The following is a 144,179-nucleotide window of genomic DNA, read 5'->3' on the forward strand; positions in this document are numbered from 1 at the left end:
TATCAATTAACCGATTAAGAAAACTTATTATTTAACAGTAAAATTACTGTATATTTTATACAAAATTCAAATTTTTATAATAAATTTTCTTCCTTTATTAATTCCTTAATTATTTTCTATAATGAAGAAAATTTATTTGATGATTTCGATAACAATACTACAGAAACATTTTAAGAATTTGTTCTGATTTGCCTACTTCTAGAATGTGTTCATAAAGAAACACTTTAGATTCTTGAAAAGCAATCTTGGAAATCGCCTTTACTTCTACAACCAGTTTTGAGGAACGTTGTTCTGTTTTTTAAGAATGTGTAATAAGCTCTTCAGCAATAGGTTTACACTTATTCAATGGAACGTATGAATTGTGGAACTCGTTGAAAAATTTAAAAAACATAAAATTAACTTAATTTCTTTATATACATAGAAAAGGATTTCACATGAAAAGAAATAGTTTCGAATATTTCAGAAAGAACTAATTAAAAACAAGTAAAAATTTATAGTCGGGCATGGCCGACCATATGATACCCTACACCAATGATTATGTTTAAAATGTTGATCGTTTTATTTATTTTATTACCATAACCTAGCCTTTATAAGGACATAAACGGTTACAAATTTCTACTATAAAATAAAATACAATATAAAAAATCTTAAAAATTTAACAATATTAATTTAATATCTTTGTTTGCTAAGAAAGGGTAAATATATGTAAGTAATTATAGTTTTCCCTAAAACAAATTAATAAATTAAATTATTTAAAAATGCAATTATTCAAGTAAATTGGCACATAATTTTAAAATATTATAAGCCAATTTTTTTTAATAATATAAACTCTTCAAAGTATTGAAGAAAGATAAAAAGTGAATTGCGGTTGTAGAGAAACATCCACAAGCAAAATTTGGTCCACAAAAAAATCACAAAATAACAGCAAATTATAAAAAAACTAGTTATTTTAATAATAAAGTATTTAATTTCATTTTTACCTTAATTCAGAAATATTTTACCAATTTGTTAACAAAAAAGGGATTTATGAGGGGTTACATTGGGGCAGGGGATTACTATTATATAACACCGTACGACAAAAAGAGAAAAATCTCGTTAGACACGAACCGGATGATATGCGTCTGAAACTATAAATTTAATGGAGAAAAACCGCGTTTTCAGCTTTTTATTTCGTGATCCTGTGTCCTTTTTAAAGGACTTCAAAATTTTAAAAAGTACATTTTTCAAAAAATATTTTAAAATACTTCTACTGATCAAAGAGAACAAGAAGAGTTCGGAAATATTTTGCATAATATTTATTTTTTACTGACAGGATAAAAAGATGTCAAAAATGTCTTTTAAAATTTGTATCCTTTAATATTTATTTAGATTTTCAATATAATTTTTTCAAAAAAATTTTGAAAGACATTTTTTACATCTTTAGATCCTAACAGAATAAAATAAAAATAACACGAAATATTTCCCAACTCTTCTTGCTCGCTTGACACTAAATAAAGCATTGTTTGATCAGTAGAAGTATTTTAAAATATTTTTTTAAAAATGTACTTTTTAAAACTTTAAGTCCTTTAAAAAGGACACAGGATCACTAAATGAAAAACTAAAAACGCAGTTTTTATCCATTAAATTTATAGTTTCAGACGTATATCATCCGGTTCGTGTCTAATTTTGAGTGTTGGACGGTGTAATAGAGGGATTTACGTAACCTTAGCTATTTATGTAGAATATCATCATGATATTAGTCTTTATAAGTGAATTTTGACCATCAAGTCATTTTCTGAAGGGGACTTTGTATGGGGGATAGGGTCAAATGAAGCGTGATCATTACGAAAATCAGCAGTATCATTTATACCTTTATAAAACTAAGTTTTGCCGATTTTTGAACTGATACATGAACATTTTACATATTTATGGCTCAAAAGGCCTATTCGGGGGGTACGGTTGTATGGGGCTATACGAAAATTCACCAAAAATATTCGTTGTAGTCCTAAGCAACTTGGTATTGAAAATCAGCAAAATCGGTTCGCAACGTTAAAGGTTATTTCTTAATTCGTTTTCTCAGATACTACAAAAGATAATTCGATGAATTTTGTCACATGTTGAAAATCAAAACAATCGGTCAAAAATTCCCATAACAATAAGATTCGGCATAGCCGAATATAGCACTCTAACTTGTTTTTTATGAACGTGAGTGATAAGTGAATGAATATTAGGTACCCTGCCAATTATGCTAAGGAAAAGCTATGTGCCAATTTTCATTTAGCTATCTAAAATTTCCCAGATTGCTAATTTTTTACCTAATTTTTCGAAGTATTAAATATATTTCGTGATAAACATCCATTTACTTTAAATTCGCTTTTACAGAACAAGTTTTGGAAATTAAGTTATAATGAAGCGATCATGAACCAATAGTTTTAAAATTTCAAAAACTTGTAATATACTGTGAGCGTCAAAAGAAAGTGTACACCAATTTCAGTTCTACAAATTTCTTTGTAACAGTATAGTTGTCGATAAATATTAAAATGTTATATTGCAGTTTAGAAGGCTTATATAATATGAATTTAACTGTGAACAAACAGATACTTAAAGTGAAACACAGTCTTAGAATTTAAATGTTTTCTACAAGTAATGCTAACTTTACGCGTCATAAAAAAGTCTTCAATAGTAGCATAGCTCCTTCGTTCTTTGAATGTGTCGGGAAAATGCTTAAATTTCTTCGAAAGACAGTACTTATGCAAGCAATCGAATTTATTAATTATGTTTTTTGCAGATTTATACGAATTTTGCTAAAAATAAGTTCAAATATAAACAAATTTAAATAAAAAATCAATATTTACGCGAAATGTGACGAATTATCAGAAATAGTCACCGAACAATTAAAAAATATTGTATGTGTATGACATTATACGGTTGGGAATTTTCGTTAACCAGGACGACTAAAATGGCTTAATAACGCTGAAGAACGGCAAAAATCACGGCAGATCTATAATTTATAATAGGAGTATTAACGGTATCATCGGACCTTATACAAAGACATTTTTCAGCAAAATTCTTAAAAATACATAACGCACGTGTAAACACGAGTATTGTCTTTTAAGTTTAACATAAACAATATAGTTTAATATAAACTATATAAACAATTTTGTGGGGATTCGCCCATATTTAACCCAAGTTCCCATATAACACCACTTTTTTATTTTAATCAATAAATTGCATAAGAATGTTTAGTCGCTCCAAGCCAAACCTGGACACTTAAATAAAATAAATTTTATGAAAATTTTTTTATTTCTATTAGAAAGAGAAAGCTAAATTAATTTTCACTGTTTGTATGTATCTCCAAATAAACTCGGAAAACTTCAACTGCTTAAGAAAAAAAGTACAAGGCAAACTTGAACAGCTTCAAAGATTTACCGATTATTGTTCTTATTAAAAAATAAATATTTTATTTTATTTGGGTATAAGTGGTGCCATGGGTACTACGTCAACCAAGGTTCTGCAAACCCAACCCACCCATTGAAACATTCATACATATATAAGCTATGAGGAGGCACTTACAGCCGAACGGTTCATAACTTTAGGCGAACTGGCCAAAAGCGGATATAGGACACGTCATCAATGTATACCGGACACATTGGAAGTCTACACAATCATCGGACGCGTCCGATCGTATACCAGACACAGAATATATCGGAAACTTTGAAACACTAATCCCAGATAGAATATCTTGATTAAGCGGAACATTAGAGCAAATACTCGTAGGAATCCATTGCTACACGGATGGCTCTAAATTGGGTGGCAAAGTGGGCATGGGGTTATATATTGAAGACACAGAAATAAACCGCCGTTTACCTAATCGCCTAAGTGTATTTCTTCTTCGCATAATTTAGCTAAAAAATATGTTTGTGAAACCTTTTTTAAGAGAATCCTATAATTTTTTCATATGAATTACTGTGATGTTCCTAGGAAATGAAAAACGTTTCTCAGCAGACAGGACCGCAATTTATTAATGATATCCGAATTTATCTCCTATTTGGTTCTTTTAAATACATACCATAGTTTCCAATCCAATTATATAACAAAATGCCTTAACCGGTGAACTTTTTGTAAAAGAAATGTCTATTGTTTCTTTGCTAATTTATCAATATATTTATAAGAAAATGTGATTTCAATAATGTGGAACAGGCAGTTAATTTGAAATTGCATTCGATTTTTTTACAAACTTATACAGTACTGTTTTTTAGTAATATAATAAATTTAAAACAATTCACTTATTAGGTTAAATTTTATTATAATTAAACTTTAAAATAATATGTAAAATATTTATGGTAATAAATTGTCCCAAAATTTACAAATATATTTTTCCCAAAATTTGCGAATAATTCGAAAATATAAACTGTTCGAAACCGGTCGGTTTTCAGACAAGAAAAAACCCGGTTAACCGGTTTTTGAATACTCTATTCAGAGTAGTAATTTTCGGCACTTTTGGGCTTTAAAATATCAGAAACTTTTCTTTCATAGAATATTTTTGAAACATTTTACTGCATATTTAATGTGAATAAAACATTTTTAGAGCATTTTCTTGACATTTCAATGTGTGACTTTTTTTTCAAATTGTTACATGGTGATATAATATGACTTACCTCTTCTTGAGTTAATGGCTTAAAATCAGCAGGATTTTCGGGATATTCTTTTCGACATGCTGGGCATAACTCGTTTTCGTCCGTTCGAATTCTGTGCCAGCAGAATCTACAAATCTGAAAAAAGTTTAAAATAAGATTAGAAAATTGATTTTTCAAAAAACGGGTTTCGGGATTTTTCGAAAATAGCATTTTCAAAAAACCGATTTTCAGTTTATCATTTTTCTTAAAACCGGTTCGATTCCAAAGAAATAAAACAAATAATAAATGCGTTTTTTATATAGAATTAATTCAAGGAAGATCACAAAAAACTGAAAATTGTTTAGCTCATGTTTCTCAATTTCCTTTATATGAAAATTCCTCCTGCTTAAAATATTTTAAAAGTGGACAAGTCGATTGATTAAACATTTAAACATTTAAATATAAAAATATTTTTTTGTCAAGGGCAGTGTTCGATTTATAAATTTAGCTGGCCAAGACCTAAAAAATTAACTCAAAAAAGGGGAAAAAATACATTCGGGTTGTAAAAAAACTGTCCAGTAAAGACAGATTGAATGTAAGTAAAATTAATTCATTCAGAAGGAAATATAACATTCCATAGAAATTCATTTATTAAAGAAATAATTCACCTTCATCGAAAGCTTTAAGAATTAATTTTGAGAATTAATTATTTAAAATATATGTAATTCAATTTCAAAAAAAGAATTAGGGAATGAATTCTTTTAGAGCTTTGATTCCAACTAATGGTTGCATTGTCTGGTGGGAGGCTTTGAGTAAGGACAATTATTGCAAGATGCTTAATAAGGCTGAAAGAAAATCTTGATTAAAGTGTTGTGAGGAAGACTTATAAATTTATTTATACACAAAATAACTAAAACTCTAACAGTCTTATGCAAAAAAAAACCTTATTATGACCTTAAAGTGTACATTAGTTAACAACGACTTTTAGCTTAATAATCCATTATTAAAAAAGTATATGCAAAAACAGTATTTTAACTAAAATACATTTTAATGTTTTTTTAGATTTGATGCTGGCAATACCATTATTTTATTCTGTCAATATTTTCATAATGTTGTATATGAACGATTATTAGTTCATTTGGTATTCGTGTCTAATATTATTTTTTTATGCTTTTATATAACGTTTTTAATAACATAAAAATGGGGTTGTATTTGTTTATTTAATAAAAACAACGTATAAATCAAATAAAACAACTAATGTAATTGCAATATTATATTTTGATTAAAGAAAGTAATCGAGTAGCGTTTTCTTTAAATTTGCATTGATATTTTACACATCACTAAACTATTTTATAAACAAAATTTATATTTTTGGCAAAAAGAAAAGAAAAAATATGGAGACAAAGCCTGAAAATAAAAGGAAAAGTGTATCCATATTGTTTTTTATTTATTTATTTTTTTATAATTTATTTAAAAAATTAACACAACAATATTTTTCACAAAACGTCATCAGTTATAAATTGTAATGAAATAATGACATTTGACTTTAATATAGGTTTAAAGTACGATTGAACCATTATTAACTTTCGTATATTTAACAATGGTTTACTACAGGTATTTTAAGCTAATTATTGTTTTTGGATATACATACTTTTATCGAATTTAGCTTAACAACGGTTAGTAAGCATGTTGTAAGTTTTTTTTTGCATAAGACTGTTAGATTTTAAATGTTTTCTAAAAATATTGCTGATTTTACGCATCATAAAAAAGTGTACAATGGAAGCATAGCTCTTTCGTTCGTTGAATGTATCGGGGAAATACTTAATTTTCGAAAGACATTACTTAGGCAATCAATCGAATGGATTATGTTTTTTGTGCAGCTTTATACGGATTTTGCTAAAATTAAGTTCAAATATAAAAAATGTAAAAAAAATTTTACCAATAGTACTCGAAAGAATTATAAAGTACAAACTTTTTGTTAAAATGACATAAAATATTTTGATCTAAAATTTATATATAAAGTGGTAACACTCACTATAAAGTGGTAATACTCAGACAGCTTTAACAAAACAAAAAAAAAAACTAAGATTTTATTAAAAACAGTTTATTTATTAGTGTAAAATGTGGAAAAAAAAAGAATTTTAAATTCAAGAAAATCTTGTTTAAATAATTTAATATAATTTGATTTTTTTTTATCTTTTGAAATTGTTGTGTTGTTTGTTTTTTTTTTTTTTTCATTGAGAACATAAACTTACGACTTGCTGCAAAGATCTCTTCACAATCACTGTTACTTCACCTTAGTACACAGAAAAAAATATCGTAAGTAATATTACCGAAAAATTTTAGTAAACCCTTAACGAAAAAAATAGTTAAATCTACAGGTTTTTTTATTCAAATCTACAGAAATTTTATTCATATAAACGAATTTTCTTCATATTTAGTACTTTATTTTTGTTAAAAAATTTAGTCAATTTAATCTGTTAATATGAATAAATTTCTTTATATTTACATCCAAAATTTTGTTAAATCAACAGAAATTTAGTTAAAACAGTGGTAAAATAGTAAAATCGCAATTATTCAAATCTACACCTAAAATAGTTAATTTTACACCCTTGAAGGTAGTTAAATTGAAGAATATATCGTTAATTAAAAAAAATGTTCGAAGAAATTTCTTTATTTCTCACAACAAAACATAAAAAACAAAATAAAATACAAAGAAGAGGAAATAATGAAATAGGGTTGTGGCTTTAAAGAAATTTCGTTAAATTTAACTATTTTATTTTATTCAAATTGAATAAAGACATGTAGAACTGAAGAAATTTCATAGTTTTTTTTTCGCAATATAAAAGAATAATTTAAAAATAATTAAAAATCTATCTATCTATCTATCTATCTATCTATCTATCTATATATATATATATATATATATATATATATATATATATATAATTTCTTTATAACGGGCGGACTTTCAATGGGGAACTTGGCACCTCCCATATGAATTAAATATAAAATTTCGTTTATCTGGAAAACTAATAGAACTTGATTTATAAAATTTTGCTCAAATTAGTTTAATATTCCTCTGAACATTTTGGACTTTCATGCGGGGGCTTCAAGCTCAAATAGAAAAATTCGTATATCTGAGAAACTATTAGAGCTAGAATCTTCAAATTTTACACGAAGAACTTTGAAATTCATGTGAACATTTAGAGCATAACGGGCGGACTTTCAATGGGTGGCTTGGCACAACATGTATGAATTAAATACAAAATTTCGTGCATCTTGGAAGCTCTTATATTATTCAAATTTTTTATAGATAGATATAAATTGACGATAGATAAAAACTGGCGAACTTGCAATAATTTGCTTGACATCTCTTATATGTAACATATTATAAATCTGGAAAACTATTGTAGTTAGAATCTTCAAAATCGTTAAGTGGGATTTTTATTTATACATATTCCTTTTAGGGTAGCAAAACACACTGGGTATAGCTAGTTGAATATAAATACAAATTTTAAATGTTTTTTAATATGAAGTGTTTTATACTTATGTCAAAACATATTCTGTCAATTTATCTATAAAAATAGCTGAAAGTATTGTGAATCTCTGGTAAGACCTCGTTGTATTTTTATATGAATATACATACATATAGCACTGATATTTGTTTTATTATTTAGGAATATTACTATATAAAGCAATCTGGAAGGAAACCCCAAGATTAATTATACAACAAATATTTTAATATAATGCATAAGCTGAAATAATATGGCGTTGTCCAAGAGAGGCCTTATTTCAATAAAACACTGGATACATACAAACAAATTTAAATTCTATTTAGGTGCAACAAAAAATTACCGACTCCACGTTGTGTCTCATGCGAAATGTGACATATTAAACAAATGGTCACAGGTAAGTTATTATTTAAAACTCAACAACATATTTATACATTTAATGTCATGTTTGTTTATTTCTTGTAGGTAGATAAGGAATTCAATTATATCCAAACACAGTATGTGAAAATTTCTCCTTAAAACTTGACTCCGTGTTTGCAGATAGCATAAAGGAACAATTTTGTAAACATTTATCCCAAAATATGAACTAAATGGATAACATAAGTGAAAGTAGTTAGTTTGAAAGGAGAATGTATATACTATATCAAATCTGAAGAAATACACCTAGGCCACTATCGGGCCTGTTGTACGCTCATTAACCAGTGCCTCAGGTAGGAATCGAACCCACCACCTCCGGTCTAACAGACTAGAACACTAACAACTAACCTACCGGAGGCCACTGTGTGAGTGAAAGGAAGTGTTCAAATATTTTATCCATATAACTTTTAAAAAAATATAATTTTATTTGTTTTCCAGATGGTCATTGTATTGGTATTTTTTTACCATATTTTACCTTTTACAACTTTTTTATACCGCCAACAAAAATGTGTACAAGATTTACCATACGTTTAAAACATATTTAGTTCACACCTATCAAAACATTTGATATAAAACTTTAAAAAACGTAAATTGTTTTACAATATTTTTTTAAATGTTAATTTACTTATTTATATTAATTCTTATAATAAATTTGTACTTTTAATTTAATTATATAATTTAGCTTTTTATAATTTTATTTTGTCAAAAACATTTTCTTTTACTATCAATGACAATATTATATAACTTATAAACAGTAAAAAAATTACAAGAATTAAAAAAAAATACAAGTTAAAAAATACTTTACTGTTTATAATTTATATAAACATTTTCTCAGATAATGAAAGAAAATGTTTACTGGGATTTAGAAATTAACTAAAATATGGTAGTTAAAATTAAGAAAAATTCTTCATTATGAATAAAAATATTATTAATGAGAACTAAATTCATTAGTTAAATTGAAGAAATTTCTTCAAAAACAACTAAAAAATATATCGAGGGATTATATTCAATAGTCTCTATCTGTCATTTTCACGAAAATAAGATTTTGATGGCAAAATATGACATAAATTTAAAAAGAAAGAAATATTTTTTGACAATTTTATAGCAATTTTTAAATTTCTCTATCTTAAAAAAGAAAAAATCTGAATGCAAAACTCTCTATCTTATCCAAAAATTGCTTCAAACTCTATTATTTTGGATAATTTTCAAAAACAAGTGTTTTTACTAATATGGACATGCTGAACACAAATCCGCAAAAATATTTGAAAACGGTATAATAGTTTTCGAGATATTACTCATTATTATACTAATTTGATTAATTTTATTACCGTGTTTAACCATATAACATTGATTTTGGACCAAAACCTTATAATCTGTTGCTTTTTCAACAATTTAGTTTATATTACTTCATTAAATTGCATAAAATATAATATTTATTGATATTAAATCAAATAAAAAATTTATATTTCTATGAAAAACTCTCTATCTGATTTAGAATATAGTCGTAAAAATATATTGTAGAAGAAAAAGCTCAAAAATCTTCACGAACTAGCGAAATAAACAGTTTTTTTGCTCTCTTGAAAACTTGTGTTATTTTAGATAGAGACTACTGAATATAGTGCCTCGACATTCAAATTAACTACCTCAATTAGTTATATTGAATAAAAAATATTAGTTAATTTGACTAAAATTTCTTCATATTTACCACCCCTAGTCTTGGTTTGACCGTGATCGCAAACTGACGTATAGTGTGACAATATTTCTTATAAACAATTGTTCAATTCACAATCGATGTTGTAGCGTTGTATGTCAGCAGCTGCTACAATAGTCATAACAATGTTGTTGGTATTTTCTATGCAAAAGCCATATACAACTCCTACGACAATTTTTCATATGTTTTTCGAATGTCGTAAGAAAGTTTAGTGTTGCCAATTGTTTATTTAAACATATAAACAAAAAATTCAAACGATTTTAGCATAAAAAACGAGAAAGTGGTAACACTGAAATCAAAAACAAACAGCTGTTTACCAAAACAAAAAAACTAAAATTTTATTAAAAACAGTTTATTTATTAGTTTAAAATGTGGAATAAAGAAAATAAAAGAATTGAAAATTCAAAGAAATTAATTTGGTATATTTCGCATGTTTAATTAATTTAATATTTTTTGATTTTTTTATTTTTTGACATTGTTATGTTTATTTGTTTTGATTGTTTTTTTTTTTTTTTTCATTGAGAACATAAACTTATGACTTGCTGCAAAGATCTGTTCACAATCACTGTTACTACACTTTAGTAGGTACAATATACAACTTGATTGTAAACTGAACAAATTTATTACCAATAACAAACATTGATTTCAAAACAAAAATTTTTAATTTCCAAAAACAATTATAGTACAAGAGTGCACATTAAAAATATTGCATTCTTTAGTATAAAAACAACATTGCTATATCGCGATGGTAAACTTGAGTGAAGACAGTAGTGATGATGCTGCTGAAACAGCAAACACAAGTGAAAATAATAACAATAATAACAATAACGCTGAACCAAGAATTTGGCAAAGTGTAACAACAAAAAGAAAACGAGTAGAATCTCCTCAACATAAAAATAATAAAAGAATAAGCCTACATGATGTGCCAACTACATCATCCAACAACAACAGATACTCAGCCCTTGATACTGAAGACGAAGAAGAAGATGAAAATCATAAAACAACACCAAAACCTCCAGCTATTTACATTCCAAATGTAGATAACATAATTCTTATGATAAAGAAATTAAGTGAAGTTATTCCGACTACTGATTTTAATTATAAGTCATTGAGGGAAAGTCAGGTTCGATTAAAATAAAATCTATCGATTCAATAAAATCTATTGATTCTTATAGGAAAGTCATCAAATATTTATATAGTTCTAACATTAGTTTCCACACATACCAAATAAATCAAGAAAGATCTTATAGAGTTATTGTAAAAGGACTCCACCCAACTACACCTACGGAGGATATTAAAGCCGAACTTTTAGCTCTGGGCCATTCAGTTAAATCTATAACAAATGTAAGGAGTCGTGTTACAAAAGAACCGCTTTCAATGTTTTTTGTGGACTTAGATCCATACCCCAATAACAAATCTATTTATGAAACAAAATTTAATAATCAGGCAGTCGTTAAAATTGAACCACCTAGAAGAACTAATGATTTAGTGCAGTGTCATCGATGTCAACAATTTGGACATACAAAAGCATATTGCAAAAAACCGTTTAAATGTGTTAAGTGCGGTATGGACCATGCTACCGTTGAATGTAGAAAGCCTATTGACACTCCTCCCCGTTGCGTCCACTGCATGTTAAATCACACTGCCAATTACAAAGGATGTAAAGTCTACCAACATCTTGTTTCAAATAGGAGTACTAGAAATTATTCAAACAAAGAAATGCTAATGTTAACATAAATTTAACAGAGTTTCTTCAATTAAATAAAACCTCGTTTGATCAGCCAAATCAAAATAGTTTCAATGTATCATACTCAGAAGCAGTCAAATCTCCCAACACAAGTGAAAACATTCGTATGGATCGACTTGAAAAAATGATGGAAAATCTAATGAATATGATGTCAATGTTATTGGCAAAATTATGCAAATAAATTTAAGGATAGCAATATGGAATGCGAACGGTCTATCCAATCATGCAAATGAAATTGAAATTTTCGTTAAAAACAACTATATTGATATATTTTTAGTCTTTGAAACTCATTTCACAAGTAGATCCTTTTTTAGGATTAAAGATTATGATATTGTTTTTGCTTATCATCCCGACGAAAGAGCTCATGGAGGAGCAGCTATTTTAATAAGGAATAATATCAAATATGAAATTTTAAATCCAACTGAGGAAAACTTTCTTCAAGCAGCAGGAGTAAAACTAACATGTGACAATAACAGTATAAATATATTTTCCATATACTTTCCGCCAAGACATAGTGTTAAATGTGACCAATATGAAAACATTTAAAGAACTCGGTCCTAAGTTTATCGCCTTGCACCCTTGGTGGGGTTCCCGATTGGCAAACCCTAAGGGAAGAGAGTTATATAAATTTATCTCGAAAAACATACTGGCCTAGTGACCATAATAAAATCCCTGATCTTCTAGATTTCTATGTTTTTAAAGGAATACCAAGATCTTTTCTGGATATTTCTGATAGTGGCGACTTAAGCTCTGATCACAGCCCCGTAATCTTGGCTTTTAGTACAGTAATACGAACTACAGCCAAGAAAGTAAAAACAATTACATCTAAGACAAACATGCAACAATTTGAAAACTGGATAGACCAAAATTTAAACTTGAATGCATTAATTAACAATGGTTATGATCTAGATGATGCCGTTGAATCTTTTACCAACTTAATTCATGAAGCTGCATTTGTATCAACTCCTCAACAATCTTATCAACCTCGTGGTAATATTGTTCGATTATCGGCTGAAATTAGAGGACTCATTGGTAATAAAAGAAGATTAAGAAGAGTGTATCAAAATACCAGAAGCCCATTGGACAAAACAAATTTAAATAGAGCATCACAACTTTGAAAGAAACGTTTAAATGATTATAAAAACGATTCTTTAAAAAATTATTTAATTAATCTAAATGTGTCTAATGATAGTGAACAAAATCTATGGAAAGCGACCAAATATCTAAAACGGCCAGCAAAAAGAAATATTCCTATTAAAACTAGTAATGACGAATGGTGTAGATCGGACAGTAGTAAAGCAAATACATTTAAAGAACATTTAAAATCAACATTTAACCCGTTTACTCTAAACAGTCAATCAGTTAGAGATGATATTAAAGATTTTTTAGATGTACCATGTCAAATGGATCGTCCGATAAAACATATAACTCCAACAGAAGTCAAAAATGCTATTGATAAACTAAACAACACAAAATCCCCCGGTTACGATAATATTGACTCAAAAGTGCTCAAATCTCTGCCTAGAAAAGGCATACTTTTTCTTACAACTATTTTCAATTCCATTTTAAGATTAAATCATTTTCCTTCTCAATGGAAATTTGCAAAAATAGTAATGATATTGAAACCTAACAAACCTGAAAATGCAGTTTCGTCTTACAGACCAATTAGCCTATTAAGCTTTTTTTCTAAGATTTTTGAACGACTCCTTCTCCAAAGATTATTGCCAATATTAGAAAAACTAAATATAATTTCTGATTATCAGTTCGGTTTCAGACACAAATATGGGACACCTGAACAATGTCATCGCATTGTAAATAATATTTCTAATACTCTAGAGAAGAAAATGTACTGTTCTGCTGTATTTTTAGATGTTGAACAAGCCTTCGATAGAGTTTGGCACATTGGACTCTTATATAAACTTAAAAAGCTTGTTCGAGCTCCATTCTATCTGTTGCTCAAACCATATCTGCATGAAAGACAATTCTTTGAAGGTGTTAATGAAAAATATTCAAATTTTGGTCTAATCAACTCGGGAATACCTCAAGGAAGTGTCTTACTATATACTTTGTTTACGTCTGATATGCCTACAATGGATAATCTAACTATTGTAACTTATGCCGATGGCACTGCTATATTATCTTCGCATCATTCCCCAATTATGGCCTCTGAATTGCTACAAAATCAGCTAAATCTTATCCAAGATTGGTTACAGAAATGGAACATAAAAGTAAACACACAAAATCTGTTCACGTAACATTTACCTTAAGAAAAGGTGATTGCTCTTCAGCATATTTAAATGGATCTATTTTACCAAAAAGTAATACAGTCAAATACTTAGGCCTTCATCTTGATCGAAGACTAACATGGAAAGAACATATAAAAAATAAACGCGAACATTTAAATATAAAAACAAGGAAAATGCACTGCCTATTAAACCCAAGATCTGAACTAAATTTAGAAAATAAAGTTTTACTATATAAAGCTATTCTTGAACCGATATGGACATATGGTATTCAGCTTTGGGGGACTACTGGTAACTCAAACATTGAAATATTACAGAGATACCAGTCTAAAACTTTAAGACTAATCACTAATGCGCCCTGGTTTGTAAATAACAATAATATACACAAAGGTCTGAAAATTGGAAAAGTAAAAGATGAAATTAAATATTACAGAAAGATACCTAAATAACCACACGAATGTGTTAGCAATTAATCTATTAAATGACAGTGAAGAAATACAAAGATTAAAGAGGTTTCATGTACTTGACCTATCATTTAGAAAATAGAAAAAAAAAAAAATGAAAATAAAAATGTATATATTTACTTTAATAATACAATTTTGTATTTTGTATAAGTATTAAGTTCATGGAACTTAATACTAAGTTACTTTTAATATTGTAAAATAGATTGCAAATAAAGATGAATTGAGAAAAAAGTATTTAGCACCCCTAAACAACGAAACGATATTAGTAACTATGAAGAAATTTCTTTCTATTTACTAAAATACAAAAAATTAACGGACAAATCTGTAATGTGGAATAAAATTTTCGTTGGCTGTATAATAACAAAATTTCTTCATATTTACACCCCATTTTGCAGTATTTAGGTAAATTTCTGGTTCTGTGTAGGTACAATATACAACTTGATTCTGAATGGAACAAGAGAAACAAAGTCACACGTATACTGAACTAAAAAACAAACAAATATATATATATATATATATATATATATATATATATATAGATATGGATATAGATATATAGAGAATATATATATATAGAGATTAAGAGATATATATATAATATATCATATAATAGATATATATCTATTATATATATATATATATTATATATAATATCGATATATGTATATATCTAGATTTTATGTCTATATATATATATATCTATATATATATAATCTCTATCTATCTATATATTATATATATCTTATATATATATATATTCTCATCTATTAATATATAATATATATATATATAGATATATTTATTATATATATGTCTTGATGGACAGGTAAAATAGTAAATATATATACAGTGGTGGAAAAAATAATAGAAACCTGCCTGATTGGGTGGTGGAAACTAAAATTTTCTCAAAACTACCCGTATCTTAAATAAAACGTATTTAAGTGTACTTTGCTATGATATATGGAGTTCTTAAGTTTTTTTGCTCCGTCGCATTTTATTGGTATTTACAAAATTTGGCATTGGCAAAAATAATAGAAACGATACACAGTATTACACTGGGGACACAAGCATTGATTTCTCAAACTGCGTTTTGTATTTATTTTTCAAAATTTTAATTATAAATTAAATTCTTAATATAAAAGTATACTTTTTCTTTAATTTGTATGTAAACATTTGTTTTTTCGTAGATTTATTGATGATTGATTGATTGAGGCCCGACTTTCAAGTTTTCTTAATAAAAAGTTCAGATAGTGAATGGTTAAATTATCTAAAAAATTAGTTTTTGAGAAGATTTCGAGAAGAAAAAGTTTTGAATTCACTTATATATAACGACAATCCACCGATTTTTGGGCCAAATTCCGACCAATATTTCGCTATTTTGCAATTCGACCCTTTCTTGGTGGTTAAAAAGGGGCTTAAATATCAAAGTATATTGATGGACTTGTGAAATAATGCTAAAATAAGTTCAATTTACCACAAAAAGTTCACAAAATCTAAAATCTCTTTTAAAATCATTCTGTTTTATTTTTTGCAATAGATCGTATTGGGTCTATATACTAGTATTAATTCCCAAACAGTGCTATACCTAAATTTAAAATTAATTTTCGAAATTTTTACATTTCTTGATATTTTAGTTTTAAATTCAACTTATTTTACCTGTCCATCAAGATACTTTGATAGTTAAGCCCATTATTAACCACCAAGAACGGGTTGAGTTGCCAAAGTGTGAAATATTTCTCAAAATCTGGGACAAAAATCGGTGGATTATCGTTATCTGTAAGCGGATTCAAAACTTCTTCGGCTCGAAATCTTTTCAAGAACTAATTTTTTAAGTAATTTAACAATGTTAAGCAATTTCTTTCACTGTTTTAACTTTTTATTTAAGAAAATTTGAAAGTCGTGGCTCCAATTCAGCCGTCATAGCTCATATGGTCAACCAGGCTTTGAAAAAAAACACACGTTAAAATAATGAACCGAGGAAACAGTATATTTTGATATTGAGAATATCATTTATTTAAATAAGTACAAACACTCCGTTTAAGAAATCTTAGCTTATGTCTCCAGTGTGAATCGTTTCTATTATTTTTTCCAATGCAAAATATTTCAAACACTAATAAAATACGATGGTTTAAAAAACACTTGTAAATTACTATGTAACAGTAAAATTGCTGTATATTTTATACGAAATTTGATATTTATAACCTACTCCACTATATTGGGGAGGGTATTATACGTACGTCATATATACTACTATCTCTCCAAAAATTGGTACAACTAAGTTTTATATAGGCATAAATGACCATGCCCATTATTATAATGATCGGCAGTCGTTTGACCCTAGCTCCCATGCAAACCCCCCTCTAAAAAAAACTTAAACGTCCAAAAATTGACTATAACCATTAGCGATGAAATTCAGCATAACTAACCTTTATATATTTGACCCTAACTCCCATATAAAGTCTCTTTTAGAAATTTAGTTTTTCATCAATAAATTGCTTAAATACATCGGAATAAAAGTTGCTTTATGAAAAATAAATAACTTTTAAAATAGTGTAGGGTACCTAGACGGCGATGCCCGACTCTACTTTCCTACTTGTTTTATAATAAACTAGCTATACCCAGTGTGCTTTGCTACCCTAAAAGCAATATGTATAAATAAAAAACCCATTTAACGATTTTGTAGATTCTAACTCCAATAGTTTTCCAGATTTATAATATGTTACATATGAGAGATGTCAAGCAAATTATTGCAAGTTCGCCAGTTTCTATCTATCACCAATTTCTATCTATCTATGAAAAATTTTAATAATATAAGAGTTTCCAAGATAAACGAAATTTTGTATTTAATTCATATATGTTGTGCCAAGCCACCCATTGAAAGTCCGCCCGTTATGCTCTAAATGTTCACATGCATGTCAAAGTTCTTCATGTAAAATTTGAAGATATACGATATAAGAATTTTTCTATTTGATTCATGTGGGGGCTTCACGCTCCCCAGATGAAAGTCCGCACTTTTTCCTCCAGAATGTTCAGATGAATATTAAAGTAATTTGTGCAAAATTTTAAGAATCAAGTTCTATTAGTTTCCCAGATAAACGAAATTTTATATTTAATTCATATGGGAGGTGCCAAGTTCCCCATTGAAAGTCCGCCCGTTATACTCTAAATGTTCAGATGAATGTCAAGATTCTTCAAGTAAAATTTGAAGATTCTAGTTCTAATAATTTCTCAGATATACGAATTTTTCTATTTAATTCATATGGGGGCTTTAAGCCCCCCCCAGATGAAAGTCCGCTTTTTTCCTTCAAAATGTTCAGATGAATATTAAATTCTTCGTGCAAAATTTGAAGAATTTAGTTTCATTAGTTTCCCAGATAAACGAATTTTTGTATTTAATTAATATGGGAGGTGCAGCTCCCTTCATGGGTAGTCCGCCAATCTATTACCCAAAATGTTTAAATGGATGTTAAAGTTATTCCTTCAAAATTTGAAGATTCTAACTGTAATAGTTTCCAATATAAACGTATTTTTGTATTTAATTTATATGGGAGGTGCCACGCCCCCTAATGCTTGTCCGCCTACTTTTTGTCCTAAATAATTATATTGGCACTAAAGTTTCTCTGACAAAATTTGAGGACTCTAACTGTTATATTATCTAAAATATACGGATTTAATATTTTCTTAATATGGGCATGGCTCCTCGCCCTCTTGGAATTTCAAAATAAAAAGTAGCCTTTTACCTATTCCAGACATACAGGAATATGTTTTTTCAAAATATTTTCTTCGAAATCCCGCTTAAAAACCATCTGGTCACGTTAATTACATATTTGATGGTGTTTTGGTTCTGTATTTTACAGTTATAGTTTTTGTTTTTACATACTATTTTTATAATCTGAATTTTTAATTTAATTTCGATTAGGGCGGCGAAGCTCTCTTTATTCACGCTAGTATAGATAAATGAAGAATTTTTAGAACTTTTGTCAATTATATACAATGGTGGCCAAAACTAAAGCAACTAATATTATATTTATGTGAAATGGTGAATAAAATTTAGTTTAGTTTCTCTATCTCCTTTAGTAAACTGATCTACAATGATCCAATGGTTCTCAAATGTTGTTTAGGTCAGGAGATTTTGCTATTTTTGTCAGTTACCAAGGGGGTAATTCTCGCAGTAGTGATCGAAATAAAATTCGAATCGAAATTAATTTCGATAGTGCGATATTTTCTCATGATGTTACTCGATACGAAACGGATCGAGTTGTTGCTTCAGTGTTGTAAAAAACTTTCATAATATGTTTAACAATTCTGAACGAAATGTTAACAAAACTCATATCGTCCCTGTTTTGAATATTAGTACTATGTAGGTTTTAACAAAGTTTGCAGAAAAGCAAAAAAAACAGGTTAAATTAGCAGTATTTTTGTTGTATCGCGTTGCTTTAGAAAAATAAGTATCTTTTCGGATTCGTTAACTAATATAATTAATATGTATTTTGAAAAATAACCGTATTTTTAACGCGTTTTAGCGCAATTCAAAAAAACTCCACAAAAAAACTCCACTTTTTCGAAAACAATTTTTATATTCATCCCATTTTATGTAGAGATTTTAAGATTTCGTTCGAAATTTGGGTTTAGAGACTTTAAGGGGTATATTTGACCAATTATAATACTATGAAATGGATGTTAACATTACATCCATAACATCAGCAATATTTACCTTTGCAAACGTATTCTATCTAAATTAGCGGACAAATTGACCAAAATTGAGAATTTAAGACAGTAATATAAAAACAGGTATACAGCATCATCTAAATAATCTAAATAAAGACCTAAAAGTCTCAGTACTAATGAGATAGTGGAAGTCAAATGTCATAAGTATCAAATCTTTGCATAAATCTCTATGATTGTTCGTCGTTCAACTTTTGATGTTATTACAACTTTTGTAAAGAAAACTATTTTAATTTTTATTAAATTTATTTAATAATTTATGATTTAAATCAATGCAATTTGAAACACATACGACTTTTTTTGCTAAATCCTAAACCAATTAAGATATCGATAAATGCTTTTGTACACATAAGTATAACCAGTAGAGCTACAAATTGCAACAATAAAAAAATTTCGAAAAAAATGTACATAGTACTAAATTTCAAAATAGGGACGATATGTTTCATTAAAAATCAAAAATTTAAAGCAAAATTAAAAAAAAATAACTTAAATTAATATATAAATATTGAGTTTAATTGCAGAGAGGAGTATTTTATGCAAAATATAATATTCCAAGTGATATGTAAATAGAACATGGATGTTTGTTTAGTTATTAACTTTTATTTATTTGGCAGATATTGACTATATTGATTGGACTCATTTTGGATTATAGGCATCTTTTATTGGTGGGTCACATACATTTAATTTAGCAGCGATTTGTTCCCATCATTGCACTGTAGTTCCAAATCAAAATCTATATGGACAAAATTAAAAATCTGTATTTGGATAAATAAAGGGTTTTTCAAATGGACGTTTCATGAGAATTGCGAGAAATTCAAATATTAGATCATATACCCTACATTACTATAGTGGGCAGGGTAATATGCGTTTGTGCTGATATTTGTAATACCCTACACCTTCCTTAAAGTATACCAATCGGCTCTAGTCGATTTAGCTATGTCCGTCCATCCGTCTCTGTGTCCATGCAAATCTTGTGCGCACGCTACAGGTCGCAATTTTCAAGATAATTTGATGAAATTTGGTACATACTCTTTTTTTGTATGGACAAAGCTTATTGAAAAGTGTTAAAATTGGTCCATTATTTCGCCTAGCCTCATACAATCGTACCCCCCGAATACGGCTTTAGAGCTCACAATTACGTTAAATGTTATTGCATCTCTACAAAAATCGGCAATACTTAGTTTTATACAAGTCTAAATGATACTGCAGATGTTCGTAATAATCACGAATCATTTGACCCTAGTCCCCATACTTTCACGATGAAATTCTGCATAAATAACGTTAATGTGGACCTAAATCCCTCTATCAAAATTTGTAAGGATAGGCCCATATTTAACCCCTTATTAACTCTCTTTTATAAAATTCCTATTTTAAAACCAATAAACAAAATGGTTTATTATTTAAAATAATTAACATGCCCCAATATACTGTCTTACTTGTTTTGTTTAAAAATATTTTTAGTGCTTAAATAAATAACAATTATTTTACCACATAGAAATCCATATTTCAAAACTTAAACATTGGAATAAGTTTTATTAAATGGAAATTCTATATTCATGAAACTCTTTGTCCTGTTTTAGTCCTTTAAACTTGGATCTCAAATATATAATGAATATATTTATCTCTTAAAGAAACTTCCAAGGAATGTCTGCAATAAAATTATAACCGCCAACACCCGCCGAAATGGTGTTATTTCCCTTTAGAAGTATTTGGCATTAACCTCTTGTGATTTGCCATTAAATTGCCAAGGATTTATTTTGTCATAATTCATTTTTGACCTAAAAGTATTCCATTTATTATTTTTTCCCAGAGTTAATAAAATTCATATTCTTTCTCTTATTTTTTTCACAAATAGGTTCAATACCAGAGTAGGAAAAGTCACCTCCTACCACAAATGAGGCTCCTCCATCCCACACAGCAGCTCTGCAATGGTAAGGATTATGACAGGTAACAATTGGTCTTTTTACCGACAAGTTTTTCTTTGATATTAGGTTCGGACTCAACGGTGAACATAATATTATGCAATTTGGTTCCTATTTCGATGAGTGTGAACATATTATTGAAGAATTCGACATTAAAACCTCTACTGTGAGAAGACTAATGAATACCCGTCACAATCCTTTGTACTGCAGAGCTATTGTACGGCATGGAGGAGCCTCATTCATGTTAGGGAACAACTTTTCCTGTTCTGGTATTGAATCTATTTACTAAATACTAGAGAAAATTTACCGATAGGTACTTCTATAAAGGTCTGATTAATAACTTTATTTCGATGAGAATATGCTGATTATTTAGGTACTTCAACAGGAAAACGGCCAAAAACTAGGGTTTCTAAGCGGGAAAAATTTTCCGGGAATATTTTTTGCGTAAATCTCGCAACATTTTGCTGGGAAATTTCGGGAATTCCATTATAGGTAATGTTTTGCTTAAACTACAAATTTTGGTTCTAAAAAATTCGGTTTCAATAGTAAATATTAAAATTTAATTTAAAAAGCTTTCAAGAAATACTCAATTTATTTCCATAGGATAGGAAATGTTATTTAAACAGTTTCCAACCATAAATGTGGGAAATATCTTCTCGAGAACAAATTTGTAATTCGAAAAGTGCTGTTAGACATTCCGACCGTCGCACTATATTTCAAACTACCAGTTTTCCATAATTAATTTTTTGATATCATCCTTTTACTAATACCAATATATTCAAATTCGCAATTGATTGTTGCGAAATGCTAAACACTGTTCTACTGCACGCAGTCAAAGTCATCGTTTCAAAACATTTAAATTTTTTTGTAGAGTCTATATTTTATCGTTATTTTAAAATGTTAATACTAGAAAGTGTGTAAATAATATTTAATAACTTTTAAATGGAAAACTCTTAGAGGTGACAGTAGTTTATATATATTCTAGTAAATTATTGAAAATAATATCCCTTTACTTCAAAAAATGTGCAAAGGGTTTGGCAGTTGTTATCAAAGGTCTGTACCAACTGATGACATTAAAAAGGCGCTAGAGACTGAAGGTTATATAGTGAAGAGCATTCACAATATATTTAACAAGGACAAAATTCCTCAATCAATGTTTAAAGTTGAAATAACTTTTAACTCTTGAAGAAAAAGGATGATACTCATCCCATATATAGTTTAAGATATCTTCTTAATCGCAAAATAACTGAAGAGGGACCCATTAAGCGCAGAGGTCTTCCTCAATGCCTAAATTGCCAAGAGTTCGGTCACCACCAGAACTTTCTGCAAATTACCATTTGTTTGTGTGAGATGCGGAGACATCCAAAAAAGCCAAGATTGTCCTCACCCAAAAACAGATAACAATAAAAGAACATGCAGTAACTGTGGTCAAAATCACACTGCTAACTATCGCGGATGTCCAGTATATATACACAAGCAACAATCAAATAAGGCCAGAAGACCTTTATATGCTCAATATAAAGCTTCTAACTTCCCAAGCCTTCCTAATACTTCTAGTGCTCAATATAGAAGTATCACAAATAAAAGCAATCAGAATAAATCGTATGCCCATATGACTAAAGAGAGTTCCGTTACCCAAATGAACGCAAAACAAACTTCTAGTGCCCAATATAGAAGTCTTACAAATAATGAAAATAATACATTATTTTCATATCCACATGCTTTAAAAGAGGGTGTACCCGCACCCGAAACAAATTCTCAAAGCTCTATTGAGAATCTAATCCAAACCATGAACAGTTTCATGGCAAATATGCAAAATATGTTTCAACAATTAATGCAAAATCAAAGCATGCTCATGCAGATCCTGCTAAATAAAAAATGAATTCTCTAAGAATTTGTTTTTGGAATGCTAACGACCTTAGCTAACACAAGAATGAAGTAGAACAATTCCTGCTAATTGACGTACTACTCGTCACTGAAACAAAAGAATTGTTTCAGAATTAGCGAATACTACACTTACATCCAAGTGGCAGAGCCTGTGGTGGAACAGCCATTTTAGTGAGAAAAAATATTAGACATTTCCCAATGCCAGAATATAAAAAGGACCATATCCAGGCCACCTCTATAAATATACCTGATAGCAGAGTTACAATATCTTCAATATATTGTCCTCCTAGGTCAGGGTTCGGCAAACTTTTGAGTCGGAAGAGCCAAAATTTACAGTTTACAAAACATAGGTTATAAAAGAACCACAAAGTTATTTTATTAAAACTGCCGACGCGTCAAAAGTTGAAAGTTGCTGAACTTTTCGCGGCAGACTTTTTCAATTCTTTTTGACAGAAGCCTATAACGCGCTGCCGCGTACAACGCGTGTTGTGTACTTTCACCTTTAGAGTAGGGCGACGTGATATAATTTAAAATGCATTTGGAAATGAGGCATTCCATTTTAAATTTAAAAGATTTCCTATCACGAAAATTTATGACGCAGCTGCCATAATACAGTACAAAGTTTCTTAGTTATATTAATTAGGCAGCAATCGAGATAAAATTTTGCACAATTTTTTATGCAAATAGAAATTATACTGTGTGCATTGCCAATATAAGGTTCCTTTTAGAAAATGACTAAATGACTTAACAGTAGGAGTATAGCGACGAAAAAAAACTAGTTTTGTAAGAACAAAAATCTATCTTCGAAATTTAATTTTAGCGCTCATAACTTGCTGAATAATATGACGTAATTCAACGCAAACAAGAACAAAAACAAAAAAAATTTAAAAATTAGTCAGAACTGATCAGAAGTGGGGCTCATAAACGACTCGTTTAAAACAGTAGAAGCTAGGGTGCCATTTTCTCCCGACGAATGTATCATTTATGATCAGAAAATGAACGCAAATATGATCATTTTAATCGTGCAGAAGAGTCATAAATGACTCGAATATGATCAAAAATTTCAAAAAATGCAAAAAAAAACGAAATTTAACACAAAGAAGTCGGAAAATTACACTAACGCTCATAACTGTTTTAATAAAACATATGCATTGATATAGCTACGCAATTCGTATTATATAGAACAAAAATTATATTTATAATTATAGGAACAAAAATCTCTATCCAAACTTTCATATGATCAGTTCATTGTTGACCACACCCCCATATAAATTCCTTTTCAGGAAACGACTTTAAAGGTCATAACAGGCTTAACTTCGTGACACTTCGTATGACGCTCATTTGATACTCCATTCGTTTATAGCAGTGGTGCTCAAACACATACTACCATAGACTACCATAGTAAAAGTATACTAATAAAATGACTACAAACTATAAAGTATATGCTAACTGTCAAATATTTATTATGGATATATCAAAGTCTATATATAAAAAACTATCAACTGTTATCTCATGTTCTCCTATATTAATTCGGCTTTCTCAAAATTTTGTTGTTGTATTTCTGTGTATTTTAAAAACGTCGCGAACAGACCTTACTTCGACAAGTGCTTCTGTGTTTCTGGTTTATAGGGAACTTTCAATTAAAAATTTAAAGAATTAAACATTTTCTTACTTGTACATGGAACAGATTCAATGGGAGAGAAAGGTTTTTATGGCTTTAGAAAGTTTGAATCATAGCTTGTTTAAAGTTTCAAAAACGAATCTAAACTTTCATTTGTTAGTTGGCTTTTTACCTAACTCTTCCAATTTGCTTTTAAATTTTGACAAATTTCCACAACACAAATATTTATTTTTCAAATTGATCAACTGCATTTCTAGAGATCCAGTACCAGTTCCAAATGGTACAATGAGAACATATAAACAAAAGCAAGGAAATGAGCGAAAAGCTAATTGGTTTGTTTTCGTTCGTTTTCATTAAAAATAATTTGTTTTTGATTTGGTCATGAACAATTAAACAAAGTTCAAAAGTTGTGTATATTGTAGAAACGTTATGCTAGTTTTAACAAAGACTGCTCGTTATTCGATTCAGATATTTTAAAATATATAAATATTTTTTTATAAAATAAAAGTGTGTATGAAACTAAAGAGCCACAGCTCCACATCCAAAGAGCCGCATTTGGCTCGCGAGCCGTAGTTTGCCGACCCCTGTCCTAGGTATAATGTCAATTGAGAGCAGTTTCTCGATTACTTTAAAACCCTTGGCCCAAGATTCATAGCAGCTGGTGATTATAATGCAAAACATAAATTTTGGGGCTCTCGCCTCATTACTCCCAAAGGCGAAGAAGACGAACTGGTTAAAGTATAAAATGTATGTTAGCTCACACTTGCCACAAAACATTTCATTGAAAAATGACCATGAAATACAATCCGCTATCGATATATTTACGGATATCTTACAAGATGCTGTCAAAGTGTCTACACCCCAAGTCACCTTGGGATACTACAAAAATTCGAATTGTCCTAGGAACATTGAGTCTCTAATTAAAGAAAAGAGAACAGTCAGACGTCAATGGCAACAATCGCGATCTCCAAACATAAAGGTTAAACTTAATCAGTGCCAAAATTTAAAAGATTTCCTATCACGAAAATTTATGACGCAGCTGCCATAATACAGTACAAAGTTTCTTAGTTATATTAATTAGGCAGCAATCGAGATAAAATTTTGCACAATTTTTTATGCAAATAGAAATTATACTGTGTGCATTGCCAATATAAGGTTCCTTTTAGAAAATGACTAAATGACTTAACAGTAGGAGTATAGCGACGAAAAAAAACTAGTTTTGTAAGAACAAAAATCTATCTTCGAAATTTAATTTTAGCGCTCATAACTTGCTGAATAATATGACGTAATTCAACGCAAACAAGAACAAAAACAAAAAAAATTTAAAAATTAGTCAGAACTGATCAGAAGTGGGGCTCATAAACGACTCGTTTAAAACAGTAGAAGCTAGGGTGCCATTTTCTCCCGACGAATGTATCATTTATGATCAGAAAATGAACGCAAATATGATCATTTTAATCGTGCAGAAGAGTCATAAATGACTCGAATGTGATCAAAAATTTCAAAAAATGCAAAAAAAAAACGAAATTTAACACAAAGAAGTCGGAAAATTACACTAACGCTCATAACTGTTTTAATAAAACATATGCATTGATATAGCTACGCAATTCGTATTATATAGAACAAAAATTATATTTATAATTATAGGAACAAAAATCTCTATCCAAACTTTCATATGATCAGTTCATTGTTGACCACACCCCCATATAAATTCCTTTTCAGGAAACGACTTTAAAGGTCATAACAGGCTTAACTTCGTGACACTTCGTATGACGCTCATTTGATACTCCATTCGTTTATAGCAGTGGTGCTCAAACACATACTACCATAGACTACCATAGTAAAAGTATACTAATAAAATGACTACAAACTATAAAGTATATGCTAACTGTCAAATATTTATTATGGATATATCAAAGTCTATATATAAAAAACTATCAACTGTTATCTCATGTTCTCCTATATTAATTCGGCTTTCTCAAAATTTTGTTGTTGTATTTCTGTGTATTTTAAAAACGTCGCGAACAGACCTTACTTCGACAAGTGCTTCTGTGTTTCTGGTTTATAGGGAACTTTCAATTAAAAATTTAAAGAATTAAACATTTTCTTACTTGTACATGGAACAGATTCAATGGGAGAGAAAGGTTTTTATGGCTTTAGAAAGTTTGAATCATAGCTTGTTTAAAGTTTCAAAAACGAATCTAAACTTTCATTTGTTAGTTGGCTTTTTACCTAACTCTTCCAATTTGCTTTTAAATTTTGACAAATTTCCACAACACAAATATTTATTTTTCAAATTGATCAACTGCATTTCTAGAGATCCAGTACCAGTTCCAAATGGTACAATGAGAACATATAAACAAAAGCAAGGAAATGAGCGAAAAGCTAATTGGTTTGTTTTCGTTCGTTTTCATTAAAAATAATTTGTTTTTGATTTGGTCATGAACAATTAAACAAAGTTCAAAAGTTGTGTATATTGTAGAAACGTTATGCTAGTTTTAACAAAGACTGCTCGTTATTCGATTCAGATATTTTAAAATATATAAATATTTTTTTATAAAATAAAAGTGTGTATGAAACTAAAGAGCCACAGCTCCACATCCAAAGAGCCGCATTTGGCTCGCGAGCCGTAGTTTGCCGACCCCTGTCCTAGGTATAATGTCAATTGAGAGCAGTTTCTCGATTACTTTAAAACCCTTGGCCCAAGATTCATAGCAGCTGGTGATTATAATGCAAAACATAAATTTTGGGGCTCTCGCCTCATTACTCCCAAAGGCGAAGAAGACGAACTGGTTAAAGTATAAAATGTATGTTAGCTCACGCCACAAAACATTTCATTGAAAAATGACCATGAAATACAATCCGCTATCGATATATTTACGGATATCTTACAAGATGCTGTCAAAGTGTCTACACCCCAAGTCACCTTGGGATACTACAAAAATTCGAATTGTCCTAGGAACATTGAGTCTCTAATTAAAGAAAAGAGAACAGTCAGACGTCAATGGCAACAATCGCGATCTCCAAACATAAAGGTTAAACTTAATCAGTGCCAAAGGTCAAAAGGCAGGAAAATCACCTGGTATAGATAAAATTACTACCACGATTTCCCAACCTCATGGAAAGTATCCCAAATTGTTATGATACCAAAACCGGGAAAAGATGTCACTCAAGTGATATCATACCGTCTCATAGCCTGTTGTCTATATTCTCAAAACTTTTTGAAAAGTTATTGCTTGAAAGCCTTATAGTTCACCTTAACGATAATTGCATTATTCCTGACCATCAGTTTGGTTTCAGAAGAAAACACAGCACTATCGAACAGGTACATCGAATAACTACTCTTATTCGGAAGGCCTTTGAGAGCAAGCAATATTGCTCAGCATTATTAATAGATATATCTCAAGCTTTCGATAAAGTCTGGCACGATGGACTAATACACAAAATTATCACATTACTACCTGCGAATGTTCACAAACTACTTTAAAATTACATATATGAAAGATCTTTTCAAATCAGATCTAAAGATGTGATCTCTTCACGTCGAAAAATATCTGCTGGAGTACCCCAGGGAAAAATTATAGGTCCGTTTCTATATATTTTATATACTGCAGATATGCCAACGAGCGCACTGGCTCACACATCTACATTTGCGGATGATACCGCTTTTGTAAGCATACATGATAACCCTTCAATAGCTTCTGCACAACTCCAGTCTCACATCGGCGAATTGGAAAATTGGCTGGACAAATGGAAAATAAAGGTCAATGCAACAAAATGTACTCACGTTACATTTACTTTAAGACGAGAAAATGGTCCTCCCGTACAGATAAACAATATAAAAATTCCTGAACAAAGCCATGTGAGATATCTTGGTATCCACCTTGATCGCCGCTTAACATGGCTCACCACATTGAAGCCAAGGTTAAACAAATAAAATTAAATTCAGCTCAAATGTACTGGCTTATTGGACCACGGTCAGCACTAGACTTGGAGTACAAAGTGCTTTTGTACAAAACAGTTATAAAACCGATAAGCCTATACGGCATTCAACTGTGGGGAACAGCCTCCTCATCTAATGTTGAAAAATTACAAAGAAAGCAGTCAGCACTGTTAAGGTCAATAACAGGTGCCCCGTGGTACATTCGCAATAGTAATATTCATAGGAATCTCAATGTCCCCATAATACTACTTACCCCGAATTGCGCATTTTTGCACGTTTTGAGTAATTTAATATTTTCCAGGGTGCTACCTAATTAGCATTTTGAAATTTTATTAAAGGAGCACCTAAAGAATGATGTCCTTATCAGATATGTGTTTATGTCATCCTGATATCTATGATGTTTGCAAGGAATTATTGAATTTAAAGGTCCGCATTTACGTAATTTCTTAGCAACAAAATGGAAAGTTGCAGAAGGAAGGAAGAAAAAATGTTTAATAAAACTGAATTATTAATTTGGGCAGTAGCAACCGCAGCTCGGAAGCAAAGAACCTCACGCTGGAAATTAGTTATAAAGAACTTTCGCGAGTCCGACAAGTCCTTCCAAATGAAAAAAGTTGTGTTATATAAGTGCTCTTAATTGTAGTCAATGGGTTAATGCCACCAAAGGGTTAATTTTCTCTTAAATTTGTTCTAATATACCTATTTTTGTCTTTTCTCCAGAGCCAGTAACTGCTATAAGATTTATTATAAAACTTAATTTTTTTTCCTCAAAAATAAAACTTTTGAACAAAAAAATAAAACTTATTTCTTGATTTTTATTTTTTGTTCAAGAAATAATTACTATTTTTGAGTTTTATTTTTTCATTGAAAAATAAAACTTAATATGAAAATATATTCTTACAAATAAATGAAATTTTCATTAAAATGTTATTATAACATTAGAAAGAAGTAGTTGTGTTATGTTCAGGTAAACCGAATGTATTGTCACCATCTAAACGTATCTAATGAACTTAATGTGAGTTTGGAAGGAGGTCTTAAGAAGATGGTTGTGTATCGATCTATTCGGAATTCTTTATTACTATTAACTCACTTATTGGATTAACACAGTAACTACTACTATATTATGATATATCGAACAAACATGTGATTTCGGAATACTTACTCTTAGGTATTATTTGATGACAATTGCTATATAATACACATATTTAAAACTTTATTCTGGAAGGACTTTTCAGAATATATTTCAGCATCCTTGCTTTTCCCGTTTGCACTATACAGTGCATCCAACAGACAGACGTTCGTATTTGATTACATCGTTTTAGAATATTATAAGGACCCAGAATATATGTATGTATGAACTTATGTGAATCTACGACTACGATGACTTACAAACGAAATGACAAAATCAGATTACCCCAATATTGGTGGGTATAAAAAGAGATAATGTATCCATATATGAGTGTGTATGCAATCCGAAAAAACCTTGACATAGACATTGGTGGATATAAAAATAAATAAATAAATGAGTGTGTATGCAATCCGAAAAAACTTTGACATAGACATAAAAATCTGAATTTTCAAACTAAACCTTATATTGGATGCACATTAGAGTGGGTCGGTCTCTATGGACAAAAAAAATGTTGTGTCAGTCACCCCCTAGGATTAAAGATATGTTAATAACATTTCCAAAAATATACAAAATATTTTTTTGCCACGCCTAGAAATACTGCCCTTTTTTTATATATTACGCCGCCATTTTAAGTCCGATCGTAACATGTCATATATCAATATTTATGGCTTGACTGTAGCTATATTTCACTCTTAGAAAATTTTTTAATTCGACGTCATATTCTATGCGCGACTTCTGATATCTCGGATCCTTCCCCAAAATCTAAAATTGTGGCTATACTGGAATAAAGTACATTGAATTACATGAACTACTAGCTTTTAAAATGCTCACTTTTATGCATAAACACCTATTTTATATATATTTAAAAATGTTCAAGTATTTATCAACCGTTCTCACAACAAACAATTAATTTGCCAGGAAAAACAGTCGAAATTTTTCTTAAATGAAACAGAAATCCTTTTTATTTTTTCAGTTACAAACCATTTCAGATCCTACTTCCTTTCAAAATAGCAGAAAGTTAACTATGTATGTATATCCTACAGCAATATAGTTGTTTAGCTATGTCCGTCCGACATGTAAACCTTGTAATCAAACTACAAGTCGCAATTTTCCAGATAATTTGATGAAAATAGGCTTCAAATATTTAATTTTACCAAAGGACGAAGTTGTTTGAAAATGGACTAAATCGGAGCTCTTAATTAACACTACCATTATAATGAAATTCTGCATATCTAACTCCTATATAAACATAAATCCACCCACCAAATTTTGATAGGATGGGTCTATAATTGATCCTACCCAGCAAAATCTTTGCATACAATGATTACCATTAAGTACTTTATTAATGACTTACTTTGTATGTAAAGTCTAAAAAAAATCATAATAGAGAAACAAACAAACATAAAACAGTTACTTTTTCTTTTTTTTTCCTTTTTTTGTGCACACGATATCAAATATCTATTTTTAGACAAACAGAAAATAAAATAAAATAAACAATAAAACAGCTAAGCAGTGGTGTAGTGAGTGGAGCATCCAACTGGCAGACGGAAGGTATTGAGTTCAACCCCAGTCTGTGTCGACTTTTTATTTTTATTTTTTCATAAATATTCTATAAATAACTCTACTAAAAAAAACAACTTATTTCCAACCAAATAATGTTAACTTACTTTTGGAACATCTCAAACAAAAATAAGTACTTTTTCTAGTAGAATTGTAAGTACTTTACTCGATCAATTCTGGTGATTTTTCTAGTGAATTTGTAAGCAAATATTTTGCTGGGTATAGGCTCTTTCAGAAAATCAGTTTTTCGTCAATAAATTGCTTAAAAAGTAATGGACAAATTTCAATATAAATGCTTTATTAAAAAAGAAATCACATTTTAGATATACTCATAACTGGTATCATATGGTCGGCCATTCCCGACTAATATTTTTTTATTAGTTTTTATTTAAAGAACTTCTTTAAAAATATATAACTATTTAAGAAAAGTTAATCTGTCATTAAATAAATTTATTATATTTTATAAAAATTAGTATAAACATTTTTGAAAATTGTTAAAAAAAAAACAAGAAACATGCAAGTAATTGTATGGTAAAAACATGAAACTCTTTAATTTTTCATAGATTTTTATAAAATAAAATGTTTAGTTTTTATGTACCTACGTGATTTTGTTATTAATTAATAAAATTAAATGCTGAATAAAATTATCTTTCTTGTGTTAAGATAGGGCGCAGAATAAAAATTTTGTATTGTAAATTAATTTGAAAAAATAGTTTTCGACCATATCCCTAGCAAATTAATTTTTTGTAGTTAGAACTATACAGGTATTTTTAAATACCTGTAAATAAAATTATATTTCTTGTGTTAAGATAGGGCGCAGAATAAAAATTTTGTATTGTAAATTAATTTGAAAAAATAGTTTTCGACCATATCCCTAGCAAATTAATTTTTTGTAGTTAGAACTATACAGGTATTTTTAAATACCTGTAAAATAGCTGGTTATGCATAAAAGTGAGCATTTTAGAAGCTAATAGTTCATGTAATTCAATGTACTTTATTCCAGTATAGCCACAATTTTAGATTTTGGGGAAGGATCCGAGATATTAAAAGTCGCGCATAGAATATGACGTTGAATTAAAAAATTCTCTAAGAAAGAAATATAGCTACAGTCAAGCCATAAATATTGATATATTATATGTTACGATCGGACTTAAAATGGCGACGTTATATATAAAAAACAAAAAGGGCGGTATTTCTAGGCGTGGCAAAAAAATATTTTTATATTTTTGGAAATGTTATTAACATATCTTTAATCGTAGGGGGTGACTGACTCAACTTTTTTTTCGACCCACCCTAATGCACATATTCCATATTGAAAATTTTATATATATCAATATTATCATAGCTATGCGTTTTAGATAGTGAAGAGTTAAAATGCATACTTTCCCTTTCCTAAAAATTACATATAATATTATAAAAAGTCATTTCTCTAAACATTTTGTAAAAGAAAATGTTTTCATATTGAGTTTTATTTTTGAAAAAAAAAAAAATAAAATAAAATAAAACTCAAGAATAATTTTTTATTTTTTAAGTAAAAAAAATAGAACTTAAAATTAATTTTTATTTTTCAATGAAAAATATAAAAATCAAAAATAATCGTTGTGATTTATTATTATATATTATAAAGAGTTCATAATACATATATTATTTGTCAAATAAATTATAATTTATTTTTTTTTTTTTGTAATTCAAATTTTCAAATATACTATGTATTGGAGTTTTCCCGTTTTTCCTACCGAGCGGGTCCCCGGGTGGCGGATGGGGGTAGTAATGGACCATCTGTCCTCCCCCAGTTTTAGTACCACTCAAGCTGAGGGAGAGAAGATTGTCCACCACCTGGGAATATTATATTCCCCGCGGATCAAAAAACTGGAAAAAACAACATGGAAAATAAAAATAAAAAGATAAAAGTTACGGTGCAGGGCCTAAATAATCCAGTACAGGCGGCAAGTGTTGATCCACTCGCGAGTCACGTGTCGTCGTCATCCTGCAATCATGAGCACAATACTACTACGGAGGTGGGTACCTTGGCCTCCATTGCGGAAATGCGTCAAGTGTACAGCACGCCATTGGCAAAAATATTGGGGTGAAAGGAAGGATGTACTCGAAGAGAGCTCTAAGCTACCTCAGCCTTTAAATATAGGTGAGGGTTCCGACTCTGAATCCTCAGATGATAATAACAACATCATTATAGCAAATTCCAAGAAGGATGAAGTAGAAAGTAAAGTGAATGAGATAAGTGATAGCATAGCTAAACTACCTATTACTAAGAAAAGACTATCAGGAGCACAGAGGGGGAAATTGAAAAAGATGCTTCAGGATATCATAGTTAATCAATCCCTCGACACTCCAAAGAAAAATCGGACTTTCTCACAAGATCTGAGGCAAAGAGGATCAGGTCTCCCGAAGAGTTGTCAACTGAGAATAAACCTAAGAAGAAAAAGAGCTTCCCGTCTTCTAATAAGCAGTATAAGCCAAGGCACACTTCACTCAAAGGAACCTCAAGTCAGAATCTTTCGAGTAAGGTTGACAACGCCAAGAAAGATATTACGAAGACGAACACGAAGTCGAAACCAACATCGAAGGTACGGGTATCTCAAAAGAAGCCCCAAAAAGGAACGAGAAGCTAGATGGTGGAAAAGGAAAAGTTGCCAGAAGAAGACAGCGGGACGATCTCTTGTATGCAGTTTACGATGCCAATAATCCGACATGCTAAATTTCAATGGACCAGCAGAGTAAGGTAGAATATCTGGTGAACAATAAGATAGTGGAACACGCAATCGCTTCAAAGGGCAAACAACCAATAGAGAGCGTGAGCTGTGAGTTCAGCATGGGCGCGATATTGATGAGGTTGGCATCTCACCAATATTTTAGCACCCTAAAGAACTTGGTGGAAAGTATCCCTCCTCCCTGGGACGGCGCTAAGCTGGGACTGGTAAAGAAGAGTGAACTTCCGGTGCTCTTAAAGACCACTGTCTACATAAAAGGATGGGACAGTTAACTGGCTAATGAACGCATAATGGAAATTCTTGGAGGTCACAATGCTGAGATGGCTGTGGAAAAATGGGATCTCTTTTACAGGAAAGAAGAACCTGAGGGAACTCTATTTGTAATAGGTATCGACAAGAATTCCATGACTTCGCCTCTAAACCTGTCATATTCAAAATTGGGAAGGTGTCGATTGGAAGGGCTATTACAACAAGCCCCGAAAAGGATACTAAAAAACCAAGAACACACCATAACTAGCCACTACTGATAAGGTTGAGGAGTCAAATCCTAAAATCAAGGAAGTTACCATTAACTCGCCAGAAGAAAGTGCGGCTGCCCTTTCCAAAATTGTGAAGGGGCCGATTGAAAGGGCTATCAAAACCGGCCCCTACAAGAACTCTAAAAAACTTACGACGGTACCCAAAGCATCATTAGCAAGTACTGGTAATGTTGAGGAGCCAAATCCAAAAATCGAGGAAATTGAATAGGTGTCTATTAAACAGTCTCATATTCCAATGCCAGATAAGGACACCGCAGTGCCATCAATAGTACCCACTGCATAAATATCCACTTCTGTCTACCCGGAGGAGTCAAGTCCAAAGAGCGAGGAGATGAAAACCAACTCGCTGGAAGACAGTTTAATGGATGACCATGATTGAGGTTATCTAAATAAACCTCCATCGGAGCGAGACAGCTACCAACGCTCTGATGGCTAAAATCAACACAGGTAAAATACATATAGCTTTAATCCAGGAACCTTGGACGATTCGCAACAAGGTTTCTGATGCCAACTCGCATCATGTAGCTTGGGGTAGTACAAACACCAATCGCAGGGGACAAGCCCTCATGGATTTCTTTAATACTAAAGACTTGATAACATTGAACTTAGGTAATAAAGCTACCTTCGTCAATAGAATCAGAGAAGAAGTATTAGATATAACTATATGTTCAGAAGAGCTTATAAACGAAATTCAGGATTGGAGAGTTTCGGACGAGCACTCCTTTTCTGACCATCGGTACATAAGATTCAAAATACTAAGACCACCACCAAAGCCGATAAAGTTTTGGAATAAGTCTAAAACTAATTGGACAATGTTCGGATCTTACTAAAAAACCGTTTAGTTCAGGACAATTTTCAATGTCGAAATAAGGAGGATATAGACGCCAAAGTAGAAACGTTCACCGTATTGGAGTGTAAGAAAGCTTTTACTGAATACCCTCCCGAGGTAAGGTTTACATATGGGTACCAGGCCACTCGGGAGTAGTCGGTAACGAAAGGGCGAATGTAATGACTTTAAAGGGAAGGGAGATCGAGGCAGTTAATCTGACAAACGCAAAACCATTCGACGCAACAAAAGCTGAACTTAAAATATGGGTGAGAGAATCCCATAAGGCCTATTGGAATAATGAAACAGTGGGTAGAACAACGAAGATCCTATGGGGTGACCCTGATGAGAGCAAGACGAAAAATCTCCTCAAAATGAGCAAGTCTGAAGTTAGTATGATGGTACGTATTCTGAGTGGACACACAGGATTACGAGCACACCTATGCAAAATAAGACGTGCGGATTCTGACGAATGTAGAGCATGTGGAGAGGACAATGAAACTCTGGAGCACTTTCTTTGCCACTGCTAGGCATTCGTCGAAGATAGATCCAAGTATCTTGGAAGTGATGTTATTCCGGAAATAACATACCTGACTATCACTGATTGGAAGATTCTTAGGAATTACTTTCAGGAAAAACTAAGTTTCTGAACACTGAAAAATAATTCATACAGTGATTTTTTTTCATGATAACTAATATGAATCGGATATTTCTTTATAGGAAATTTTCATTACTACCCAACAAAAAAAGTTTGGAAAAGATGTAGTATTTTCATCACAACTTGTAACCCGAAGTGCTTCAAATTCAGGTGAGAAACCTATGAATTTCACATTAGAGTGTCATTGAAGAGACATCTGATCTTATTTTTAGAAGCAGTAAAAATCCGATATTTGGATGTCAAAAATAAACTACAATATTTCAATGACACGCTTTTGTAAATTTCATTGATTTTTCACCAAAACTTTACGTACTTCGAATATGTTATTGGTTGTGACTTTGCTACATCTCTATTCTCACTTTTAACTGGGTTTTCATTTGGAAGGAAATATGTATTTGGTTTATAAATACGAAAAATATGTAATGGCATTTTTAGATGTGATTAAGATGTAGTTTGTAAAGTATGACAAGAATTATAATAATATAATAAAATTTTATTTCATAAAAACTAAATATAATTTTTAACACTTTCTAATGATACAGAAATGTCGAAAACTTAAGAAAAAATACAACATTTCTTAAACATGTTGCAGGTTAATATGTATTGAAAAAATTTATGAATTCCCGGGAATAAAATTTTTTTAAATCAATTCCCGGGAATGAAAAAAGTCCGGGAAATTAGAAACTCTAACATAAACTTACCCCAACTGTTAGCTTAAATGCTTGTATTTTTCAATTGGCAGCAAAATCTCCTGACCTAAACGCTGTATGAGTACCATTGGATCATTGTAGATCAGTTTACTGAGGGATACAGAGAAACCAATAGGAACAATATCCTTGACAGCATAAAGGACGCAAGAAACAGCATCTCAAATTATCAAATAAAGCGTATAATGTCTGTAATGACTGCTAAATGTGTGTGTCTTACAAAAAATTAAGGATATGCTATGAATTTCTTTATTAAAAATTAATTTTAAAAATATGTACATATTAAAAAGTTGATTTAGTTTTGACCAATTCATATTGAGTATGAATTCCTTTTTGTGTCCTTAAATCATATGTATGCATTAAATCTAGGATTTTTATGTCCTTTTTTTATAGTTAACAAATTATATTACTTAAAACAAAAAACAGTTTCTACAGAGTGGAAAATTTTATGCACCATTTCACATAAATATAATATCAGCTGCTTTAGTTTTGGCCACCAGTGTACATCTGTATATTTATTATGCATATAGAAACATCAGAACTTTCATAAATGTGTCGATTCGTACTTCCAAGAAGTTCAATAAAAATTTTTAGAACGAAAATATTTGGTGACTTATACAAAGACCTAAGAATTTTAGAAAGAAATAGCTTCTTTTTAGCAATTTAAGGAGGTTTATGTCGTTATTTGCTCCCAAAACAGTATTTTTATACCCTTCACCTTCGTGATAAGGGTATATATAAGAATGTCATTTCGTTTGTAATTTCCAGAATAAAGTTTTCCGACCCTATAAAGTATATATATAATCCTTATAACATAATCCTTATAGATAGCGGAGTATATTAAGCCATGTCCGACTGTCTGTTGAAATCAGTTTTCTGAAGACCCCAGATATCTTTGGGATAAAAATCTTCAATAATTCTAACTAATTTTTATTCACAGGACTGTCCTAAGTTCGTTGTTAATTTTTGTAGCTGATAGATGAAGGTTCCTTCGGTATTTCCTCAGTACTTCTATGTCGTCCTGTATTGACAGCAGTTTTGGACGACTTGATAATGGTAAATACTCGATGGAATTCTTTGTTCCATGCGTGTAATGACAAAATATATTGCCGATGGGAATCTATCAAACATTTCCTATATGTATTTAATTGATCGGCCTTGATTATACAGATATAAATTAATTTTTTAATTTGAATTGATCAACTCTTTTTCTTTGAACATTTTAAGCGCTTACACAGGAAGGATTTACAACATAATTATGCAGTTTTACAAAAAAATAATGTTAAATATTCCATATAACCACTACCTGCATAATGGGTTAATTAATGGGCAATAAAACACGTGTTCAAGAAAAAATTCGAATATTTTTGCGAAGTACCTGAAATTACCCTTTTTGGTTTTTTTCCATTTTCTTGGAAACCATTAATGAGTTTTTATTACTTTTTTCTTGTATTTCGTAAAAATAATAAAAATTGATAAAATTTCATTAAAAAATTTAAATATTATTATTTTTAATGTAGCATCATAACATAACACAGTAATTCATAAAAATAATAAATTCGAATATATATGAGACATTGCATGTTTGTTTCATTGTGTTGTGTATTTTATTTTTGTTTTTGTATATTTTGTTTGGTATGTTTGGATGTATGTTGGTTTCATTGCGTTGTAATGATAGAGTCAGGAAAATGAAATAAATTGAAATTTTATAAAATTAATATTTTTTAAATTTGGTGAAGGGTATATAAGATTAGGCAAAGGCGAATATAGACTTCTTACTTGTTTAACGTAAAATTGTTTACATTAGGATTTAATTAACTTATTATGATCAAAGAAGTTGTTTTTTATAAAATAAATGAATCTCATCATTTAGTTATTAGTCTAAAATACGCGCAAGTTACGCAGATGCAATTTTTGTAATTCCACAAAATTTTAAGTTATGTTATTTTTCCCACTTTAAGTTTTGATATTTTTATCTACTAAATGGCCTTGAAAACTACATTATTTACTAATAGGTCATGAAAATAAGGGTTTTACTGCGGAATTTTAGATTTTAGCATAATTAGTAAGGGATTAAGTCACCGAAAATATCGTGTACGTTAAGTCAGATATTGGATGTCAAAGGTAAAAAATCTGTTTTTTGCTAATATCTCGCTTATTATGTGTCGTACGAGTTTCGATGTTAGAAAATTGAATTTGCTACATTTTGGTTGAGGAATATTTTCGCATATCATTAGTTGTTTTCGAGCTATAGTGGTTTATTTTTCATTGCAATGACATTTTCATATCTCTATATTTTTAACACCAATACAGATAATATCGCATTTTTCTTTCTAATATTAGCTAAAAGTACATCATTAATTTCTGTTACATCCCTTATCTCAGCACCACTCTGGTCCGTAGTGCAATGTCCGTCTATCCGCAATTTCCGATGGGGTCACAATTATGTATATAACGTGAAAAAATAGTCGACATAATCTACAAAATCAGGAAAATATTTCCACTAAATTTCAACCAGCTCTAATATTTGTTTTGTTTTAAAATAAAAATGTTTGTGAAATAAATTATTTCGATATTACGTAGAATGCAAATGCTTTTAACTATTTTGGAAGCTTTAATTCTCGTTAAAAACCAAAATTTGTAAAAATATCGATGGTTTAAAAATTACACTTTTGTTTTCTTGAAAGCTTTTACTAGTAAAGCGATCATTTACTTTTTACTTATTTTGAGAGTAATTTAGTGATTTTACTCTCTCGTTGCAAGTATTTACTGGGATAAAAGATAAAGTTTGATTGGGTGGGAATATTACTCTAAATGTGTGGATCGTAACCACCAATTTTTTAATTCTGATCATAAATATGACCTGTGTTACTATCTGAAATCATGAATAGACAGTAGGGTGATCGATTATTCGACATTTTCCAAAAACCGGTTTTCGAAAAGTTTGAATAGTTGACATTTGAAAAAAACCGGTTGATATTTTTCAAATTCATAAGAACCGGTTTTTTATTACAAATAAAACATCTATTTTAATTTGAAAAAATTAATGTTTATGTTTAAATTTGATTAATAAAACTTGGCCCGAACTGATTTTTAACAGTTTAAAATATTATAACTTTAGATCAAGTCGTCTGATTTACATTATTTCTTTAATTTAAAAAAAATAGGAAAAAGTGGGACACTTCTGTTAAACATAAGGTACTATATAATCCTAGCTTATTCTAAAGTCCCTGTTTAGGCAATTTTCATTATTCCAATCAACTTTACAAATAAAATTTTTTAATTAATTGGGAAAATCAAAAATGTTTAACCAAGGGTGCTTTAGAGAAATATACTATAATTCCTCGACTCGAATATTTTTTAAATTTAGACGGGCTGTATTATTATTTACTTTAAAATTTAATTTAAGTAAATTTTGAACACCTACAAAGCAAATAAAAGTATTCGAAACCGGTTTTTAAAAAGTGAAAAAACCGGGTTTTTCGATATTCGAATAATCAACATTTAGAAAAAACCGATAGTAAGCAGAAAAACCCGGTTTTAATACCGGTTGAAAAACCGAGTCGTTCGCCCTAATAGACAGACATGCACTATGGGTCATAGAGTGCATTTTGGATAAAACGTGAAACAATGTAGAAGCATGTATTAACTGCTTATGACGAATTTGTTATTAGTACAATCTATATTAAGATTTTAAAATATAAGTGCAATAGAAAAACAATACACTATAGTTCGGAAACAACTAATGATACGCAAAAATATTCTTCAACCAAACTGTGTTCAATTCTCTATAGAAATTATAATTACATTAAAATGCGTACGACACATATTAAGTAAGATATTAGACAAAAACTAAATTTTGTAACCTTTGAAAATATCTTATCTCGCATAGAAGATATTTTCGGTGACTTTTAATTCCTAACTTATTATGCTAAGAGCAAACTATGTGCAATTTTTTTAAGCTATCTGAAATTCCCCAGATTGGTAATTTTTTTTTTGCCTAATTTTCCAGAGGTATAAATTTCAATGTTTTATGATTGTTTAGTATAAAATATTTCAGATTTTTTCCGCTAGGCCATGGTTTTAGCGAAAGCGTTTTTAAATAATTATTTCATTTATAGTGCTGGCACAAAAATAGAAACAAGAATTTTTGCAGTGGAAAATCTATTTTCTACCAAACTATATGATAGAATTTGATGACCTTCTGTTATTCAGGTATTATAGTTTTTCGGTCTCGGGAAATTTTTATTAGAATTTGACTGAGATAGTCATTGGAAAAAATAATAGAAACAAGTTATTATAACGCCTTGGGGACATAAAGTAACATTTCAAAAATATATTTTGTTCATTTATTTTGGGAAGTTTCAATAAGAAATGTATTTAAAAAAAAAAAAATAGGTTTTATGCTTCGATCTTTCATGTTTAAGTTGGGTTTATAAGCAATTTATTGGGTGTATGCAACCTGACAGCTGAATCGAGGGTCTTCATTTCAATATTTCTTAAATAACATGAACAATTAATAAAATATATTGGTAAAAGTATTAGGGCACTGGCACACGTTCAATATATATTGATCAATATGGATCAAGACCCATTTTAATATATTGATGAATAACTCGGGTATGCTACACGTTCAATATTTTTTTCTTCAGTATTTGCTATATTTTATGGTATACGAGTCGGCGGATGATTAAACGAATACCGCGAAAATACCGAAATAACAAAAATTTTGAAAAAAGTAATTTTCTTTTATATTTTTTTAACAATTTTTAAAACAATATTTCAATTTTATTTGCTTTATTTTATTTTTTTCCAAATTGATTGATATCACAAAACATGCTACACATTCAATATTTATCACGTGATTCATTATAAATATTGATACGAATTTTGGATTTCAGAAAATTGGGGTTTTCTGTGATATGGAACACGATCCATCAATATTACATGCTACACGTTCAATACATATCACAATACAGCAAATATCACGATATATATTGAACGTGTGACACTGCCCTTAAAATTACCTATAAAACTATTTTTTTTAAACGATTTAGAGTCGAAAAGGTTTTGGACCCATTGAAAACTTACCGATTTTCAGAGTAAATTTTGACCAATTTTGCAACACTTAACATTTCAAACACTTTAAAACGAATAAAAATGGACTTAATTACAAAGGTATTTTGATTGAAAGTTTAGAATATGCTAAAATAAATTAAATTTAATGCAAACAGGTCAAATAAGTATCGAAAGTTCTTAAAAAATCAAAATATCGTACCGGACTTGACATTAGGAATTATTAACAATATAGAAACCATTTTTTATATGGTATAAAATCTTGCAAACATATTTTTTCATTACTTTTTTATTAAATAGGCTTATTAGACTTCTAAAAAATATAATCAAACGAAAACTATAAAAAATATTTAGTTTTTTATATTTATTTTTAATCCTATATATATACAAAACAGACTGTTTGTGTGTTTGTTTGTTACGTTAATTAATTTGGACCGCTAATACGTCTAACTCCAAAAGGAACAATAGGCTATGTAAGATCTTGATCGGATACCACGCCCCTTTTTACGCCCATTTTTTGTAAAACTATTATTACACCAATTTTGCAATCACAATATGCAAAAACTACTATACGGATTTACCTGAAATTTTGCATACCGATAGGTATAAGCTAGGAAAGAACTATGGGCTGTATATAAGATATTGATCCGATGCCACGCCCCCTTTACGAGAACATTTTGTAAAACAATTATTATACCAAATTTTCTTTCAGGCATACAAAAAACAACTGATCCGATTTTCATGAAATCTATTATAATGAATGTTGTGGAACAGTACGAAACATTACATCTTCAAAACGTATAATATATAATCAAGGCAAGGATTTTCATGCGCTAAGAAATTGAAAATATAAGCTTATAATATGCACTATAAAGGGAGAAAATATGCAATAACAACAAGCTTTTTTATTTGAAATACATTTATTAATAAAAAACAAGTTAGAGTGCTAAATTCCGTTATGCCGAATCTTTAATACCCTCCACCTGTAAGCTTTTGAAACCCATCTAAATAGTTTCAGAGTTTTAATAAATTTTATTAGTAGTTGCTTTATACACCTATGGAGCTAACTTTGATGAAGTCTATAACTAGTTTATGGACCTATTATGGAACATATTGCCAATCCGAACAAAATTTCGCAGAATGATTTATGGTAGCTATGACCAATTAATGACTGATCCGGAAAAAATTTTGTAGAGTCATATACATATGTATATATACACAAAACATATTTATGTCGAATATTATTCCAATATCTTTATGTCTTAATTAGTTAGTGCTTTTAAGTGGTTTTCGGAAGTGGACCTTATATGGGAGCTGTGACCAAATATGGACCGACCGGAAAAAATTTCGCAGGGTCTTTTATATGTACTTTAAACACATTCATGATGAATTTTATACCGATATCTTCATTCAGTAATGAAATTTGTGCGTTTACGTGGTTATCTGCAATAGGCCTTATATAGGAGCTAAGCCCAATTATGGACCGATCCGAAAAATATTTTTCAGAGTGATATACATATGTATACATAAAACATATTTATGTCGAGTATTATTTCAATGTCTTTATTTCTTTATTAGTAATGAACATTTAAGTGATTTTCGGAAGTGGACCTTATATGGGAGCTGTGTTCTATTATAGACCAATCCGAAAAATATTTTGCAGAGAGATATATGTATACACGAAACATATTTATGTCGAATAGTATTCCAATATCTTCATGTCTTAATTAGTTACGTGCTTTTAAGTGGTTTTCGGAAGTGGACCTTATATGGGAGCTATGACCATTTATGGACCGATGCAGATTTACGATTGTAATATGATTTCTGTTTATATTATATACATATGTATACACAAAACATATTTATGTCGAATATTATTCCAATATCTTCATGTCTTAATTAGTTACGTGCTTTTAAGTGGTTTTCGGAAGTGGACCTTATATGGGAGCTATGACCATTTATGGACCGATGCAGATTTACGTTGGTAATATGATTTCTGTTTATATTATATACATATGTATATGCCGATATTTTTGACGAAGTTATTAATGATAAGCCCATTTTCGAGAATATGGACCTTTGTATGAAGGCTATGGGAAAATTTTGACCGATTGTTTTGAGTTTAAACATAATTCATCCCTGGGCAAAATTAATAACGTGTGATGAATTCATTGAATAATCTTCGGTAGTTTCTGAGAAAACTACTCTAGAATTAGGAAAAAGTCATTTTTTCGAGGTAGTCTGAAATTTTTACTCATAAATTTTTATGTTGTGAACCGATTTCACTGATTATATACCAAACTGCTCAGTCCATTATGAATATTTTCGAAGAACTTGGTTGATTGCCTTTGCTTAGTTTTAACGTGAGCGTGTTTTATACAGACGGACATAGCTAAATCGACCCGGAATATATATATTTTGTTGGGGCGCAGATGAATATTTCTTGGAATATTTCATGGAATGACAAACTTATATATACCCTCTATCACCACTGATGGTGGTGGAGGGTATAAAAAGAGTTGCCAAATATATGTATGTTTATAATTATTTGAACTAGTTGTATTGATCTATTGTATTATATAAAAATATATAAAGAAAATTAAATATGCAATTAAAATGGAAAAATATGCTAAATATATGCACTTAAAAGAAAAATATGCATTTATAACAAAATATGCAACATCAAATCAATGCCATTTTGTTGCAAATTCTTCGATTCGCAAAGATAAATTACACTATGCAACAAATTTTGGGTCTTCGTATCTTTCCCGAACAAGACCAACGGAAAATGAAAGTAGAAAATTTCCCCGAAGGGTTTTAAAAAGTTAGCTTGTATTGTTAATATATAGGCCTTTTAAACATAACTTTTTTTCAGTAAAATTTTCTCATATGTAATATCAAAAAATTTTGAACATGATCATCTCTTTGAGCATGATCATCTCTCTCATTCTTACATACAAAAATGTTATGTTCTCCAAAATTTCCAAATTCGTTACGATTATGATTTTATCGAGGTTCAAAGTTCATATTTCTAACAGTTTTTCTAAAAAGGATTAAATTTGATATTGTATATATTCTAACATATTTATCCTATTTTAATCATTTTCGACTCTAATTAATGCCTATATGTTGTAGTTTGACAATACTTTATTTAATAATTTTATGGTTTTAAAATAAAGATAATTATATCAAAAAATGTCCTGGAGTCAAGGATATCATAAAAACGGTATCTCTCATTTACATTATTCCTTTACTAAAATTTGTTTATAATATAAACAACAACATATAAAAAAATCAGAGTTGGACCATGAAGGGATCCATACAAAATCTAATTTTAGTAAACTAATCCATTTTACTTCCGTACAAATTTTAAAATTTTAAATTTTATTTTTTGATAAATCAACTAACAACTATTAAAATAGAAAGGAAACTAAAGCCCACAAAATATAATTTTAAATATCTGAGACCTTAAGTAATTGAGTAATTTATATATTGACTTATTTCATTGGATTACATACATATAAAACGCATATATGGGAAAATTTTTCACAAAATTGCAAAACTTTAAATGCCTATAAATTAAAAACTCGAGCTAACTTTTTAAAATTTCTTTGGGGATTTTAGTCTACTGATGGTCTACTTTCATTTCCCGTTGGTCTCATTCGGGAAAGATTTTCTTGTTGCACAGTGTTATAAAAAGTGATTTTGAGTTACTGACTACAAACATGCATTTGCACAGATATCCTTGCTCTGATAATAATTATTTTATCGGTATAAGCTACATTTTGACATATATTTAAGTATAGTCATTACAGATAGAAAAATATTATCTTTAATTTTCGAAGAAACCCGGGCAACGCCGGGTACACGCAGCTAGTAAATAATAAATCTAAAGATGCGGACCTGAAACGCCGCTCTCGTGATCGAATGACTTTAGTCGAGATTCTATTACTTGAGACAGCCGCATTCGATAACGAGAATCTATCGAATGTCTTCTGCGAGATGTCATTCGATAGTTTAATAGCCACTGAACACTAAGAAGTGAAACGCTGTAATTTTTTTTACAACAATAACGTTACGCTCTTCTCACAGACGAGTTCTGTGTAACTCCAACACATATGTAAGAATCTTACTCTCTCTCCAAACTTAAAAACTTTGTCGCAAAAATTCGTGGATTATAGCACTTGAATATATTTTTCATCACTTAACGCTATATTTTATTATTTTTTTGCACACTTTAAATATATTTAATAGCCCGAAAAGATTTAATTTTTTACAAACGAAAAAAACTTTTTTTTATTTTTTTGACATTTAATTTTTGTTATTGAAATTAAAACTGAAAAAAAAACCATGTTGTAAATTTTCGTATGGCACAAGACAAAAATATTTAAAATAATTTATTTATTATTTCAATATTGCAGATTAAAAAGCAAAGATACATTCATATATAATATTTATAGGTAAATTATGTTGCAAAATATTTAAAGAAACCTTTTAAAATATAAATTTAAATGTAATAATTTTTTTCAATACTTTTAAATCCAATTTTTTTCAACTATGTTGGCTTTAGAATTCTACTAATACATTCTTAGAGTTAGGTACCGACTGACAGTAGACTTATGTACATTTTGACAGCGTTTCACTTCTTAGTGTTCAGTGTTAATAGCTTTCGTAAAGATAAATTACACAGTGAGACATAATAAACGATAATCGATATACCTGGGAAGTGATACTATTTTAGAACAAGAAAGTGTTTTTGAAATTTCCCAAACACCTCCAAAATCTTGAGATACCCGTTTACCGGGGTTTTCATATCTTTAAGCACTGTTTTTGACTTAGTTGAATCTCAACCGATTTTAAGTTTCTGAACGGATTTAGAAAGCAGAAGCGGAGGCCTTTGTAAGGACATATATGATGTTTAAGTAACCTAGAAAAATATGTGTGCATTTCATTGGCCAACATGTTTTTGATTTTAGTTTTGCACCGTTTTTAAAGTTTGGAGATGTTTTTGCAAAGTATTTTATATAGGAACCGTACTATTTATTAATGTATTAGAAAACTACGTCTGTTAATGTAAAAAACGCAACTTTGTTTTTTAAAATCAGTTAACAATTGACGACATTATTAATCTTTTTCTTAATACAAAATTGTTCAAAAACTGATTTTATGAAGAATGCTTTATATGGGGGATAGGGCTAAATGTGAACCGATCCTCATAAAATTGGGAAGATTTATGTTTATTTAAAAGTTATTTATGATGAATTTCATCGTGATATTGATATTCAAAGGATAATTATGCAACTCAAGTCATTTTCTAAAGGAGAGTTTGTATTTGGACTATGGTCAAATAAGTCCGTATTATTTAAAGAATCAGCAGTATCACTAAGGATTATAGCTAAGTCATTTATGTCGATTTTTGTATTGATCAGACCTTATTTGACCCTCCTTCAAAAAATGACTTTAATTCCGTAATTATCTTAATATATTAATATCACGATGTAATTCAGCATAAATAACTTTTATATAAACATAAATATTTCTACCAAATTTAATGAGGATCGGACTCTATTAACCCTATCCCCCATATAAAGCATCCTTCAGAAAATAATTTTTTGAACAATTTTGTATTAAGAAAAATATTAATAACGTCGTCAATTGCTAACGGATTTTTAAAAATAAAGTTGCGTTTTATTCTTAAATAAATCAGTTAATTCAGGCTTCAGCTTCTGCTTTCCAAATCCGTTCAGAAACTTAAAATCGGTTGAGATTCTACTAAGTTACTGGCTTTTAAGTGCTTAAGGGTATGAAAACCCGGTTTTTTACCCGTATCTCAAAATTTTGGAGGTGTTTGGGAAATTTCAAAAACAGATTCTTGTTCTACTCGGATCCACCTTTCAGAAAAATAGTATCACTTTATGTCACATAGTGTTATTTGTTTTTAATGAACAAAAAGGTAATAGGATTTTGAATTGTTATTAAACTTTTTAAATAATGTTCACTAATTATTCCTAACTGATCACTAATTGATTCCGAATATGGAAATAAAAAAGTTGTATCACCCACCAATTTTCTACATTTTTATCTTTTAATAGTGTTCAGGTGTTGCGAATAATGGCTGTCTCTGCATCTGGACTTATACTTAAAGTTATAAAAATGCATTCAGGTGATAGGACCACGTTAATTAGTGGCGCCACGGCTCTTAAGTGGTAAGTAGTTTTGCAAAAATGTTACCACTTAATTTATATTTTTGGATTTTAACAGAAAATAATTGAAATATGTATATATTCGATTATCGTTCCAATAAGATATAAAATACAAAAATAGGTTATAAATTGTAAAAGTTATTACAAATTCCTCCGATCCTTTAGTGTCAAAAAAACACTTTTCTGAGAAATATTTAAAAAAAAAAATTAAAAAATTATGGGTAATATTCTAATAAAACCATGTCATTACATTAAATATATTCGTATTAACTTAAATGTAAGCTTTTATCCTCATTAGATAGCGTAAACCGTATTTAGGGTACAGTCATAAATGGAAACCCCTTCAGGCGGCAGTTTCAAAACTCCAGTTTCAAACTTTTAACAATTTTGTTAAGCAAATTTTAAAATTTTGGGTAAACATCCATGTGACTTATGGACAATAAAGAAGGAAATAGAATAGTAAAGAAATCAGGTCACTCTCTCTCACATATTAGCGGTCCCAATTTATGATGGACCATCCCAATTTGGCAAAAAAATATATTTGTAAATACTGGGTAAGGTAGAATATTCTCTTTGAAATAGGTTATGGGATGAACCGTTTTAACCAGCGAAATAGACGGCAATGTGGCGAAAAGTCGGTCAAATTTTTATCATATTTTATCTAATTTCAAAATAAAATTTATTTTTAATTTTTTAGGTTTTAGCAGAATGCCGAAAATACTTCATGCTTCAACAAAGTTTATTCATTAGATGAAGGTAAGTAATATCAAAACAAAGGATGCATGTTGCTACAATTAATCAATTTACATCAGAAATGTTTAAGTTTATAAATATTTTACTTTGAGTGGACTTTAAGAGCGAGCTTCCGGTGCTTTTAAAGTCCACTGTCTACATAAAAGGATGGGACAGTAAACTGGCTAATGAACGTTGTCATAATTACATACATATAAAATTGCACACCAAATACATACAGTTAATCTCAAAAATAAGTATACAGAAATACTGACAATTGGTTTTATTTAAAAAAGGATATTATTTTTTCAAAAATCAAAAAAGTAACTCATTTATTTATTAAAAACAATTATTTTTGTTGCTTGAGTTCTTATTTAAGGTGTAGTCAAATAGGTGCAAAATTTACGTCACAAAAGTAAGTATACAGATAATTTCAATATGTATTTGGCTTAATGATATTAACAAAATTTTTGGTAATTGATCAGAATATTATTTAAGCAGCATTTTTTCCTATTTAAGAACATCTGACTATTTAAATCGGGTATTCAATAATATCCCTCGTTTGTTCATTATGATGCATTGGAAGACGATATTTTAACTTTTAAATTAATTTTTTCTTTACAATAATTGCAAATCATTGCGGAACATTGCCGTTTTTAACATAGTATAGCGTTCATATTCGATATTTTACGGCGATTTCCTAAAATTTATATCATAAAATGCGATATTAATGATATTTGTACTAGTATCCATTAATTAAAACAAGTTTTTTGGTTCCAATCATTCATTACACACTCCTAAATACTACCAATAATCGTCAAATGGTGACCATGTCAATAACTTACACTACATATCGGTTCTGAAATTGATTATTGTCTAAAATAGTAAGATTTTTATATTAAATCAGGCTCAATTGGTGGTATGAATACGAATTGAACAATTTTGAACACGGATACATCTTAATTTGTTGCTATAACAAATAAAATGTCCGATTCATAAAACATGGTTATTGTATCGAGTTTATCAAGATATGATTGGTAGCATTATTGTATGCTTTGGAAATCGGAGTATTTGGAAAACCTGTTAAAATTAAAGGAAATATATAGAAATTAAATATAGTTAAATTTCGGTTCTTTAAGAACGTACTGTGTTCAAAATGGCCAAATCCATGCATATAACATTAATTTCGAAATAACAACTCTTTTCAAAAATTAAAAATTCTATTTCCAATGCATCATTTGGAGGGTTCAATGACCACCAGATCCAAAATCCAAAGTGGAAAAAAAACGTAGAAAATAGAAAAAAAACTGTTCTACTAATTAATTCCGGAGCCAATCGGCCCAAATTTCAAGATTTCGGAACTAAAAGTAAATTTTTTCCAAGTTATTGTGTAAAAATATTTTATTAAAAAGTGAAGGAGTTCATTATTTATTTATTCATTTTTCTTAACTTCAAACATTCATAATATTATTTCATTGTTTAAATTTAACTTTCCATGTTTATTTTTGAATTTAACTGATTTTAGTCAAATGCAACTATGTAATTTAGTTCTAACACAACTCTGTTCGTCTGATCACAATTTATTTAATTTAACGTATACTATTCAAATTTAACGGACTTTATAAAATGCAACTCTATGATTTCTTTGTTATTACACTTTTATACAACTATGTTCTTGTATTGTGATCACTACTTATAATTTACAACAATGTATTAAAAAGGGTATAAAAGCAGCACCAGTTGCATGAAAAAAATCACTTTGCTTTATGCCTTCGATGAATAAACATCTTTGTCTAGTTTAATTTACCGGACGGGTTGGAAATGATTTGAAGTGTTTCAAGAAAAGTAGTTACAGTGAAAATAGTGCGATTGTGTTTTTTTTAAACGACGGCTTTATGAGTAAATATAATCTTCGGTATGAGATTACTTCAAAAGTAATTATATTAATACAAGTAAAATTTTGATAATATCATTAAACCAAATATATACTGAAATTATCTGTATTACTTTTTTGTTTTTTGAAAAAATAATATCTTTTTTTAAATAAAACCAATCGTCAGTATTTCTGTATACTTATTTTTGTGATTAACTGTATATACCAATAGATTGTATTAGTTATTGTAAACTATGTATGCAAATATATTATACGAAAATATTAATAAAAGTCAGTCATAAGAAAGCAACCGACCGATTAACTTCTAGTTATAACAGTTTTTGGCGACGAGGATGCTTTAAATTCACGTGTGATTTTTTTACATAAAAACTTTGTACAGTATAAGAATTTGTAAAAAAATGACTAATGAAAATAATTCAGTTCAAGTGAAAGAAATTGTTTCATTTTTTAGTTTTGAACCATTTGATGCCACAAAAACAATCTACAAAATATCAACGGTTGTTGCTACATTTTGTGGGAATAATATAACCTTTACCTTTATCACATATAATATACTATGTGATAAAGTGCTTCCTAGAACTCCGGATGATATGCCTTTCGGCGAAATTTGCTCAATATTGGAGGAGCATTATGACCCTAAACTTAACGAGTTGTTAGAAAATTTTCGTCTCAACTTGCGGAAACAAAAGCCGGAAGAAACTTGCGCTGAATTTGCTGTTGCGCTTCGCAGACTTGCATTGAGAAACCAATTTGTTTTTGGAATTCTGGACAAAAAAATATAGCACCGATTTTTAGAAAGAAAATCATTAAAAGTGGAGGAGGCGATAAGCATGGCAACAGCCTACGAATTAGCTGAAAAAGGAGGTGAGGAGTTACAACAACAAATTTCGGAGATAGTAACGGTCAACAAAATGTTCGAGAAAAATAAAAGAGATACAAAAAAGAAGAAATTAAATGTCAGCGAAAAGAACAAAGGTAACCAAAAATGTTTTCTATGGCGTAACACTACGCATTTGGCAGATCAATGTCAATATAAAGAGGCCAAAAGTCATTTCTGTAAAAAGAGGGGTCATCTTCGTAAAATGTGTTTTAAATAGAAAAAACAATTGCTTCAAATAGAAGAAAGAGGTAATACAGTGGAAAATCTCTTCAAAATAGAAGAACGTGACGTGGACAAAAGTCGTTCAAAACTTTTATATGATTTTTTAATCGATGGCAAAAATATGGTGTTTAAAATGAACACAGGGTCGCCAGTGTCAATAATTAATGTTGCGGACGCAAAAATAACATGAGAGTGAATTTAGAAAAGTCGGAGTTTATGAAGGACTCTATAACTTATTGTGGATACGTAATAAATAAATACGGTATCCAACGTATGCAAACCAAAATTGATGCAATTCAAAAAATTAAAGCACCTGAATGTAAAGATGATGTGAGAGCGTTCATGGGACTTATAAACTAATATGGTCGTTTCGTTAAAAATTTAAGCGAATAGTCTACCCATTGAACCGCTTATTGCAAAATGATGTGCCATTTATTTTTGATAAAAAGTGTGTCAAGGCGTTTAACGAAATTAAAAAACAAATGCAAACGGACACAATCCTCGCACATTATGATCCTAGAAGACCCGTGGTTCTCGCCGTGGATGCTAGCCTTATAGGGGGAGGAGCTGTTTTGAGTCATGTCTATGATGACGGTTCCGAAAGGCCGGGACAATTTTTATCGCAAACACTTAATCGACAAGGAGGCGTATGCAGTAATTTTTGGAATCCGTAAGTTTTATCAATATCTATACGGAAGAAGGTTTACTCTCGTTACAGATAATCGGGCGATATCCCAAATATTTGCTCCCAATAAGGCGTTATCAACTTTGTCTTCCACACGAATGCAACACTATGCTTTATTCTTGGAACAGTTCGATTACAGCATAAAATGTAAAAGATCTAAGGAAAATTCAAACGCCGATGCATTGTCACAATTACCTAATGCTGAAATGTATATATTCATCGCAGAGGTTTACGAAATCGAAGAAGAAATACTCGAAAATTTACCAGTAACGGCGTGTGACCTGAAATGTATATATTCATCGAAGAGGTTTACGCAATCGAAGAAGAAATAATCGAAAATTTACCAGTAACGGCGTGTGACCTGAAGGCAGAAACTAAGTCAGACGTGGAAATCAAAACGTTACTCGAATGTTTGAAGAATGGTCGAAAATGTGATAACAAAAATCGCTTTGGTATCTCACAAAATGAATTCACCCTACATTAAAGTTGTTTGTTAAGAGATATGCGTGTTTATATTCCAAAAGCCTTGCGTGGAAATGTCCTGGAAGAGCTACATACAGCACATGATGGTAGAATGTGAAAAAGGCATGTACTATAATGTGAAACTGGATGATGGTAGAATGTGGAAAAGGCATGTAGACCAGATGCGTAAGGTTGGTGAAATGATTGTCGAACCTTCTGCCAAAGAAGAAGAAAGCGTAGTAGAAAATTCTAATGTTCAAAGTTGTCCTTTCTAATGTTCAAAGTTGTCTAACACACCACCAGTAAGACGACATTCAACAGTAATTACTAAAACGTTCTGATGTAATTGAAGTGGAACCCAAATGCAATCCTGCAATTTCTACTTTTCAAGATTTAGTTGGAGAACCGAATGTCGTTCAAATAGAATAAGAAAAAACCTTTGAAATTGTTAAATTAAATCTAGAATTTATTAAATAATGGATCTCAATGCTTTTTATATTTGATTATCATAAATCTCGAATCTCAATATTTTAATTGAATTGTATTGAAAATAAATAAACTATATTAACAAATGCAGAGGAGAGAGAGTTCTCATAATAACATACATATAAAATTACACACTAAATACATACAGCTGTGGTCAGCTAATTGGAAACGCTCTCATAATATTACTGCTTGATGTGCTTTTATAAAATTATGGAAATATTACTAAGAAATTGCGACATCTAATTGGAAATGGCCATTTTTTATTAAAAATTTTTTAAGTGAAATCTAATTTTGATAAAAACTGTAATTGTATTTTGGTAAATATTATTTTTAATTTAATATATAAGAAATTTTACGTCATTATTTTTAGGACTAATAATGGGAATAGTCCAAAAATATACTCCTGCCTATTTTTGAACTTCATAGAGCTTGTAAATCGTAAAAGGATATAGGAGAACAGCTCAATTCTTCCAAAAAAATATTTTTAATCGTTTATAGCATATTAAGAAATATGACACTGATACTAACGCTCCATGTCGAAAATTTTCCAGAAAAACATCAGCCCACCCCAAACCGGATGATAAGACGAATCTCTAAAGCTGACCCAAAGAAATCATCCACGGGCATCCAGCGGTAAATTTTAGAAAAATTATTAAAAATATTTTTTTTGCAACAATTGAGCTGTTCTCCCACATCCTTTTACGATGTACAGGCTTTATGAAGTTCAAAAATGGATCTACCCTGGGCAGGAGTATATCTTTGGCCTATTCCCATTATTAGTCCTAAAAATAATGACGTAAAATTTCTTATACAGTTTTTATCAAAATTATTTTATCAAAATTATATTTGACTTAAAAAAAATTTAATAAAAAATGGCCGTTTCCAATTAGGTGTTGCATTTTCTTAGATTTATCTTTGCATTCCATCAAGCAGTAATATAAAGAGAGCGTTTCCAATTAGCTGACCACAGCTGTATATAATAATACATTGTATTAGTTATTGTAAACTATGTATGCAAACAGATAATAAGAGAGAATTAATAAAAGTCAGTCATAAGAAAGCAACCGACCGATTAACTTCTAGTTATAACAAATGTATACTGGAAATTCTTGATGGTCAAACTGCCGATTGGAAGTGCAGTTCCAACAAGCCTCGTAGAGCAGATGAAAGGACTGTCAAAACCGGCCCCAACAAGGACACTAAAACACATAAGGCGGTATCCAAAACATAATTAGCAAGTACTGGTATCCTATAAACGAGGAGGAAAACACTCATTCGCAAGAAGACAGAACACCAGTGCTTTCCAAAATTGGGAAGATGTCGATTAAAAAGACTGCTATTCCTATGCCTGCTAAGGACACCGCAGTGCCATCAATAGTATCCACTGCATTAATAGCCAACTCGTTGGAAGACAGTTTAATAGATAACCATGATTGAGGTTATCCAAATAAACCTCCATCGGAGCAAGACAGCTACTAACGCTCTGATGGATAAAATTAACACAGTTAAGATACATACACACATGGACAAAAAAATAAGTACACTAATAACAGTTCTGTTTAACAATTCATTATAAAATATTTATTGAAGATAAATAAAAAAAATAACTATAATTCATTTTCTTTAATGATTTGTATAAAAAATACGACATACAAAGTTTATTAAATCATAAATAAAGTTAAGTCTTCTTAAAAATGTTTTAACACAGATTAAATAAGTGGACAAAAAAATAAATACATCCACCTAAGGTACCAGAAAAAGCAAATCTAATTAAATTTTTTTTTAAATTTTTTGTTACTTTTAACTGTAATTCACTAGTATCCTGTGTATCCACCATTATTTTAAATTACTTTGTCCATTCTTTTTGGCATACTGGCGATCAATTTACGACAGGTCTCCACCGGTATTTCGTACCACGTTTTCTGAACAAAGGTCCACAGCTGATCCCTATTTTGGAAATTTTCTTTTCCTATTCTTCGCTTTAACTCCCCCCAAAGGTTTTCGATCGGGTTCAGGTCAGGTGATTGACTCGGCCAGTCCATTACGACAACACTATTATCTCTGAACCAATCCTGACACAATTTTGACGTGTGTTTCGGATCATTATCCTGTTGAAAAACCCACCTGAGAGGCATATTTTCACTTGCATAGGGCAACATAATATTTTCAAGGATGTCCCTGTACTGAAACCGTGTCATAGTGTCGGAAATTCGGTGTATAGGACCAACGCCGTTCCACGAAAAACAACCCCAAACCATTATGTTACCCCCGCCGTGTTTAACAGTCTTTTTCGTGAAACGAACGTGAAATTCTTTACCTTTTGGGCGTCTAACATTCCTAGCCGAGTCGTTGCCGAACAAATTAATTTTAGTTTCGTCGGTCCATAAGATATTGCGCCACTTCTTTTCACCTTCTGGCCCGGACCAATTGGAATGAGTTCTGGCGAAAGTTTGTCGTGCCTTTAAATTTTTCTGTCTGAGCAAAGGAATTTTTCTGGCTATTCTACCAGGTAAATTGGCATTATATAGTCTTCTACGTACCGTTCTGGATGAAACTACGTTACCAATCTCTGCAGAAATGGCTCTGGAAGAAATGAAGGGGTCTTTTTTAGCCATAGTAATAATGCGAGTATCCGTTGTTGGTGATGTTTTCTTTGGTCTTCCACGGTGTTCAACTGAAGGTTGTTCTTTGAGGGCATTTTGAACAAAATACAAGGAACGACTCAAGGTTTCAGCAATAAAACGAAGACTTTTTCCCTTATTTCTCAGCGCCAACGCTATTCTCCTCTCCTCCACGGTACAATGCTTGCCTCGACCCATCTACTTAATAAATTTCTTTTTAGTTTACAAGAACTAAATGAGAATTCCAAAAAAAATCACAAACCTTTAAAAGAAACCTATTAAAAACTTTAAAATTCAAATATCAAAAAAATGTATTTATTTTTTTGTCCATACAACGAAAGCTCCCCACAAACGAAAATCGCAAAATTTGAAAATGGAGGATCATTCTGCTTCGTTTTTTAACAATAAATAGTATTGCCATATCGAACCATTTAAATAACGCAGTATTGCCATTTACATTTACAGATACATGAAAATTTTATAATCGAAAATGTATTGAAAGGACATGTATTTATTTTTTTGTCCATGTGTGTATAGCCTTAATTCCGGAACCTTGGACGATTCTGGGTTTCTGGATTAAATAACGTAAATTTTCTACGCAGATACAGTTCAAACCCTGCAAGGTGCTGAAGCAAGGTCGTGGCAACATATACCATGCATCTGTTTACTTGACCTTCGATTCTCCGACAAGAAAGAAATAAGAAAATTTTAGCTTGGGATTGTACAAACACCAATCGCAGAGGACAAGCCCTCATGGATTTAATATTAAAGACTTGATCACATTGAACGTAGGTAATAAAGCAGCCTTCGACAATAGAATTAGATAAGAAATATTGCTATATGTTCAGAAACGAAATGAAATTCAAGATTGGAGAGTTTCGGACGAGCAATCCTTTTTTGAACATCGGTACTTAAGATTCAAAGTACTACGGCCACCACCAAAGCCGATAAAGTTTCGGAATAAGTCTAATTGGACAATGTAAGGTCCCGACCTTACAAACGAACCGTTTATGACATGACACTTTTCAATATCGAAATAAAGAGGACATAGACGCCAAAGTAGAAATGCCCACAAGTGCCCTGGTTGAATTGTTCGAGGATAGCTGCCTTCTGTGAGAGTAAACCCTGGGTAACAGGGGAGATCCGGAACCTTGGGAAGACTCTTCGCAAACTATTTAACCGGGTTCGTAAAATGACCGCAGTATACTGTGATGAGTATCATAGTAAACTTGGTGAATATAAGAAAATTGTTCGAAAAGCCAAACGAGGCTCCTGGAAACTTTTCTGTGAACAGGTCGATAGTGTAAATGACGTATCAAAGATTAAAAAAATCCTATCCAAAACTCATGTCCAACCGTAATCTATGATCGTGGAGGAGGAGGCTGGGGGATATGGAGGAGACAATGAAACTCCTAATGGACTCTCATTTCCCATCCGGTAACACGGAAATTGTTATTAAATCTGATATGGTTAAAGGAGCAATCAAGAGCTTTGTTGCTGTAGTGCCGGATGGCATTTTCCCGGCACTTTTGCAGATGGAAAGCAGTATACCAGGCGAATACCTTAAATTTAAGCAGCATGCTTTTGTAAAGGGGCGATCGGTAGAAACCGCTTTAAACGAAGTTATCCACTACATAAGTGAATCTTTTGATAGCAAACTGTATACACAGGCGGTATGCATTGACATCGAAGGCGCCTTAAATAACGTGCACACTGATACTCTTATCCAACCCCTAGACCAGTTTTATGTTAACCGGGTGCTCCGTAACTGGATCAACTACATGCTAAGGAACTAGTAATGCCATACAGGACTGGCTTTTACAAATCCCGGTATTCGTGATTTTGAAAATTGAAATCCCGGGATCAAATGATTCCTGATGTCTAAAAAATATACATACAGTGAATCAATTAAGTAATTTGTCTATGTAAAATTTTATAACTTTTAAGAAAAAACTTTGTCTGAACAATTATTTTTAGCAAAGTTAAGCAATTTGTTTGTTGTATTTTTTAAAGAATACCTTATATTTTAATTTTCTATCAAAAAAAGTTAAATCGTGATATTAATTAACGAGATTTTTGAATAAATGTGAACGTATTGTTAATTTTTTAGGTCAATAAATTATTTTGCTTTTTTGGTTTTTTAATATTGCTGTATTATTTTATAAAATTTAAAATTTTATTATTCCTATATATTAAAATAACAATTTTTAGATATTTTAGTAGTACGATTAAATTTAACCGATTTATTATCCTATATAAGAATTTACTAATATTTGGCTTAACATGAAATCTATCGTTTTTTTGATTTTATTTCCAAAATAATAAGTAATTTTGAATTGGATACATGATATACTTGAAAATCAATGTTTTTGTACTTAGAAAATATATTTATTTATTTCCTACCTCATATTTTGAATCCTTTATTTTATGAATAAAATATAGTACGCGTATTTGGATCGCGATAGTTATTCTTGATTGGGGTTTTAAATATATATAAGTGTTTGTATTAGCTAAAAAATATTGATTTTGTGGACCTTAGGTGATGATAACCGCCTCTGTTTGTAAATATCTAAATTAAGTATTTTTCCTGTACCACACGACAATTCACTTCATATTGGTTCCAAGCATACTAAGCTCTAAATTTAAACATAGTGTTCGTCCTACTTCGTATATGGACTTTGGAGAAGATAAATGAGAATTTAATGGTTTTCCTTGGATACAAGCGGCTCCCCTTTGGTAGTTAAAGATTTTTAAAGACCACTCAGTTCACAGTTTCACACAATGACGATATGTTTTTGCAAATTGCAATTGAAACAAAAAAAATAAATAAATTCCAAAAAGTAATTAGAAAGTAATTTGAAAAACCCAACGAAATTAACTGGATTATAATAAACTCGGTTATAATTACACAAGTTTACAAATAAATATTTTTTGTTTGCTCATGGAATGAAACATATATTTTTGGAAAGGGCTTTGTTCGGTGGATAATTAACATTTTTATTTTTTTCCTAACATCCTTATCATCATGAAATTAAGGTTTCTTAAGAGGCTTTCTGGTATGTAGAGTGTTTATTGAAGTGGTCTTTGAATTGAACTCATATCCACTAGTTTCCCTGGTGTAACTGATATATTTTTCTATATTTCAACAACAATTTTCAGAGAATTTATACATTATTCATTTTTTATATTTGAATTTATTTTTGGCAAAATCCGAGAAAGGACGTAGACCTGTGTGCTATGCAGAGCAGACAGGAGGCTCTGAATACCGCCTTGAGCTGGGCTCAACCGAGAGGCCTCAATGTTAACCCGGCAAAGACGGAAATCTGTCTTTTCGCAAGAAAAACAAAACTGTCTACGTATAATGAACCTTGCTTCCTGGGCAAGAAGATACCGCTGACAGACATAGTTAAGTATTTAAAGTACTTTTAGACTATGAGACTTTGCGTATGACTTTACGAATGAAAAATCAAATGAAATTCCATCCGTGTGTTTACTTAAAAATACATTCCTGATCTAATTTTCCATCCGTATTTACTCTCAATGTGTGATGGTTTCGTTACACATCAGAGAACAGAATGAAACCAATCACGTTTTATGACCATTCGCAAATTCATTGCTTTTGAATTGCGTTTACTCAACAATAATACAAATGTACATTGCCTTTATTACAATCTCTTTTTATTTGACTTTATACATCAAGCAACGAAATAATTCAATGCCACATGAAAGAACTAAAAACATTCACACCATTCGTCCAGTATTCGTTGCAGAGTATGAAAGCAAACGAAACCTTTCGCAAACGTTTATATAATGTACAACACTAATACTAATGTACACGAGCAAAACTAAAACAAAAACAAATACTTTTGAGTAAGAAAACAAAAGCGGAAAAGTATTTAATGAAAGATTCATTTAGTGTGTTTGATTTCAATTAATTTTTTATTGTTTTTAATTGCTACTACTTAAAGGTACTTTACTTTATGTTATTTTGTATTAATACAAAGTATTATTGGAATATGTATTGTAGACAGCGTTGCCGTTGCGAGACTAAAGTCGCAATTTGACCCTTTTTAATGCTATACGCACAATTGGGACGAACGACGAATTTTTCGGAATGAATATTCGTCGTCAGAAATAGAACACACTTGGGTATATGAAAATGTACACAATCATTGCGTATGACGAAATTCGTCGTACGTAACGAACTATGCGATAGGTTTATTTCTATTTCTTACGCAGACGAACGACGAATTAATTGGGGAAAATTGTTTTAAAACCAATTCCGGTATCACGAATTTGCTGAAATTTTGCGGTTGTGGGTACAGCTAATGACAATAAAATATTATGTTCGAATATTCGAAATTATATTCGAAAATTCGAAGTTATGTTCGAAAAATTGTTTATGCTCTTAAAATAATCTCTGAGTCATAAAAACTAAAAATAAAATTTTCGAAAATTCGAACTTAAGTTGGAAAAATTTTTAAAGCCATTAAAACTAGTTCTTGTGGCCCGAATTGTCTGAAATTTGGCAATCTGGAGTACACTTGATGACACTACAATTCTATGTTGGAATATTTAAAATTAAGTTCGAAATTTCGAAGTAATGTTCGAAAAAATTTTGAAGCTGTTAAAATAATCTCAAAATTGGAGATATTCACAAAAATATAATTTTAGTTCTTTTCGAGGCCAATTTCTTACATTTTCTAATTTCGAAATAATGTTCGAATAAATTTTAAAGCTGTTAAAATTATCTCAAAATCGTGGAGATTCACAAAAATATAATTTTTGTTCCTTTTTCTTACTTTTTCCAATTTCGAACAAACAAATTATGAAACGAATTCGCAGTACGAATAATTTGATTGTGTTCCATTCGACGAATTTACGCAACGAATTTTTGTCGATTAGTTCGTCGTGCTATACGAAATTCGTCGTTCGTCCCAATTGTGCGTATACCATAAGTGCTTTGCCACTTTTTGTGACCTCTTGTCAAAATAACCTAAATTTGCGACTTTATCGCATTTTGCCACTGTTTACCCCTTTTTGAATAAAACACATTTTTGTTGTTTAATACCCACCATCAAATAAGGTAGTGATTGTTTTTGCCATTCCAATTGTAACACATCGAAATATATGTAGGACATGGCTCCACAAAAGTATATATATTCTTGGTCCTGAATTCTAAGACGACCTAGCCATGTCCGTCCGTCTGTCTGTTGAAAGGGTTGCAATTTTACACAAATATTTCCTATAGGTAGGTTTGTTTAGTATTGAAAATGGGCAATATTAGCCAACGTTTTGCATAGCCCCCATATAAGTGCCCTCCGAAAAACAACTTTAACAGACATATCCCCATTTTCTCAATGTCTGATTATATTTTATCGAAACGGTAGATTGTTAATTAATTTAACATTCAAACAATTAACATAAAAATTTTTTCATTAGAATCGAGTTACAGATTAAGCCCCCAGTATGAAATTCAAAATTGGTGAATCGTCTAACTAGAAAAATATTTTATGAATGTCCTTAATATGCTGAAACCTTAAAGGTGACAGCTAGAAAACGTTTTAGAAAATATAAAAATCGTTGATTTAATACAAATTTATGTCTCTTCTCAGCCTCCTAAATAAAGAAAATGGGGTAAATAATTTGATATTGAGTGTATCGACTGAATTTTATATCTGAGCATTAGTATTATAATTTTATTGCTAATTAAAATGTGGTTAATTATTTTGATTTATTTGCCAATTTAATGCACATTTAAATACAAATGAAATGATTTTACCTACTTTGAAACTTTTTGCGTTAAAAATACCCTTTCAGTGCGCCTTTTTTTCCGAAAAATCCCCTTTTTGTCCAACTTTTGGAAATTTTCCAAAATATGTATTAAAAACCGATTTTTCGGTTAACCACATATGAACAAAAACTTAAACTTTTATAAGCACATTATTTTAAGTTTACTCAATAGTCTTTATAATGAGCAAAACAATCAGCAAACGTTTGCGAAATTTATATGAATTTTGGAAAGTATAATCTTCATTCCATAAATAAAAAACACGGAAAAATTGTTAAGATAATTTTTTCTTACAACTTATTCAATTCATTCATACCAATCGTTTAGTATTCGTTGCTTTTGAGAGTATTCGTTGACATTTACAGAAGACAAGCAATACAAGCATAATTTTTCGATACGATCATTTGTTTTAAATAGTGCCGTGCCGTGCATTGCATTATTAAATTAGTGCATATTGTCATTTCAAGGCTAGTTTTATGCGATTGTATTCATAATCGAAAAAATAAGCATTCAAACCGTTCTCTGTTACATATTGCGTTTGCACCATCCCATCCGCTCTCTTCTACACAATATTTTGACAGACCATACTACTTGTGGTATAATGTAAAAGTAGCTTTAGGGTTAATCCTTGACGCGAAATTAAAATGGAGGCACCACATAGAGGATAGGATCAACAAGGCACATCGATGATGGGCGATATGTAGGAGAACTATAGGCATGAAATGGGGTCTTAGCCCTATTATGACAAATTGGCTTTATAAAAGAGTAATTAGACCAATTCTAGCTTATGCTTCAATAATCTGGTGGACTGCTTTGGACAAAAAGTGTAATATCAAAGTACTACAGGGAGTTCAGCGTACATGCTGCTTGGGTATAAGTGTCATGCGTACTTCTTCAACCTCAAAATGAACTAGTCTGAGGTTAGTATGATGGTACGTATTCTGAGTGGACACACATGAATACGAGCACATCTATACAAAATTGGAGAATGTGGAGAGGACAGTGAAACTCTGCAGCACTTTCTTTGCCTCTCGGCATTTGACGATGCTAGATCCATGAATCTTGGAAGTGTTGTTATTCCGGAAATAACATTAATGACTAACAATGATTGGAAAATTCTTAGGAATTACGTCCAGGAAACTGAGTTTCTGAACATTGAAAAATAGTACATTCAGTGAACAATTTTTTCTTTTTTCATGAAGAGGAGCGCACAGCAAGCCCGATAGTGACCAATGCTTATGTTAAAAAAAAAATACAATTTATTGGAGTAGTCTACCATTGTGATGGTGCATTCGTTTTTAAATTTTTTTAATAAGTGAAACAGATAAACATTAGCCCTACATAATTAACTTAAAATCGCTAGTATTTTATAAAATTTGGAATAATGACTGTTATATTCGCCACAAAATTATTTTTTCTTAAAAATGGTCTAGATATATCTGAATTAAGATAAAATTCAACATCAATGCGCTATCATTTAAATTGAATCATATTTAATTATGCTTATGATTGATATAGGGTATCATATGATCATTAAATTTCACCGAAAAAGTTTTTCGCTATGTTTTTCACATTTTTATTGCATATTTCTTCATTATAGCGCATATTTTTTATTTTTTGTGCATAAAAATCCTTACCTTGATGATCACACACGATTTTTACCCTTTGAGAGCAGAATAGATATAAATCAACTGTCAAAATTATGAACGTGTAACACAAGAAATGTCAAAAATACCTTTTCGAAATACGATGCAGGCCTCTAATAAATAACCCAATATTTTATTGCTCAAGCAACACAAATACAACTACAATATTAGCTTGAAGCATCCCTGAATTATAGAGAACTCATACCTGGTATCCACAAGTACATGGGAAAAAATTAAGATCATCTACTTCCAGTGGTTCCATACACAAAGGGCATTCAACTGGTTCATCAACACTATTGTTTAAATTATTCATATTTATATAGTATGTTGGAATTAACACGTCCTCTGAAAAGAAAAGGAAATTAAATTATTTTAAATTGTGTTTTTCAAATAAGCCATTGTTTATACCCACAATCAAAAAAGATGGGGGTATATTGATTTTGTAATTTTTTTGATAAGGTTTGTTTGAAAATGACAATATTGGTCTACGATTTTTCCTAGCCCCATACGGATAAAGGACTGCTATTAGTAAACCAATTATCGACGCGTCGATAATTGATTTACTAATTCTGAAAGGTGGATTCGAGTAGAACCACAATATGTTTTTGAAATTTGCCAAACACCTCCAAAATATTGAGTTACGGGAGTTACTTATTTAAATCTAAACCGTTTTTAAGTTTTCACGGATTTAGAAAGCAGAAGCTGAGGCCTTTATAATGACATATATAACGTTTAAGTAACCTGGAGAGGTATGTGTGAATTTCATCAGCAAACATATTTTTATTTTAGTTTTGCACCGTTGTCCAAGTTTGCAAATGTTTTTTGAAAGTATTTTATATAGGAACCGTACTATTTATTGATTAGAAACCCATGTCTATTCAGGAGAAAAACGCAACTTTGTTTTTAAAAATCCGTTAGCAATTGACGACGTTATTGATGGTTTTCTTAATGCAAAATTTTTCCAAAACTGATTTTCCGAAAGATGCTAAAGGGCTAAATAAGGGCCGATCCTCATACAATTTGGTGGAAAGATTTAGACTTATATAAAAGTTATTTATGCTGAATTTCACCGTGATATTGATGTATGGGATTCAAGTTATTTTCTGAAGGAGGATATGCATGGGCTCTAGGGTCAAATAAGGTCCAAACAATACAAAAATCTGTATAAATGAATTTGCTGTAATCTTTAGTGATACTGCTGATTCATTACACAATGTGGTATTATTTGACCCTAGTCCCCATACAATCCCTCCTTCAGAAAATGACTTGAATTCCATTATTCTCCTCTTAATATTAATATCACGATGAAATTCAGCATAAATAACTTTATGTAAACATAAATTCTTACACCAAATTTTGCGAGGATCAGCCCATATTTCATCCATATTTCATAGCATCCTTCAGAAAATTAGTTTATGAACAATTTTGTATTAATAAAAAGATCAATAACGTCGTCAAATGCTAACAGATTTTTAAAAACAAAGTTTTTCTCATGAATAGACATGGGTTTCTAATGAATAAATAGTACGGTTCCTATATAAAATACTTTCAAAAAACATATCCAAACTATAATGGTGCAAAACTAAAATAAAAATATATTTGCTGATTAAATTCACACATATCTCTCCAGGTTACTTAAACGTTATACATATATGTCATTATAAAGGCCTCAGCTTCTGCTTTCTAAATCCGTGAAAACTTAAAATCTGTTTAGATTTAACTAAGTTACTCAAGATTTTGGAGGTGTTTGGGAAATTTCAAAAACATATTCTTGTTCTACGCGGACCCACCTTTCAGAAAAATAGTATCACTTCCTTGGTATTTATTTTTGTCGCATAGTGTAATTAATCCAAGCCCTCAGAAAATGGCTTAACGCTCATAACCGGCTCAATAATAGCAGTATATTGATCACAAACAAGATTAATAAGAACAGAAATTTACCAAATTTGATAAGAATCGGTTCCAATCGCACTTTAAATACACTTTTGAAAGCGTATTAAAGTCCTTTTATATTAAAGTTATAAAAGATGGAAACGAACAAGGAATCATTTTAAATATTAATAAAGTATATGTCCATTAGGGCTATATCCAAAATTAAGCCCTAAGTTATCAGCCTACTAAATTATTTTTTGATTTTTCGTTTTCACTTCCGAACAAAAAAATTCGAAAACTTTTCACATAAAAATAATTAGGTGAAAGCAAAACGAATATACTTTTTCATTGCGAAAAATCGCTTTTGATTAAAATAAAATGTCAAAAGCTAACACTTTAGATATTAATTTGTTTAAATATAATATTTTTATAAAAATATATACATATTTACGAATTTTTTAAATAGCACAAATTCGATTGAAAATCAATACAATAGTAAAAAGCTACGGGAATTTTTAATATATTTTTAAAATATTAAAAATATTTTTTAAAAATTTTCGTTTATTTTTGCGCGGAAATGATTACGATTTTGTGTATTAACATTTTCTTTGACATTTGTTAAACTTGTTGTAAAACTAAATTTGAAACCAAGTAAAAACGGGAACATCACATTTTTAATTTCGTGTAAAATCTAGATTTCATGTGAAATGTTGTGAAAGCCAGAACATACATAAATGTATTATATTTCTAGTTTTTTGTTTACAACTAATATTTAAAAATATTTTTTTACTTTAATCTTGCCAGAAAATTATAAACTTTGGCAATCCTAAGACTTTTTATTTTTATACCCTTCACCTTCGTGAGAATGGTATATATAAGTTTGTCATTCCACAATATAATTTTCCATAACCCCATAAAGTATATATATATTCTGGATCCTTATAGATAGCGGAGTCGATTAAGCCATGTCCCTCTGTCTGTATGTCTGTTGAAATCTGCGGTCGGCAGACCCCAAAAATTTTTGGGATCCAAATCTTCAATAATTCTGTCAGAGATGCTTTCGAGAAGTTTTCTATTGAAAATCCGCAAAATCCGTCCACAAATAACGGAGATATAAGTAAAAATCGGAAACAACCTCTGAAAACTTTGTCAAAAAAAGATACCTAATATTTTGCATGCAGAAGAAAGTTAACAACAATTGTGCTTGATTGTATGTGAGTACGTTGTTGTCGCTCGATAAAGAATGAAAATAAAAACGACGTTTTGTATGTTTTTCTTGTTTATCACAGTCAGTGGAGAGATTAAAAAAGATGTGTTAAAAATGTGTTAAATGTTAAAAAAATAAAAAAACTACGGTTAAGGGTATATAAGATTCGGGTTAATTTTATTCGGTGACTATTAACAAACATTCTTACTTGTTAATATTCCTATGGGCCAAAGGTTGATTTTTTAAACAGACCGAGTTTAAATATAATTTATAATGCTGACAACAGATTTATATGTATTTAATAGCAACCCCGCCCTCTATTGGTGTTACGCCCATTTCAGTTTTAAATATTTATATTGATTTGAAAGATACTTGTACAGAATGTCGTAACTGTATATATTATAATTTGCCAGATAAACGATATTAGCATATTATTCATATGGGATATGCCACGCCCACTGTATTTCGTACTACCATGTCCCAAATATTTATATTCATAAGAATATACTCACACAAAATTTGATGACTATAGCTGTAATAGTATCCCAGATAAATATATGCATTTTGGTATTTAATTTATATAAGATATGCCACTACCACTATGGCTAATTCACCCATTTCCCCCTAACTGTTCATATCGATGTCAAAGTTGACCATTCAAAATTTGAGGTTTATAACTGTTATAGTTTCCCAGATAAACAAATTATAGTCTTTTATTAATATGATAGGTCACAAGTACAAAATTTGGTCACTCAATCTTTTATAGTTTTCCAGATGTACGAATTTTAGTATTTGATTAATATGGGAGGTACCACGCCCAATAATGATAGTCATCCCATTTTTTCTTAAAATGTTTATATGGTTGTAAAAAGGTCGGTGCAAAATTTTAAATCTCTACCTATTAAAGTTTCTCATATATACGATTTTTAATGCGTATTTTTTTATAGGCGTGGCATCTCGCCCATTTAAAATTGGAAAACAATATGTTGCTTTTAGTACCTTCCAGACTATAGGAATTTACTGCGAAAATCGGTCCATTTGTTAAGTTGTTTATAGTCTTAACATAACATTTCATAACATTTTTATTTCTAAATTTTGCACAAAATATGCGATTTTGGGTCAGAAAAATTTAACTGGTGCGAAACCGAGCGGATATATAATGGGGTATACACATATAGGAGAGGGTTCAGACAGTGTTTTAGGTTCTTTTAGGTTCTCTTTTGTTCCCTAAAAGTTGCGGTCTGTTAACTACATTTTTTTTGCAAAATTTTGACTTAAAAAAAAAACGTTTATAATGTTCTAAAGTGGAATTCAAATAATTTTACAAAATTATTTCATTTTACTAAGAAAATTTCAAATTAAGTACAATGCTGTTGAAATACAGTTGTAACCTTTTGGCTTCCGATGTTTACTAGTGTTTACTTTCAAATAAGCCATTTCAAAAAAATGGTCCACAGTGCAAGAAACATATTAGCGATTTTCACTCTTGGTAGTATATTTAATACCCTATTATATTTACACCGACTTTTTATAGGAAGCGTGAGCTGATTATTGTTATTACGCAAAAATTAAATAATAACGTAATAACAAAAATCTGCTGCTTTACCTAGTTTCTGAGATATTCCAAGAACATTTATTTTTGACCACGTCTTACTTTCTTCACTTTTTCATAAATCTATATATGTATATAAAAGTTAATGTGTGTATGTATGTATGTATGTATGTATGTATGTATGTATGTATGTATGTATGTATGTATGTATGTATGTATGTATGTATGTATGTATGTATGTATGTATGTATGTATGTATGTATGTATGTATGTATGTATGTATGTATGTATGTATGTATGTATGTATGTATGTATGTATGTATGTATGTATGTATGTATGTATGTATGTATGTATGTATGTATGTATGTATGTATGTATGTATGTATGTATGTATGTATGTATGTATGTATGTATGTATGTATGTATGTATGTATGTATGTATGTATGTATGAATGTATGTATGTATGTATGTATGTATGTATATATGTATGTATGTATCCCTGTAGGATTTTGTGAGTTAACTAAAAATCAAGTTAACTTTTTGATAACTTCTTATGACTAGCTTCAAAGTAACTCAAAAATGATCGAGGAAATGAACAAACATTTCAATAAAATTTTAAATAAAAAATAAAATAGAAACTCGTATCAAATTTGTCAAACAATTTGTATTGAAAAAATTAAATTATGAAAATGAAAATTTGTTTCAGCAATGAAAAATGAATTTATTATTATTAAATTAACATTTTCAGGAATATAAGACATAGATAATGGTGTATATAGGAAGGAAATGTTGCTGCATATTGAACGCATTTATAATCTCTAACAATTTGTTAAAAATAGTATAAAAATATAAGAAAATTGCACAGGTAACTCACAGCTGATCTTTTATTTATGCACTAGAAGCTAACTCATCTTGAGGTAACTTCTGGTTAACTGAAACTGATGTATAGTGAGTGAGTACTGACTCGTTCCTATGACATCACATTGAAAAACTGAATAGTATTTTATAAGCAAAATGGTTAGCTTTTGAGTCACCTCTGACTCATTTGTGGTTAACCATAAGTTAATTTTAAGTTAACTCAAAATCCTACTGGGTATGTATGTATGTATGTATGTTTGTTTGTTTGAAGTCTATAGCCTCCTAAACGGCTAAACCGATTTTCTCGAAATGGAAGGAAAAATAGGATACTCTTAATTTTGAAATTCCAAGTAGGCAATGTGCCATGCCCTCCTGCTAAATAACTATTAAAAGTAGTATACATATCTCGGAAACTGGAACGACTAGAATTTTGAAATTTTGCATGAACAACTTTTACACATACATATATGAAAACTGGGGGAAAAATGGGTGAACTAGCAATAGTGAGTGTGGCACATCCCACACGTATATTGCTAGCCAATACCAAATGACGTAATTTTGGAAAACTATGAACAATATGAACAGAAATGGGCGGATATATATGTACCATAATTCTAATATCTGGGAAACTTTAAAATTTGGAGTGCTCAAATTTTGTCGGAGCCACTTTGATATCAATATGAAATAGACAATATGAATAGACAAATATGGGCGTACCAGAAAAAAGGGCGTGGTATTTCCCATATGAATTAAATACAAAAATTCGTATATCGGGGAAACTATTGGAGCAAGAATGCTCATATTTTGCACAAACAATTTTGACATCCATGTTAGAATTGGCGGACCACGGGGACATAGCCATTCCCATAAGAATTAAATAAAAATATCGTATAACGGGTACACCATTACAGCTAGAATGATCAAATTTTGCACGAGCAACATTGAAATCTATGTGAACAATTTGCGGAAAAATAACCGGATTAGCAATAGGGGCATGGTACCTCCCACATGAATTACATTTTTACATCTAGGAAAATATAGGAATTAGAATATTCAAATGTTGTATGTGTTATTGAATTAAATACAAGATATCTCAAATTTTTTACAAGTAACATTGAAATCCATATGAACATTTGGAAAAAATGGGTAAACTATCAATATCGGGCGTTGCATCTCTAATATAAATTAATCTCAGGTTCCCGCTTTATCAATTCGGCAACAGGTTACACTAGAAACGGTTCTACTAGATTCGTTTTTTAGAAAAAAAAAATAATGTTCACTATAATTTTGAGAACAAGTTTCTACTTTATCAATTCTAGAACAGGTTCCACTAGAACCTTACTAAAATTTACTAAGATAGCTTAGTTTTTATGTGTTTACTATTGAAATTATTAAAATATTTGTCTTTTGATTGATAAAATTAATTTATGAGCCACCGTTTGCGGACTAAAGAAATGGGAGTGGGTTTTCCCGTAAAATGTAAATATGAAAAATTGTAAAGGGGTATTCTATAAATAACTCTAACAAAATAACTTATTTCCGACCAACTAATATTGACTTACTATAAGATTTTCCGATTTTTTTAGAGATTCTTCAAGATTTAACATAATTATAAGCTCAAAAGCCTTATTCCGGTGTACGGTTGTATGGGGGCTATGCGAAATAATGGACCGATTTCAACCACTTTCAATATGTGCCAATGTGCAGCATGTGCCAAATATCATTAAATTATCTTGAATACCTCTAAAACGATTATAAGAGGCATATAAATTTCAAAAATTCTAAAACGGACTAAACCAAATGCTAAACTATTTTTTATATTTTTTTCCTGTATGAGCTAAAAATTACGACAATTTTGACACCCATTTCGATAAAATGCGAAAACAATATGCCTCTCCAACGCAATAAAAATCATTTTATGGACCAAAAATGTTCCATAAAAATTTTAAAATTATTTTACCCGTAATCAGATCAAAATTACGAATTTTTTAGACCCATTTTGAAAAAATCGAAAATATTTTATTTTTCAAAAATTATACTGTCAGGATTTTCAATCGCTGGTAAGGAACTGAGGACCATTCCTAAAAAAATATTTTTTATTTTTCTCGTGTTCAGTACAGTAATGCGCAACGATTGAGTATATAAAGATTGAGGTATACCTACATGTAATTCATAAAAAAGCTGTTCCTCGGGACACTCTAATGGACACACAGACGGACGGACAGACAGAAGGACATAAAAAAATATTTTTTATTTTTCTCGTGTTCAGTACAGTAATGCGCAACGATTGAGTATATAAAGATTGAGGTATACCTACATGTAATTCATAAAAAAGCTGTTCCTCGGGACACTCTAATGGACACACAGACGGACGGACAGACAGAAGGACATAGCTTAATCGACACAGAAAGTGATTCTGAGCCGGTTGGTAGGTATACTTTAGAGTAGGTGTATTACCAATATTTTTGAGTGTTACAAACATTACCATAAACGCATAGTACCCTCCCCACTATTGTGGCGTAGGGTATAATAAGTACTTTTTCTAGTAGAAATGTAAGTACTTTACTTGATGAGTTCTGGTGATTTTTCTAGTTAATTTGTAGGCAAATATTTTGCTGGGTAATAAATTATGTTTTAAATAGATGGAAGAACATTAAAAAAACTAAAAAAATATTGCAATTGTTCTTAACCTTCGTGAGAAGCTCTGACCTTATGGGCTTTGACGGCTGAATTGGAGCCACTACTTTCAAATTTTCTTAAATAAAAAGTTAAAACAGTGAAAGAAATTGCTTAACATTTTTAAATTACTTAAAAAATTAGTTCTTGAAAAGATTTTGAGCCGAAGTTTTGAATCCGCTTACAGATAACGATAATCCACCGATTTTTGACCCAAAGTATCTTGATGGACAGGTAAAATAAGTTGAATTTAAAACTAAAATGTCAAGAAATGTAAAAATTTCGAAAATTAATTTTAAATTTGGGTATACACACCTGGACAAAAAATAAATACACTTACATTCAATACATTTTCATGTATTATATTTGCACGTGGCTATAATTGTTAGTGGAAACTCAATGTTATTTTATCGGTTTCGATATGACAATACCATTTATTGTTAAAAAAGCAAAATTATCTGTCATTTTAAAATTTTGGCATTTTTTGTTCGTGCGGAGCTTTCATTGCTTGGACAAAAAAAAAATAAATACATTTTAATTATATTTGTATTTTTAAGTTTTTAATCGGATTCTTTGAAAAGGTTTGTGATTTTTATTGAATTTCCTTTTAGTTATTATAAAATAAATGGGAAAATATTTAATACATAAGTTGAGGCAAGCTTTGTACTACACTCTTAAAAATGCATGTAAAATTACTACTCTGAAATAAGTAAATTTTTTATTCAAAATTACAAAAAATGTGTATAATTAGGCATAATATGTTTATCAAAAACGTTTACATACTATTCTTTGTAAAACTAAATAAAAAGTATAGTATTTAAAATTTTTCGTAAACATGTTTCTAATATACTAAACATTTTCTCTGTGTTATTACATATTTATGAGTAAAATTAATTTATACACACACAAAATATGTAATTTTATTCATTTTAAATAAGTGAAAAAAATTGTCAAAAATATTTTTTTAAACAATAAAAATTACCAAAAATTTATGAAACTTTTCTTATCAATATATTTTTTATGCAATAATATACATAAATAAATTCAAATTTATATAAATAAAATAACCAATCATTAAATCAAGAAACACCTGTGGACTTCGCAAAAGTAAATTTAAAATGGTGAGATAAAATTGATAATATAAAAAGAAAGTCCAAGAAAATTTTTGCAATTAAAAAATCGTATTTAAATATTAAATTTTTTATATTTTTAATTCATCTTATCAATGATACGTCCATATTATGGCAAAGGCTACCATTCAAAGGTTAATTCCACTGGCAACAGCATTGGATCAGCAACAGAAAATCCTGCATTTATAGTACATCAAAAAATCGGTAAGTTCGGTAGGCTATTGTCCTTGAGCTCAGCTAGGGCCATTCACCGCAAAGGCAGTTGTTGGGTTACAACACACGAAACAGCCACAATTCTATATTAGAATAACATTTTACATGGCATGGACGAACATGGAATGGAATTTTATATTTATAACTTTAATATTAATTTAATAAAAAAGCGTCAAAATAAACTATTTTAACATGTTTTTTAATCAAAAGGAATTAATATAGGTAGTTCATTATTAAACAATTAAAATGTATATTACATGTAGTATTAAGCATTTTAATTTGAATTTTACCCACAAAAATGTTTTTTTTAGACACAAAAAATTTAAATTTATACGATGTTAGAATGTTGCTAAACATTTTTAAACACATAAGTAAGTAAAAATACAAAGTATCTTTTATTTTTACATACAATGTGTTTAATAATTTTGAATACTTTTCAACATGTATTTTTACACTAATTATACTACTAGTCTCGTTACCTACAATAAATAGTGTAAATTTATAAGAGTGTACCGAAAAGAGAAGAACTACGTTGACGCTAAGAGATAAAGAAAAAGTCTTCGTTTTATTACCGGAACCTTGGATCGTTCCTTATCTTTTGTACAAAATGCGCTTAAGAGACAACCATCAGCTGAACACCGTGGAAAACCAAAGAAAACATCTCCAACAACGGATAATCGTATAATTTCTATGACAAAAAAATTCTATTTCATCTCTTCCAGAGCCATTTCTGCAGATAATGGTAACGTAATTTCGACCCGAACGGCTCGTTGAAGACTATATAATGCCAATTTACCTGGTAGAATAGCCAGAAGAATTCATTTGCTTCGGCAAAAAAATAAAGAAAGGGCTAACTTTCGCCAGAATTCACTCGAATTGGTCCGGACCAAAAGGTGAAAAAATATGGCGTAATATCGTAATATCGACACTAAAATTAATTTGTTCGGAAATGGCTTGGCTAGGAATGTACAATGCCCCAAAGATAAGGAATCCCATGTTCGTTTTAGTAAGAAGACGGTCAAACACGGCGGAAGCAACATAATCGTTTAGGGCTGTTTTTCGTGGAACGGTATTGGTCCTATTCATCGGATTTCCGACACCATGACAAGATTTCGATACATGGACATCCCAGAAAATATTATGTTGCCCTCTGCTGAAAAAAATGCCTCTCAGGTGGGTTTTCCACCAGGATAATGATCCTAAGCACACCTCAAAGTTGTGTCAGGATTGGTTTAAAGATAACGAAGTTGTCTTACTGGACTGGCCAAGTCAGTCACCTGACCAAATGGAAAAATTTTGGGGAGAGTTAAAAAGAAGAGCAGCTAATGAAAGTTTTCAAAACAATATCCAATTACGGGCCTTTATCCAGAAACGTGGTACGAAATACCAGTGGAAACCTACCGTAAACTGATCACCAGTATGCCAAAAAGGATGGACAAAGTTATTTAAAATAATAGTAGTTACACTGCATACTAGCAAACAAAAGTTATAATGAACAAAAAAATTTTAAAATATTGAATTAGATTTACTTTTCTGGTACCTTTGCTGAATGTACTTATTTTTTTGTCCACCATTTTAAAACATTTTAAAGAAGACTGAAAGCTGTTTAGGAATTTAATTTATTTTTCTTTCGTATTTTTATTTTAAGTCTTCTAAAAAAATTAATTAGGTTCACTTTTTAATTTATCTTCATATTTTATTATAAGCTGTTAAACAGAACTTTTACTGGTGTATTTATTTTTTTGTCCGTATGTGTAGTACTGTTTGGGAATTTATACTAGTATATAGATCCAATACGATCTATTGCAAAAAATAAAACATAATGTTTTTAAATGAGGAAAATAAAATATGTTTTTATTTCATTACCTTTTCTAAAATCTTATACGTTTATTTTATGAAAAATATTACAAAGATGTTTTTATATAATAGGGTGCATTTTATCTAAACTTACGTTACAGTAAACCACCTACAATTCCAACTGAATTTTAAATTTTTTTAGATTTTGTGAACTTTTTGTGTTAAATTTAACTTATTTTAACATTATTTCACAAGTCTATCAATATACTTTGATATTTAAGCCCCTTTTTAACCACCAAGAACGGGTCGAATTGCAAAATTGCGAAATATTGCTCGAAATTTGGCCCAAAAATCGGTGTATTGTCAATAAGTGGATTCAAAACTTTTTCTTCTCGAAATCTTCTTAAAAACTTATTTTTTAGATAATTTAACCATTTCTTTCACTATCTGAACTTTTTATTTAAGAAAACTTGAAAGTCGGGCCTTTGATTCAGCTGTCAGGATCCATATAGTCAATCAAGCTTCGAAAAAATAAATATTTACATAAAAATTAAAGTAAAAACTATACTTTCATATTAAGAATTTCATTTATAATCAAAATTTTTTGAAATAAATACAAAACGCAGTTTAAGAAATCTCAGCATGTGTCCCCAGTGTAATATTGTGAATCGTTTCTATTATTTTTCCCAATGCCAATTTTTTTAAATATCAATAAAATACGATGAAAAAGAAAAACTTAAAAACTCTATATATCATAGCAAAGTAGACTTAACTACCTTTTATTTAAGATACAAATCATCAAATTCTAACGGGTAGTTTTTACCACAAAATAAAGTCGTTTCTATTATTTTTTCCACCACTGTATATTCCGAGTGCTTGTATATAGCGGAGTCGATTAAGCTATGTCCGTCTGTCTGTCTGTATGTTTGTTGATATCAATTTTGTAAAGACCCCAGATATCTTTGGGATCTAAATTTTTAAAAATTCTGTCAGCAAAATCAATTCATAAATAACGGAGATGTGAGCAAAATTCAGAGACAACCTCTGAAAATTTCATAAAAAATTTAGAATTTTCATGCATGTTGAGACAGAAATAATAAAGAAGCAACAACAACACACATAATCATACGGTAAATTTTGTTATTGTACTTGCTTGTTTATAAAAGCAAAGAAAGAAAGAAGAAAACGTTACGTTGTTATTGGATAGAAGCATGAAATTAAGTATGTAGAGCCCGGATTAAGTGAGAAGTGGTACTTTTTCTTTCTTCAAAGAGTAAAGATTCGGCACAGCCATGTTAATTTATATTACCATTTGAAATTGTAATTAAAATTTACATTTATAGAATATTTTAGCAATTAAAATATAAAATTTATGATTGAAAACCTGGGTACATTTGGAAATGACAACAGCATACTGAAAAATATTTCTTTACACTTTTGTAATCGTTTAAAATAGGGCATATTAACATCAGTTGTCTAAATCCATCTATACATAATTCCAAGTTTGATGAATTTTGTTGGAAGTGGATTTATTGTACATACTTTATTTTTTTATACTTGTACATATTTTTAATGTAAATTTCGATACAATTAGTTTTTGAGAAATTTGTATAATGCTGGAAAAAATATTTTTCAGTTTATTATAAATTTTCGACTTATAAATCTTAATTGTAATAGATATAATTTATTAACATTGATTATGTTCTACGATAAAAGGTTCTGCGCAATTTGATTTCATAAAATATAAAAAGTAAAAATATTTATCGAAAAATGGCAAACACAAATTACCAAATGGAAAAATAGAATCCAGATAATTGGTATATGATTGAATTTACGTTGAGTGAAACGCCAACTCAAGAAGAAAAGATTTTATGGAAGATAACAAGGTCCTAGCCACAATAACATTAGCGGTGAGAACTTCTAAGCTAATTCATATTAAGTATTGTAAGACGGCAAATGAGAAAATAAAATTAGAAAATATTTATAGAGTAGAAGACCCACCATGGAAAGTAAATTAATTTAAACAATTTGTAAGATTTAAGTTCACATTTGAAGAAAAGTATGGACAACAAATTAATAAATTTTTAAATAAATATCAAAATATGTCCTTCAGTCAATGATATCTTACACGGTACTCTCCTATTTTCATTATTCCTTCACTGAAATTACTTATGGTATCAGGGAGTTTTACTTTTCAGTCAATTACAACTAAACCGCTAGATTTAGATCTTTACGTGTAGAGTCCAAGTGTCCAATCGAGGCCCTGCAACGCAGACCAGGCACCACTAGTAAAATATATATGTATGTGACATTTTTCCACAAAATTGCAAAACTATATTCTATAATATTTTCCAAAAACAAGACGGAAATTTTTAAGAATGAATAATTTCAATTCGAATGTTTCGAATGGTATTTATAAAATTAAATCAAAACTAAATGAAGAAAATTCTAAAAATTATTTATGGGACAAACGCTATGACCATTTAAATATGTCAGATCTCAAGAAATTGTAAAGAAAAGAAATGGTTCGTGGATTACAAGGTAATACACCAAATGAAAATAATTGTGTTACGTATTCCATGTGCAAAAATGATGTACTTACGGTACATCACAGTTTATGTTTTGAAGATTAAATCTGATGCTTTCAACGCATTTAAGGAATATCTTGCAATGGTTGATGCAAATTGAAACGATTGAGAAGTGATTATGTTGATCAAATTTTAATGATTTTTTAAGAAAATTTTATTGTACATGAGAGCACGGTATTTTATATTTCACAACAGAACTTAGTTTCAGAATGCGCAAAATGGTTGAAATGACTAAATTACCGAAATATCTATAGGCTGCATCTATAAATACAAGTGTCCACATCAAAAATAAATCACCAACTAAGGTATTGGGAAATATTATGCCTTATGAATGATGGACTGTGACATTTCTGATTGTTCGAATTTAATTAATAATCAAAATCTTGTTCAAGATTCTACTCAAGAAAATGCAGCAAATAATGTTGAAATGCAAAGAAATTTAAACAAATCAAAACACTGATACTGAAGACGAGAATATTTAAAATCATATTAGTAATGACGATTCCGAGTAAGGCAATGGAATCATAAAATTAATGAAATTTTAATAAAAATGAATTTCATACAATGTAAAACTGATAGCTGCGTATTTATATATCATAAAAATGATGAAAATTAATATAATTGCACTGTACGTTGTACATCCCAGCAAAATCTTTGCTTACAATGATTACCATTAAGTACTTTATTAATGACTTACTTTGTAGGTAAAGTCTACAAAAAAATCAAAATAAAGAAACAAACAAAAATAAAACAGTTATTTTTTCTTTTTTTTCGAAATAGACACGACAAATGTCTATTTTTAGACAAACAGAAAACAATATAGTATTTGTGTGTGAAAACTATTATTTGACGCATAATAAAACAGCTTAGCAGTGGTGTAGTGAGTGGAGCATTCAACTAGCAGACGGAAGGTACTGAGTTCAACCCCAGTCTGTGTCGAATTTTTATAAATATTCATAAATATTCTATAAATAACTCTACTAAAAAATCAACTTATTTCCAACCAAATAATATTAACTTACTTTTAGAACATCTCAAACAAAAATAAGTACCTTTTCTAGAAGAATTGTAAGCACTTTACTCGATGAGTTCTGGTGATTTTTCTAGTGAATTTTGTTAAGCAAATATTTTGCTGAGATGGAAAATATTTTAGACACTTTGAAGTTATATGTGAAAATAGTTGATCGTGATCATGCAAATTACTACATTGGAATGGAAATGAAAGAAATGATACCAGAGGATATATCAAAATTAATCAGAAAAACTTCACAAATAAACTACTTAAACAATGGAATATGCATGAATGTAAACCAGCTAAAACTCCTTCCGCTGCAGGAACGGTAATAAATATGTGAAGAAGTAAATTGCGAAAATATGATAGGAGTGAAGAAATATTAATCACTTATTGGAAGTTTGATGTATATGAGCAAATATCAAAGTCTTTTAAGTCGTTTGAAATTGAACTAAATTGTTAATAACTTTGGTAAGAATAAAATGTCAAATAAATTTTTTTCAGGAATATATACACGAGACTTCCAGCCTAAAAATTGCAAAACTCTAGGTTTTTATTTCTAAACGTAATCGGTTTTGGAAGTTTAAAAAATTAGAAAAAAACGTGTGTCACTAACTAATTTTTTCAGCTTCTTTTTATTTTTTTGTCCATAGCTTTAAATTTGGACAATATTCGGTATTGTACTGACCAAAGACACTTAGGGCCAATCTTTAGGTGAAAGATTAGCGATTAAATTAGAATTAATTCTCGAAAGTTGTTTTTGAGTACTCAATTAGTTAATTTTGTTTGCAAGTTTAAGCGCCCAATGGAGGTGGTTTAAACTTGAGAAAAAAGTTAAAATGTGTAAACAGCTGATGCAAAAAAAATTAATACAATTTTTATAAAAATAAACATTAAAATGTTCTATCTATTGATTAGTATAAATTACGGACACTTCAAAATACATTTTTTTTGTTTTAAATTTAAGTTTTCATTAATTTTCATATTAAATTTAAATTGTCTTCTTCTTTTTAAAAAAACATGCATTGTTTTGATAACAAACAGTGACGTTTTTTTGTTGTTTTGTATGGCAACAGTGCGAAGTTTAATCTTGTACTCAAAAACATCAAATGGTATTAACATCGGATTAAATTTATTTTTAGATTAACTAATCTAATTATTAATTGGTATTTGATTGCCAACTCAAAAACCCGGTCTTAGGAGATAAAGTCTTTATAAGCTTATCCGTGTGCATCGCTTTACGTATTAGACATTTATTGTTGAAATTTGTCACATTTTTTTTTCAATTTTTAATTTTTTTAAGTTTTTTTTAATTTGCGCTGCACAGTGCTCCCATGTAGACCAAAATTTGGCAAAAATAGAATGAGTTGTTGTAGAGTAATGAAATTTGGCATAGGGCTATATGTAAAACATAAGGCAAAATTGAAATTTTTAGCCAAATCGGCCCAAGGTACCTCCCATATATCCTTAAAAACGATAATGTCAATTAAACATTTCTAGTTGTCAATAGGCAAACAAAATGTGGTACAGTTACTAAAAAGCAACGTACTAATTTCCTAACTATTTTTTTCACCAGAAAAAGTACTCTATAAGTCCTATATATCCTTTAAAAAAAGTAAAACAATTTCTGAAGTTATTGAAAAATTGGCTCTTTGTTTATAGAAACTTTTATTTTTATAAAGTAGGAGCAAGGAAACAATTAAATCCTCTATATGCTTTTGTAAAAATACCTAAATTAAAAAAAAATACAATTTCATATTTTTGTAATTAATTGTTTTAACAAATATTTTAAATGCCTTGTATTTGTACTTATATACTTCTATATTCATAAAGTTCTCAATGGTTTATTCATTAAACTATCATTTGTCAATCACTTATGAATATTTTTCCTTAAATCAGTTAAACTAAAAATCAATTAAAGTATTAAACTCGGAAATTAATAAAAACAATCATCGGAACTCAAATGTTTTACAAGTAATTTATCACTCTAAACGATTAAAAATAACAAAAAAAAAAAAAAAAAAAAAGAAGTTTTGTACAAAACACTTCAAAATTTAATAAAATTTAAATACTCGCTCAGAATCTCAAGTAATTTTAACATCTGAAAGTGAGTAAAATGAATTAAACATGATGTAACAAATAAACAGCAATAGTGAAACCAATATAAAATTGGCAGTTTTAGGGGTTCAAAAGAAATAAAAAATACAGTTCTGATCAAAATGTGGTGGATCTGCTTTTTTATTTTTATAGAGCAGGATACAAGGTAATAAAAAAAGAAAAAAAAAGAATATACTTTTTTGGGTATTTTTATTCAAACTTAGCTAAAACCAATATTTTTTGCTCAAAATTAGGCAATTTCGAAAGGTCATGGAAATCAAAGAAATCTAAAAATTTTAAGTTTTTGGTTAAATTGAATATTCACAAATTATAATAAAAAAATTGTGAAAATATAGCTAAACAAAATATGTATATATTTTGAAAACTATTTATTTTAAATAAAGAAATTTGTATGATTTTACCTTAATTCCGATGTATTTAAGCAATTATTGATGAAAAACTAAATTTCTAAAAGATGCTTTATATGAGAGTTAGGGTCAAATATAGCCCGATCCTCAACAAATTGGGAAGAGGGATGTAATTTTATATAAAGGTTAGTTATGCTGAATTTCATTGCGATACTAATGGTCATAAGTAAATTTTTACACGTTTAAGTTATTTTTGAAAGGAGGGACTAGGGTCAAACGACGGCCGATCATTATAAAAATTGGCACGGTCATTTATGTCTATATAAAACTAAGTTGTGCCAATTTTTGGTGAGATAGTAGTATATTTGACGTAGTTATGAGTTAAAAACCCTAAATCGGAAGGTAAGGTTGTATGGGGGCTAGGTGAAATAATAGACCGATTTCAACCATTTTCAATAGGCATCGTCCTTGTGGCAAAAAACACGTATGGTCCAAATTTTATAAAAATATTTTGAAAATTGTGGCCTGTAGCTTGCGCACAAGGTTCACATGGACAGCCAGCCAGCCGGACAGACGGACGGACATGTCTTAATCGACTCAGAAAGTGATTCTGAGTCGATCGGTATACTTTAAGGTGGGTGAAGGACTAATATTTTTATGCGTTACAGCACAAACGTATAATACCCTCCCCACTATAGTGGTATAGGGTATAATTATAGCTATTTATGTAAAGCAATATATTTCAAAGTTAAAAAATGCAACTTAGCCCTATTTTTAAATGCGTATATATCTATATTATACAAAATGTGGTGGATTTCTTTTTTAATCTTTAAAGGTAGTATCATTATAAATACTTATACATATATAATAAACATAAAAAAATCGGAGGATACTTTTTTCGGTATCAAAGTTTTGAAAAAAATTTAACCCACAGAAATAATACGTGTTTTCTAATATTTTCTCTAGTCCACAATTAAACATCGATACCAAAAATTTTATAATTAAAATGTAGCCTATATATTCACTTATCAAATGCAAAAAAATAATAAAATTTTGGAAAAATAAATTTTTGCCAATTAAAACACTTTTTTATCTTAGAGTTTTTATCAATAAATTGTTCTGACTTTGGTGCCATCTAGCGGATACGTTACGAGTTAAATAATCTTTTTTCTAAAATTTGTGTTAGTTATTTAGTTACGAATCTAACACTATAACTTTTTTTCTTTTCGGAATAACTTTTTTTCTGGTATTTTTGTTCATGAAATGAAGCACCTCTTAATAAAATACAGAAATTAGGATATCAGTTAGGGTGAATGTTGGTTTTGTAAATTATGCTCTCGTTTTTGAAGTAGTGTTTTGTTTTTTGAAATTGCATTTGCAATTTCTGAAACAAAACGACATCAACCTACTTTGTTGAATGCTGTCATATTTGTATTTTTGACGCTCTTCTTGAGAAGTGCGACTTTTACAAACATTTAATTAATAGACACGAAGATGATGATATACACAATGGATTGGGATCATAATTGTATTTAATATGTCGTTGTAAGCTAAAAAAGTCACTTTAATCTAAAAACATTTTGCCAAGGCAAATCATGGATGATGCTCAAAATCCGTCAAAATGATCACTATTTGCAAGTTTTCTTAACCTTTCAGGGTCAAAAATAATTTTTGTCGAGAAAAAAAAAATTTGAAAACTTATATTTAAGATAATTTAAGTATGCTGAATCCGGGAAAAATAATATTTTTTGAATTTGAGTTTTCCATAGTGAGTTATAGAAGGCCAAAGTTAAATTTCGAATATATTCGACATTCGAAAAACAGTCACCAAAAGTATCACCAATATTTTTTATGAATATTGTTATGTAAAATGTCTTCTTACACTCATATCAATACAATACAATTTAAATCTGTATAGTCCGATCTCCTAAAATACAAGTTTTTGGCCATTAAAATAAGCTGTTTTTCAAACATTTTTTAAAAGCACTTTTTAAAAAGTAGTCATAGTGACAGTTTCTTAAAAACGGATTTTAAAATACTTTAAAAACACGGAAGATCTTTCAAAATCTCAATTATAACTATATTAAAGTCTTAATTTTCATCTAAAAGAAAAAATTAAAACTAAAGGTAAATATTATACTCAAAAAATTATTAAAAACATAGTCTATTGTAATGTCGAATATATTCGACAAAACCACGGAAAGGGTTAATACTTTAATGTAAAACTGGGGAGCATCAAAAAGGAAAATAATTGTAGGTTTTGTGGGCCAAATAAAATGTAACTAACTTCAAAAAGCATCACTCTATAAATAATACTAATTCTCGATTTTACAAAAACTAACCAAAATGATTAACGTGAACGTATTCATCACTTGTTAGGGCCTGTTTATATTCACACAAAATATTTTGAATGTACCATCAAAAAAATTTGGTGATTTTTTTAAAAAACTTTGATAATTCCTCATATAGCTACAATTACAAGACCAGATATTGCTCAAACGGTTTCAAACTTATCCCAATTCAGATCTCATCTGCGTAATGAACATTTTGTTGTAGTTTGGCCTACGTTATTTGTGTTTTTGTTTTATCCGGGGCACAGTAAGACATTTGTAACTTTTAGAACGAAATTAATCAAATCTTAGTGATATTGAGTTCTAATTTTAGTTACAGTTAGCAGACAATTGGCCAAACGCTCCACATAATAATCAGCACGATAAGACTGCTGCCACGCCCATTTTTTACAAGTAGTATATATTGAATAAAAATTAAATTTTTGGTCACATATATTTCAAAACTTTTGCTATCGATGAATTTTTTTATATTTTTAGAAAGACAATTTATACAGATTATTTCTTTATTTATTTATAAGAAAATGCAAAATTTAAATATTTGTAGCACAGTTTCTGCAAAAAGTTAATAAAACCCATTTTTCTATTTAAACACATTTTCAACGTTGAAGCCTGGTACTCTGTTCAACGTTGCGAAAAATTATGGTTTTTTCATGCGAAAAATTTGATGTGCAACTAATTTAGTCTATCTTGCGATTTTGGAAAGTTGTTCGCTTTTATTGCTATAAAGTATGCACCTTTGTTTTGAATACGTAAACAAAAACCATATGTTTTTTGAAAGCTGAAAATAAAATAAATCTTAATAATATAAACTATTCAGTGTTTTTTTATTTAAAATGAATGAAAATATATTATTGACCGCTTGTGCAGTAAATTTATTGTTTTGTTTATCATTTTTTAATGATTTTGTAATTTTTTCGTGTCGAGAAATACTAATTTTGGGAAAAACAATAAAATGTAATCAGCTGTTTGAAATATTTGCGAAACCAAATATTTTATATGTAGTTTGACAGCATTTCGCACGAAATTTTGAACAGAGTACCTAGCTTTAGAGACTGTTGTTGTGTTATCCGATTTGTCTCAAATGCTCAGCATTGCAGTTTTCGTGCATGCTCTTCTATAATTTTTACAAACATGCTTTATATAACATCCCTAATGAATATTAGGGGGGTAACTTTTAGAAATTTTTCTCAAATTGTAAAAATATTCGCAAATAATTAAATAGAACATTAACAAAAAATTTATGCTATTAGTAAAATCGTCATGTTATTCAACATCCTGTTATTTATATTTCGAATGCGCCTATTCAATATGTTGATCATCTGAAATGCCTTGGTATTTATTTGGATCAAAATTTATCTTTTGAGTGGCATGTTAGTCATGTTTCTAGTAAAGTTTTTTTAATAATAAGAAGATTGTATTCTCTTAGTTCTTATATGACTAGGCGTATAAGAAGCCGTATTGCTTATGTACTTCTGATATCGAATTTTAATTACTGCATTGAAGTTATTGCTGGTTCATCGAATGGTACCCTTAATAGACTTGAAAGAATTTTTAATAGTGCATTTAGATTTGTCTATAGTCTAAAGTAACGTGATCATGTTACTAATTTTGCTATCGACTTTCTGGGATGTACTTTTCGTGATTATGTAACGCACTTTACTTTGTTTTTTCAAAGTCTTAAAATATGGAGTTCCACATGATTTGTGCAGTATTTTCAATTTTCTTCATTCATCACGTAGTATACAAATTGACATACAGTTAATCTCAAAAATAAGTATACAGAAATACTGACAATTGGTTTTATTTAAAAAAGGATATTATTTTTTCAAAAATCAAAAAAGTAACACATTTATTTATTAAAAACAATTATGATAATTATTATTTACTACTTTTTTCCGGGTTATTTTGGTTACTTGAGTTCTCATTTAAGGTGTAGTTAAATAGGTGCAAAATTTACGTCACAAAAGTAAATATACAGATAATTTCAATATGTATTTGGCTTAATGATATTAACAAAATTCATGAAAATTTTACCTGTTTGAATGTAATTATTTTATAATAAAATATTCTGTACACTATAACATGGAAAAAATTCACTTTTTGTTCCGAAAAATTGAAGTTTTTGGTAATTGATCTGAATATTATTTATAGGAGCATTTTTTCCTATTTAAGAACATCTGACTGTTTAAACCCCCGGAGTTTTGGATCGGGTATTCAATAATATCCCTCGTTTGTTCATTATGATACATTAGAAGACGATATTTTAACTTTTAAATTAATTGTTTTTTTACAATAATTGCAATCCATTGCGGAACATTGCCGTTTTTAACATAGTATAGCGTTCATATTCGATATTTAATGGCGATTTCCTAAAATATATATCTTAAAATGCGATATTAATAATATTTGTACTAGTATCCATTAATTTAAACAAGTTTTTTGGTTCCAATCATCCATTACACACTCCTAAATACTACCAATAATCGTCAAATGGTGACCATGTCAATAACTTACACTACATATCGGTTCTGAAATTGATTATTGTCCAAAATAGTAAGATTTTTACATTAAATCAGGCTCAATTGGTGGTATGAATACGAATTGAACAATTTTGAACACGGATACATCTTAATTTGTTGCTAGAACAAATAAAATGTCCGATCCATAAACCATGGTTATTGTATCGACTATATCAAGATATGATTGGTAGCATTATTGTATGCTTTGGAAATCGGAGTATTTCGAAAACCTGTTTAAATTAAAGGAAATATATATAATTATCAAAATTTTAAAGTTATGTTATAAGTCTTAAGAAATCGGAGTTAAGTTTGGAGGGTTCAATGACCACCATATCCAAAATCCGGTGTCTAAGGTGAAAAAAAAATCGTAGAAATGAGAAAAAACTGTTCTACTAATTAATTCCGGAGCCAATCGGCCCAAATTTCAAGATTTCGGAACTAAAAGTAGATGTTTTCCAAGTTATTGTGTAAAAAAATATTTTATTAAAAAGTGATTATATTAATACAAGTAAAATTTTCATAAATTTTGTTAATATCATTAAACCAAATATATACTGAAATGATCTGTATACTAACTTTTGTGACGTAAATTTTGCACCTTTTTAACTTCAGCTTAAATGAGAACTCAAAGAACCAAAATATGAATAAAAAAAAGTAGTAAATAATAATTATCATAATTGTTTTTAATAAATAAATGTGTCACTTTTTTGTTGTTTGAAAAAATAATATCTTTTTTTTAATAAAACCAATCGTCAGTATTTCTGTATACTTATTTTTGTGATTAACTGTACATACCTCTTATACGTTATCAAATTTTCTCATATTCGTATTTAATTAGGGTTGCTAGAGTCTGGAATAGCCTGCCTTTAGATCTAAGAAGGTTTCGGGGACTATTTATGTTTTTAAGAATAAACTTCTAGCTTATTTTAATCTCTAGTGGGACTTTTAATGTTTTTACTTTTTGATACTCTAAGCATTTAATTATTAAAGAGATGATGTTGTTTTGGAGGGAAACTTTATTTATTTATACATATTTTTTATATATTTCATTTTGTAATATAAATATCTATGAATTTGACATAGTTTTTGCTACAATGTAATTACTTTGTAATATTTAATTTGGCCAGAAGGCTTTTGTATTATTAGTTGAATAAATAAATAAATAAATAAAAAATAAATAAAATTTAAAATAAAATATAAATTCCGGTTTTTACACAGAAAATATAAATTTATAATCAATGAATTTACATCTTGAAATAAACAGAAAATGTTATTTTTAAATAAAGCTATAACACCTGATTGGCTTAAGTAATTGTTTTTTTAACAGCAGTAATTGTGGCCTAATACATGGTGAGTTTACACTTAATTTTAAAAAACATATTAAATTCTATAGGACACTCTAATTTTTTTGATTTCTGAAGATCGCAAAAGATGGCAGCCAATTTTTATATGTTTCTATAGAAAATAGAACCTTTAAAATTTAGTTTTTGTATAAAAAAAATCATTGCAGAATAATTATAATACACTGAAGAAATTATATAAATATCTGAAATATTTACCAAGACATACGCATTCAAAATTAATATGCCGCCTCAGGAATATTACAAGAAAATTACTTTATTTTTAAAAGGAGCAACTTTGAGCACCTATATTTCAGATTAAAGGAACTTTGCAATATTTTTAGTTATTTTTCTATAGTATATGGAATGTTTACTGTTAAATATAATAACAAGCAAACAATTGGAAAGCGTTTATTTTTTATTTTTGTCGATCTAAAAGTGCCAAATGTCTCACTGTGCGGGGGTCCAATATCTTGGGAGTCGAAAAAACAAAACATTGTAACATTAAGTGACAATCAAGGAGCTCAATACCTTACGAAAAACCAAATGATGAAAAGAATCAAACGCATAGATATCAGATACCATTACTTCAAAGAATAATACTATGCAAATGAAATATGTACATTTAGAATATGTTGTAATCTTTTGAATTTAAAATTAAAGATATTAGTTTTTATACCCTTCACCTTCCTGAGATATACGAATATAATTTCGTTTGTACGATATCATTGCGTTTGTAATTTCTACAATATAATTTTCCGACCATATAAAGTATATATAGTGCCGGCAAAAATAAAATAGAAATTTTTCAATGGAAAATCTATTTTCTGCCTAACTTTATGATAGAATTTGATGATCAATATCTCAATGAAAGCTATTTATATGTACTTTCTTCTGTTATTCAGTTTTTTGGACTCGGGAAATTTTTATTATAATTTAACTGAAATAGGCGTTGGAAAAAAAAAGAATAGAAACATGTTATTATAATGTCTTGGGTATGTAACAAAATATTTAAAGCCTGTTTGTCCTTCAATTCTTTTAAAAATATTTATGTTGGTTTTATTAGCATTTTCTTGAGTATATGGAACCTGACAGCAGAATCGAGAGTCTCATTTTCAAAATATTTAAAATAACATGTAAAAGTGGAATTAAACATCAAGGTATTTTGATAAAATGTTAAAAATATGCTAAAATAAGTAAAATTATATACAAAAAGTCCAATAAGCATCGAAAATTCATGACAAATCATAACGCAATAAAGGGTTTTGAATTTGGGATTAATACCATCATAGAAACGATATATTCTATTATATATGTTCAGCTCCAACAAGATTCCCAATATTTTATATAAAAATAAAACAAAAGTATATTTCAAGTTTATTAGAGATGAAGATCTCTTTTTATTTAAACCAAAATATTACCTCGTAGAAGTAGATGGGGTTTTAAATGTTATATGCACGTAGTTCTTGTGTCGTAGACAAATCAAAAAGTGATTTATAATGTCAAACGAAACAAGCATAAATTTTGGTGGCAAACAATATTTAAGCACCGTTAGCGGTTTACTTGTTAGAATCTTCCAACAAAGTTGCAATATATACTAGAGCCCTGCATGAGTGACTCTATTTGTCACCCACAATGAGTAATCCACTGATTGCACTCAACTCATTTTGTATTTTGAATATTATTTACAAAGATTTTAATAATTCAAATTTTTGTTTTACTCAATCATTGCGAGTATTTTTGTGTAAGTGTACGTCTACATTCAAATCGAGTAAGTTAACAACTTACGTATATTAAAAAAATACAAAATAAATATTTTGAATCGAGTGAATCGAGTTTTAAATGCCAAAAGAAAAATAATTTAAAAAGAAAAATAATAAAAAAAACATGATATCGCAAATTAATTTAAAAATGAAAACAATGAGGTATATCTAATTAATAAATACTAAACCGTATGATAATTTTTTAATTTATATTATATTTTATTGTAAATTGGAACAGAATTCTAGCGACGCCGTTGATAGCCCAGTATCCGTTTCCAGTGGAACTAGCTTGTTAAGCCATGATATAATAAAAACAAAAACAATTAACCAAGAATATAAATTAAGCAATAAAACGGGACGTAGTAATGTACGGAAAATGATTATAAACGACTCAGGTGAAGAATTGTTAAATGTAGTCGCGTGTTGATTTTGCTTTAGCGTGTATAAACATAACAGTAAATCTACTACAAACTTGGTAAGACATAAATGCTACATCGCCACAAAAGATCGGGATAACGTATACAACGTTTTAGTGGATAGTGACACAAAAAGGAAAGCATTGTATATATTTACCAAATGGATTATTGAAAACTGCAGACCTTTTACATTGGTGGAAGATTCCGGTCTTCATGAACTTGTTAGCTTCGTTTTGTCCATCGGCTCAAAATATGGTAAGCACGTCGATGTAAAATCATTACTTCCACACTCAACAACAGTAGGAAGAAATGTTTGTAAGCTTTACGATGTAGCATTTTCTGAGATAAAATCCGACATCACTAAAGTAAAGGACATTGGGTTCGCTCTAACCACCATTTACACAAATCATTTTTGGCAATAACAATGCATTATATAAAAGATACACAATTGAATAACGTTTTGTTGGGAATACGCAGCATGAATGGCGAAAAATGTACTAGTAAGTTGTATATACCATTATAAAATTTTAATGGCCACTGATTTCTTATTAATTATTCTGAAATCCTTTAGGTGATAACATATACTGCAAAGTTTGTAACATACTTAGCGAATTTGATTGTGTATTCACTGAAAATGTTAACGTCGTGACGGACAGAGGATCAAATATGATTGCTGCTTTCCGCAGCACTGCCCATATATATTGTATTAACCATCTACTGAATAATGTTATTCAGAAATCCATAGATGCAGTCCCAGAAGTAAAATATATTTGCGATGTAGCCACCAATATAGTGGGGTACTTTAAAAAGTCTGGGATAAATTCAAATATAAGAAAGTCCTTAAAAAGCTTTTGTCCATCAAGATGGAATACTTTCTATTATCTGTTGTCGTCATTAAAAAGCAGCTGGGACGAAGTTGTTTTCATATTACAAGAAAGGCATGAAATCCATCGTATACAGAATATTGATTTAAGAAATATAACTGCTGTGTTGGATATAATTCGACCCTTTGAAGAAGCCTCGAAGATACTAGAGGGAGAGAAATATCCAACAATTCATTTGGTCTACATTTATGTAAACAGCCTTCAAAAGAAATGCGCTGAAAACAACGAGGATATAAGTATTGCCCAGGCTTTGAAAAGCAAGCTTAGGCACTACTTGGATACTGTAGTTTTTTCTAATTTGTCCATCTGGCATCGAGTTGCTCTATTCCTGTTCCCCCCTGCAAACAAATTGCTAAGTTTTTCTGAAGAAGATCGAAATCTTATAAAATTAAAATGTATCGAGTTGATACAAAGCATAGTACAGAATTGTGAGCCTATAACAGAACCACAACAACTGTCAGTAGCCTCAATCTCACCGGAAAATTTAGAGCTGTTTTCAGATTTTATTCGATCATCTGATTTTCAAACCAACGAGGATTTAGTGGCCTCAGAGTTGAGACGATACGAAAACACAGAAGTGTAATTTTTTGATGATTTCGACACACTTAAGTGGTGGGATTCGCATAAGAACGAGTTCCCCTTTTTACACAAATTAAGCTGCCGAATCTTAGCAATACCAGCAAGTAGCGCACCTTCAGAACGGGTTTTCTCTTGTGCCCGCAACGTAATTTCTGAAAAAAGATGCTCCATTGCCTCAAATGATATTGCTGTAAATCAAATTATTTTCTTACACATGAATCACAAAAAATACGCTGTTCCACAAGAAGAAGGTGCTCTCAGTGCTAATATATAATTATAAGAATCCTTATATTTCATATTTTTTCACTTTACAGTAGTTTTGTTTACATCTCTAAATAACATTCAAATATAATTATTACATGAGTTAAATTAATAAAATATACATATATACATAACAATAATGCATTTTATTTGTAATCTCGCTATAGAAATTCATAAGAACGGTAATTCGTTCAAAGAATTGCATTCTAATTAAAACACATAATAAATCCTTCTATAATTCGATTCACTCGCTGTTTTGCACTCGATTTGAAACACAAAAACACTCTCAATACTCATATCATACAATACTCTTTACATTCATGTATTTTACTTTATTTGAATTTTTTGTCATATACATTTTTGTTTTGAATAAATTATTATATTCATTCAAAAAACAATGAGTGAGTCAAAAACAGTACTTTCAAAAAATTAAATGTTTTAAAATATTATTTAAGTCACTCATGCAGGGCTCTAATATATACTTGTTCTTAAATTCATAGTACTGCATAGTATCAAAATAAATACACTATTGTGAAAATATTAAACAAGCATGTGCAGGATGTGTAGGTTCGAACAATTGAGTTATAATCACACACAACTTGCTTAATTTAGAAAAGGAATATTACTCGCCTCGCTCGTTGAGAGTTGTGTAGTGTTTGATATAATTAGGCAAAAACATCTTAATGATAACAGAAACATCTCGAAATCTACGAGTATCAGTGTGATTAGTTCGAACTTTTACGTACAAACAGCCTTTATGCTTTGTATCCTATTTGCCAAATTAGCCATTTTCTCGTCAAATCTAGTGATTTTTAGTCTCATTTTGCGGGAAAAAATATGATTTAGCTATTAGCGGGAAATCTAGCGATTTTTTTAGATTTTATATATTGATAATATCACTTAAAAGTTGCTACAAATGAAGATATTTATATATACAATATGCATTCAATGTAAATTCTTTGAGTTTGTAGTGTGCACACCTACTTGTTTATGATCTGGCAACGACATTAAACTTTAGCATTTGACATCTCACTAATGCATTGACACAAGTTCAAATCAAACGTATATTTTAACGGCGTCATTAGTTTTTCAGTGATTGAACAAGTAAGTGTGTGTGTAAACAGAATTGAATAAAGAACAATAAAACTTTAGTTTATATTAAATAAAAAGAACGACTTTTATTCTCACACTAAAGTGGTGACCACCGACTGTTACGATGCAGAACACTAACGAAAGCGCCACAGTAAATACAAACGACAACACAGCAGCCTCACAAGTATCCCAATTGGCAGTGAAACCATTTTGGAAACCCGACCCGAAACTATGGTTTCTGCAAGTGGAAGCACAGTTCGTGCGAGCTGGGATTACAACAGACGACACGAAATATTATACGCTGGTGTCAGAAATTGATTCATCGATATTGAAATGTGCATCTGATATAATAGTGTCACCTCCGGCTACTGTAAAGTACGAAATACTCAAAGCAAGACTTATTGACGAGTTTTGTGAGTCCGACGACAGCCGTTTTAAACGATTATTCGACAAATTGCCTATGGAAGGGAAAAAACCTTCTGTCTTGCTACGTGAAATCAGGGAATTGTCCGGCAATAAACTTGACGCCGATTGTATCATGGAGGTACAAGACCAACCGAAAGTTATCAGCATCGACGAAGAAGTTTGATCGCTTAGAAAAGGACAACCGTGGCTACCATATGAATCATCAACGACAACGATCACCTCGACGCGGTAGCTCATCACGCTCACGCACGTCTCGTTCACCATCGAACGAAATTTGTTGGTACCATCGAACATTTATGGAAAGGGCGATCACCTTGCAGCTTCCGACCACGCCGTTCGGAAAACTTGTAAGCCCTCCGTTTTCGACGGCGAACGAAGAGGGACACTGGGGCGGAATTATCTGTAATTCCCAAACCAAGGAACGTTCAAATACAACCATCTTTGATTAAATTACTTGCAGCAAATAATACGGAGATCAACACATATGGCAAGAAACTTCTTTCATTGGACATCGGATTGCGACGTCAGTTTAAATGGCTTTTTACGGTGGCCGACGTGTCCCATCCCATAATCGGTGCAGATTTTTTGCCGAATTTTAACATATTGGTTGACATGAAAGGTAAGTCCCTTGTGGATGCAACGACACAGGTACGCCAAGTGTGCCAAATAACCGACAACGATTCATCTGTCGTAACGATACGTAAAATAAGCGGCATCTTCCATGAATTAATGGCACAATACATCGACCTCACGGACGACTCTCATGCTTTGTCCCAGAAACCGTCAGAAGTCAAACATTATATTCAGACAAGGGGACCTCCGATATCACAGATTATCCCACGAAAAATTGGAGATTGCGAAGAAGGAGTTTGATTATATGTTGGACCGCGGTATTTGCGTACGATCGAAAAGCCAATGGGCTAGTCCCTTACACTTGGCTAGGAAACCCAACGGGTCATGGCGGCCTTGTGGCGACTTCAGACTTTTGAACGCCAGAACAATACACGACAATTATCCAGTTCGACATATACAGGATTTTGCAAGCGAACTCGATGGTAAAACAGTATTTTCGGTAATAGATTGCAAAAAGGCGCCATAATTTTTTACAGACGATTCCTGCCGCATGCAGCCGAAATAGAAGTACCCCTGCAGAAAATGATGGGCCCATGCAAAAAACGCGACAGAATAAAACTAAAATGGTCCGCCGAAACCGAGAAAGCTTTCGAGAAGATTAAAGCCGAACTGGCGAACGCAACATTATTGGCATTTCCCCGCAGGGTGCTGACATTGCATTAATGACAGATGCATCCGACAAGGCAGATGACAGATGCATCCCGTGCAGCACTGCAGCAACGGGTAAATGGTCACTGGCAGCCTTTGGGTTTTTTCTCAAAAAAGTTTACTATAACGGAACAACGCTATAGTACGTACGACCGCGAACTCATGGCTATATACTCAGCTATTAGATACTTTCGATTCTATTTGGAAGGCGCCCAATTTACGGTGTTCACGGAGCATAAGCCATTATTACATGCTTTTGAGCAGAGGTGCGAACGCTTATCCCCACGACAAACGAGACAACTGAATTTCATAAGCCAATTTTGCGTCAACATACAACACATAAGTGGCTCGCGGAACATTGTGGCAGATGTCCTCTCGCGGGTAGAGACATTGCGAATACCAGCGACGATCGATTACAAAGTGCTTTTTGAAGAGCATGCGAAATGTACCGAATTACAGAATCTCATGCAAACGAGTTCGACATCACTTACCCTGCAGAAGGTTACGGTTCCAGATTGCGACGGCGAAATAATATGCGACACATCAACAGGTCAAGCACGTCCATATGTTCCAAGTTCATTACGACCGCTTATCTTCGAATCATTGCACGGACTATCACATCCCGGGATAAGAGCATCAACAATGTTAATCGCTAAAAATTTTGTTTGGAACAAAATGAATGCTGGGATAAGAACATTTGTAAAAAATTGTCAACAATGCCAGCGATGGAAGATAACACGTCACACGAAAAGCGATCTGGAAACATTTGCTGTTCCCGACAAAAGGTTTGAACATATTAACATTGATTTGGTCGGCCCACTTCCGATGTCGAACAACTGTAACTACTGTCTAACTTGCGTGGACAGATATTCCCGATGGATCGAGGACATTCCAATTACTGACATCACGGCAGAACCTGTGGCGAAAGCGCTCTTTAATGGATGGATTAGTCGTTTCGGAGTGCCTAAATTCATAACGATAGACCAGGGCCGGCAATTCGAAAGCAACCTTTTTAACCAACTTTCAAAGATGTTGGGCATAAAACATATCAGAACAACTCCATATCATCCCCAGGCAAACGGCCTCATAGAACGCTGGCAACGAGTTTTAAAAGCAGCTTTAAAATGTCACGATGCTGATACCAATTGGACTGAGGTACTTCCTATAGTGATGCTGGGTCTAAGGACTGCGGTAAAAGAAAACTTCAACAACATTTTGAAAACCTACGACCCACGTCAACAACTCAGCACGGGAAGAAGTCGGTATACGTTCCGAAGGACATAAGATTTTGCACTCATGTTTTTCTGAGAGACGACACAGTGCGAACTCTGCTGAAAGCACCATATGATGGTCCCTACGCAGTACTGGAGCGTCATCCGAAAACCTATACTATACTCATCGGAACCAGGTCGAAGACTGTTTCTGTGGACAGATTGAAGCCAGCTTACGTCCCTATGGAGTTATCGGAGGTGGAGAAAATGCAGTACAAACCGCGCAAAGTCAGGTTTTCGGACCAACTTCCATATGCAGCGTACCACCAAGCTGGAAGGGGGGTGGTGAAGTGTGCACACCCACATGCTTATGATCTGGCAACGACATTAAACTTTAGCATTTGACATCTCACTAATACATTGACACAAGTTCAAATCAAACGTATATTTTAACGGCGTCATTAGTTTTTCAGTAAACATAGTAGTTCATGATTGAACAAGTTAGTGTGTGTGTAAACAGAATTGAATAAAGAACAATAAAACTTTAGTTTATATTAAATAAAAAGAACGACTTTTATTCTCACACTAAAAGTTTTTGTCAGTAACTTAACAGCTGTATGTATTATATAGGTGGTTTTGAATGTTCTGAAGAACATAATTATGATTATATTTAGAACAGTGATTTCTTCCTTATAATAAAAAAAAAAATATTTGTGTGGAATTTTACCTTAAATCCGAAAAAATTTACCAAATTATTGGAGATAAACTGCCCTCCATAAAAGGGTTTAGGTTATAATTACTCTTATGCCGAAAATAAAGGATCGATCCATAAATAAAATATATAGGGCAGCACTTCGAAATTGACTTTAACTTTACATCATTTCTAAAGCGACCCGTATAGGGTCGCATATAGAAATTAACCTCAAATTTCATGTGCTTGTTATAAGATGTGTACGCACATACAGCGGTGGAAAAACAATAGAAACGACATTTTGTGGTAAAAACTAACATTTCTATAAAACTACGCTAGAATGATGATTGATGATTAGTAGAGTCCGACCAAACTCAAAATTTCGTTCGGTACCGAACCCGAACTTTGTTCAGTTTTCAAAGTTCGGTGAACACGAACGTTTTTTAAATGAAAAATAATACTTTTTTATTTTTGGTTTTTAAACGATTTATTGACAATGATATAATTATCTGTTAGACATAGATGGGCACTTTGCAGTACCAGTAAAATCGCTGTAAAAATAAGTTTTTACTGTTTACTGAAAAAATTTTCAGTATTCAGTAAAGTTTTACTGATTACTGAAAAAAAATTCAGTATTCAGTAAGTTTTTACTGGTTACTGAAAATATTTTCAGTATTCAGTAAATTTTACTGATTACTGCAAAAAATTGCAATAAATTTACTGGTTACTGCAAAAAAAAATGCAGTATTTTACTGATTACTGAAAATGTGTTTACAGTATTCCGTACACTCTAATAATTTACTGAAAATTCTATTTTCAACATATTTTTGAATATCACAAGTAGCTATAGTGCGATAAATTTTACTTTTTGGGATTGTAAATCTTTTCAGAAGACAAGAACTTAGCTATGTACAAATTTATATAATAGCCTAAATGTTATATTATTTTGTCGGCCAATAAAAAGTTGTTGGATGCATTTATTATATTTTATAATATTAGATTATTAATAGAAAAGAGAGTAAAAGAGATCAATATGATAATAGTTGTATGAAAATTTTAGTTAAATATAATATTTGTTTAATAATAATGCATTTTGGTTGAAAATTTTACTGATTACTGAAAAAAATTTCAGTATTCAGTAAGATTTGCATTACCAGTATTTTTTACTGTTTACTGAATTTTTTTCAGTATTCAGTAAAATTTTATTGAATACTGTAATTTTTTTCAGTAATCAATAAAAATTTACTGAATACTGAAAATTTTTCAGTAACCAGTAAAGATATACTGAATACTGAAATTTTTTTCAGTAACCAGTAAAAATTTACTGATTACTGAAATGTGTAATGCAGTAAAATTATACTGCAGTGTGCAGTGACTTTTAGTTTTTTATTTACATTTTTTAGATGATGTTGTATATTTGTTTTTATTTTACCGCCTTAAATTCAAAATTTTGGTCAATTTGTCGGATAATGTGGATAGATTACGTTTACAAATATTGCTGAAGTTATGAATGTAAAACTGAAATATTTTGCCAAAATATTTTGGTATTGAAAATTCGAAATATCGGTCAACAATTTCACCTAGCCCCCATATTATGCCCTATTCAGAAAATTACTATATTGCTTAAAAAAGCATGTATAGCGATGACATTCAATATAAAAAAGTTTTATTGGAAATGTATTTGTCAAAGTTTATGAGGATCGGTACATAATTGACTCTATCCTTCATAAAAAGTCTCCTCAGAAAATGACTTTAAAGCTCATAATGTACTGCAATATAGCAACAAAATTCAACATAATCAAGTTTTAAAGGAACTAAAATATCTCTGTCAGATTTTATGAGAATTGGTCCATAATTGACCATACGTCTCATATAAGATCCCGTACAGAAAATTACATTAACGCTCATAACTGTCTTCATAATACCAGTTTAGCGACGAAATTTAACATAGTTACTAGTTCCACTTCAGAAAATTAATTTGTTATTTTAATATCCAAATGTAAACATGAAACAAATAAAAATTATTTTGTTTACTTTTTTCTTAATTTGGTTATTTTTTATTCGAATTTTGGTTAGAAAAAAATTTTGTTGTGGCAACACTGATTGCAATGACATTTTCAAATCTTAATACCTATTTTTAACTCCAATAAAGATAATGTCGCTTTTTATACCCTCCACCACCATCAGTGTTGATTACCATATCATTTTCCGTTGATATACATATATAGCCAAAAACGAGAAATCGGCTAAAAACAATTGGTGTAGCTTTTCCATATTCTTTAAAGTATGATTATGTAAAATATATATATATATTTGTTTCAAAAAACAAAATATTTCCCGTTTTTGTTATATCACAACTTTTCAGAAGGCTTTTGTATCTGTGATCACTATGCTGTAATAATTTTTTCAAAATTCCAACTCCTTCCTCTGCGTATCTGAGGCGGAAACCACTGATTTTGAGCAACATTTTTTACAGAGCAGAAACTACAGAATTTGTAGGAAATCATGCTCTAATAATTGATTTTATAGGAAAAATCAATAAGAATGAGCTTAATTTCACACTTTTATAACGCTTCAAAAGTGCATTTAGTGTTATCCGAAGATGCACTTTTTTCAAAAAATATTTCAAACATTGTTTTTCTTTGTGCATAATCAAAGTATGCTTTTTGCTGAGACAAATGGTGCAAAAACAAAAATTTTATCATTAACCCTTTAGATGTGATGAGACTTTAAATTCTCAGATTTTAAACTTTACAACGCTATATTTCGAAAACCACGAAAGTTACAAGACCCAAAATTTGTCATTATACAAGTCATATATGGAACATTAATTGGGTGGAGTTTTATTAAATTCGGAGATGATGATGAAAAACACCATCGTTTGATGGGAAATTATTAAACCACAAGCTAACATTATAACCATCATAACTCCTAAACGGATTACAATAAATTAAAAATTTTAACACTATTTTTTTAAGGGCATTGAATATTATATTTACGAATGATAAAATCAGGTTTTGAATTTTTTTTTTTAATTGCATTTTTTTCCTTTTGCTCTTATGCATTTATAGTGCATCTAAATTCTGTCAAATTAAGTTTATATATCTTAAATTTTCCTGTAGAATAGTATACTTAAGTCGGATTTGAAATATATTCAGCAGTTTTCGGTCTATCAAAAAATGTTGGTATGATATCACAATTTCAAAAATATTGCGTGAAGCCTAATATAGTTATGATTGTTTTCCAAAATTACTTTGTTAATTTTTTTTTTTGTATATCTCGAGAAATGTATATTTTTCATTTGAATTTTTGTCCGATCACTTAGCACATCTTTAGATATGTTGTTTTTCCACTTCATTAAATATTAAAAATGGTATTTTATGTTGTTATTAAAACAAAAGTTATTTTAAGAAAGTTCTGTGCTCTAAAATTTAATACGAGTTTTAGAACAGAGTTATAACAAACCGAACATATCTATCAGGTCTGTTATACATTCCGATCGGAATGGTTGGAAACCATCCTTCTTTAACAAAAATATTAAATTACTGAAGATATTAATATACAGAATGATAATGCTTTTTTCCCACACTTATCATAAAATATTTTCAAAATACTACCTTCATGGTAGTATTTTTGAGATTCAAGACTACGTGTGGTTAAATCTTGAAATAAATATTACAAAATCAAACAAAAAATAAATCTCGATACATCCCGCATATTTCAGGTTATAAGTCGACTAGTGCGTTTTTCATTGAAAGAATGGCACATTAATTTGACCCCTCTACGTGTATCTAGATTATTCCATTTATTTCTAGCCTTTTGAAGAAAAGGATACTACTTTTGATAAAACGTAGTTGCTACTGAATCGGCATTGGAGATATACAGAGGAGATCCCTTTCCAGCTTTCTCGTCTGCCTGTTCATTTTCATAGTAGTTCCCATGAGCAGGGACCCAAACTAGGTGGTAGTGTAAGACTTTTATCGAATAAAATTCCTAAATATTGTGAACTACACTCTTTAAATTAATTGTTTCTTTACAATAATTACAATCCATTGCGGAACATTGCCGTTTTTAACATAGTATAGCGTTCATATTCGGTACTTAACGGCTATTTCCTAAAATTTATATCTTAAAATGCGATATTAATAATATTTGTACTAGTATCCATTAATTAAAACAAGTTTTTTGGTTCCAATCATCCATTACACACTTCTAAATACTACCAATAATCGTCAAATGGTGACCATGTCAATAACTTACACTACATATCGGTTCTGAAATTGGTTATTGTCCAAAATAGTAAGATTTTTATATTAAATCAGGCACAATTAGTGGTATGAATACGAATTGAACAATTTTGAACACGGATACATCTTAATTTTTTGCTAGAACAAATTAAATGTCCGATACATAAAACATGGTTATTGCCTCGAGTATATCAGGATATGATTGGTAGCATTATTGTATACTTTGGAAATCGGAGGATTTGAAAAACCTGATTAAATTAAAGGAAATATATAGAATTATCCAATTTTTCAAGTTTATGTAGTAAGTATTAAGAAATCGGAATTAAATTTCGGATTATAGGAACGTACTGTGTTCAAAATGGCCAAATCCAAGCATATCACATTGATTTCAAAACAACAACTCTTTTCAAGAGTTAAAAATTCTATTTCTAATGCATCATTTGGAAGGTTCAATGGCCAACATATCCAAAATCCGGGGTCTAAAGTGTAAAAAAATTTCGTAGAAATCAGAAAAATTGTTCTACTAATTATTTCTGGAGTCAATCAGCCCAAATTTCAAGATTTTGGAACTAAAAGTAGATTTTTTCCAAGTTATTGTGTAAAAAATATTTTATTAAAAAGTAATTATATTAATACAAGTAAAATTTTCATAAATTTTGTTAATATCATTAAACCAAATATATACTGAAATGATCTGTATACTTACTTTTGTGACGTAAATTTTGCACCTTTTTAACTTTAGCTTAAAATGAGAACTCAAAGAACCAAAATATGAAGAAAAAAAGTAGTGAATAATAATTATCATAATTGTTTTTAGTAAATAAATGTGTTACTTTCTTGTTTTTTGAAAAAATAATATGTTTTTTTAAATACAACCAATCGTTAGTATTTCTGTATACTTATTTTTGTGATTAACTGTACATGTGAATTTTTTCACTTAATTATCCTTTAAGCGCCTTGGCGACACATCAAATTGTTTGACTCAAACGGTAAGTTTTTTGATTGTGTTAGTAAAAAAACTCACATCGCATATATACATGTGAATTTTTTCACTAACACAATCAAAAAACTTACCGTTTGAGTCAAACAAATTTGATGTGTGGCCGTGTCGCTTTAAGGATATTTACGTTTTTTTTTCTGGTAAATATTTCAGAACCCATGTAGGTGCTACTGATTATCTTTATCTTTAAACAAGTAAGAAAGTATAGTCGGGCGTGGCCGACCATATGATACCCTACACCAGTTATGAATATTAAATGTGATTTATTTTTCATAATAAAGCATTTATCTTCAATATTCCCTTGTTCCAAAACATTTAAGCAATTTATGGATGAAAAACTAATTTTCTGAAAGAGGCTTTATATGGGGGCTAGGGGCAAATATGGACCAAGCCCGGTAAAATTTTTTCAATATATTTATATTTACATAATATTTTATTGTGCTGAATTTCATCGCGATATTTGTGTTTATAAGTTAATTTGGGACATTCAAGTAATTTTCTGAAGGGGACTTTGTATGGGAGCTAGAGTCAAATGGGGCTCGATCTTTATGAAATTTGGCAGGGTCATCAAGACTTCAATAAAAATTAGTTGTGCCGTATTTTATCGATATATCTGTATATTTAGCATAATTATGAGCTCAGAAGCCCTTTTCGGGGGGTTCTGTTCTATGGGGGCTAGGACCGATTTTAACCATTTTCAATAGGCTTCGTCCTTGGGCCAAATCAAACGTGCGTGCCAAATTTCATCCAATTATCTTGAAAATTGCGACCTATACCTTGCGCACAAGGTTTACATGGACAGCCAGCCAGACGGACGGACGGACGGGCATAGCTTAATCGACTCAGAAAACGATTCTAAGCCGATTGGTATACTTTAAGTCTAGGACGAATATTTTTGTATGTTACAAACATCAGCACAAATCCAATATACCCTCCCCACTAAAGTGGTGTAGGGTATAAATATAAAAAAAGTTTTAAATTATTTAGTTATTTGTATTTGTACCTATAGTTAATCACAAATATAAGTATACAGAAATACTGACAATTGGTTTTATTTAAAAAGGGATATTAATTTCTCAAAAAACAAAAAAGTAACACTATTATTTATTAAAAACAATTATGATAATTATTATTCACTACTTTTTTTCTGATTTTGGTTATTTGAGTTCTTATTTAAGGTGAAATTAAATAGGAGCAAAATTTACGTCACAAAAGTAAGTACACAGATTATTTCAATATGTATTTGGTTTAATGATATTAACAAAATTCATGAAATTTATTCTTGCTTGATTATAATTATTTTATATATAAAAATAATTATAATCAAAAAATAATTATAATCAAAAAATAATTATAATCAAAGCAAAAAAAGTGTGGAAAAGATGTAGAATTTTCATCACAAATAATTATAATCGAAGCAAAAAAAGTGTGGAAAAAGATGTAGAATTTTCATCACAACTAGTAACTCGAAGTGCATCAAATTCAGATGAAAAACCTATGAATTTTACATTAGCGTGTCATTGGAGGGATGTTGGTCATTTTTGACAACTTTGAACTACATCTAATCTTATCTTTAGAAGCTGTAAAAACCCGATATTTGTATGTCAAAAATAAACCACATTCTTTCAAGGAACGCTTAAGTAAATTTCATAGATTTTTCTTCAAAATTTGAAGTACTTCGAATATGATGTTTGTAGTGACTTTTCTACATCTCTTTCCTCATTTTTAACTGTGTTTTCATTTGTAAGGATATGTTTGGTTTATAAAAGCGAAAAGTATGCAATCGCATTTTTAGATGTGATTAAGATGTCGTTTGTAAAGTATGATATCAATTATTTTTTGCTGGATAATGAAATATTTTCACACAAAACCTTGGAAAAAAATCCAACTTCTGTTCCGAAATCTTAAAATTTGGGTCGATTGGCTCCGGAGATAATTAGTAGAACAGTTTTTCTCATTTTTACGAAAATTGTTTAAGACCCGGGATTTGGATCTGGTAGTTGTTGTTGTAACAGCTAAAACTATGCAATAATCAAGTTGGGGGTTCTACATCAATGTCCAGGCCTAAAAATTGGGCTACCTCAACTGGATGCGTCCATAAATCCATTGGACTGGACACTGGAGCAGCATAATTAACCACTGACCGACCAATCGTTTTATATTTAGCTTACAAGGTTTCTTAATCAGGATCAGGTATTCATAAGATCTTCTGAATGATGCATTAGAAGTGAAAATTTTAATTTTTGAAAAGAGTTATTATTTTGAAATCAATTCAATATGCTGGGATTTTGGCCATTTTGAACGCAGTACGTTCTTCCAATCCGAAATTTTACTTCGAATTGTCATATTATAGAAAATTGGGTTAATTGTGTATATTATCTTTAATTTTAACATGTTTTTTCTAGCAGCAAATTAATACGTATCCGTGTTCAAAATTGTTCAAATCGTTCATACTGCTAATTGAGCTTGATTTAATATAAAAAATGTATTTTTTTGGACAATAACCCTTTTCTGAACCGATATGTAGAGTAAGTTATTGACATGGTCACCATTTGACGATTATTGGTAGTATTGAGAAGTGTGTAATGGATGATTGTAATAAAAAAAACTTGTTTTAATTAATAGATACTTGAAAAAATATTTTTAATTTCGCATTTTAAGAAATGAATTTCAGGAAATCGTAATTAAATATCGATAATGAACGCTATAACTTGTTAAAAATGGCAATGGTCCGAAATGGATTGCATTTATTGTTAAGTTATAATTACTTTAAAAGTTAAAATATCTTCTTATAATGCATCATAATGAACAAAAAAGAGATCCAAAACTCAGGCGTTTTTAATAGCAAACTGCCTTTGAATAAGAAAAAAACCTCCTATAAGTAATATTCGGGTCAATTACCAAAAATTTCAAGTTTTTGGAACAAAAAGTGGATTTTTTAAAGTTATTGCCTAAAAATTTTTTATTTTTTATTATTTTTATTAAACCAAATATACATTGGAATGATCTGCATACTTACTTTGTGACGTAAATTTTGAACCTATTTAACATCACCTTAAATGAGAACTTAAATAAATTAAATAATATTTATTACAATTGTTTTTAATAAATTGTGTTACTTTTTTGTTTTTTAATAATATACCTTTTTAAATAAAATCTGTATACTTATTTTTGTGATTAACACTGAAAATAATCCATGCCTAACTTTACGAAAAAAATTTCGTAACTACTTTTCTCGTAATATGTGTATAAGAAAATTGCATCAACCACTTTTCTAATATTATGAAAGTACGAAAACCTGTCGTAATATCTTTTTTCGTATATATTAAGAAACTTTGTTTTATTTTACAAAAAATAATTCGTAAAGGCACTTTTGTTAACAAAAGTAACGATTTTTTTCGTAACCAAATTAAAACCAAAATAAAATTTTATTTTGTTACGATTTTTTTTTTTTTTAATTTTCATAATTTTAAGCGAGTTAAATTAAACATAATTTTAAAGGTGCTATTAGACGACATGTATTTTACATATGTACTGTCAAAATTTCCATCTGTAAATCGTCTGATACATATGAAACATTGCATGTGTAAAATACACGTGGAAATACAGCTGTGGTTGGAAACGCTCTCTTAATATTACTGCTTGATGTGATTTTTATAAAATTATGGATATATTACGTTATATTTTCAGTTCCAAACACTTGTATTTTATACATTGATGTTGTTATATTAACATGGAATGAATTTCGTTGTGGAACATTTCTTATTTCCTTTTCAATTTTGAATTTGGTGAAAATGGCCCAAAGATAAATCTAAGAAATTGCGACATCTAATTGGAAACTGTCATTTTTTACAAAAATTTTTTTAAGTCAAATCTAATTTTGATTAAAACTGTAATTTTATTTTGGTAAATATTATTTTTAATTTAATGTATAAGAAATTTTACGTCATTATTTTTAAGACTAATAATGGGAATAGTCCAAAAATATACTCCTGCCCAGGGTAGATCCATTTTTGAACTTCATAAAGCTTGTAAATCGTAAAAGGATATGGGAGAACAGCTCAATTCTTCCAAAAAAAATATTTTTAATCGTTTATAGCATATTAAGAAATATGACACTGATACTAACGCTCCATGTCGAAAATTTTCCAGAAAAACATCAGCACACCTCAAACCGGATGATAAGACGAATCTCTAAAGCTGACCCAAAGAAATCATCCACGGGCATCTAGCGGTAAATTTTAGAAAAATTGGATATAAAAATTGGATATTGGATAAGCCTAAGAATGTTTGGTGGAATCGGGGCATCATGGAAGAGAATCACGAAATAAATCTTTATTAACTAAAGTTCAAAGAATTAGCCATATCTCATTCGAACTTCTACCACACCTTTTACCATTTATTGCACCTTGTATATTGAGGTTTAATGCGATTAATCTCTGTTTCAAAACTCCAAGGTAAATAATTCCACTGATTAACCGTCTAATTCTGATAAGATCAGGTAAATTCAACGCGATGTTTCATTTACAAGAGATATTGCAAATTCTTTAAATTTTAGTTGGAAAAGGTTTCTTGCGCGATTCTTTCCCAAGATGCCTCGATTTCACCAAACATCGCGAAATAGTTGGCTTAGATAACATTATATCCAATTTTTCTGAAATTTACCGCTGGATGCCCGTGGATGATTTCTTTGTGTCAGGTTTAGAGATTCGTCTTATCATCCGGTTTGAGGTGGGCTGTTGTTTTTCTGGAAATTTTTCGACGTGGAGCGTTAGTATCAGTGTCATATTTCTTAATATGCTATAAAAGATCAAAAATATTTTTTTGGAACAATTGAGCTGTTCTCCCATATCCTTTTACGATTTACAGGCTTCATGAAGTTCAAAAATGGATCTACCCTGGGCAGAAGTATATCTTTGGCCTATTCCCATTTTTAGTTCTAAAAATAATGACGTAAAATTTCTTATACATTAAATTAAAAATAATATTTACCAAAATACAATTACAGTTTTTATCAAAATTATATTTGACTTAAAATAATGGGAGAATCCATGTGAAAGCGGACAGCAGTCGGATTTACCATCTCTGATTTTAATGAAACTTACCACACATATAAAATATATAATATGTTCCACATATCATTGACTTTTTGAATGGAATCTCATTCCAATGTAAAAATATCGCGATTTGAAAATTGAAAAATATGTTAAAATTTCCTAAAAGTACATACACATAATTGCCCATAACTCTGAAACTACTTAAAGTCCAACATAATTTTTGATTTCATATTAAAGCCAAAGATATTGTCTTTAAAATCGTGTAAACAGAATATTTCACTTCCAAAAGGTTAAAGGTCAATTTTCATAGTGTATAGTTCAATGTCAAATAGGTCAGAAAAAAGTGAAAACTTTTCGATGGAGACTCGTGTAGTTCAGGAGTTATTAACCAAAACGTAATTTAAAACCAGTTTTTTATACAAAATTGTATGAAAAATTAAACAAACAGAAAAAATACACATTAGAATCAATTTCAATTTATATGGTAAATTACATGGTATCTCATAAACCACTGGTCCGATTTAAATGAAATGTGCAAGAAAATTATGAAGGACGATCAGGCCTTACTGGAGGTATCCTTTGTCATCACAATATTAAAATAAAAGGTGGAAAACAGCGTTTAAGAAGTTAACTCTTCGACTTCAAAAATTATTTTAAAGCTTCTATCATCTATAAATGAGATCAAATTTAACTGATCATAAACTTTTCGTAATCTATACAATGCAGTAAAGCTAGATCCATATTGCAATACTAATTAAATTTAAGGGTTTAAGAGATATAATTTAAATAAAGTAGTGGACAAAAGTTAAACAATTAAACTAAAATAATTTTTCAATTTTACTTATAACTTAGTACTACCATTAAGTTTTATAATACCCGTATTGTGTACTATAAGAAAAATTCAACTTCAGCCAAATCGGTCCTTATTTGCAGATTTGTGAAGCTTCAATATTTTTTTATAGTCGAAGTACTCTCATTTAACACCACATACCTCACTTTGTATTTTAACAGGACGGTAACAAGGTAAATTTTCAGTAAGGTTAAATCGTTCTTAATAATTTTCTTGTACATTTTATTTAAATTGGTCCTGCCGTTTAAAAGATACATAGCATTTTCCATATAAATTGATTCCACTTTGTATTTTTTTCTGTTTGTTCAATTTTTCATACGATTTTGTATAAAAAAACTTGCTTTAAATTACGTTTTGGTTAATAACTCCTGAACTACACGAGTCTCCATCGAAAAAATTTCACTAAAATATAGAATAGAGTATAGGTATCCTCATACCATGTCCTATTATAATTTTTAATATGGGGCTGTCTGATATATTTGGCATCGAACAATACACTATAAAAATTGACCCTTAACCTTTTGGAAGTAAAATATTTTATTTGCACGATTTTAAAGACAATATCTTTGGCTTTATAACGAAATAAAAAATTATCCTGTACTTAAAGGAATTTCAAAGTTATGGGCAATTATATGTATATACTTTTAGACAATTTTAACATATTTTTAAATTTTCAAAGCGCGATATTTTTGGTCTGGAATGGGATTCCGATCAAAAAGTCATTGATTTAAAGAACACTTTCAAACCATAATATGTGTGGGAAATTTCATTAAAATCGGAGATGGTAAATCCGAAAATTGCTGTTTTCTGTCCGTTTTGATATGGATTCACCCTAATGTTAATAAAAAATGGCCGTTTCCAATTAGGTGTCGCATTTTCTTAGATTTATCTTTGAGAGATTTTCACTAAATTCAAAATGGAAAAGGAAATAAGAAATGTTCCACAACAAAATGCATTCCATTTTATTTTAACAACATCAATTCATAAAATACAAGTGTTTGGAACTGAAAATCTAACGTAATATTTCCATAATTTTATAGAAATCACATCAAGCAGTAATATAAACAGAGCGTTTCCAATTAGCTGACCACAGCTGTACATATGTATGTTATTTTTTCGATTAGAGCGTGCTCTATTTTCGTGTGACAAACATTAACCAAACAGATGTTTTGTTTTGAAATAACATTTTTTGAAAGAAATAAATTAAAGAAAATGAATAAAGAACACGAAAATGTAAGTATTTTTTAATTTTTAATAAACTAATTTATAATTTTAACAATTTTTACATATTAAAAATACAGCTTTGATTACATTTATAGGTTATGACATACGGAAAAACACAGGCAGGTGTGATAGCAAAAATTATGAATTGTATGTAAAATAACAATTTTGACGTACGTTCGGAATTACATATGGATAAAAAGTGACAGTACATATGTAAAATACATGTCGTCTAATACCACCTTAAACTGACAGGAAATTAGCTGCCTTATTTCTTAAGTTCTAGAAGGCGAACATTTGATGATAAACATTTTGAGTTATTTCTTGATATAATCTTGATGGAAATAATATCTTGAAAATTGTTATCCAATTTGAAATATAAAAGTCACACATACTGAATGAAGTATTTAAAGTATAAATAATAAATACTATTATTATTAATATATTTCAGTGTTTTAAAACACGTACAATGTACGACATTTTTCGTATATATTAAGCATTGATTATTTTCAGTTGGTATGTATATTGTTCCGCTGTATCCATCAGAGTACAATCCAAAAATCGCATTTGCAAAGTTAAAAAAAAATTGTTAATTTTGGTTGGGATTAAAATATTGTCGAGTTACTGATGACTAATTGAAATCGTAAAAATGGTCATAATGGTATTTCTATGGATCATTATACTGTTTACAACAATTTAAGACATACATATTTCCACATTTAATTTAAATTTATTAAGGTCATAATGGTATTTCTATGAACCGTTATACTGTTTACAATAATTTAAGATATATTAAGCTGATTTCAAGCAGCGGTCCCCACCATTTTTTACTTCGCGGACCCTTTAAGGAATTTATTTAATTTCGCGGACCCCCATACATATTTTAATATCTTATTGCTCTAAATAATTGTTCATCCGAAAACTGTCCTAGTCCACAAATCCTTAGGTCAAAAAAATGTAGAGATGTTATATCTATAAAATATTCCCGTACATTGAGAATCAATTGCATGGTTTTATAGATGACTTCTTTGTTAAAATGTTTATATGATGTTTAATTTTATGATCGTGAGAACTTTCACGATCATCTAGGTAGCGAAAAGTTTTCTTTTTTAAGCATTGTCGACATGTGCTTAAAGATTCACATTTTTAACATTTGTTGCAATTGCGGAAGGGTGAGCTGATTTCGGGAAAAATGCGGAATGCGTTATACTCATAATATATGACTTCAACTCTTTGTGAAAGTACTGCAAATTTGGAAGTTAAATTTGAATTTTAAAATACCTATCGTTATTTCACTGCTTTGTTTTGACGAGAAACGCTATGGATTTCCTGATGTTAATAATAAAGTTAAATTCTGTATATCACGTCGGAATGGAATATTTATATTTAAAATTAACTGGATTAACGTACTGAAGATGAACAAAGGGTGACCTCTGTTTCGGAAATATATTATTTTTTTCCATTCAAACGAGAACGCTTATCATTGAATTATGAAATGTTGCCTACCAGTGATACCAGTATCCTTTATTTAATTGTAAGGCTAAGATTATCCGTCTGAAATAAATACCTTTATTTCAGTACATATACAAGATATAAACATTTCAAATCACGCAATACTTTACTTTAAAAAATTATACAATAAATGTGTAGCTTCGTCCTGATAAACAACTGAAAATATGAAATTCAAAAAGTCGCCAACAAATCTGAACAAAAAGTGTATATTTTAGTATATACAAAAAAAATTGGAGATATTTTAAATATTTTTTAACTAAACGTCTTATTCAAAAAAAATCTAAAATAAATTAGTTTTTTGCATAATAGGGTATGTATGTAAAAGCAGAATATTGTTTATTCATGTTTTCTTCGTTCGCCTTCGCGGACCCCCTAGGATTTTGCTACGGACCACTAGGTGTCCGCGGACCCCCATTTGGGAACATTTGATTTAAAGTAATGTAACATAGGTACATGGTACGTTTTGCATTTAAGGGTTAATGTTTAAATAAATTTTTAATCTTTCTAAAAGATTTCAATTGAAAAATATTGCAAAATTATTCTATTTTTTATTTTTTTCAAAATTTATTTTTACAGATAAATTTAAAATTTTAACCAATTTGTTTAAGTCAAACTTTAAGGATCAACAAGGCACATCGGTGCTGGGCGATATGTCCTACTATGACAAATTGGCTTTATAAAAGTGTAATTAGACCAATTCTAGCTTATGCTTCAATAATCTGCTGGACTGCTTTAGACAAAAAGTGCAATATCAAACTACTACAGGGAGTTCAGCGTACATGTTGCTTGGGTATAAGTGGTGCCATGTGTACTACTTCAACCAAGGCTCTGGAAACGTTGCTAGATATTCCACCCATTGAAACATATTTAAAATATGAGGCGGCGCTTACAGCCGAACGGCTCTTTACTTTAGGCGAACTGGCCAAAAGCGGTTATAGGACACGTCATTAATGTATACTGGACACATTGGTAGGTTATACACTGAATATTTGATGATAAACATTTTGAGTTATTTCTTGATATAATCTTGATGGAAATAATATCTTGAAAATTGTTATCCAATTTGAAATATAAAAGTCACACATACTGAATGAAGTATTTAAAGTACAAATAATAAATACTATTATTATAAATATATTTCAGTGTTTTAAAACACGTACAATGTACGACATTTTTCGTATATATTAAGCATTGATTATTTTCAGTTGGTATGTATATTGTTCCGCTGTATCCATCAGAGTACAATCCAAAAATCGCATTTGCAAAGTTAAAAAAAAATTGTTAATTTTGGTTGGGATTAAAATATTGTCGAGTTACTGATGACTAATTGAAATCGTAAAAATGGTCATAATGGTATTTCTATGGATCATTATACTGTTTACAACAATTTAAGACATACATATTTCCACATTTAATTTAAATTTATTAAGGTCATAATGGTATTTCTATGAACCGTTATACTGTTTACAATAATTTAAGATATATTAAGCTGATTTCAAGCAGCGGTCCCCACCATTTTTTACTTCGCGGACCCTTTAAGGAATTTATTTAATTTCGCGGACCCCCATACATATTTTAATATCTTATTGCTCTAAATAATTGTTCATCCGAAAACTGTCCTAGTCCACAAATCCTTAGGTCAAAAAAATGTAGAGATGTTATATCTATAAAATATTCCCGTACATTGAGAATCAATTGCATGGTTTTATAGATGACTTCTTTGTTAAAATGTTTATATGATGTTTAATTTTATGATCGTGAGAACTTTCACGATCATATCGTCTAGGTAGCGAAAAGTTTTCTTTTTTAAGCATTGTCGACATGTGCTTAAAGATTCACATTTTTAACATTTGTTGCAATTGCGGAAGGGTGAGCTGATTTCGGGAAAAATGCGGAATGCGTTATACTCATAATATATGACTTCAACTCTTTGTGAAAGTACTGCAAATTTGGAAGTTAAATTTGAATTTTAAAATACCTATCGTTATTTCACTGCTTTGTTTTGACGAGAAACGCTATGGATTTCCTGATGTTAATAATAAAGTTAAATTCTGTATATCACGTCGGAATGGAATATTTATATTTAAAATTAACTGGATTAACGTACTGAAGATGAACAAAGGGTGACCTCTGTTTCGGAAATATATTATTTTTTTCCATTCAAACGAGAACGCTTATCATTGAATTATGAAATGTTGCCTACCAGTGATACCAGTATCCTTTATTTAATTGTAAGGCTAAGATTATCCGTCTGAAATAAATACCTTTATTTCAGTACATATACAAGATATAAACATTTCAAATCACGCAATACTTTACTTTAAAAAATTATACAATAAATGTGTAGCTTCGTCCTGATAAACAACTGAAAATATGAAATTCAAAAAGTCGCCAACAAATCTGAACAAAAAGTGTATATTTTAGTATATACAAAAAAAATTGGAGATATTTTAAATATTTTTTAACTAAACGTCTTATTCAAAAAAAATCTAAAATAAATTAGTTTTTTGCATAATAGGGTATGTATATAAAAGCAGAATATTGTTTATTCATGTTTTCTTCGTTCGCCTTCGCGGACCCCCTAGGATTTTGCTACGGACCACTAGGTGTCCGCGGACCCCCATTTGGGAACATTTGATTTAAAGTAATGTAACATAGGTACATGGTACGTTTTGCATTTAAGGGTTAATGTTTAAATAAATTTTTAATCTTTCTAAAAGATTTCAATTGAAAAATATTGCAAAATTATTCTATTTTTTATTTTTTTCAAAATTTATTTTTACAGATAAATTTAAAATTTTAACCAATTTGTTTAAGTCAAACTTTAAGGATCAACAAGGCACATCGGTGCTGGGCGATATGTCCTACTATGACAAATTGGCTTTATAAAAGTGTAATTAGACCAATTCTAGCTTATGCTTCAATAATCTGCTGGACTGCTTTAGACAAAAAGTGCAATATCAAACTACTACAGGGAGTTCAGCGTACATGTTGCTTGGGTATAAGTGGTGCCATGTGTACTACTTCAACCAAGGCTCTGGAAACGTTGCTAGATATTCCACCCATTGAAACATATTTAAAATATGAGGCGGCGCTTACAGCCGAACGGCTCTTTACTTTAGGCGAACTGGCCAAAAGCGGTTATAGGACACGTCATTAATGTATACTGGACACATTGGTAGGTTATACACTGAATATTTGATGATAAACATTTTGAGTTATTTCTTGATATAATCTTGATGGAAATAATATCTTGAAAATTGTTATCCAATTTGAAATATAAAAGTCACACATACTGAATGAAGTATTTAAAGTACAAATAATAAATACTATTATTATAAATATATTTCAGTGTTTTAAAACACGTACAATGTACGACATTTTTCGTATATATTAAGCATTGATTATTTTCAGTTGGTATGTATATTGTTCCGCTGTATCCATCAGAGTACAATCCAAAAATCGCATTTGCAAAGTTAAAAAAAAAAATGTTAATTTTGGTTGGGATTAAAATATTGTCGAGTTACTGATGACTAATTGAAATCGTAAAAATGGTCATAATGGTATTTCTATGGATCATTATACTGTTTATAACAATTTAAGACATACATATTTCCACATTTAATTTAAATTTATTAAGGTCATAATGGTATTTCTATGAACCGTTATACTGTTTACAATAATTTAAGATATATTAAGCTGATTTCAAGCAGCGGTCCCCACCATTTTTTACTTCGCGGACCCTTTAAGGAATTTATTTAATTTCGCGGACCCCCATACATATTTTAATATCTTATTGCTCTAAATAATTGTTCATCCGAAAACTGTCCTAGTCCACAAATCCTTAGGTCAAAAAAATGTAGAGATGTTATATCTATAAAATATTCCCGTACATTGAGAATCAATTGCATGGTTTTATAGATGACTTCTTTGTTAAAATGTTTATATGATGTTTAATTTTATGATCGTGAGAACTTTCACGATCATATCGTCTAGGTAGCGAAAAGTTTTCTTTTTTAAGCATTGTCGACATGTGCTTAAAGATTCACATTTTTAACATTTGTTGCAATTGCGGAAGGGTGAGCTGATTTCGGGAAAAATGCGGAATGCGTTATACTCATAATATATGACTTCAACTCTTTGTGAAAGTACTGCAAATTTGGAAGTTAAATTTGAATTTTAAAATACCTATCGTTATTTCACTGCTTTGTTTTGACGAGAAACGCTATGGATTTCCTGATGTTAATAATAAAGTTAAATTCTGTATATCACGTCGGAATGGAATATTTATATTTAAAATTAACTGGATTAACGTACTGAAGATGAACAAAGGGTGACCTCTGTTTCGGAAATATATTATTTTTTTCCATTCAAACGAGAACGCTTATCATTGAATTATGAAATGTTGCCTACCAGTGATACCAGTATCCTTTATTTAATTGTAAGGCTAAGATTATCCGTCTGAAATAAATACCTTTATTTCAGTACATATACAAGATATAAACATTTCAAATCACGCAATACTTTACTTTAAAAAATTATACAATAAATGTGTAGCTTCGTCCTGATAAACAACTGAAAATATGAAATTCAAAAAGTCGCCAACAAATCTGAACAAAAAGTGTATATTTTAGTATAAACAAAAAAAATTGGAGATATTTTAAATATTTTTTAACTAAACGTCTTATTCAAAAAAAATCTAAAATAAATTAGTTTTTTGCATAATAGGGTATGTATGTAAAAGCAGAATATTGTTTATTCATGTTTTCTTCGTTCGCCTTCGCGGACCCCCTAGGATTTTGCTACGGACCACTAGGTGTCCGCGGACCCCCATTTGGGAACATTTGATTTAAAGTAATGTAACATAGGTACATGGTACGTTTTGCATTTAAGGGTTAATGTTTAAATAAATTTTTAATCTTTCTAAAAGATTTCAATTGAAAAATATTGCAAAATTATTCTATTTTTTATTTTTTTCAAAATTTATTTTTACAGATAAATTTAAAATTTTAACCAATTTGTTTAAGTCAAACTTTAAGGATCAACAAGGCACATCGGTGCTGGGCGATATGTCCTACTATGACAAATTGGCTTTATAAAAGTGTAATTAGACCAATTCTAGCTTATGCTTCAATAATCTGCTGGACTGCTTTAGACAAAAAGTGCAATATCAAACTACTACAGGGAGTTCAGCGTACATGTTGCTTGGGTATAAGTGGTGCCATGTGTACTACTTCAACCAAGGCTCTGGAAACGTTGCTAGATATTCCACCCATTGAAACATATTTAAAATATGAGGCGGCGCTTACAGCCGAACGGCTCTTTACTTTAGGCGAACTGGCCAAAAGCGGTTATAGGACACGTCATTAATGTATACTGGACACATTGGTAGGTTATACACATTCATCGGACGTGCCTGATCGTATACCAGACACAGAATATGTCGGAAGCTTTGAAACGCTAATCCCAGATAAAATGTCTTGGTCAAGCGGAACATTGGAGCAAATACCAGTAGGAATCCGATGCTACACGGATGGCTCTAAATTAGGGGACAAAGTGGGCCTGGGGTTCTATATTGAAGACCCAGAAACAGAAATATACCACCGTTTACCTAATCAAAACACAAGCTTCCAGGCAGAAGTACGAGCAATAACGGAATGTGTAAATTGGATTAGAATAAATATGGCGCCCACAGGGCTTAATATATTTACCGACAGCCAGAAGGCAATTAGGGCGATATCAGGTGATACAATTAAATCTAAGACCGTATTGGATTGTAAGAAAGCTTTAACTGAATACTCTCCCAGAGGTGATGTAAACTGCATATGGGTACCAGGCCACTCAAAAGCTGAATTAAAAATATGGATGAGAGAATCCCATAAGGCCTCTTGGAATAATGAAACGGTGGGTAGAACCACAAAGATTCTATGGGGTGACCCTGATGACAGCAAGACGAGTAATCTCCTCAAAATGAGCAAGTCTGAGGTTAGTATGATGGTACGTATTCTGAGTGGACACACAGGATTACGTGCACATCTATACAAAATTGGACGTGCGGATTCAGACGAATGTAGAGCATGTGGAGAGGACAGTGAAACTCTGGAGCACTTTCTTTGCCACTGTTAGGCATTCGTCGAAGTTAGATTCAAGTATCTTGGAAGTGATGTTATTCCGGAAATAACATTCTTAACCAACACTGATTGGAAGATTCTTAGGAATTACGTCCAGGAAACTGAGTTTCTGAACATGGAAAAATAATACATTCAGTGATTTTTTTTTCATGAATTGGAGCGCACAACAGGCCCGATAGTGGCCTACGTGTATTTCTTCGGATTTGATGTAGTATACATCCTCCTATCAACCTAACCTAACCTAGCCTAAGTCAAACTTCTGATTCAGCTTTAAGGTTTCATACGCCCAAAAATAGTTGATAAATGCTACTTTATTATGAATCTTATTTTTATTTTCAACAAATCATTAAGAATTAAATATTTACGAAATAAATGGAACTTAACCAGTAAAACCAGAGTAGTAAATAATTTAGTTAAAGAAACAAGTAATGGAAGTTGGCAAAAAATATCTTATATACCTTCAAATGAAGCACAACTGATAAAATTCCTCATTCCCATTTGGAAAAAATACATTCAAAGTACTTTCTTAACCTTGTTTCTATCACTTGTACTGGAACACTTTAGCCGTATAAAGCTGAGACGAATATAAAACTCTTATTTGTTTACGTATTGCTTTGAAATTTTACAAGTTTCAAATTTTTTTGACAAACTTTTTTTAAAAAATTAAATAATTTGCATATAAAGGAAATAATAAATTTTAACAGATAATGGAAGTTTATTGAAGAGTGTTAATCATTACTTTTACAAATCTTTTAATAAATAAGATATTTGAATATAAAAAACAAGAAACACACACTTTTCTTTTTTAATTTAATTACATATGTATTGGTGCAATTGGTTTTGCATACATATATGCATAACATTCGCACAATCGATGTAAAATGTTTAGGAATTCGATTTTTTACCAAATCAATTGTAATAAATTCACCATCCAAATAAATTATTACATTTACTGCATTAATTTTTTTATCCAAATTAATTTTTCAGTTTAACATTTAAAGATATTTACGCTAAATGGTCGTAATTTATACCTAAAATTTGTCACCAAAAATATTATTGTTGAAAAATCTTCTTTTATAGATTTCAGCTTGAGTATTTTGCTGTTGAAAGAAAAAATATTTCACACTTCAATCGTTGCAGTGTTGACAACACGTATGTATATAATTAATATATACGCAAGTTATTTTATACAAACAAAATATATTATTTTTGCAAGCAAGGCCACTAAGGAATTTAATTGCTTTTTAAACAAATGTTTAGATTTTTATAAGACTATTCACCGATGAAAATATTTTTTCCTTTCTTAATTACTTGTCAAAATACAGTTTAAGAATATATATTTATATATACATGCACATATATTCATTTAAATTGGCAACATTATGTGAATAGCCATTTTTAGTATGTGGCTGATTTGGTATACTAACTGGCTCTTTCTATTTTGGTAAAATTTAGATAATGCAGATGCAAATAGCTATACGTAGGTCTTTGTCGCACGTTGAAAGTGCTAACAAGTTAAAAGAAAAACTTAAATATTTTTATTGTTTTCTAATAGATGGCACCACGGTATTCACTACAAGGTGGATGGCACCAACAAATAACGAATGACGGTGTTGCCATTAATTTATTTTTCTTGCAAATTATTAAAATTTTCAAACTATATAAGTATACTATAAAAACTTCGAATTAAACGGTATGACAGTATTTAACAGCAATTCAATTTTTGTTTACAAACCATTACAGGGTGTATATATTTTGAAAAACTTGGGAGCATTGCTATCAATACTTCATTTTTAAGGCTCAGTTAGACCTGTTTCAGACGATGTCTTTTGAGTCAGGGACACCAGTCATGCCTTACGAGCTTGTCGGCAAAGGGAAGAAAGAGGAAAATAGTCAACGCAAATTCATATAAGGTGGTGTTATTCAATCAGCTGATAATTTGTTTCTTAATTCGCCTGGTTTACGTAGCTGTCAAAGTTTGTTATTGTTTACATTTTTATATTTAAAAATGTCCGTTAAACGGAGAAAAACTTCGTTAATATTTTAAATTATTTATGTAAAAAATCTGAAAATACCAAGCATCTCGTAAACAAATATCATTTTATTTAAATAATGGCATAATTGGTATGTATACAAATATGTTATTTAATAAAAATATTTTTTTATTAAATGTTAACATATTACACAATATTGTTTTATATTTTATATTAAAATTGTTTAGATAACGTGATTAACTAAAAAAATCTGTTCCGGAACTCTTAATATTAAGAAACGCATATGAAGTATTTACCCGGCTGGCGGCAGCTGACTTCTACGTTATGGCTTAATTTTGAAATCTATTAAATGTTAACAAATTAAACAATAATGTTTTATATATACTCTATGTAGATAAAGAGATTAACTAAAAAAAGTCTGTTCCGGAACGCTTTATATAACAAAACCCATTTAAGGTATTTACCCGTCCGGCGGAGTAGAATTATCCATTCGCAACAAATATTCATTCATTCGTAATATAATATTTTAATGAATATAAATATCACAAAAAATTAAGTTTTACTTAACTTCAGGCACTCACTTAAATTTTGCAAATTAATCTGCCGGAATAGAATTTTACGTTTGAAACAAACATTATTCAATTCAATATATATTTTCCTCACAAATTTTAATATCTTTATCATAATTTTTAATAAGATATAAACATTGTACAAAAATTGTTCATCAAATGAATTCGCCGTACTTATGGTTTTTGACATCTACATAAACCAAATGCCTGAACAAAATACATGTAAAATGTTGTTGTTGCAGAACTGCCACCACCTTATCTGAATTCGCCTTGCATCTATGTAAACCAAATGCAAAAACAAAATACATGTAAAATGTTGTTGTTGCAGAACTGCCACCACCTTATCTGAATTCGCCTTGAAAATAGTGTTGCAAAACAGGCACGAAACGTAATTTGAAGGGGTTTTTCGACATTGCTTTTGTCACACTTTCGTATTTTTGGTAGTTGCTTTATTTTTATTCTGCACTCACAGCATAAAGATCGTGTGCGATTACTGTCACACATGTTAAGCGTTGCCACTTCCAATAATTACTGTCACATGTTACTGTCACACATGTTAAGCGTTGCCACTAATTTATTTTTTTTTATATTTTATTTAATTCGAAAGTAATTGATTTTTAAAATATTAGCTCATTAAATAAAATTATTTCTTTAATAAAAAAACTTACAGCTAATGGTAAATAAAAATGTAATTTAAAGCATTTTAGTAATGTTTTTTGTAAGATAATAAAATAAATACTTAAAAAAATTAACAAAATATTTATTTTAAAAAATATTTAAAAAATTAAAATATTAATTCCTTTATAAAATATTTAAATAAATACATTTAGAATTATAAATATGGCAACTCTCACACTCATTAGCAGGTGTGCCTTAAAAGTCACAATGTTAGGTTAGGTTACGTGGGTTGCTCGCTAGCAAGCGAGTTCTCTCGGAGGCCTTGTGGCACAATGTGATACCCTTAGAATTACCATTCCCTAGCGATGAGAGAATGGTTACCCTCCCTAATTTCGTTGACTACTTGGTTCGTTCGGTCTCCATGTAGACCAGCCTGTGCTTTTAATAAAACCGATCATGTTTATCAGTGACGCATCTCTGAGACAGTCTAGATCATGGAAGAGAGCTCTACCCAGATAAAGTAGTCTGTGCTCTTGTAAGGCTGGACAGTCACATAGAAGGTGTTTTACCGAATCCACTCCCTCTTCATCTAAGCATCTTCTACAGTAGCTATGATTTGGGTAGCCCATACGTTCTGACATATGTCCATTATACAGTGCCCAGTAATTATACCAGCTAGAAGCCTAATCGAGTTCTTATCAAGAGATAAGATAGTCCTAGTCCTATCTGTTGTCAGAGTGGGCCAGAGCAGTCTTGATATTCTACAAGTGGTGATATTTGACCACCTGAGTTCCGTCTCACTCAGAGCCCATTCATCTATCAGTTTTAATAGGGTCGTCAGGGGAGCGTGAATATCCTTTTGCGCAAGGGTTAAGTCCAGGGACGACCCTTTGGCTGCGCATTCATCAGATATTTCATTTCCCCGGATGCCCTCATGTCCTGGAACCCATATCAACTCAACGTGATGTTGTGTCAGTTGTGCCAACGATTGAATGCAATTGAGAAGACATTCCGACTTAATGACATTGGAGTTAAGAGCCTTGATTGATGCAAGGCTGTCCAAGTATATATGTATAGTCGAATTTTCGAGATTTAGTTCCCGGATTCTTCTCGCGGCAGTATAGATGGCATCGGTATTTTGGTCTTGAATGACCTATTAAAATTCAGTGTAGATAGAATGTAATCTGTTTCCTGCCCCATGATAGGCTTGGCTATCTTTTGTAGGATGGTGCCATGACCAATGCGGTCGTGCTTCAACCCGTTCGACTGTTTAAGTCGAAGAGCAGATTTAGCAGAAATGCATTCGATGTATATATCAAGGGGAGTTATGTTTAGCATCGTCTCTAGACTAGCCTGAGGGGTGGAGCTCAAACAGCCAGTGATTGCAAGACATGCTAATCTTTGTACCTTGTTTAGAATAGACAGATGAGTCTTGGTATCCACTAGGGATGCCAATCGGGACTGGTTTTTAGAAATCCCGGGATTCGGTATTTTTAAATAAATCCCGGAATCCCGATATCGGGATCCCGGGATTTTCGGGATTTCTAAATCCCGAAAAATATAAAAAAAATTCAAAAAATCTTAATAATTTACCGACAAAAATAAAATGTTTTATTTCATATTGCAATATGAATACTCTTAGTAGGTGTTTACTTTCCAATAAGCATTTTGTGAAAAGAAAAACAAATTAATTCAAAGTACATACTTAGAATAAAAATCTTTCCATCCCAGGCACTGAATAGTAGAATAAAAACCTGAAATAATACCCATGATATCCAAATTTACAATGGTTTCCAAATAATATTTAAATAGTATGTGTAATGGGGATCCATACGAGGCTACATAGAGCACCTGTACTGCACCTATATCTCCTCCACCTTATATCCCGTGTTCACTAACCAAGGGAATTATCTTCTCGCCATCTTATTGACAGGTTGACTTCCATTATAGATATCCGATAGTATCAATGCCTATTTATTGCCCTTTTTATACCCTTAGTGGGGATGGTATATTGGGTTTCTCCGGAGTAGTGCTTTTGTTTTATACTGTCCTAAAATACGCTGATGAAATTTGAAATGATCGGGCTTTTGATCCGAGCCCCCATACAAAACACAGCTTTAAAAAAGAATTAGTGTCCACAATTCGCTTAAAAAGAGAACTGTCGCAATGAAATTCAGCATAAAACATTTTATGTAACCGTAAATTCGCCCTCCAAATTTTATGAGGATCGACTCATATGATGGCGTCCTTCCCCCAAGCATATTTTAGAAAAATAGTTTTTTAACAATAAAGTGCTAGGATATATCGGAGGCGAGGTATACTTTTATTATGAGAACTAAATTACATTTTACTCTCATAACTGGTGTATGGGGTTATATGGTCGGCCTCGCCCGCCTATAATTTCGTACTTGTTACTTTTATATATCCGATAGTATCTATGCCTATTTAGTATAGCAATGAAATTTGATATTCGTAAATCCCTGACGAGCCAAAACCTCTCTACCAAATTTTATGTGGGTCGGTTCATAATTGACCCTACCCCCATATAAGGTCCCGTTAAAAAAATGACTTTAACGCTCATTACTGGCTTAAAAATACGAGTATAGCGATGAAATTCGATACACATATGTTTCATGCGAGCCAAAATCTCTCTACCATGTTTTATGTGTTTCGGTCCATAATTGACCCTAACCCTACATAAGGTCCCATCCAGATAAATACTTTAACGCTCATTACTGGCTTACAAGTACGAGTGTAGAGATGAAATTTGAGATAAGTAAGTTTCTTACTCGCCAAAAGCTAAGAAACTTTTATAGGAACGTAAATCTTCCTACCGGAAAGTGTATGAACCAAAATTGGTCTAAAAAAATTATGAAAAATTTTATAAAAACGGTCAATGATTCACCCTACCTCTCATATAAGGTCCTATCAGTAAATTTGATGAGTAATATCACCCTGATGTTTATAAAAAAGCATATTCGGCATAGCCGAATATAGCACTCTTACTTTTTTTGATATTTCAGCTTGTAAGTTAGTAGAGTCATCTTAAGTCCAAAAACTTTTTAAATTCTCTTATTTAGTACTTTATAATGTATAAAATAGCGGAAAAATACTTAAAAATAGGGTTCTATAGTTGAAACGAAAAGTCGACTTTTCGACTTTTCGACTTTTTGCATTTAGTTAAAAGTCGACTTTTCGACCTTTCGACTTTTTCCATTTTATGAAAAGTCGATTTTTCGACTTTTCGACCTTTTTCATTTATTTAAAAGTCGACTTTTAGACTTTTCGACTTTTAGTATTTTATAAATGGTCGACTTTTCGACTTTTCGACTTTTTCCGACTTTTCGACTTTTTCCGACCTTTTTCGACTTTTCGACTTTTTCCGACTTTTTTCGACTTTTCGACTTTTTCCGACTTTTTTCGACTTTTTTCGACTTTTCGACTTTTTTCGACTTTTCGACTTTTCGACTTTTTTCGACTTTTTCCGACTTTTTCCGACTTTTTTCAACTTTTCGACTTTTTCCGACTTTTCGACTTTTCGATTTTTTACGACTTTTTGACTATTTTCGACTTATTACGACTTTTTTTTGACTTTTTTCGACTATTTTTTACTTTTTTCGAGTTTTTCCGACTATTTTAGAGTTTTTGACCTCTTTTCCACTTTTTTAAAATTTTCGTCTATTTTCGACTTTTCGACTTTTTTCGACTTTTTCCGACTTTTCGACTTTTTTCGACTTTTCGACTTTTTTCGACTTTCTTCGACTTTTTTCGACTTATCGACTTTTCGACTTTTTTCGACTTTCCGACTTTTCGACTTTTTTCGACTTTTATTTACAAAGTCGACTTTTCGACTTTTTCATAGACGATAGTCGAGTTATCGACTTTTTTGGAACAAAATAGTCGACTTCGACTTTTCGACTTTTTTCGACAAAAAGTCGATTGTTCGATTATTCGAAAGTCGATTTATAGAACCCTACTTAAAAATTCGGGATTTTAAAATCCCGAAATTTCCCGAGATTTCATTTTTTAAAATCCCGGTTTTCGGTACTTTCTAATCCCGAAAATCCCGGGATTTTCGGGAATTCCCGTTTGGCATCCCTAGTATCCACTGCTCCCCACCAAACAAGAGCTCCGTAGGTCAAAATAGGTCTTATGGCCGCGGTGTACATCCAGTGCACAATGTATGGTTTAAGACCCCATCTTTTCCCAAAAGTTTTCTTACATATATAGAAGGCACATAATGCCTTCTTCATTCGACTCTCAGCATTACGTTTCCACGTGAGTCACAATGTAAACATTCAGGATTTTACGAAGGGAATTTAAAAGAAAATTGAGAAAAAGGCATGCCTGAAAAGTCACATTCTAAAACAGGATTAAGTCTCTACGTTCCGTTCCGTGATGAATCAGCTGATTCGTTTTTGGGTTAAGCGACACGGCCACACATCAAATTTGTTTGACTCAAACGGTAAGTTTTTTTATTGTGTTAGTGAAAAAACTCACATGTATGCGGTGTGAGTTTTTTTTATTAACAATCGATCCAATATTTCCCATAGCCCCCATACAAAGGTATATATTCCCGGAAATTAGTTTATCGTTAATAACTCCCTCAAATATATCGGTATTGACACAAAATTTTGTACATGCAAATATAATATGAACAGAAATTATACTGTCAACGTATATCTCAGTCGGTCCACAATTGGTCATAGCCCCCATATAAGGTCCACTTCCGAAAATCACCTAAACGCAAATATTTCATTGATGAATAAAGCTATTGTGATAAAATTCGAGTTAAATATGTTTTGTATACATACAAATCAATCTATCAAATTTTTTACGGATCGGTCGATTATTGGTCATAGCTCCCATATAAAGTCCACTTCCGAAAATCACTTAAACGCATATATTTCATTGAATTCAAAAGCTATTGGGATAAAATTCGAGTTAAATATGTTTTGTGTACATACAAATCACTCTACGCAATTTTTTCCGGATAGGCCCATAATTGGTCATAGCTCCCATATAAAGTCCACTTCCGAAAATCACTTAAACGCATATATTTCATTGAATTATACAGCTATAGCGATAAAATTCGACACAAATATGTTCTGTATACATACAAATCATCATATATTTCACGCATATATTTCACTGAATTCTAAAGCTATTGGGATAAGATTCGCGTTAAATATGTTTTGTGTACATACAAATCAAACTACCAAATTTTTTACGGATCGGTCCATTTTTGGTCATAGATTCCATATAAGGCCCACTTCCGAAAATCATTTAAAAGCTCATATTTCATTGTCAAATAAAGCAATCTTGACAAAATTCGACACAAATATGTTTGTCTTTATATGAGTCACTCTACGAAATTTCATAGTCTCATAATTGGTCATAGCTCCCATATAAAGTCCACTTCCGAAAATCACTTAAACGCATATATTTCATTAAATTCTTAAACTATAAGGATAAAATTCGACTTGAATATATTTTGTGTACATATAAATCATTCTACCACTATTTTCCTGAATCGGTCCATTATTGGTCATAGCTCCCATATACGTCCCACTTCCGAAAATCACTTAAACGCACATATTTAATTGTCAAATAAAGTTATCTTGATAAAATTCGACACAAATATGTTTTGTCTTTATATGAATCACTCTACGAAATAGTCTCCCATAGAGGGTCCACTTACGAAAATCAGTTAAATGCATATATTTATTTGAATAATAAAGCTATCGGGATAAAGTACGACTTGAATATGTTTTGTGAGCATATAAATCATTCTGCCAAATTTTTTCCGGATTAGTCCATATATGGTAATAACTCTTAAATAAGGTCCACTTCAAAAAAATCACTTAAATAAAGATATCTTGTCAAATAAAATTCGACACAAATATGTTTTGTGTAAGGTCATATCTCCTATACATCTAAAGTCCACTTCCAAAACGCACATATTTCTTTAATTAATAAATCTATTGTAGTAAAATTCGACTTGAATTTTTTTTGCATATAAATCATTATACGAAATTTTTTCCTTATCGGTCGATAATTCGTCTCAACTCCCATATAAGGACTATTTTCGAAAATAGCTCAAATGCACATTGACAATCAAAGTTATCGAGATAAAATTCGGCATAAATGTATATATAAATCATTCTACGGAATTTTTTTCCGGATCGGTCCATAAGTTGTCTTAGCTTCCATATAAGGTATACTTCTGAAAATCACTTAATACTACTTAATTCGTTATTAAATGATTATATATCCGGATAGAATTCAAAATGAGTATGTTCTGTGTATAGATAAATCATTCTTAAAATGTTTTCGAACTGCCCGGCTAGTGCATATTAATATAAATTTTTCTGGACCTAATTAAAATTAGTTTGACATATGCATAAATGTTAGTACCCTCAATACGGAAACAAAAATTATGCGAAGTTATCTAAAGATTAGATAGTTAAATGGGTTTTAATAAAAAGTAGCTTGCTGGTGGAGGGTATTTAAGATTCGGCATAGCCGAATATAGCACTCTAACTTGTTTTATTTTTATAAAAACCTTACAATTATATACATATTTTATTTGTATGGTTTAAGACCCCATCTTTTCCCAAAAGTTTTCTTACATATATAGAAGGCACATAATGCCTTCTTCATTCGACTCTCAGCATTACGTTTCCACGTGAGTCACAATGTAAACATTCAGGATTTTACGAAGGGCATTTAAAAGAAAATTGAGAAAAAGGCATGCCTGAAAAGTTACATTCTAAAACAGGATTAAGTCTCTACGTTCCGTTCCGTGATGAATCAGCTGATTCGTTTTTGGGTTAAGCGACACGGCCAAACATCAAATTTGTTTGACTCAAACGGTAAGTTTTTTTATTGTGTTAGTGAAAAAACTCACATGTATGCGGTGTGAGTTTTTTTACTAACAATCGATCCAATATTTCCCATAGCCCCCATACAAAGGTATATATTCCCGGAAATTAGTTTATCGTTAATAACTCCCTCAAATATATCGGTATTGACACAAAATTTTGCACATGCAAATATAATATGAACAGAAATTATACTGTCAACGTATATCTCAGTCGGTCCACAATTGGTCATAGCTCCCATATAAGGTCCACTTCCGAAAATCACCTAAACGCAAATATTTCATTGATGAATAAAGCTATTGTGATAAAATTCGAGTTAAATATGTTTTGTATACATACAAATCAATCTACCAAATTTTTTACGGATCGGTCGATTATTGGTCATAGCTCCCATATAAAGTCCACTTCCGAAAATCACTTAAACGCATATATTTCATTGAATTCAAAAGCTATTGGGATAAAATTCGAGTTAAATATGTTTTGTGTACATACAAATCACTCTACGCAATTTTTTCCGGATAGGCCCATAATTGGTCATAGCTCCCATATAAAGTCCACTTCCGAAAATCACTTAAACGCATATATTTCATTGAATTATACAGCTATAGCGATAAAATTCGACACAAATATGTTCTGTGTACATACAAATCATTCTACAAATTTTTTACCGAGGTCCATTATTGGTCATAGCTCCCAAATGAGCTCCCATAAAGCTATCGTGATAAAATTCGACATAAATATATTTTGTCTAAATATGAATTACTCTACTAAATATTTTCCGGATAGGCCCATAATTGGTCATAGCTCCCATATAAAGTCCACTTCCGAAAATCACTTAAACGCATATATTGAATTCTAAAGCTATTGGGATAAAATTCGCGTTAAATATGTTTTGTGTACATACAAATCAAACTACCAAATTTTTTACGGATCGGTCCATTTTTGGTCATAGATTCCATATAAGGCCCACTTCCGAAAATCATTTAAAAGCTCATATTTCATTGTCAAATAAAGCAATCTTGACAAAATTCGACACAAATATGTTTGTCTTTATATGAGTCACTCTACGAAATTTCATAGTCTCATAATTGGTCATAGCTCCCATATAAAGTCCACTTCCGAAAATCACTTAAACGCATATATTTCATTAAATTCTTAAACTATAAGGATAAAATTCGACTTGAATATATTTTGTGTACATATAAATCATTCTACCACTATTTTCCCGAATCGGTCCATTATTGGTCATAGCTCCCATATACGTCCCACTTCCGAAAATCACTTAAACGCACATATTTAATTGTCAAATAAAGTTATCTTGATAAAATTCGACACAAATATGTTTTGTCTTTATATGAATCACTCTACGAAATAGTCTCCCATAGAGGGTCCACTTACGAAAATCAGTTAAATGCATATATTTATTTGAATAATAAAGCTATCGGGATAAAGTACGACTTGAATATGTTTTGTGAGCATATAAATCATTCTGCCAAATTTTTTCCGGATTAGTCCATATATGGTAATAACTCCAAAATAAGGTCCACTTCAAAAAAATCACTTAAATAAAGATATCTTGTCAAATAAAATTCGACACAAATATGTTTTGTGTAAGGTCATACCTCCTATACATCTAAAGTCCACTTCAAAAACGCACATATTTCTTTAATTAATAAATCTATTATAGTAAAATTCGACTTGAATTTTTTTGCATATAAATCATTATACGAAATTTTTTCCTTATCGGTCGATAATTCGTCTCAACTCCCATATAAGGACTATTTCCGAAAATAGCTCAAATGCACATTGACAATCAAAGTTATCGAGATAAAATTCGGCATAAATGTATATATAAATCATTCTACGGAATTTTTTTCCGGATCGGTCCATAAGTTGTCTTAGCTTCCATATAAGGTATACTTCTGAAAATCACTTAATACCACTTAATTCGTTATTAAATGATTATATATCCGGATAGAATTCAAAATGAGTATGTTCTGTGTATAGATAAATCATTCTTAAAATGTTTTTGAACTGCCCGGCTAGTGCATATTAATATACATTTTTCTGGACCTAATTAAAATTAGTTTGACATATGCATAAATGTTAGTACCCTCAATACGGAAACAAAAATTATGCGAAGTTATCTAAAGATTAGATAGTTAAATGGGTTTTAATAAAAAGTAGCTTGCTGGTGGAGGGTATTTAAGATTCGGCATAGCCGAATATAGCACTCTAACTTGTTTTATTTTTATAAAAACCTTACAATTATATACATATTTTATTTGGAATAATTTGTTAAAATGCGACATAAAAAATAGTGTTGGCCAAAGAAAGTGGTCGTCTAAACCATAGTGTAGTGTACAAAACTTGATAATATGTATATGTACATATTATGTTTGGAATATAATAATTGTAAGGAGGCCGTTAATTATCATTTTTCACCATTGGATGCGGCCTTACAAATGATAATCCATATATATTGTATCAAAAATATATATGGGCAATTTCGTGTCAAGTGACCCAACTCAAAAAATCTTTTTGGATGAAATTTGCACCAAGGTTAGTACTATTGTATAGTAGCCAGACAAAAATTTTCAGCTCTATCGGTCAAGAACTGCCGGACTTAGAGGGCGATTTTTTGGCAATTTTATAGCATTTTTTGAATTTCTCTATCTTAAAAAATAAAAATTCTGAATGAATCTTATCCAAAAATTGCTTCAAACTCTATTATTTTAGATAATTTTGTGTTGCAAAACAAGTCTTCTTGATAATTTGGACATGCTGAACACAAAATATTTACAATCTGTCCAATAGTTTTTGAGATATCGCTCAATATGATACTATTTAAATTAATTTTATTGTCGTGTTTAACCATATAACATTGATTTTGGACAAAAACATTATAATATGTTGCTTTTTCAACAAATTGGTTTCTTTTACTCCATTAAATTGCATAAAATATAATATTTATTGATATTAATTCAAATAAAAATTTTATATTTCTATGAAAAACTCTATTCTATCTGTTGGTTGTATGAAAATTTTCGTAGAGAAAAAAAAGCTCTATCTGATTTAAATTTGTGAATAATTTTGTAAATAATGCAAAATTTAAAATTCTTTTTATATAAGGGTTTAGAATATGGTCGTAGAAATATATTGCAGAAGAAAAAATGAAAAAATCTTCACGAACTTGCGAAATAAACAGTTTATTTCTATCCTGAGAACTTGTATTACACTGAACACTAAGAAGCAGGGTTGCCACTAACAAATTTAGAAACTACACTTGTTCGGCTTCTAAATTACACATTTAAAGAAAAATTTCACATGCTCCTTGTTCGCACGGTACAGATAGAAATTTTTAAGATATTTTGAAAAATAAAAGTCTTTTAGCACAAGTGCGATCGAAGTCTATTCCGAATGATTAAAATCCATTATATCAACTCATATATGGTTCATAATTACGTCTTTAAAGAGTGATCCACTTTTTTCGTTATTAAACTAAGAAATAATAACTGTAACAACGATGAACTTCCGGATGTATATAATTCATTTCAGTTCATAAAAAATTCTACTTTAAACTAAATTATCATAATTATTATTTCTTTATTGGGTGGCTTAATAAATTAATTTTAACCATTTTCAAAAGAAAAGTTTGTGCAATATTTCATAAATTTATATCGAAAATTGATTACAAGGACAGACGGATGGACAGAGCTAAATCTACTCATCGGAAATCTTTAAACATCATTTCCTCAGAAGGTAAAAAAATTCAATCAGTGTTACTTTTGAAGTGGTGATATATGTTATTTTTTTGGAAGTACTTCGTTTTATTTTTGCTGGGTGGGTGTAGCACAAATATTATTGTGCGATACAAACATCAGCGCAAACCCAATATACTCTCCCAACTCTTTTCTACAGAAGGACTTAAAAAATTTTAAATTACACGTGAAACCAATTACACATGGGCTACACATGGAAATAAAAATTACACACATATGTGTAATTACACATGAAGTGGCTACACTGCTAAGAAGTGAAACGCTGTCATTTTTTACAACAATAACGTTACGCTCTTCTCACAGACGAGTTCTGTTTAACTCCAACACATATGTAAGATTCTTACTCTCTTTCCAAACTTCAAAACTTTGTTGCGAAAATTCGTGGCTTATAGCACTTGAATATATTTTTCATCACTTAACGTTATATTTTATTATTTTTTTGCACACATTAAATATATTTAATAGCCCGAAAAGATTTAATTTTTTACAAACGAAAAAATGTTTTTTATTTTTTTGACATTTAATTTTTGTTGTTGAAATTAAAACTGAAAAAAAACAATGTTGTAAATTTTCGTATGGTACAAGACTAAAATATTTAAAATAATCTATTTATTATTTTAATATTGCAGATTAAAAAGCAAAGATACATTCATATATAATGTTTAAAGATAAATTATGTTGCAAAATATTTAAAGAAATCTTTTAAAATATAAATTTAAATGTAATAATTTTTTTCAATACTTTTAAATCCCATTTTTTGCAACTATGTTGGCTTTAGAATTCGACTAATACATTCTTAGAGTTAGGTACCGACTGACAGTAGACTTAGGTACTTTTTGACAGCGTTTCACTTCTTAGTGTTCAGTGTTGTATTATTTTAGATAGAGACTATTGAATATAGTCCCTCGATATGTATGTAGATTCACATTATGGCAGAGATATGCCATGGTTCACATAAAATTTGTTTGTGTAGAATTGTATCGCTATACATATAGGTTGACGTCCGTCCAGTTATCATCGAAAAATAGCAACGGCAGAGAAAAAATTCGAGTTTTTGAGAATTAAGTGGCAACACCACAGGGGAAAAATAAATTGCTTAGCTAATAAAAAATACCATGGAAAACTCAATGGAAAGTGGTGGGAAACACAAAATGGAATCAAGACTATATATAGTCTTGGAACTATAGTTCCTTGTAAAATTAGATTCATCTAAAATTATCAGTAAAATCGTTGCTGGTGAACTGTATAGGATCTAAGAAGTGTCGCGCCAAAAACTCCTTGGAATATGGTAGGCTTCCTCCAAAATGGTCAGTAAAATCGTTGCTGGTGAACTGTATAGGATCTAAGGAGTGTCGCGCCAAAAACTCCTTGGAATATGGTAGGAGACATGGTAAGGATTGAAAAAATCCTTCCGTGCAAAAAATCGGTAGAGCAGATCCTTGGAAAATTGGCTTCCTCCAAAATGGTCAGTAAAATCGTTGCTGGTGAACTGTATAGGATCTAAGAAGTGTCGCGCCAAAAACTCCTTGGAATATGGTAGGAAGCATGGTAAGGATTGAAAAAATCCTTAAAAGTTGAAATTGATTAAAAGTATTAAGGATTAAAAAATCCTTCCGTGCAATATATCTACCGATACCCGTTAATAAAACAACCTTTTGATAAAACAGCAAACCCTAACAGCTGTTTTTGATTGTTGTGTGGTGGGTTTCTGTAAAAACGTAAACAAATGAAACAAAAACAAATTGCTGGACATATTTATTTTGTGCTAAGAAAAATTTATGTAATTTTATGATGTTTTATATCCAGTGCAAGTGTTCTTGGTGTACAGTGTATATTATACATCCTCCTATCAACCTTCCTACCTACCTATTTTATTTTTTATTCAAAATTAAAATCAATTTCAAGGAATCTAGATTTATTAAGACCTCAGGATTTCTGATATTGACCAATTTGGATGAATCCAGATTTCTCAGGATCTGGTCAGCGGATTTTTTGCACGGAAAGCTTTTTCTAATACTAATAATCTAACTTTCCATTCCATACAGTTTTACCCTTTGAACTGACCACAAGTCATCCACTATGTTACGGAACGTGTTTCTGGCGAGGTTTCCGACTATGGAGCATGTTATGGATCTCAGGTGATCCCAACCCTGCTCACCAGGCACAGAACGGAACAGTAAACAAAGATAGAAAACTAACTAAACAAACTACAGAAACTAAATAAACCAACACAACCACACGAAGAGATTCTGAGACAGCTGTTCGTCTCGTCTGCCCTCCCGATCTTACCGTAGCTGCATCCGCATCCAATTTAAGCTTACGACTCAATACTCCTCTATATTATCCTCTTACCAGGCGTTCAGTAATTTTAGCAACATACAAGATTTCATTCATAACACTGTGATACAAAAGTGAAGAAAAATAAAATGCAGGCGTTCTCATATACCAATTCTATTTCATTATTGTCCATATAGTACGAATATATTTTTAGTTTTCCCCTATCACTTCGTTAACTTACTTTTTAAGAGCAAAAGATGCGAAAAAGAGCCATTTTTGAAGTTTTAAATTTGAAAAATCATAAGTTTAGTAGTTTTCATCCGATTTTCAAATCCGATATTTTTTTTTAATAATACAATTGTTGCCTTTTAATCCAAAAAAAGAAATCCAAAATTTGTGGTCAAATGTCTGAGTTACGGTCGTTTAAGTAAAAAAACTCACACTTTTTTAAAAAATTTTCATTTTCATCATGCTCTACTTTGGTCATGAGGCAGTGAGTTCATCTTTATTACTTTCCTGAAGAATCACATAAAGGAAGATTTCTAAAACTTGTTATTCATGAAAATCTATGAAAAACTGGATGATTTATGCCAATTTTTCTAATAGCTTGTTCCTGGAATTTTTGGTTTTCTCCATACAAATTAATTTTTGTATAAAAATGTTTATAAACATTTTTTAAACTTGTTACAAAGAAAACCAGAAACATGAACGTTTTTGTATGGAAGAAATATGCAATATTTTTATAAAACTTAGCACAACTCATAACCTTTTTCATTGATTATTATAAATTGACCATCATTGGAAACCCAACTTGATGTGCCTTTTTTTCAAATGTAATAAAAGCTAAAGTTACTGCTTCATGGCCAACGTAGAGCAGTATGAAAATTAAATATTGTGAAAAAAGTGTGAGTTTTTTTACTTAAATGGCCGTAACCAAGACATTAATCATAAATTTTGGATTTCTTTTTGTTTGGGTTGAAAGACAACACTTGTATCTTTAAAACAAAATATCCAATTTGAAAATCGGTTGCAAACTACCAAACATATATTTTTTTAAAGTTAAAACTTCAAAAATAGCTCTTTTTCACATCTTTTGCTCTTTAAAAGGAACTAAACGAAGAGATCGGGAAAAATTAAAAATATATTCCTACTCTATGAACTATAACGAAATGGAATTGATATATGAGAACCCCTGCATTTTTTGCTGTATCACTGTGTAATTTTCTATTTTCAAATTTTGATTTTCAAAATTAGTTACTTTTGAATGAAAACTGCAACAACTTAGTGCGTTGCCACTACTATGCTTACTAAACACAGCTTCTCTACGACTTATACTCAAACAGCTGTTATCTACATACACATGGCGTATAATTCAATGGATGATGGTAAGTAGTACGACAAATTTTAATATTTATCTTTTATTTTTTTATTTTCAGGAATCTAGGACAATCTTTGGACATGGAGATAGGTAATTATGTATTGTTCCAATTGTTTTCTTTCCTTTTATTAATATGTTTTCTTTTTTCTTTTCAGGTGCAAAATATAAACCAAAAAAAAAAAAAACAACCAACAAAATTAAATCCACCGAGATTTGGCTGGAGGAGTGGTGGTTCCAACTGCATTTTTTGTTAGCCCAATCTCCTAATAATAAATCCACCGGGAGTGGGCAGGAGTGGTGGCTCCATACGTATTTAGTAGCCCCTCCCTGTTACCAAAAAAATAAATCCACCGAGATTGAGCTGGAGGAGTGATAGCACTAACTGCAATTATTAGCTCAATCTCAATTACAAAAGAAATCCACCAGGAGTGGTGGTTCCATACTTATATAATAGCCCCTCCCTGTTACCAAAAAAAATAAATCCACCGAGATTGAGGTTGAGGAGTGGTGGCTCCAACTGCAATTAGTAGCTCAATATCAATTACAAAAGTAGCTCCATACGCAATCCCTATTTAAAATACTAATTTTGGGAAAAAAAGGGTTTTAGGATTAGACGACCTCTTCCCAAACAGCGATTTCCCCGATTAGTTCATGAGGTCCTAGTCTATAATTATTTCTGTATTCCGCAAAATCTTCTAAAACTTTGTCTATTGCCATTTCATCTACGCGTACAATTTCTGGAGCTAAATTAAAAGTACGCCAAAAATATATTCCTAGGTATAAATGTTGTTCCAAATCAGGACAAAGATATAAAATTATATTATCTTTCTTTTCTTTGTACTTTATGAATAGACTAGCTTGCTGCCCGCTACTTCGTTAGCGATAAATTGTTGTATTTAATTGAATTAAAATTAGGCCCTATACTACGTGGTAGCCAGTGTTCTAATAACGAAAATCTTATTCTCGGGTCTTTTTGGTACCATAAACCTTCCGTGGCAAATCGAATTTTCTAAAACCATTCACAAACAAATTTATATGTATTTTTTACAGTATATTCTATTATTTAGATACTAAATTTGAAAGAGGGATTAACCGACCGCCCCCCTACCCTTGCTTTTTCTCCTTGTAAAACAATGATACTTGAAACTTTCCGATTATGTATTAAAAAAAGATAAAATTTTGTTTAGATTAAATATCGAAAACTTCAAAGCATTTGCAGCGGAATTTTTTTAACGCTGGGAAAAAATAATATACTTTTCGACGTATTATTTTATATGCTATGTTGAATTTATAGGCCCCATTTGAAATTTTATAAAAGTTGTTACTTTAATATATACATTTGTAAATAATTCTTCCAAATTTTTATTGTAAATGTCAAAACACTCTCAATTTTTATACCCTCCATCAGTGGGTATCAGTGGGTATACAACAAAGTATATGTATAAATATCCGGTTCTTATGAAATTCTGAGTCGATTTCGCTATGTCCATCTGTATGTCTGCCTAAAACACGCTCACGGTAAAGCTAAGCAAAAGAAATCAACCAAACTCACCGAAAATATTCACTGTTGTCCTAAGCAGTTTGACATTGCAAATCAGCAAAAATGGTTTACAACGTTAAAAGTTATAAGTAAAAATTTCAGACTAACTCGAAAAAATAACCGTTTTTTTCCTAAATCTTAAAAAGTGTCAGAAACTACAAAAATAATTCGATGAATTTTGTCACGTGTTATTTTTTCGCCCAGTGATCTATTATGTTCAAATCATACAAAGGTACGTATTTCCGGAAATGGATTTATCGTTTAAAATTTCGTTATCACCACATCCGAAAATTATCATCCATCTCCGAAAATTACGTAAACGAACACATTTAGAGAAAAGAGATATCGCTATAAAATTCGATATGAGTATAAGTACATATTTTTTGTATATACAAATCATTCCGCAAAATTTTTTTTGGATCAGGTCATAATTGGTCATAGCTCCCATAAAAGACCATCGTTCGAAAATTATTACTTAAGTGAATATAATTCATTAACGACATTGAGGTAAAATTCGACAGTAATCTATCTATATAAATAAAAATCAATTGTCGTTCGTTGGTAATTGCATCAGTTGAGAACGGCTAAACCGATTTGGACAATTTTTTTACTGAAATGTTCGTCATAGTCCAACTTAGGTTTTTACGGAAAGAAAAATTGACAACGCCCACTTTTACGCACACTTTTTTCGATTTATCTAAAATCGGAAAACGGCTGCACCGATTTGGCTAAATTTTTTATTTAAATGGTCGTAGTAATCTAATTTAAGTTTTTACTGAAAGAAAAATTTACCACGCCCACTTTTTTCGATTTATCTAAAATCGGAAAACGGCTGCACCGATTTGGCTAAATTTTTTAAAACATGTTCGTAGTAATCAAATTTAAAGTTTTACTGAAAGAATAATTGACCACGCCCACTTTTACGCTCACTTTTTTCGATTTATCTAAAATCACAAATCGAACATAAACATTTTTTCTAATTTGGACAGGACAACGTCTGTCGGGCCAGCTAGTATGTAATGAATGTCGTAATTTTAAGCACATTCAAAAATAGAAATTTGTATATTATTTTGTTTTTATATGACTCCTATACAGTAAAAGTCGTTTTGCGGATCAGATATACTCTAACAAAAATTTAAATTATTTTTCACGCGATAAGCTCACAATTGTGGAATTTTTGAGACCCATTTCGAAAACATTGCAGAATTTTCTTGAAACATATTGTACTGAGATCAAGATTTTTAATCGCTAGTAGGGCCTTTTAAAAAATAATTTTTAAGGCTAAATTTGCCTTTTTACTTATCATTAGCCTCGAAATGTATGGTTTAGCTTCTGGTTTTTTCTAGCCTTTTTTCCGCATCCTTATTTAGCTTTAGAAAGTCTAAAATTTGTATTATACATTTGAGAGTTTATAATAAGAACATTTAGAAAAACTTTCAGATTTTAAAACTTTAATAGTTTTTGTAACAAAAGGATAATAAATAAGGACATTTTGATTGTAATTATAGTAAATGTTATGAACTTTATGTATTTTACAACTTTAAACTGATTTACGGCAAGTGTTCCTGTTATCAGATAAATAAATTTTAGATTCTTATGAACAAAAAAGCTCTAAATTTAGCGTCCATTTATAGGAAGTATAGTCGTGTGTGACCAACATATTATACTCTACAGCAATTATAAGTATAATTTAACAAATATTTTATTTTTTTATATTCTCCACCACCATCAGTGGTGATAGAGGGTATATATAAGTTTGTCGTTCCGTGTATAACACCAAGAAATATTCACCTAAGACCCAACATAGTATATATATTCTGGGTCCTTGTGAAATTCTGAGTAGATTTAAATTCATCGAAAATATTTATTATTGTCCTAAGCAGTTTGATATTAAAAATCAGCAAATTCAGTTCACAAAGTAAAAAGTTATGAATAAAAATTTCAGACTACCTCGAAAAAAAAATTTTCCCCCTTTCTAAAGTAGTTTTCTCAGAAACTACCAATGATATGTCGATGAATTTTGCCACGCATTATTTTTTTCTGCCGGAGATAAATTATGTTCAAAGTCATAACAATCGATTCAAAATTTCCCATAGCCCCATACAAAGGTACATGTACCCGGAAATTAATTTATCGTGAATAACTCCCCCAATTATATCGATATCAACAAACAATTTTGTATGTATAAATATAATATGAACAGGATTCATAATGCCAACGTAGATCTGTATCGGTCTACAATTGGTCATAGGTGCCATATAGTGTTCACTCCCGAAACTCACTTAAACGCACTTATTTCATTGACAAAAAAACCTATAGTGATAAAATTCGACATGAATATGTTTTCTGTATATACAAATCACTGTGCGAAATTTTTTCTGGATCGGCCCATAATTGGTCATATATCCCATATAAGGTCCACTTCCGAAAATTACTTAAAAGCTCATTTTTCATTGATGAATAAAGCTATCGGTATAAAATTCGAAACGAATATGTCTTGTGTATTTATAAATCATTCCGCGAAATTTCCGTATCAGGCCACAATTGGTCATAACTCCCATATAACGTCCACTTCCGAAAATCACTTAAAAGCACATATTTCATTGATGAATTAAGCTATCGGGATAAAATTCAACATGAAAATGTTTTGTGTATTTATAAATCATTCCGCGAAAGTTTTTCCGGATCGGTCCATAATTAGTCATAGCTCCCATTTAAGGACCACTTCCGAAAATCACTGAAACGCATTGATAAATAAAGCTATCAAATTCAACTTGAATATGTTTTGTGTACATATAAGTCATTTTGCAAAATTTTTTCTGAATCAGTACATAATTGGTCATAACTCCCATATAAGGACCATTTCCGAAAATTACTTAAATGCACAATTTCATTGACAATCAAAGTTATCGGGATAAAATTCGTCATGAATGTGTTCTTTGAATATATAAATCATTATACGGATTTTTTTTCTGGATCGGACCATAATTGGCCATATCTCCCATATAAGGTTCATTTCTGAAAATCACTTAATACCACATGAGTATGTTCTGTGTATAGATAAATTATTCAGCTAAATAATAGATCATACATAGCACCCGTAAAAGGAAAATATCCGAAAATCACTTAATATAAATTTTTTTTGAACTAATCAAAATTAATTCCATGTATGCACAAAGAAATTACTAAATGTCTATAATTAGATATTTAAATGGGCTTTAATAAAAGTAGTTTGCTGGTGAAGGGTATTTAAGATTCGTCATGGCCGAATATAGCACTCTAACTTGTTTTTTTAAAGTACCAATTTAAGACACCGTTTTTATCCCTTCATTACCCAAACTTTTAAAAAGTAACGAAAGTATTTCTAACATCCTTCGATTAGAATAAGATACATTAAAAGTCTTATTTGTATGGTCATTTGTTTAGAAGATTAACAGGCTAAGAAAAGGTCTTACACGGACAGTTTTTACCCTTTTAGCTCTATAAAATCCCGATTTTTGAAAAAGTACCAGACACCTATCAATTATTTTTTTTGTATAATAGATGATATATTTGGAATTTTATTTATATCTCTGCTTCTGTAGAAGATATAAAGGTTACCATTTTTACCCATTTCATTCCCTAAACGTTCGACTTTTCAAAAATCCCTTCTTAGTGGATCTATACAATGTCAAAGGAACACAGTATCCAAATATCATGAATCAAGCTTTAGCAGTTTGGGCTGGGCGATGATGAATCAGTCAGTCAATCAGTCACACCCCTGCCAGCAAATTTGAGTTTAATTTTGGATAAATGAACTAAATTTACACTATTTAGGCTCAACTTCATGTTTCTCAGTGCTAAATAAAAATATTTACAAAAACAAAATACATTATTTTCTAATTTTTATCCCATTTTTGTAAAATTTAAGTTCGATCTAATATACCAAATAGAAACGTAAATGATAATAATTAGATAGAATAAAAATGTATAAAAAGAACACTTTTTAATACACTAACAAGATAATTTAAGGCAGAATTATTTTTGCTCTCAAAATTTAAAAGAAAAAGTGTTTGTATATTTCAGTAAATATATTAAGTTTATAGTGATCTGTTGTGTGAATAGTAACATTTGTGAAATTTTGTAATGATTTTATTTAAAATTTAATATATAAATAATAAACATAAGTGAGAGATTATTGAGTATAAACAATTTTAAATTATTCATAAAGTAAGAGAAATAAAGAAAATGTATTATAAAGTCGCTTTTACTAAATAAAATAGTGTAAAATTAGATACATTTCCAGTTTCCCTATTGCTATGGCAAAACTGGAAATTTTACTAATCTTACGCACTTTTATGCTATAAAAAAGAGACTTAAAACTGAAACGAAATCGACTCACTAAGTAAGTATTAAACATGAGGAACAGTTTCTTACCAACGCGATCACTTTTCTTCCTTTCAAATTGTGCAATATTAGATGTTTTTTAGATATTTTTACCTTCACGTTGTTACGTTATGGATACTATTTAGATAGCAATTGTTTGCAGGAACATGGCTTCTACGTATATGTATATACATATACATATGTATATAGATTGAATAAAGAGTTGGAACCAAAGTATATTAATAAAGTAGCGACATCTCTTGTTGTACAACAACATCTACAACAACCACATGTATTTTGTTTTTGGAATAATTTAAGATTGTGTCAAAATAAAATTTCCTTGAAAAATAATGTGAACAAAACATAAATAAAAAATATTACTTTTAAGTTAAAGATATTAACGATTTAATTATATTATTATATATTATACAATTTATTACACTTTTAAACTACTTTAAAACCACTTTTAATTCACTTTTTCAACTTTTCACAAATTTTAACAAATAGCAAAACACAATTTAAAAATGGACGACGTAAACAATGTTAACAATTTTCAAAACAAACTTTGACAATTTGCTTCATTTATCTAGTTTAAAAAAAATAGTCAGCTGTTCAAGTGATGCTACTTTATTAATTTACTTTGGTTGGAACTATATTATATGCGTATACCCTGCCAGCAAATTTGAGTTTAATTTTGGATAAATGAACTAAATTTACACTATTTAGGCTCAACTTCATGTTTCTCAGTGATAAATAAAAATATTTACAAAAACAAAATAAATTTTTTTTTTAATTTTTATCCCATTTTTTTAAAATTTAAGTTCGATCTAATATACCAAAAGAAACGTAAATGATAATAATTAGATAGAATAAAAATGTATAAAAAGAACACTTTTTAATACACTAACAAGATAATTTAATGCAGAATTATTTTTGCTCTCAAAATTTAAAAGAAAAAGTGTTTGTATATTTCAGTAAATATATTAAGTTTAGTTTATAGTGTATAGTTTAGTTTATAGTTTATAGTAACACATTGTGAAATTTTGTAATGATTTTATTTAAAATTTAATATATAAAAAATAAATTTAATATATAATAAACATAAGTGAGAGATTAGTGAGTATAAACAATTTTAAATTATTCATAAAGTAAGAGAAATAAAGAAAATGTATTATAAAGTCACTTTTACTACATAAAATAGTGTAAAATTAGATAAATTTCCAGTTTCACTATTGCAGGGTACCCTGCAAACAATTGCTATCTAAATAGTATCCATAACGTAACAACGTGTAGGTAAAAATATCTAAAAAACATCTAATATTGCACAATTTGAAAGGAAGAAAAGTGACCGCGTTGGTAAGAAACTGTTCCTCCTGTTTAATACTTACTTAGTGAGTCGATTTCGTTTCAGTTTTAAGTCACTTTTTTATAGCATAAAAGTGCGTAAAATTAGTAAAATTTCCAGTTTTGCAATAGCAATAGGGAAACTGGAAATTTATCTAATTTTACACTATTTTATGTAGTAAAAGCGACTTTATAATACATTTTCTTTATTTCTCTTACTTTATGAATAATTTAAAATTGTTTATACTCACTAAATAGTGTAAATTTAGTTCATTTATCTAAAATTAAACTCAAATTTGCTGGCAGGGTAAAAGAGTGAAGACGTATTAAAGAAAAATAAAATAAATGTGCTTGTTTTTTTTATTTATTTCAAAAAATTAAGAGCCATAAGACTATGTGATGGTTTGATTACATCCGTAAACAAAATTTTGACTTGTGGTATAGTCTAAACTGTCTTTAAGGTATGTTCAGAAACGTCATGATTCCATCACAAATAAGAGATTTAGTTTTAATTTTGTTTTACTTCTGCCCTACTGTAGCTCATTTTATATTTTAAACATTGGATGGTTTAATTTGTTACATAAATACTTTTTTTATAATTTATTTGGAATTTAACATTTGTTGAGTAAGGTAAAAAGTATATTTAAACAAGTAAGAAGTTATAGTCGGGCGAGGCCGACCATATAATACCCTACACCTTTGACAAAAATATAATGTGATTTAGTTGCCATAATAAAGCATTTAAGTTGAATTGTACCTTACCTTAGATATACATACTTAAGCCGTTTATTGTTGAATAAAATTGTGGACATTTAAGTGAAATTTTGATGGGGGCTTTTCATAGGGGCTAGGGTCATATGAGAACCTATTATTATGGAATTCATGGGGGTCATCAAGTCTTGTATACAACTTGGTTTTTGCAGCTTTTTGTCGAGATATGAGTATATTAAACATAATTATGAACTTAAAAGCCCTATTCGGCGGGTTCGGTTGTATGGGGGCTAGGTGAAATAATGGACCGATGTAAACCATTTTCAACAGGCTTCATCTACGATACCATAAAAGATCATGTGCCAAATTTCATTGAATTATCTCCAAAATTGCGACCTGTAGTTTGATTACAAGTTTTAAAAGCCCTATTCGGGGGTTCAGTTGTATGGGGGCTAGGTGAAATAATGGACCGATGGTAACCATTTTCAATAGGCTTCGTCTACGGTACCATAAAAGATCATGTACCAAATTTCATTGAATTATCTCCAAAATTGCGACCTGTAGTTTGATTACAAGTTTTAAAAGCCCTATTCGGGGGTTCAGTTGTATGGGGGCTAGGTGAAATAATGGACCGATGGTAACCATTTTCAATAGGCTTCGTCTACGGTACCATAAAAGATCATGTGCCTAATTTCATTGAATTATCTCTAAGATTGCGACCTGTAGTTTGATTACAAGGATTACAAGCCCTATTGGGGGGTTCAGTTGTATGGGGGCTAGGTGAAATAGTGAACCGATCTTAACCATTTTCAATAGGCTTCGTCCCTGGGACAATTGAAGATCATGTACCAAATTTCATTGAATTATCTTCAAAATTGCGACCTGTAGTTTGATTACAAGGTTTACATGGACGGACGGACGGACAGACGGACGGACATAGCTAAATCGACTCAGAAAATGATTCTGAGCCGATTGGTATACTTTAAGGTGGGTATAGGACCAATATTATTGTGCGTTACAAACATCAGCACAAACCCAATATACACTCCCCACTAAAGTGGTGTAGGGTATAAAAAGGATTGTTTAAAATATTTATTATCTGGGTTCGAATATCATTGATGTAAGGACACTTTTACATCATAAAAGTACCAAAAAGAAGTGGTGGGTGGATACAATTTATACATTTTTACTGTTTACCACTGAAGATTAAAATAATACCAGTTCATTTTTAAAAATCTGGGAAACTTATTTATTTTTACACTCAAAAATTTATTAAAAAATATATATTTTTTTTAAAAGTACCAATTTTAGTTACTTTTTTTACCCTTCATTGCTCGAATTTTAAAAAAGTATCGAAAGGATTTTTAAAACCCTTTAATTTAAATAGGATTCATTGAAATGTTTATTTGCGTGGTTATTTGTTTAAAAGATTTGGACGGTAATATAATGTTCTAATGGGAAAGTTTTACCCTGTTAGCTCTCTATAGTGTCGAATTTCGAAAAAGTACCAGACACCTATCAATTATTTTTTTTATATAAAAAAGGATATATTTCTAATTTTATTTATATCTTCGCTTCTTTGGGAGATATTAAAGATACCAGTTTTACCCTTTTTTACCCATTTCGAGTTTTTAAAAATCCCTTCTTAGTGGATCTATAAAATACCAAAGGAATCTATAACCAAAATTTCATGACTCTAGCTTTAACGGTTTGGGCTGGGCGATAATGAATCAGTCATTCAATCAGTCACGCAAGCCTTTTATATATATATAGATTTACTTTACCTAATATTCTATGGTGTTGACCACTTGCAGTCTTTACATTGGAGAATATTGGTATTATTTTTAAACCTAATTCTTCTGCTAGTTCTCTACATCCTTTTCCTAATATGCTCACAGATGCTCCACTATCTAATAATCCTAATATTTCTTTTCCTTCTAATTCTACTTCTACATAAACACGATTATCTTTTAATTTATCTATCCTAATTACAGAATCCACAATCATTCTTTTACATTCCTGTTTTTTTTTTTTATTTTTAAAATTCTTTGTGACAAAGGTTTTCGAAGTTTTTCAGTGTTAAATATTTGTGCTCTCACATAATCATAACAGTCTTGTTTAGTTTTTATAGGTAATTTGTGTCTTATTTTAGGCATATATTTCGCTATTTGTTCCCAATGTTCTAAATTTTCATTATCTTTATCTGTTTGATGACTGTGTAATTTTCTTTGTTGGGATTTTTGGATGGACGTAGGTCCCCAGTCATTCCCACGCCACGTTTCAAGTTTCCCTGACAAATTGGGCAGTTTTGAGTTATCACGTTTGGTTTGCCACAACGGTAACAAAACAGTGTCCTTTATGTTGGAGGACATTCCATAAAAACGTGTCCTGGCACTTTACAATTCCAACATACCAGATTAGATTTTTGTTGATTTAAATGTATAGCAGGAACTTATAAATCCTCAGTTATACCCCCTTCCAAGTTTGTATATTATCACGAAGTTTGACCTGGATGTTTGGTACTGACTTAGCAATGCTTGCTTCAACCCTGGCCATTTAACACCGAAATGAGTTTGGACGAATAACCAGTATCAATCCTTCGCTGGACCTGATAACAATAGATGGAAGTCTCTTTCTAACTCTTCTACTGGAATTTCATATTGAGCCTCTAAACGTTCTATACGGAAAATGAAATCCTCTACGGTCATACGTAAGTTATTCCCATCAAAAATGAGACCCATTTATCTATTCCTATCCACATTTTTGGTAACTCTTTGTGTATGGCTACATTTGGAATAGACGATGTATTTGGGACATTATTATGCCGAAACTATAACCAGTGGTTGCTTGATTGCTACCAAAATTTCCATTAAATGG

At 30.3% G+C, this 144,179-nt stretch overlaps 1 protein-coding gene across 1 annotated transcript; it reads right to left on the minus strand.

Annotated features, from left to right (window-relative positions):
- Nucleotides 1-4,637: 4,637 nt before the first annotated feature.
- Nucleotides 4,638-116,862, minus strand: LOC119611175 (CCR4-NOT transcription complex subunit 4-like; the record flags this gene model as incomplete). The annotated part of the gene is made up of 4 exons (XM_037966674.1): nucleotides 116,659-116,862; nucleotides 100,776-100,811; nucleotides 63,842-63,981; nucleotides 4,638-4,751 (listed from the first exon to the last, which is right to left on the minus strand). Coding segments are annotated over exons 1-4 (330 nt in total), but the record flags the coding sequence as incomplete, so codon positions are not given.
- Nucleotides 116,863-144,179: the final 27,317 nt, after the last annotated feature.

Source organism: Lucilia sericata, unplaced genomic scaffold, assembly GCF_015586225.1.
Source record: "Lucilia sericata isolate MDLA Ls3-8-SP2 unplaced genomic scaffold, ASM1558622v1 Contig000030F_arrow, whole genome shotgun sequence".
Taxonomy (NCBI): Eukaryota; Metazoa; Arthropoda; class Insecta; order Diptera; family Calliphoridae; genus Lucilia; species Lucilia sericata.